At 39.4% G+C, this 144,179-nt stretch overlaps 4 protein-coding genes across 4 annotated transcripts; 2 read left to right on the top strand and 2 right to left on the bottom strand.

Annotated features, from left to right (window-relative positions):
- Window positions 1–21,366: 21,366 nt before the first annotated feature.
- On the bottom strand, window positions 21,367–52,348 carry LOC139468069 (sorting nexin-29-like). Its single transcript, XM_071249777.1, has 22 exons — window positions 52,208–52,348; window positions 48,451–48,515; window positions 47,866–47,918; window positions 46,863–46,943; window positions 45,088–45,164; window positions 43,426–43,600; window positions 42,870–42,940; window positions 42,132–42,287; window positions 40,180–40,552; window positions 37,757–37,851; window positions 36,614–36,701; window positions 35,943–36,073; window positions 35,290–35,353; window positions 34,951–35,079; window positions 34,452–34,534; window positions 33,939–34,045; window positions 31,182–31,298; window positions 30,225–30,280; window positions 29,995–30,082; window positions 28,278–28,418; window positions 27,994–28,133; window positions 21,367–26,628 (listed from the first exon to the last, which is right to left on the bottom strand). Exons 1-22 carry the CDS (start codon window positions 52,212–52,214, stop codon window positions 26,484–26,486), a joined length of 2,442 nt encoding a protein of 813 aa, XP_071105878.1. The 5' UTR covers window positions 52,215–52,348; the 3' UTR covers window positions 21,367–26,483.
- A 149-nt stretch (window positions 52,349–52,497) lies between these two features.
- Window positions 52,498–59,831, top strand: LOC139468070 (large ribosomal subunit protein uL16-like). The gene is made up of 5 exons (XM_071249778.1): window positions 52,498–52,595; window positions 54,760–54,818; window positions 55,677–55,923; window positions 59,033–59,195; window positions 59,617–59,831. The coding sequence occupies exons 1-5, from the start codon at window positions 52,573–52,575 to the stop codon at window positions 59,779–59,781; spliced, it is 657 nt and encodes a 218-aa protein (XP_071105879.1). The 5' UTR covers window positions 52,498–52,572; the 3' UTR covers window positions 59,782–59,831.
- A 12,732-nt stretch (window positions 59,832–72,563) lies between these two features.
- On the top strand, window positions 72,564–94,654 carry LOC139467603 (zinc finger protein 91-like). The gene is made up of 13 exons (XM_071249135.1): window positions 72,564–72,585; window positions 72,859–72,958; window positions 73,119–74,028; window positions 77,979–78,161; window positions 82,121–82,303; window positions 82,807–82,810; window positions 85,262–85,361; window positions 85,533–86,445; window positions 86,949–86,952; window positions 89,393–89,495; window positions 89,667–90,547; window positions 93,456–93,555; window positions 93,727–94,654. The coding sequence occupies exons 1-13, from the start codon at window positions 72,564–72,566 to the stop codon at window positions 94,652–94,654; spliced, it is 4,431 nt and encodes a 1,476-aa protein (XP_071105236.1).
- Window positions 94,655–140,826: 46,172 nt separating this feature from the next.
- Window positions 140,827–142,044, bottom strand: LOC139467604 (uncharacterized). The gene has a single exon (XM_071249136.1). It carries the CDS (start codon window positions 142,042–142,044, stop codon window positions 140,827–140,829), a length of 1,218 nt encoding a protein of 405 aa, XP_071105237.1.
- Window positions 142,045–144,179: the final 2,135 nt, after the last annotated feature.

A 144,179-nucleotide genomic window follows, 5' to 3' on the forward strand; every position in this document is an offset into this window, starting at 1 on the left:
ATATCAAAAGTCCAGTTTCCACACTTGTTTAACCAGACTGGAATTTCTGGGCTTGATTGTACCCCCACCAGTGACTGTTATGAGTTATGTCCCTTCTATGTCAATCCCTTTGACCAATCAGATTCCACCTCTCACTTGCATTTGCTTCAAACAAAATGGTGACGCCCAGTCCAGATGACATGATCGATAATCAAGATCTATATTGTAATAAAACGGGTTTTTCTTTGTGGAGTGCATCAAATCATGTGAGCACCTTTATTTAAAAACATGAAAAGATTTGAAAATATCTGTTGACGCTAAGTTGACGGTACACATGCTTTGCCAATCCTGCAATTGACCAAAATCTAGACTGCAGTTGACGAACCGGGTGTTGATTTCATTGATTGGACTATGACTCGTTAGTCCAGCTAAAATATGACTCCATAATTCTAGCCTAGTTCAGCAAGGGTTGAAACTGGATCTTTACAGTCAGTTAACTTCCCTGCCTTGGGAAGATGAGATGTGGTAGGCAGCTTGTCAGATAACTTTGTTGTCTGTTGTGCTTATGGAGGGTTGTGATGATGGTATTTGCTTAGAGGTAACCATGGCAATATTTTGTGTCAAAATAACAACATTGAGTTGAACTGTTCATCAATTAATTGTTGTTGTTACAAAAGCTTTTTATCATATCATAATCTTTGGAATTAGAGTTTTTTGTACTTCAGTTCGACAAAATAACGTAATGCCATATTGGAAGCTGTTTCTACATCCATCATGACCCTCATCATTTTAACAATATCATTTTTAGAATGAATTTATGGGCTATGCTGGAATGTGTAAGGGAGTTGATATGCATTTTGTAAATAACAGCTTGTTGTAATGCAATTCCGTACCAACACTTTTGTAAAAATTGTTCAAGTTTTTCCTGTACTTGTTTTGAATCACTTTTAATGGAATGATGCAATTAAATACTCATGTTGGAATATGTGATGTGTATTTTGATTGTTTTGCTTTATTTGTTTTATTCCCCTAGAGTATTGACTGGTATGTTAACCATTTGTATTGATAGTTTGATACTGTTGCATAGCTTGGTATCTATTCAGATATTGATTTGTAGAAGACCAACACTCAGTTTCATCCTCTGATATGTGTGTGTTTCCTCAACTCTGTCTGAATTGCATCTTTGATAAGCTGGTTGAAATATCTTCAAAATCCTGCCTTCTGCAAAATTGAAAATGGAAACAAAATTGCAGAGTGAATACTTTAGAATGTAGAAAATTTGCTATTTTATTTCCATACCTGATTATTTAAAAAAATAATACACAGTCAAATGTTTCAGGATCTTCTGGTGCAAGCATTTGTAGATTAGTCAGTGGTAGAGTTAAGCATTCAAGTTTTGACATTTCTCTGGAGACACCATTTTGTAGCTTGGATCCCCATTTTTTTTAACCCCTGCAATTAAAGGCTTGTGTCTCCTGTACTACCAAAATAAATAACCCAGGTAATTCCCTGCATATGTTTTGATAAAGAACTAGATGTTGATTTGATAAGTTCCAAATAGGCATTAAAAGGGGCACAACTAACACTATAATGAACTCTTTTTTCAGGTGACAGTTGAGCCTATCAACTATTACAAAATGTATGAATTAGTTTGTTTTTAAACTTTGCCTGATGTTTATTTGTGATATGGTTATTAGTTGATCAGGGTTGTTATTTGGTTCAGATTGAGGAAAATACACCCTTCATTATTGAGGATGATACTAAGGGCAAACTGAAAGATGGCTTCTGATATCTCAAGGGTGTGTTCACAGATATTCAATATCTAATTGGATTGTATTACTTTATCAGCTTGTTATGTATAGTTAAAACAATATTGAAATCAATGTAATTAGCACCCAGTCCCAAAGAACTGCCCCAGGGTGAACTACCAAGGTGGTAAACGTCTGAGACCTGCATCATGTTGACACGCCGTGATATAACTGATTTAGAAATACTGTTGAAAGCGGCGTTAAACCCAACTCACTCACTCAACATTTCTCACTACATTCCTAGAAATCCAAGAAATGTAGCCTGGCTGCAATCATAATTCAGATTTGTAAAATGAAGGAGATTGTTTGCTGTAAATGTTTGAATTAGTGGGTGTAAATCTGAAAACACATAATGTGTATCTCTGAAATGTACCAGTCTCACCACTGGAGGTACTAAGTTGTCTTAGTTTAGTAAATCGTCCACAAAACCAATTTTGGGTTCATTTGTTACGTAAAGTTTCTCTTTTGTAAATAGATTGTAGTGACAGTGGTGTTTTAATAGAACAAATGCTTCTTCAACCCCTCACTGTGCAGCCATGTTGTACCCAGATGACCCCTTGGCCTTACTTACACCAGGGTGCTAATTACATTGATTGCAGGGGGGCCGGTTCTGTACTTCCACAACAGAGACACTGGCGTACCTTGGTTTGTATACAGGAAGGTTCTACTGCATAACAAATATTCATATTTCTCTATCCAAGATTTGAGTAATTATATTCCCTATGTAGTATCTATATCATTTAGGGGAAATTGATGGAATTTCTTGAAGGAGTCATGCACATATGCATGCTCATGATTGTATGCATGCTCATCCTGTTCTTGTAGTACACAGTGAACTGTATGCCTGTGCAATGGTATTTCCAACTTGCTCAAATAGAAATTTGAGGGCAAATCTCCTTTGTTTTGGTGCACTTATGAACAAGATGGGTGACAAGTTATATCTATTTCTGTTGATCTGTAATGGAAAGAGTCAAGAGTCAAAAGTATTACCTCGGACCAGGCTCTTCATCGATTCTCCAGTGAAACATATCTCCCATCTATTAAATGTATACCCTGGGCCCTGTTGCATAAAGCTATCTTAGTGCTAAGGTCATAGCTCCCATACTTTAACATAGGTTAAGATAGTGCTAAGATTGCTTTGTGCGATGGGGCCCTGGACCCATTCACTACCATACCCTTGTTTCTGAAGTGACGTCACAAGCTCCTTCGCTGGTGACTAACATAGCACAGAATTTCTCTTGCTTATGAACTTGAAATCAACAAACTTTCAGAATGACTCTTCTTAATGTGAGTTCTGCATAGATTCAAAATCACATCCTCTTCCAAGCGAACTCTCAGTAAATTTAATTATACCAGAAGACTAATAAATTAACTTTTAGTAGGATAAGATGTTTTCGTGAGTCTAAGGCAAGGAAGGGAAGTCCTTAGGCAACAAAACAAATCGCATCATCTTCCCAAGCGAGCTCTCAGTATATTTAATTATATCAGAAGACTAATAAAGTAACATTTGTAGGATAAGATATTTTCGTAACTATGAAACGATCTGGTTGTATTAGAGACAGTTTGCAAAATATGAGTTGAGTCCTATGGATGTCACTGCTTATTTCAGTCATGAAAGAACAATGTAATTTGATTGTACGCCCATTTTTAGGATTCTGTCATTTGAACGGGACTGGGAACATAGGTATCTTAGCGAACGGATCCAGTATATTTATCATTGTAGATTGGAGATAGAATAGACTTGATAATCAAATATGGCACTTGTGTGCCTCTGTATGTACTGCATAATATCTTCCGGAGTGAAGGTGCTTACCCGTGTTGCATTGATACATGTAATGGTGAAGGGGGAAAGGGGGATCATGTTAAAAGATGCTGACCTTATTCTATGCATAAGTTCATATATTTTTAGTTGAGTTTAGGCCAAATATATGTCATTTTTCTACTACAAAGGCTGGTCTTAATTGTTTATTAAATCATCCTTTTTCTTCAATATGGGGATAAATTTGATAAGTATTTTCAAAGAAAGTGACCGATTTGGCTCACATTTATAGTATGACTATATTATCGCGGTATCGGTAAGTCTTGTAAATTTACTCCCCCTTTCGACTGTTTACTTCTGCAAATCTAAGCACGATATTGCATCACTTGATCGAATACAGGACTGGTTGCGAAATATATTGGCTACTCATAAGTATACAGGGTAACTTTTTTTGTGATAATTTGCTGGAATGTTTTTTAAGTGGAATTACCCCTAACTCCATCTGAAATTGGTAATACCCCCATCACACCAAACTAGTTCTCAATACGTTCGTGAAAATGTTGTCTAACGGGCTCCAACTAAGTATGAACATAGTGGACGTAGTAGCAACTATTGACAGTTTTTTTACGAACTTCATGGACGGGCTCGGAGGGGGAGGGTGCTCTAGAACTTTGAGTCTGCTCAAAATTTTATCCCGTCCATCCCGTTCTGCAATTAGTCAGATTGACAACGTACTTAAAATGAGAAAGACCTATTACAAACGGAGTTGCTGTACTTCGAACCTACTAGGGACTTGTTACGACGTGGTGCAGTCGGACATAAATTTGAGAATGTGTGCACACCGACCGGGTCGACTTCTCTTTGGAGGCATGATATGTAACGCTCGGAGCCCTGAACTTGAATGAAGACTGGCTACAACGTGCTCGGTATCCATAGGAGTCGGGTCAGGATGGGCCAGGACGCGAATACACACGCATTTGGGACGAGATGAGGACGTACTGCGAACGAGTTGGTCTGGTTAAGAATAAGTTAGAACTGAAACGTTGTCAGGATGAGGTGAACGAGTACTTTTACACGATCGGAACTGGATACAAACGGACTGCAGACTGGCTAAAAACGAGATAAGAATGAGATAGACATATTGAACTAGCATCGTATTTTACGCCAAACTACAAGTTCTACCGAGATCACAGCCCGTTCTAGTATTTTGTTTAGAACGGGATAAAACTACTTTGGTGTGATGGTAGCATTAGAAATGAATCCATTTGTTGGACAATGCCTCTTGGTCGTATGCATATTGATTATACATAATTATTTTAACAGCAAGTGACGTAAAGCACATATTCCACAAGTATCACACCACAAAATAGTGATACTGCGATAATACTGAGTTGTCCGTCATTGATTCGCTAATGACAGTTACTTTGTTTACAAAACTTGGTAAAGAAAATCAGCATCGATCAATTCTTATTAATGTGTCATTAAAGTTGAACAAAGAACAACAAACATTTTGCGTATGACATATCTAATAGGTTAGTAAGCGCACGCCATTACGATCCATTACAAATGAACTACAGCGATAATATAGCGTACTGTATACTTCAAACTCACAAAACTAAATCACCAATAAAATGAAACAGGTTTTTTTAGAGATAGATGGGCTGGGACAGTACTATATGATTGTTAAATCAAATTCTAACAGTGCATATGCTGAAGTTACCAAAATCTGTATTAATTGGGTATGATTCCAATATGAAAGGCAGCTATTGGTTAAACCAGCCAGGTCCTGCTAAGGTACTGATGTCTGTACAAGTTGATGTTGCAGTTAGTGAATGATTTACCAATAAGGACATTTCTGATGATGTTAGAAAATAGTATTTGCTCAGCATGATATGTCAACTTTTCTCATTATTGCAAAACCATTATTTACACATTCTTTTTGCTCTTTCCTTGACGCCCTTGGAGAATTCACAAACAGCAAAAGCACATGTGAACACATATCCCTTTTGATACCAACTTTTAATGCTAATTCGACAATACATATTTTTCTGTGATCGCAAACTGTTCAGTTTAGTATTGTGATTATAGTTTTAATGTTATTTAACATAAAATATTTTAGCTGGTTCATTATTCAATGGATAAATATCTTACACAAGAAAATGTTCTTATAAAAAGAGCACTTGTGTTAACCTGGTGTCTTGACTTTTTAGATTTTTGTCATTATTTTAGCCACAGAATACTCGCATAGTACTATTTCAGTGCCATTTAAATCTTTTACTATGATACGATGTGACATCTCCATAGGAGTGGGGGAATTTTTCAATTGTGAAGTTTTTGGTTCAAGCAACTGAAGATGCAGAGATGTATATATGATCACTAAAGAGAAGTTCCAAAAGAAAAGTAATAAAGCCTAAAGGCTATCATATTGTGGATATTTTGTACACTCGTCGTTTGTGAGCGCCATGACAACTACCCCTGAAAGGGTGTAGTATTGAAGGTATATTTGTGACGTAAGATTGTACTGCAAAAAGATGAATCATGTTACAAATCTGACATCTGATTGGCTCAAGAACCAGCAGATGCTATATTTAGATTAGGTGGTCAAAGTGCGCTCAAGGTCACCTGACCTGACTTAGGGATTGTCAAATCGTGACACGGGGATCATCACATGATCATATCAGAGTGAAAGACTTGATGAGATTAGTGCTGTGTCTTTGTAAGTGTTGATAGAATTCAAAAATATTTCTTGCTGAACAAGTTAAATGTAAGGACTGAAATGACTATGGTCAACATGTATCCTGTAATGCCCAAGGTTATGTCCTGTATTACATATTGTCATGCTTCGTATGCAGGAGACAAAATAATAACAGGACAAATTTTATATACATTTCCCCAAAACAACTCCCTGACAAACACTGTAAACATATAAAAAATATCAAATTTTTAGGTTTTGTTTAAGCCTTTTTTAAATCAAACTGGTTTTGTTGTAACCAAAACAGGTTGATTTTCTCTCTTGAAGTATAAATTAAACAATACATTAAGAAATAAGGATTTTTCTTTGAGTAATTTTGATTCCTTTTGTGAGAGTTAGAACAGACTCTTCTATTAAACAAGAAAATAAATCTGGCCTGGCCTTAAGTTGTTGACAATATTACAATATTTCAGGGCTTAAGTGGCTGAATCCATGCACTTTGAGGCATAGGTTAAGCCATCCTTATTATTGTGTATTTGTTATCTCCATGCTCAGCTTTAGATAGAAAGATCGTTTGGAAGAAAATAAACAAGAAGAAAAAAACATCAGTTGTCTGATGTTTAAGATAAGTGCAAAAATGAATCGCAATTTGATTTATTTCTTGTACAATTTTTGAAAAGTAAAGGTTGAAGTATCGGTATTGAGAGCTTTTATGACGAACAAAAACAGGGCCTTAAATGATGAAAATAAGTGCAATAGAGTTAATTCCCTTTTCAAATATCTTGACAATACAAAATGGCGTGGAGGTTTTATTTTATGAAACAGGAAACTCATTAATATTTCAAGATTGACATAAGTATTCCATTGGGAGAATGGGTAGATGTGAAAATGTCGATGTATATTTTTGAGTGGGATGGTAATTTAGGACTGTCAGATGACAAACACAAAAAGATTATATATTACTCAAAAGAAGTTAAGGACCATGGCATGACAGATTAACTATAGTAATATGAAAGAATTGTGTGGTCCTTTAGCTTCTTTTGAGTAGGATAGATGGCCTTACTGTCCTTAAGTTTAAGAAACCTTATTAAAGTGTTCGAATGGTTGTGATTTCTGTACTTTGTGGAATTATCATAGTTGTAATAGTAAAATAGTTGTGTGGTAGAGTGTACCAGGTGATATGATACTATTTTCCAATCACTACTGTTTACACCAATAACATGGAAAGATGTCAAATGTTAAATTTCATCAGTGATACGGTCAAACCATTAGCAAACCTTTATTATGTGCTGGTTGTTGGGTAATGACTTCAATAATAACAAGTGAAATATATAGTACTCCACTTTTGATAGCCATATTTTTATCTTTCCAAGATATACAAAACTGATTCTCATATGTCAAGTGTATATTTAGATATATCTGACATCTGATTGTCCCCATCAAATGTTGAGTAGTATATACTTTACTTGATAAATCATTCATAACATGGTTTGAAATTTAAGATACCATATTCCACCCAATATGCGCCCAGGGGCGCTTATTGGGACCAATTCAGAGTCAAATTGGCGTAAATTCATCAGTAAGCCTATCAATATTCTTCTGTTGCTGGGGGGCTAGAGATAAACTGTTACTTACGTTTTACTGGTGAACATCTCCTCATTAACCGACTACAAAAGATTCTTGACCGTATGTAAAAAACAGGTGAGTAAATCTTACTTGGGCATCCGTGAAAAGGGAGGGGGTGGGGTGGGGTGGGGCGCTTATTGGAACATGGGTTCTTATTGGGTCGAATACGGTATATTGAATGATTTTTTTCTCAGTGAGTCTATATAAATCGATACATTCTAAGTATTTCAAAATAATGTCTGTGTGGTTACCAGTAATTTCTGAGTATAGACTGTATGTACAAATGAGAGTAACATGAATCTTTTGCCAACTTCTCGATCCTATTATATGACGTGTGTATATGCCTGTAATTAATGATCTTTGTTGACATCCGTGATGATCTTTGCCTGTGATGTCAAACAAACTGGTTGTGAAACGCCCATTGTTGTCTCCACAATCTGCTTCCAGTGTATAGTCATAGTCAGTGGCAGCCGAAATGGTGAACAAACTCCCATCTTTCACTCTGTTTATGAAAGATGGAAGTTTTGTTTCCAATTTCAAATTTTGGCCACTACGCCTGTGGCAATAGTTATTTGTACAGCTGTGGGTGTATTGCTGTTAGATAGTTTAGCTAAGGGGGTACTGTCAAACACTGACTGTCTTATGTATTTTAAAGAGGATCTTTTTCATGGGGGTTTACAGAATAAAACATAAGCATGCTTGAAGTGTATATATATATATATATACACTACTCAAAAGGTGTTAGAGATCACCCAATTCTTTCATATTTCCGTTAATCTGTCATGCAAAAAATGGCAGATTAAGTATAGTAATATGAAAAAATATGGTGTCAAACTTCTTTTGAGCTGCTTTGGTTTAGCGATATATGAAGAGCTGTATTACAGATGACTTGTCCTTAAAGGGGCCTAGGCCCTTGTTTGTTGGCAGTCCCAGCCACATTGATTATTGATCAAATTAATTATGTATCAGTTTCTCACATGATAGCATCTAGACCTGATTTTTCTTTGTACATTTGCATTCCTCAGGCGTACCAGGAAGCCACGGTTGTGGACTGCGTCCCAGATTCTCCCTCATTTTGTTTCTAAGTTTGTCAACACCATACCCGTGCTTGGGGTTTCACCAAAGTGGTAAACGTACAAGACCTGCATCGCTTCTGGCTTTCCTGCCACATTAAGCTGATAGGTTAAGCAGTGTGAATCCAAACTTTCACTTCATAGACTCCCTAAACATGGCTCTACATAGCAATCAAAGCACCGTGATTTGTCAGTCAGTTTAAACAGATTTAAGATATGATGACACTCATCAGGCTACATCTCATGACCTTGGGAGATGCTGCTGCAGCTCCTGTTCTGCCCCTCTGTGAGCTGATGTATTCTCCTAAAGCTCAATTCCTGATGGATTCCGAAGTGAAGGTAGCCAAATTCAGCTGCAGAGTTTACCAAATTCTGCAAGCCAGTGTCTTGTATTTTCTTTTAAGACAGAAGCAATTTATTGTGGCAAATTAATATGTGCCAATGTTTCAGAAATTTAACAAATGATAAGCTCTCAGTTTATCACTGAAAAGAGTCATCTTTCTTTTTGTGCTTACAATAAACATTTTTAAAATCTATGCATCCAAATGAATACAGAAAGTAACAAACATTGTTATTGTGTATATTTTCTCAGAGAAATTTGTATATATATTCTAAAGATGTCTGTAGGTTAATATTGTTATGCGAGTATAAGTTGTCTAATTGATCTGACCAGAAATAGCTGTATTTTGGGCACAAAAATGTAGGAAGCATTCTGTAATTTTCCTTGCAGTCATGAAGTTTCCAAATCTTGTGACTGTTACCACAGTGGAAGAGACTTGTCGTGCGGGGATGACTGTTTGGTGTGGGTTCAAAGTAGTATGTTTTGCAATGATACCACATAGAGATGTATTTTGTTGTGCGAATACAAGATATGTATGAATCAGTGCATTGCCAAAGCTAGTGACATTAAGAATTTCAGGATAAGAAATATTGATACTTGGGTTGCATAGGGCATGTGGTATGCTGTCCCCCTTTGAATCAAACCAGTGAAAAATGTAGACCCTCTCACAATTATGTGTTCATATAGATCATTTATTAACATATACATATTATAAATATCTTATTCGACGTAATAAGCTCCCAGGGCGCTCTTAAAATTAGAAATAGGTAGGCTCTTATTAGAATACTATTTTGATGAAAAAAACAGAGTTGAAAGATAAATTTCATGGTTTATGCTGACAGCCTGAAATGTTTATGTAAGACAGATATATTTTTCTAGAATTTAATTGCCCAGAATTAAAGGTGCATATAACAGACGAGTGCATATTGTAATAAATTTTGTCTTGTGAACATTGATCAATCGGAAGGGGTGCTAACTGGGATTGTTCATTGGCCAATATGCATGTATTAGCAAATGTCGCCATGGGCGCTTATTACGTCGAATACGGTGGTCATTTTGGTGCATATGTAATAAATAATACACATATCCCTATCAGAAATTGAGTAGTGTATATCTGTTGTGAGATCTTGCATGCTATTAGCATCATATAGACATCATCAGTTTGGTGTGTCAAGCAATATTGGAATATCCCTATCAACATGATCAAAGCTATGGGTAAGGAATGTTTTTGTTGACAGTATCCCTTATTAGCAATGTTGCATCTATGCAGACTCTATGTATCCTGGTCTCAAGGGTGTGAGGTTTGTCTGACTTCTTGTAGACCTGTGGTAGCTAAAAGTGCACCAGAACTTTGTAGCAAATTATATGTACATGTACAGAATTATTCCAGATCTCTCAGATTGTTGTTATCGTTAGTGTCCTGTTACACATCTGATAAGAAACCTATGTGAAATTGAGAGTGAACATGATGATAATATTGATTTTCCGGGTTATGTCATTGTAGCTACATGAAATATATCATTTTTGTCTGTGAATTATGGAAAGTTATTTCGAAATTCAACAACCATACGCCATCAGAATGACAAGCCATTACTGAGATAGGGCAGTTAGGTCACAATAAATTAATTATTGGTAAGTAGATTAGTTCCTGTAACTCATTTCTCATAAACTACCTGTTAAAGGTGGATTTGATTCACATGTAGCTTGTCAGGATATTGCATATAGTGCATTTCATAAAGTAAAGGTGACACTAGTATAGAGTTTCTTTGTAGTACTATGAGGACAATAAGATGACCATCCTCATTTGTCCAGTGTAGTGTGTATCCATTCCATTATTCTCTGGACTCACATGCAGTGGAACTCAATTTTGGAAGTGACGTGACCACCTTCTCTCCTTTTTCTATCAGACTCAAAACAAAGCTATGGTGATGAATGTGTCAAGGCTATTTATCGTAATAGAATGGAAATATAATACCCTGGATAACTAAGGATGAAATTCTAATAATTAATTTATCATGGCCTAGCAGAACTAGTGTGAATAGTTGATAGGTTATTGCAAACATACATATGGCAATCTGACATACAGAACCCTGTGATATATTATATATACCACAGTACATGATGTGGCATGTATGTCCAGATGTATTAGGAATTATAGGGCCAAATCCTACATATTCCATCCAGAGCGGTATTTTGATGTGATGTTACACAGCTGGAGGGAGGGACTGTCCATCTACTATTGTACAGGTGTTGTTATCTGTCCTGTTTGTTTGCCTGCCTGCTAAATGCTGTATGACAGAAACAAATAAAATATGTGTTCCATCTAACCATTGGTTTGTTGTGTCTGTGTGCCAAATTGCTACCTGTCTGCTGCATCAGCTGCTATCTCTGAAAGTCAGATATTTTTCCCACATATGATAAGTCTCGGCATGAAGATCTGACAACCCAGCTTCGAGGCTTGTGAATACTTGATGTGATAGAGTGCTGCATTCAGAGCTACATACCTGATTTCTGTATCTCAAAAGGTAGCATAAAAGGTAGTTCCAAATGGAAACTAATAAAGTCCATGCTATTAAAATATGTTGGGGATATTGTATATGCCCTGTTGTTTCTGAGTTGTTGGTTGTTGGTTTGTTGTTTAACACCCCACTCAGCAATATTCCAGCTATAAGACGGCGGTCTGTAAATAATCGAGTCTGGACGGGACAATCCAGTGATTGATATCATGAGCATCAATCCACGCAATTCGGATCGATGACATGCATCAACAAAGTCAGCAAGCCTGACCACCTGATCCCATTAGTCGCCTCTCACGACAAGTATAGTCGCTGATGACCTATTCAACCCCGGGTCTTCATGGGTCTGTTTCTGAGTGCCATATGGTATCTTCACCCAAAAGGGTATGCTATCAAGGGTATATTTCTGTTATGTATGGGTTTTCTTTTGTTAAGTTATACAAATGAGGCAGAATCGTTTAGAAAACTGAAATTTGATTAGCTCAAGGACCCTTCTTTTAGACTGGGCAGTCAAAGTTTGCTCAATCTTCTATTGAGGTGTCGTCAGATTTTGATATAGAGATGTATCATATCAGAGTAATATATTATTGATTAGAACTTGAAAACTGTTGAATATCTGTAGATGAAATTTGCTATACAGATCAGTCTAGTGGTGAACAGATGATTTGGGATGTTTAATTTGTTTGTTTGTTTTCATGACTGTAAGTTGGACTTTACTGAAAATGAATGTAGTGCTTTTTTCCAGAGCTGAACTCCCAAACCGTTGAATATTTCTAGATGAAACTTGCTACATAGACCAGTCTACTGGTAAACTGGTGCCTTTTGATGATTTGGGAGTTTGAAAAATACTGAACAGCATTATTTTTTCCTTCACTGAACTTAAGGTATCCATTGGCAATGAACCAAAAGTAGCCAAACACCATTTCCTAACTGCACCAAACCAGGGGAATATGTCATCTCCTGATGTGTAAATGCCATGAATCTCCGAAATGAGAAACTATCCACAATATGATGGTGCGGCCATGCAGACATCTAGAAACAAATTCATTTCTCGAAATAAACTCAGTTCAATTTTGAACTCAAACTGAGTCAACAATTTGAGTTAGGTAGGTAGGTAACTTAAGTTTTTTGTCAGTCATAAAATGATGCTAATGAATAGGCTTAGACGCCATGGGGAGAAACGAATATCCCTGTTCTCAAGTTGCTTGTGTGAATGCTTTGCTCACTTGTACCTTGAACGCTGATTGGCCGATAAGAAAGGTCACCTGATGCAATCTTCCATGGATGTGTCCTGAGATCTTCATGCAGAGAGGGACCCGTGAAGATTCTGGGGTAGAATAGGTCTTCAGCAACCCATGCTTGCCGTAAAAGGCGACTATGCTTGTTGTAAAAGGCGAATAACGGGATCAGGTGGTCAGGCTTTGACTTGGTTGATACATGTCATCGATCCCAATTGCGTGGATCGATGCTCATGATATTAATCACTGGATTGTCTAGTCCAGACAGCATTAAGATCATTGCACAAACTTCACAAACTCTATTTCACTTTTGTTTAACGCCAGTCAGCAATATTCCAGCTACATAACATTGGCCTGTAAGGAATCAAATTGGATAAGACAAACCAGTGATCGATATTACAAGCAGTGCAGCAAGCTGTTGGGGAACGATGACATAGAATCAACTTAACTCCACTAGCCAGGGCCACAAGCGAGGGCCAAAATCCACAAAGTGTTCATAGTGCTACAACATCCATAAGCCTGAGATTAACTACATGTATACAGTTGTGATACGTAGGTTGTGACATTATGAACATTTAGTCATCTCTCACAACAAGCATAGTTTAACGGGGACCTGAAATACTGTTTTCAGTAATCCACTTCAGGTTTCCTACAGTGAGTGAGTGAGTGAGTGAGTTGGGTTTAATGCCGCTTTTAACAGTATTCCTGTTATACAACGTTTCAGCTTAATGTGGGGGGAAAGCCCAAAGTGATGCAGTTCTCAGACGTTTACCACTTTGGTGAAATCCACGAGCACAGGTATGGTGCTGACAAACCTGGAAACATAATTGGGGCGAACCGGGATTTGAAACCCACAATCATAGGTTTCTGACAGGCCAAGGGAGGCAACTCAGCGATTCACGGTGCCTTAGACGACTGGGCCACCCATGCCCCTTCCTACAGTGAAGAAAGAACACAATTACTTTCAAACAAGAACAACACATGAATATTTGTGGAAATTTTAATGAAAATTTCTACAAATGCCAAGCAAACCTTAATCTTGAGCATGCAGTGGTTTGCTCAGTGGCATCAGTTCAGATATAAAATATACATTTAGGAGATAAACGTGTTTTCATATTTGTGGGTGTTGAGTATTTGACGCCTGGAAAATTTCATTTGAAACTCTCATTGCACTTTTCACTTTTTACATGTACTCAAACAGAATACAGCAAAGTCTCCAAACACTGTCACCAAATGCTTCGAAAAAATCACTTATGTAGAGTGCAAAGAAACTGCTTCAAAAGAGAACACATTCTGTTGGTATTGGAAAGGATTCCTAAGCCATGAATTGTTCAGAATATTTCCGGGTTTCAAATCCCATTTAATGTTTTTGATCAATCGGATTGAGGCACACATTATCTGCACCAACCCAGACAACACAAATCTGTCTAATGCCCCATCTCCCTTTCAAAGACAACAGGTACACACTACTATCATACACACAGGCTATACACACAAATTGGTGAACATATTTCTGACAAAACTCTTCTATCCTTTGAACCTGTAAAAAATCTTGTTTTTTTCAATAAAGGTAAAATCTCAAACTGTAACCCCTTTTACTTGATGAACTGTTTAAAATGATATCGTTGATGATACATCTTTATATTCCTGAATTATTGTTGGCAATATACTAGTTTTGTCTCAAATTCCTTTCATTTGAAATATATATCTTGAAAAAAGTATATATCTCAAATAAAATAGTAATTTTTTAAAATCATGCCATGAATTCTCTTAAGAAAAACATTTGTTTTTGGTGCTCATATTAAAAAAGAACCAATTATCTAATGACATGTTTTGCAACTGGTCAATACCCGGTAGTTATTTGACTACCATGTCAACTGTGTCCTCTGCTTATTTGAATATTATATGGCTAAGTCCTTCAACCCGGTAGGGAGAAATAAATGTGTTTTATTTGCTTAATATTGTTTGTTTGTTGTTTAATGCAGCATTCAGCAATATTCCAGCTATATGATGGTGGTCTGTAAATAATCCAGTCTGGAACAGACAGTCCAGTGATTGACAACATGAGCATCGATCCACGCAATTGGGATCGATGACATGCTTCAACCAAGTAAGCAAGACTGACTACCTGATCCCGTTAGTCGCCTCATACGACAAGCATAGTCGCCTTTATTTACTTAATAGCATGTATTGGTGATATTTTCAACATTATTAAAATAACATCATTGTTCAACATTATCAAAATAAGATCAATGTCAATTGTAATGAAATAAATCAAATATTTTCTGAAAATAACGAAGAGGTGGTGCCTAACTTCTTTCCAAGTATATATTGTGTAAGATGATTTAATTTTTATAGTTCCGACAGAAACTATATGTAGTCCGATATTGACACTCAACTAATCCGAATCTACATGACAAACATAGTATACTGGGAACCTTTTCTAGTAAACCAGAAATATAGGCTCAGGGCTCCGTTCCACAAAGTGATGGTAGCGCTAGGACTGTCATAAGTCTATGTTAAAGTATGGGAGTTATGATCATCTTAGTGCTACGATCGCTTTGGGCAGAGACCATATATCGGTATACAGTCTCTGCTTTGTGGAACAAGACCCCGGACTTCAAGTTAATGAGGCTGGACAACTCATCAGTAAAATGATATCATAATAAACTACCAGGCAAAAGAAAGTGTACACCCATGTTTGATGGTGGCTAAACATGAAACAAACAAGAAATGGTTATTCGATACTGATGTATTTGATATGGATATCTAGTTGTGTTTTGGACTTTTGCAGTCTTACAGCGACTGTTCTTAGCCTAGTAACTTTTTTATAACGTTTGCATCAGGTCCACTTTTCAAGTGTATACTTTCTTTTGCATTGCATTTTGGTTTTTTCTGTTAATGAGACAATTAGGGGGTAGGATTTTCATTCCTTAGATATCATTCTTATATCAGTATTATGAAAATATATATCTTTGTTTGAAACATTCTTGACAGGTAGGTATTCTTTCTTTCAATTTTGAGTTTAGAATTCAAAGATGTAACAATGCCAACACTATACAAAATGGATCAAGACATGCTTAGTGATACAAAAAAAATACAAAATTATTTATAAATAATGATTTTTTTCCTATTTAGAAACATTTAGTCGTCATCCTTGAACAACAATTTCACCACTAAGCTACACTACCAACACATCAATAAATAACTTTGTCTGTCATTGAACATAAATTCAGACTACTTATCTTGTAGTATTTAGCAGAATAAAGAAATATTGAAAACAAGAGAATTGATAAAGTTTTCAATAAAAGAATACTTTGTTCTGGAAGTGTGTTTTATATGAAAGACAAGTTAATATCATACAATTTGAAAACCAAACCAGAAACAAAGCTGTATACAGGTCTTACAATTAGTGTTCTTCCCAACCAGTTGACAGGACAATTAATGAAAATCAACACAAAAACACTCAATATTTTATCTCAAATTTTAACATTGTATTGAATGCTGATCGGCTACTGTACAGTCTTATCAAAAGCATAGCACAGTATTTACATACTCAAGACAACAGTTGAATAATGTTTACTTCTATAAAATCAACAACCGGAATTCCAGAAGGGATTGTGCTCAACTGGTTTAACTTGACCAGTCACAAGCACAACGAAATTGTCTCAGTCCCTTAGTCAAATATACATGATCAAATTGTTCTCAAATACATGTCAAAAGCTATGAAATGTTCTGAATTTGGATTTTCAATATGGCCAACTTGAACAAATCTGCAAAAGACATTGGTAGCTCTATGTTGCTTTAGCTTCCTAATTCAAGTGGTTTGGGGTAAAGATTACTAGATTTGGTAGGGTAAACAAAGTTTAAAGCTCAAACTTGGGTCAACAAACTGAAAGAAAGGCAAGCTATTTGTTCAGATTAAATATATATCTATTTGTAAACATATACCTATAGTCCAACATTAGATTTTCAATATGGCTGCCATTGTTAGACACTGACAATGAAACCAGGATCTGTGAGCAGCTGTTTGTGAGGCCATCAACTGGATCATCCATGTCATGATGCAGCTTCAGAGAGGAAGTCCATAATGTGTGGCTACAGGGGTAATGTAAGTTCAAGAGGTAACATGGTACAATTGGTGGTGGCCATTTTGAAAATTACATCCAAGCAATAAAAGTGAGTGAGTGAGTATGGTTTTACGCCGATTTTAACAATATTCTACCAATATCATGAAAGGGGGCACCGGAAATGTGTTTCTAACATTGTACCCATGTGGGGTATCGAACCCTGGCCTTCAGCGTTGCGAGCAGCGCTCCCCCGAGCAATTAGAGCAAAACAAACACACACTACGTGGGATCATACATGCAAAGTTTCAGGGAGTGGAAAACATGGAAATTGATGGACATACTGAAACACGGACACCATGCCAATGAATAAATCAGCTAGTCTTTGACCAGTTGTGGTAATAACCATCCTTTATTATGACAAATGGACACCCTGGATCCAATCACTACCACTGCATCACTGCAGCCCAATTCTAATGACACTGAACATAGCCATCCAATCACACTCCACTCCTGTGCTGGGGAAATGAAGTGCAGAGGTAGTGATAAGAGAGACTGAGATGGTAACATCACTTCTGAAATGAAGCCATGTGGGAAATGAATTCAGGGAACTGATCATACCGTATTCGACGTAATAAGCGCCCCGCTCTAATAAGTGCCCACAGTGATATTTGCTGATATACTGGCCAATGAACAATCCTAATTAGCACCCCTTCTGATTGCTCAATGTACACAAGACTTATTTACTCGCATATAATACGCACTTATGTGTTATATGCACACTTAATTATGGGCAATTAAATTCTGGAAAAATATATCTGTTGTACAGAAACATTTCAGCATAAACCACGAAATTTATGTTTTAACTCTGTTTTTTCTCTCACTAAAATAATATTCTAATAAGAGCCCTCTATTTCTACTTTTGAGAGCGCCCTGGGCACTTACTATGTCGAATACGATAATATAATGTCCTGGATAAGTAAGGATGGGCAATAACTGACATATTGTGTATCACCCGATTCACCAAACCATCACATCTCTCGAAAGCCAGTGTTGACAAAATTAACTAAAAGTTTGTCTCGGAAGGTAATAACATGACAGCTGCATTGTCACCAATGTTAGTGATAATCTACAATATGAAAGAGGTTGTATTGTATTGATAGTATTTGGCACCTTACTTCATCTAAGATCACCCATGGGATATTTAAAATGATTGATTAGATGGAGTTCACTCCATTTTCGATATTACATCAGGCTGTGACATAATGACACGAAGGTTCAACCACCCAGTGGTTGTGGACATGCATCCATGATACATTTTCAGAATAACATCAGGCTGTGACAGAATGGAATTAGTGTGATTACTCCCGGGTCAGCATTTTTGTTCAGATGGTAATACATCCAGTTACTATGCATACTGACCAGCCATTTTGCCCAACAGATCCCCAGTTTGATTGATTTAGGACAATAATAAGGATGGGGACATGTCAAGCTTCGGAATCCCGAAATGGGATCTTAGGATACATACAGGGTACTAACTTCTTTATTTTATCTCCTTTTGCAGTGAAATATTAAGTTTATAAAAAGTCCAGATGAAACCATCTGTCCGGTACAAAGAAGGGTATGATATCTACCCATACAGACAAGACTATCTACATATTGCACCTATGCTATCTGTACAGATAATGTTTCGAAAGAAGATAGTGTTGCCATTGTATCAAACGTGAGAAAATATTGTCATACCATATACATATTAAAAAGTATGAAGCTGCAAAATAGCTCTTTCTATGTACATTCCATGAACCTAATGACATTCAATAAAACAAATCTATTTGATCAAATGAATTTTATCACCCCTTCCCCTCAAACAATTTCAAACTTAAAGCATTTCTTTATTAATCACTTATTAAGGTGACGGGTTTACAGAAATGTAAGAATCTGTTGTCAAATCAAAAATAGAATACTGAAAACTTATTTGTAAGTAAATTCTTAAATTAATTGTTTGTAAGGTGACATATCCCAAAAACAAAAACAAAGAAACCTTTTGGGGAGTGATAAGTCAAGGATTATTCACATGTTATATTGACCTTTGAATTGATTTTCATTACTGAGACAAGATAGCAGTCTACTGGCGAGAGGTTTAAACTTTTGGATGAGTTCACTGAAGACTAGAGAGTTGGTTGGAATATGTAGGAGATCACAAACAACATGACCAAGTGGTGGCCTTGAGCTGCTTCTGACCATGAAATGTAGGTCACTTTTAAATGAGAATCAAGAAAAAATGTTGACCAAACATCAAAGCATATTCTAAGCCTTACATGTGAGTTGCAATGATACAAGCACACACAGAGCTAACAATGTGCTAATATACAAACCTACACCCATCTCCCCTGTAACATAATTGACTTTGACGCTCATGCATAATGACTTAACATTTCAATCACTGATAATATTTGCATTTAATCTGTCTTTGCTTACCTAATTCTAAGAGCACGAACTGGAGCAACAATATCTCAACTGGATGATTAGCTGCTTGGTTACATAAACGTGGTGACACTGATTCCTTGACAAAAGGTATTAACTTTTGAGCACATCAGTATAATGGAATGCTTTCATTAGATTCATAAATAGACAGTCAGACAAGGATAATCATAGTCCTACTCAAGGTCAATATTGTCAGTATACATTACCAATGTTTACCAATCATGCAAAAGATAGTTTATCATTTTACTTGTTTTATTAATTATTATTGTTTAAATTCAAACATTATTATGAACTATGATGAAACAATGACACAGCATAAGTGGAGAGATGCCAAAATTTATCCCATGTGGGGTAGGGGGTTGGTGGGAAGGGCATGAAAAAATGACAATTCTATTTTTTCAAAAGTGTGTGTTTGTGTGTGTGTGAAAAAATGTTACCAAAAATAGTTGAGGTCAGCCAATTATAATACAGTCTTAAGACTAATCTCCCCTCCGCACAAATATCAAATGACCAGTCCCTTATCAAGGGGACACAATTCATGAATATGTTTCCTCTTATTCAGTATGTTTTTAAAGGTGTTTGTTCCACTTCAACTCAGTTGACAAAAACAGCCCAAACCTATCAATATTGTCATGATGTGAACTGCAGAGACAGGCAAAGTGAAACACAAAATAACCCACTTATGAAGGCTGTGTGACAACTTCTACATAAATAACATAACACTTGTTGTACACACACACACTTCCCTCATTACAATGAAATCAGGAACTGGAAACAACAGTGAGAGAAGGCTACGTCCAGAACTGACACTCCATCACAATCCTTCACTACTCCAGTCATTGTCATCGACATATCTACTAATTAACAACACAACATTTCAGCCACTGAGCATGCATGAATTGGTCCCAATATTATCACAATCATTTATTACATTACATCTGTTATCAAAGTGGCACAAGATATAATCATCACTTCATAGCAAAAATCTAAAAAATGGTTTTCATCATGACACAGGCCATTTAGAACATGTGGCTTTAATGATTATTTTCAGGGTAATCAATAATGTTTGGTTTGGTCTGGTACACAAATCCAGTTTAATATTGATTTTATATTTACAGATTGTCCGGATTTTAACAAAGAGTTATCTTTCCCTAGTTAAACTATGCCACTATTGTTGAAAGTGAGTGTTCACACCAAAAGCTTGGAGACATTATCATAATGAAAATAAGCTTCTGATGAGAAAACATTTATTTATTTTAATCAACAATCTGTTGCTGAAGGGATCATTGTGTTTCGGTATACAGAAATGTACCCAAATCAAAATCCAATCTCATTAAAATCAGATCTTAGTTCTCGCTACCACTAAACAAAGATCTAAGGACATACCATTATGGGTCACGTCGGAACGACCTTTCGTGAATTCTGACCAACTAATGAAATGACTGACAAGAAATCGACATTTGTCAATTAGGAGGCAGCTTTCTCGAGCTTTACGACACTCGTTTCAAACTGGCGATTATGCTTCGAAACATATTTTGACGTATTCTCGATTAAAAAAATTAAAACTGATAAGAAGTACATTCTGGAATGGCTTATAGGTGGCCTCGATTGTATGGATATAATCATAAAACCCGTAACTGTCGTTCAGAATACCCCATGTTAAATATTTCGTGGTTGCATGATTAGAAAACACATTCCGACTGTCACTTTCAAAATCTGGTAAGCTACGCTCTGATTGGTTGGATGAAAGGTCATTTCTACGTGACCCTTAATGGGATGTCCTCAGATCTTTGTTAAGCGATAGCGAGAACTAAGATCTGATTTTAATGAGATTGATCAAAATCCTGACAACGACCCCTTTAACGAAACTGTGCAATCAAATGTATGCCCTTGTTATAAGTTGATATAATATGCAGCAATAGTGAACATTTCATAACAGTGACACAGTCATGTACATTTTGCAACAATACAAAAATATAACAGCAAAAATAAACCCAAGCTCCAAAGCCGTTGCAGCTGGAATAAGACATAAGAGCACTGTTGTCTGCAACCCTGACGTTGGTTTGATTGTATACACACATATCATTAATTGACATACATCAGCAAAGAAAAAAAACACCTCATTTTATAATTTTACTACCATACATGTACACATAACAAACCAACCTGACATTAACCTAGGTCTGAGAAACAATCCATTCCTTGGGGATAAATTAAAGCCAAGTTTAACAAACTCATTGACTGTCCTTTAATCAAGTACATCAGGATTTAGTTCCCAATAGCACAGCTTTATCACAGCATCCGGTAAACTGTGGTTGAACCTGGAGCAGGTCAACCCGTGGTCGATAGTGTGAACACTCACCAAAAACACTGATGCATCACTAAAACCCTACGTCTTAATGGAAGAGTCAGCCATGACACCCATTCAACATTCAATTGCTTCTTGGGACAATGCTTTAACCCACAGGGTCTTTTGTAATGTCTTTTGCTGGAGGTAGATTGTTACCTCTCACTCAGGAAGAAATGAGTCAACTTGAACAATCCATCACCACAGCCTCAGTGTTGTGAACAGTTTGCCATATTTCCACTGTTCTCCAGGTCAGTTTTGACTTACACATATAATACTCTATTTTCCGGTGTAAAGGTCAAGTGTAGCCTGGTCAGTCCAGATTGTGGATTATCTTGGAACAATTATATATATAACTGAAAAAAAGTTAAGCACCCTTCCTTGTTCATTTTCATATATCCTAAACTTCCATGTGCAGTCAAGTCCCGTTAATCCAACATGGCTGGTTGCATATGATTATGTCGGATAAACGAGCACGTCGGATAAAGGAAATTAAGTAGTATCAACGTTTGTCGGTCACAGTTTGCGAAAGGTTCTTCTGACATGACCTGTAATGGGATGTCCTTGGCGATAGCGAGAACTTGTATCTGATTTTAATGATATTGAGGTAATGTAAGCATGTGATTAATCATGTTTTGTTTACTTAAAGCATTTATTGTTCATTGTTAAGCAATTTTATCTCTGCAGCCGTTGTAATATGCAGCTACCAGCTGACTCGTCTAGCTTCAAAACACGAGGCTGTGTACTCGCGGGAGATGACCACAGAGTATGCTGATCAGTGTGTCGGGTTAACGAGACTGAGTGCGAGACTGTTGGATTAACAGGTCTAAATAGCACTGTTTTAATCGGTTTCCATTATCAGTGTTGGATAAAGCCAATTTTCTACAAAATCTACATCTACAAAAGATTGATGAAGATACTGATCTCCTGAACAGGTGGAACATGACACTGTATGCCTTTCCAGGTCACAGTGACTGAGTCATATCATATGATGCAAAGAAGAAGAGGAGGCAGATGAAAGGGTAGTCATACAACTATTGCCTAGGAACTGGTACAAAACATGTGTGTCATTTGATACTTGATTTCAGATTTTGCATGACAATATTATGTCCTCTGAAAACATATGTTTCGGAAGAAAATTACAAGAAACATGGCTATCTCATATGGATATTTATAATATGCGGTGCTAAACTTTTTTCCAGATGTATATAAATATAGGCCATTACTTCAACCCTAGAATTCTTTAATATGTTAAATTCAAAGTTTGTTAATCAAGATTATTCCGTTGGAAGGGTTCCATACTGATTAATAGTTTTTTTCCTGCTTATTTGTAGTTATTTGTGATAAATATATTCAAGTCGATTAACTGAGTGGTTGCAAGAAGTAATGTAGCACCTTCCAGTCAAGTAGAATCATTTTGACGATTCACAGTATAATCAAACAAGTGAATTCACAACAAACAGTTCCATCTAACCTGCTTTTGCATTACAGTGACTAGTACTAAGCAGTTATAAATTAATGTACATCTAGTAATCAACATGTCTGTATTGAGGATATAAAATATTCTGTGGCACATACAAAATTAACTGAATGACAATATTTACAACATTATAGCAAGAATAGCTCCTTGACGTGAGGTGATTGTACATGTGGCATCAAACATATATATAGCACATAGAGATATAGCATATATATACCAGTCATATAGAAGTGTGTGGAATAGAATAAGAGGTTACATTGTACATGAAAGATATACAGATTATATAGTACAGCAATATACCAGTAGCAAGTGTATGACATCATCAATAATTACACTGAACAGGAACAAAAGAATAAGAAATTATATACACACAGACAAACATGTCATCAGTATTTATTTAAAAGCACATAGCTCTAAACTCCTGTCTTCGAAGATTAAAGTGTAGTGGTGTTTAATTTGACAAAATATGGACCCATAGGATTTCTGCAGGTTTCTTACTTTTCAAAATTGAAATATACACAAATTAAAAAAAATTCAAGTCCAAAGTAAATTTTCTGTAAATTACAAGACAGGTGAACTGTTAAGTTATTTATATTCTTCCACAGAGATGTACAACAGTTTTAAAGAAAGAAACTTTAAGTTGTGACTTTCTTTGCGACGCCTTAATGCATCAAAACAGCATCAAACTATTAATTTGTATCCCTGTTTTTCTGCACACAGTTTGAATAGAAGATTGATCAAAGTGCAAGGTCAAATAGTTCATATCTTTATGATAACAATATGTATTTGGCAATAAATTAATATTATCAATTTTGTGTTTGAGAATATTTATCATAATTCTAAGTTACCTAAGTACCTTAACATTGCCATTTGTCATCAAAAGTCAAGGTCAGATATTGTATACAGTCAAGACTCGTTAATCCGACAATTGTTAACAGTGTCAGATTAATGGGACTTGACTGTACATATGCTTTTGACACCATAGTTGTTGAAACTGGTGTCCTTAAGTAGCTACCTCCATAGGCTAGGTGAGTGATTGATGTTCCTTTTATACCATGGTCAGCAATATTTCAATCATACTGCCATGGCCTGTAAGTAATTGAGTGTGGGACAGACAAACCAGGGGTTGATAGCATAAGCAACCATCCACAGAATCAGGTACAATAACACCAGTACAATAGCCAGGTCTCACACTACAAACCCCCAATCGGCCATTACAACACACATGGCTATGGGGGATTCCTCCTACCTGTAATCCCCACAAGAGTCTCAAGGCTATGGATCACCAAAGTGTCAGTTATATTCTCATATATGAATTTTATATAAATAAATTTGCAAGAAGTGATTGACCTTTGTGTGGAATAATCCCTGAAGTATTGTGTATTTTACCTCCTGAACAAAATAGACAAACAAACCCTATAATGGCTGCAAAGAGTAACCCAAAATGGGCCTCACACAGCACATACCCAAAATGGGCCTCTTGTTACATAATCTGTGTTGAAACTTCGGAACTATGAAACATCTGAACTAAACTATTGCACAAGACTATCATGATACACATCTGGTAAAGTATGTCTGACAATACAGACACTGTTTGAAAGACAGCAAGCTTAAAAGCAGAACAGACATTTCAAATTTTCACAACCAAGTTTGCTAAGACAAACATATTCTGAAAAGAAACAGTGTTGATCCAATCTCATTAACTTAGATCTTTTACTCTGATGCAATACCTTTCTGCATCAAGATCTGATAAATATTCCATTAGAGGTCATGTCGGGTGAACCCTGAGTAACTTTGACCACCCAATGTAAATGAAGGATCCATGGGTTCTTGAGCCAATCACACATCAGCTTTCTAAAACTTGTTTTCCTTCACTTCCCTACCACCTCAATTTGGAATTTTTGATATTAAAAGATAATCCACAGACATTTCCCTCAATAATACACCATTACTGAAGGAGATGTCACGGTGCTCAGGTACAACAGGATGTATAAACTTTTCACAATATAAGGCACAACCTTTATTATATTCCATTTAGTACTGCCTGTTTATGTTCGCTTTTGGAATACAGAAATCAGATCATATATACATGCCACTCTGAATGCTTCGGTCACTCATACTGAGAATTCAGAAGCCTTGACATGGAATGGCATATTAGAACGTTCACCTGACGTGACTTCCTACATGGGAATTGGCAGATATTCATGCAGGGAGGTATGGTATTGGAGTAAAAACTCTGAATTTGTTTGATCAGATTTTCAGAATGTTTTTAAGGCATAAGAAGATACTTAGGCCAAACTGATAATATATAACATGCTACATAATTCTTCTGAAATACAATTCAGAAAGACTCAAACTGTCTCCATGCTAAACAGTCAGAACCTACGCTGACACGTGAAATACCTGGTTTAAGGCAAAAAGTCATGTTGGGTTGCTTGTATCTTGCTTTTATCATTTTACTTAAACCCAAATTGCTTCACATTAAATGTAACCCTTGAAAAATGAAAGATGATTAATTATCAGCTCCTATCACTACAAATTCACAGGACTCTGGCATGCCTAAGGGACTCAACTTCTAATATGAAGTTAATTCTTATACTTTAGATACCAGTAAAAGACTTGTCAGCTTCTTGTCAGAGTATTGAGAAACTTGGGTTTAATGCTACTTTGAACATTATTTCAGTTATATCACAAGGAGTTGCTATGAGGTTACTGATATCACTTATAACATATATGCACACAGTGAATGTTGAGGCACAAGCAGTATGGAATAAGTTTTAGGTAAAGCAGTATGTGTACATAAAACAATATTTCCCTTACAACATAATTTAAAATGTTGCTTATTAGCTAGGCATGGTGTGTATTTCAATTTTATAAGTAAACTTACGTAACTACAAGTAATATGATACAAATTTCATAAACATGATTTGTTTGCTGATACCTACTGTAGAAAAAGCAAAAATGAATTTTTTACTATGACCTGAGAATGACAGATTGCATGACATAGTAAAATCAAAGCTGGCTTTTGACACTGCTTTTGTCCCAGGAAACAAATACTATGGGTCAACAGAGTGTCATAGCCCTGCCCCTTGAGATGATGATGATGTTGCACCCTGCTGCAGCTGTTGCTGTGACGGCACTGGAGCAGGAGGCTGGGCACTCCGTTTCGGAAATACAGGTTTCCCTTTCCGACCTCTCTTACTCCCTTCATCCTGGTCACTGAAAAAAAGACACTGGGGAATGTCAATATGTCACCATTTACTGCTAAACAAACTAAGAACACGAAAATGTCACTATTCCCATCCATGGGGCATATTAGAATTTTGCTTGTTCATAAATAGTAGTGAATAATTAGGTGAGGTGAGGTGAGGTGAGGTGAGGTGAGGTGAGGTGAGGTGAGGTGATGTGATGTGATGTGATGTGATGTGAAATTTGGTTTAACGTCGCATCCAAGATTGTTGCACTTATATAGCGACGTGCATGCACGTGTGTGTGTGTGTGGCTGCTTGTACTAGTCTGGACTAATGCTGATTTTATAGTTCTAACCCACTGAGATACCATGCCGCAGTTTAACATGAATACCACATTCAGACACAGTATACTGACTCCAGGCCATCCAGACATTGTTTTAGCCCCTTAATGCTGAGCGCCAGGGGGTAACGGCAAGTACAACCTTGTAACACCTTTTGGTACGATGCGGCCAGGAATCGAACCCCAAACCTTCTGCTCTCCATGTGAATGCTCTACCACTGGACCATGGAGGCAATAGACAACTGGGGACCTAACCTGCTTCTCCATGGTTTTTTTTATTCTGTATAAATTTGGATGTAAATACATCAAATATATACAAAGAATAATAATATGTCAATCCTATTGCAATCTCAATAAAATCAGATCAAAATTCTCGCTGCCGCTAAATTAAGATCTGAGGACATCCCATTACGGGTCACGTCAGAACTTTGGCCAACCACGGAAATGACTAACAAGCAGTCCACATCAGCCAATTAGAAAGCAGCTTTCTCGAGCTTTGCGGCACTCGTTTTAACCTGGCGACTTACATTTCAGATAACCCTTGAAAAATATATTGACACATTTCTCGATTACAATTTTGAAAACTGAACAGACGAGCATTCCGGAATGTCTAATATATAGTTACGACTGTATGGCAGTGCTTTCCACGTTCTGTGCAACGCCTCCTCCATTCAAATGTTTATCCCATGTAAGTGAGATATAGACGATAATTTTGACGGAATCAGTCGTACGGGCCTTAACTGTCGTTCGGAATTCCCTGTGTTAACGTTTTCGAGGTTGCATGATTAGAAAACACATTCCAAATGTCACTTTCATGATCTGGTAAGCGACGCTTTGATTGGTTGGATGAAAGGTCGTTCTGACGTGACCCGTAATGGGATGTCCTCAGATCTTTGTTTAGCAATAGCGAGAACTAAGATCTCATTTTAATGAGATTGATCCTATTGTGTTCTAGAAACACAACAAAGAAGAGCCAGGTAACAATGTCTTCAGTTAACCTGCATTTCCTGCATTACTGTCTTGTAACTGTTATAACTCTGAAGTACTCCTTACTTGAAGAATGGTAGGGTGGTCATTAAAGTTTCTTTTGTGATGCTTGCCACAAATTGTTCATTCTTCTCCATGAGTAGGTTGATCATTCGACGTAGGTATTTCTGGAGTGACTGACGACGAACCTCCACCACCTTGGCATCCTGAAAATACATTGGAAACACATGGTAGGACACATCTGTATCAACACATGGTAAGACATATGAATTGTTTTCTTTAGTCTAAAATAAGGAACCATCTCCAGAGATTAACATAAGCATAATATTGTGCAAAAAAAGATTTCTCACCTTGCTGCCGATTGTTTTCTTGGGTGGGAATTCATATTTGCTGACCAGCGGGTAGAGTTTTTTTAACTTGACATGCAGATCATGAAACTGGCTATATCGGCGGTAGACATTCCACTCTTCATCTCGTATCCGGACAAAAATCTGAGCAACAAATCAGAAATACATTGTATGTCCTTGTATGTCTATGTCTTGGATTTGTGTCTGAGGTTTGTGTCTGGAGTCTGTCTTGGATTTTTGTCCATGTCGTGTCTAGAATCTGTGGTCTGTGTCATGAAGCTATGTCTGAAATCTGTATCTGGAGTCTGGAGACTGTTTGGAGTCTGTGTCTTGGATTTGTGTTTAGGAGTCTGTCTGGAGTCTGTGCCTAGGGTGTGTGTCTGGGGGTCTGTGTGAGGAGAATGTGTCTTGTGCCTGTTCCTAGGGTCTGTGTCTGGAGTCTGTGGTTGACATATGTGTCTGGAGAGTATGTGAGTCTGTGTCTCGGGTCTGTGTCTTGGGTGTGTGTCTGGGGGTCTGTGTCTGGAGTCTGTGGTTGACATATGTGTCTGGAGAGTATGTGAGTCTGTGTCTCGGGTCTGTGTCTTGGGTGTGTGTTTGGGGGTCTGTGTCTGGAGTCTGTGGTTGACATATGTGTCTGGAGACTATGTGAGTCTGTGTCTCGGGTCTGTGTCTAGGGGTCTGTGTCTGGAGTCTGTGTCTAGGGGCTGTGCCTGGAGTCTGTGTCTAGGGGCTGTGACTTGGGCGTGTGTTTGGGGGTCTGTGTCTGGAGTCTGTGGTTGACATATGTGTCTGGAGACTATGTGAGTCTGTGTCTCGGGTCTGTGTCTAGGGGTCTGTGTCTGAAGTCTGTGTCTAGGGTCTGTGTCTGGAGTCTGTGGTTGACATATGTGTCTGGAGACTATGTGAGTCTGTGTCTCGGGTCTGTGTCTAGGGGTCTGTGTCTGGAGTCTGTGTCTAGGGTCTGTGTCTAGGGTCTGTGTCTTTGGTGTGTGTCTAGGGTCTGTGTCTTGGGTGTGTGTGTCTGGGGGGCAATGTCTAGGGTCTGTGTCTTGGGTGTGTCTGGGGGTCTGTGTCTAGGGTCTGTGTCTTTGGTGTGTGTATAGGGACTATGTCTTGGGTGTGTGTGTCTGGGGGTCTGTGTCTAGGGTCTGTGTCTGGGGGTCTGTGTCTAGGGTCTGTGTCTAGGGTCCGTGTCTTGGGTGTGTGTCTGGGGGGCAGTGTCTAGGGGCAGTGTCTAGGGTCTGTGTCTTGGGTGTGTGTCTGGGGGTCTGTGTCTAGGGTCTGTGTCTGGAGTCTGTGTCTAGGGTCTGTGTCTGGGGGTCTGTGTCTAGGGTCTGTGTCTGGAGTCTGTGTCTAGGGTCTGTGTCTGGGGGGCTGTGTCTAGGGTCTGTGTCTGGGGGTCTGTGTCTAGGGTCTGTGTCTGGAGTCTGTGTCTAGGAGCTGTGTCTGGAGTCTGTGTCTAGGGTCTGTGTCTGGAGTCTGTGTCTAGGGTCTGTGTCTGGGGGTCTGTGTCTAGGGTCTGTGTCTGGAGTCTGTGTCTAGGGTCTGTGTCTTGGGTGTGTGTCTGGGGGTCTGTGTCTAGGGTCTGTGTCTTCGGGCTGGGTCTAGGGTCTGTGTCTAGGGTCTGTGTATTGGATGTGAGTCTGGGGGTCCGTGTCTGACAGCTGTGTCTGGAGTGTATGTGAGTCTGTGTCTGGAGTCTGTGGTAGACACTAACCTGGTACACATGGTGTGAGTCGGTGGCAGTCCCTCTGATGAAGGCTGAAGGGATCCAGATGTTCACCAGGGTCCGAGGCAAAGCAAGGCTGGAAATCAACAAACAGTCAATGAAGGAAAAGTATACAAATAATTAATAATTCAAAGTAAAGAAACATTTCTCTTATTATTTATTTCATTATGAGTTTTTATCTTCTCAAACAATTCAAAGACAAACATGACAATACATACGCATCTGTGTCCCCCGGCAAGGAGTCTTCAATGGAGGCTTGGGAGTCATATGGAAGCTGAAATGAGTGAGAGAGCGTATCAGTCAGCAACAGTACAGCTACCATCACAGTCACAGTTTCTCATTGGTAATGGGTAGCCCACTTGACTTAGTAGCTGCAAGTTGCTGTGTAGACTTGCATCAGAAACCTATCATCATGGTTTCGAATCCTGGTTTGCCCTGATTATATATATGACAGCATATCTGTGCCCATTGGCTTCATGAAAGTTGTAAAGTCTAAGACCTGGATTACTTCAGGCCTTCCTTCCACATCAAGCTGACACACCCTGATATAACTGAAATACTGTTCAAAGCTGTGTTAAACACAACCAGTCAGATATCATGAGGTACTTAATCTCCTGGGTTACACGGTCCACACAGTAATTTTCTTCAGTAGCAGAGTAGAGTGGTGTACGGAGGGACTCACTTTGATACTCCACATGGGCAGTACTTGACCAGTGGTCAAAGGAGCTCTCGTCATGCTATGCAAAGTTGGATCCCTTAGCAGTGCCAGGATCTGCTGTTCCAGATACCCGTTTCCCCATAATGATCCTTATACCAACCAATACTCGTGCTCATGAATTGGTAAACATCTGGATGGTTAATGCCACTTCAGGCTTTTCCCCCACATCAAGCTGAGATGCCATGGCATACATATGAAATACTGTTTAAGGTGGTGATAAACCCAAATCACTCATCCATATAGTCATTTATTGTGTAGCACAATATAAACAGTTTTCCTTACAGCAAATAGTTAAATAAAACAGCAGATAAAATAGCAGATAAAACACACACAGTTATATCCTACATTGAAAATACACATCTATAACCCAGTTATAGATGCAGTTAAAACACATTTATAACAGTAATATCCTACATATAAAATGCAGTTATAATAAAAGGTAACCATGGTAACATACTGGTCCACGGAGGTTGACCAGCTCCTGGCGGAGTTGCTTCAGCAGCGTCTCCTTACTGTTGAGTTGTCGATGCAGCAACTCATTGAACTCCATCAGCTCGCCATGCATTTCCGCTACCTGTAACATTGTAACTAACACTGTAACAGTAGCTTTTATGATTATATATATATTGCCTAGTATTCCGAGTATGACGTTATTAATGTGTAGGACTCTGAGCTACTGCAGGCTACTTTTTCATGGCAAAAATGTTTGATCATCTTATCAAAGGATGTCAACAGAATCATGATGTTCTATTCTTACTATCAATCATCCTTGGGGATCTCTCACTATCCTTGGGGTCAGTAATTGGGTGGTTTGTTACACAATCAAATGTCTTCATTCATCATGTTTATCATAAACAATGTTTGAAGACATACCATGGTTTAGAAAATAGCAGAAGGCTATGGACCTAGTTGGGAAATTTGCCACTGTAGTCAGTCATACCATCGATCTGATTCTTACATATAAAATTGGTCAATTGCACGCAAACTTTACCCAGAAGAATCATAAGCTGGACTTATCACCAAATAATTACAAGAGTCATCAGGAGACGACATATCCCCCTGGTCTGGTGCAATTAAGAAGTGGAGTTTGGCTACTTATACCACACTTTTGGTTCACTGCCATTGGATACCTTCAGTTCAGTGAAGGAAAAAATAATGCTGTTCAGTAATTTTTAAAATCCCAAATCATCATATGGCACCAGTTCACCACTAGACTGATCTGTAAAGCAAGTTTCATCTAGAAATACTTAACGGTTTTGGAGTTCTGCTCTGGAAACAAGCACTACCCTCATTTTCACTAAAAGTCCACCTTTTCGTCATGAAAAAAACCCAAAACAAATCCCAAATCATCAAAAGGCACCAGTTCATCACTAGACTGAACTGTATAGCAAGTTTCATCTAGAAATATTCAAATGTTTTGGAGTTCTACTCGAGCACTACCCTCATTTTCAGTCCAACTTGTCATAAGGAAAACAAGATAAAAAAATAAAATAATCCCAAATCATCAATAGGCACCAGTTCAACACTAGACTGATCAGTGTTGCAAGTTTCATCTAGAATTCTACTATGAATGTTGAATATACTCGATTCTGATTGGTCAATCAGAGGCTATTAAATCACAATAAACCCCTCTGATTGAAACAGCTGGTTTGATGGCCGCATCACCACAGAAGATAATATTCATAGAATAGTACTATTTTCAGCATATTTTCAGGCATATTTAAATAATTATATCTACAATTACAGGTTACAAAATGCACAGATGCAGTTACTACAATATTCAAAGGATGTGTGGCAGTACATTTCGTGCAGAAAACACGATAGAAATCTACAAAGGCAATGAATATACGTTTTGGAGTCAACAGAGAGCTTGGAATTTTGGCGCTTTTCTATACCTGCTAAATTTAACATTTGAAACCTCACGCTGTGTGTTTGGTTCCAAATTCAATTTAGCGGGGTTAAATCTTCAGGTAACCTAGCTCTACACTGAAAACACAGTATGTTTATCTCCTAAGTATTCAATGGTTTTAGAGTCCTGCTCTGGAAGCAGAAAATGGACAACTGACGGTCGGAAGGAGGACAGCAGATGGAAGGACGGACGGACATGCTGATCGCTACATCACCCCATTTTTTCAAACTGGAGGGATGACAATATGAATTCTCTACACAAATTTATGCATTTCTGAAAAATATCATTTATAGGAAAATGAGTGCACAAAAACACATACTTCATAAATGCAAGTTTCGCAGGAAGGAGGAACTACTTTCAAATTGACCTTGACAGGTTATTTGATTACCGTATTCGACGTAATAAGCGCCCCGCTCCAATAAGCGCCCATGACGATATTTACTAGTATATTTTCTATTGAACAATCTCAATTAGCACCCCTTCCTATTGATCAATGTACACAAGACGTATTTATTCGTGTATAATACGCACTCGCGTGTTAAATGCACCCTTAATTATGGGCATTTAAATCCTGGAAAAATATATCCGTCGTATATAAACATTTCAGACATTAACCACGAAATTTACGAACTTTCAAAATAATATTCTGATAGGAGCCCGCTTTTTCTAATTTTGAGAGCGCCCTGGGCGCTTATTACGTCGAATACGGTATGTGTATAAACAGATAAGTTTTGTAAGGGCATTTGCAGAAACTCCAAACTTATATAATTGTTAAACTAGGACAAAAAAAGTTCACAATTAAAGAGTAACACAATCAAAAATGGCACAATGCTAGGGGTTGTTATTTTTAGATTTGCATGGAAATACAAGGGTAGTGATAAAGACCTCTTATATCCACTGCATTTGTAGTACATGTATAGTGTGTTGTGTATTCCTGTGCATGTCATGATATGTAACAAAACTTGTGCCAACAGCAATTTAATTATTGAAGTAAAACATTTTTTATACGAGCTTTATTACTGATCTACTTAGATGAATGCACAAAACATGAAGACCAATCCTTAAATAAGATTCAGTAATTTAATTTCTAAATGTAGTGACCTCCGGTTATCATTCAAGGTAGCAGGGAAATCCCCTCTCATACCAAGTGGTCTAAGTGTTGGCTCATCAAACTGAAGGTCCTGGTTCGATTCCCGAAATGGGTACATCGTGTGAAGCCAATTCTTGGTGTCAACCGTCATTATATAGCTGGAATAATGCTGAAAATCATGTAAAACCCAACTCCCTCACTCACTCTCAGCATACCTGGATGAGTTTCTTCTCGTACTCCGATGCCTCGTAGCTGTAGTCAATCATGGGTTTCTCAGGGGGGATGGTTGGCTGGGGGTCCTCCAGGCTCACTCCCAGGTTAGCTGACAAATACAAGGCAAACAATTATTCAATCAATCTCTTACATGTCACATAAAACATCCACATGTTCTTCTAAGTTTGCAAAAGTTTGTTTTTTTAAATAATGTGTCTGATTAAAAATTATTGTATTCTGTATGATATTTTGTTTCAATATTTGTTGATTTCAAGAACCATTAATAGGAATGTAAACTTAAACCTGATAAACGATTTCTATATTTTTGAATTTGAACTCCTGCAACTTGGTCATGAAAATATGGGCTTCAATCCCGAATTGTCTTCCAAAATCCCTTCTTATGACACTAATTCAAAAGATCAGGCTTCTATACGCTTACTGGTTTGTAAATTCTGGTTATATCTGAACCGCCCCAGAGAATGTGGATATTGAAAGAATGTGAGTTCCCAGCGTACCATCTTTGTTAACAGCCTCAGTCCTCAGGAGTTGTACAGCGTTCACATACTTCCGCAGCTGGTGCTTCAACAGCTCGTTCTCCCTGCACACAACAACACAGCAGCATGACCCAGCCGAGACCCAGCAGGCTAATGTATACACTACCCTACTACCGGTCGGAAACTGGGTGAGATACCCCCACTATAGATTAGTGAAGGGTGTAGGTGTACAGGACAAATGGGTATGAAAACAGTAAATAGCTCAGCAAGGTCGAACCAGTAACATTTATATAGGCTGACACTATGGAAACAGTGCTTGTCACTATGGCAACTTACTTTGGTGATGCCTGTAGTATAGCAAGGTCCACTCATTAACATTATGGCAGTCTGTAACTATGGTCAGAGTGCTTGTTCCCAAGGCAACTTGCATCTCCAACGCCTCTATCTTAGCAAGGTCCAACCAGTAACATTTATATCAGCTGTAACCATGGTGACAGTGCTGGTTCCCATGGTAACTTACTTCTGCAATGCTTGAATCTTGGCAAGGTCCATCTCCTGCCGAGACTGCTGCTGCAACTTCAGCTCCTCAATTTCTGCCCGCAACATCGATGAAGTCTCCATCTCATGCTCCAACATCGCCTTCACTGACCTGAGGCATACAATGTATCATATGAGATGGGCAAACAGGTGGCAATGTTACATGTTTCCAATACAAAACTACTATCTTTGTTGTTACTGAAACACCCACATGCCAGTTGCCATGGCAACAGACTAAGCACCAGCCTATACCTATTCCATATCTAATCGCCTCTCCATGCAAATGTTGATGAACTTCCCCTTGATGCTGACTACAACTCACTTGTTCTGCTCCTCGACCTCATCCTTCCGTAGCATCATGGCAACTACAGCTTGTTTCAAGTCACCTACAATGAAAAACAATCAGTAGTTAGTAAGTCTCTTCCCCTTTGTTCCTCACATTACTGACTAACAACAAATTTAAAACAGTTTTAAGTATTCTTAAGAAAGACATGTCACAATAAACGTTCCAAAAATGGAAGCATAATTACAGATATAAATTGTTAACATGATGTAAACATGATAATATGTCAATTCAAAAGAAAATTATCCATATATAATATTACTTTCAGTATTCTGACCAAAAATATTAACTGAGTTCTAATTTAATAAAATGAATTAGTTATTAGGGAAATATTACTTCAAATAAACTAAACACGACAAAGCTTGAGGAAAAGAGGTGAGAGGGAGGAGAGTATTAGTAAGCTGACAATGGTTAGCAGTGAAAGTGTATATGAGTAAAAAAAACTTGTGTGTTAGAAATTGGAATTAATATGAAAATATATGCAAAAAAATTGTAAGAGAGAAAGTATGTAGGACACAAGTGTGGAGAGTGAAGCAACGAAATCAACCCCAACCGAATGTCCTAGTGAGGAGCATTGTTAGTAGAAAAGGCTATGCTAGCTACTGCATGCCTATCAAGTAATCTTATCTCACTCTTCTCAGCTGCTGTCTTAGGGCTGGAGGGCAGGGCAATGGAACTAGTTGTGTGACACATACTCTGCCCACTGATTCCCTGCTGTTCCAACACTTCGTCAATACTGCCACCATCTCCTTGAGTACGAGGGCTGGAACAAATGGACATGTGAAGCATGATTCTAAACACTTCATATTATGTGAGTCACCAAGTGACTGTTTGTTTTGTTTTGTTTGTTTCTTAATACCACACTCGGCAATATTCCAGCTATATGACGGCGGTCTGTATATAATCGAGTCTGGACCAGACAATCCATTGATTGACATCATGAGCATCGCTAAATGCAATTGGAATACTCATGACAAGCATCAACCAAGTCAGCGAGCCTGGCCACACGATCCCGTTAGTCGCCTCTTACAACCAAGTGACTGAGTGAGCTTGCTTTAATGCCGTTTTGAACAAGAATTCAGTTATAATACTGCATTTATTACTTCATTTTGTTATGCCAATTTATATACTTAACTGCAAGTGAACTGTAATTGATACATGGAAATTAATAATTACCTCCCTTGAACTGTTTAGTTGTAATCAATCAGAGACAACCAATGGGCAGAACATCACTTAATTTGTTGACTACAAATCAGACACTATAGTATTATGGACACTATTGCATGAGGCATGTGATACTGACCTCTGATTGAGCCCCTTCTGTACCATAGCCAGTGCCAGGGCAGCCGACTCCACTTCCTCTCCCGTATACCCCAGAACTTCCGAGTCCACTGTATATAGCATTGTATTCACTAGGTATGAACAGAGTTAATAGCATGTCATTTCTCACAGTAACATTGATGCTCAACCTACATTTTGCGGCCTTGTCTTTCTCATTGGATGGTTTACATAATTTTGTTTTCTCATAACATTGGGTCAGCTGTCAAAATATAAAATATATTACTGCTAAAGCATAGTAGCTCACCTGGCTATGTAGCAAAATTCACAAATGTTGCTGTTAGCATTCATATTCAAATATGTTGAGCATTAATACTGAAGATTAAAAACACTTAAATCCTAATGATTTCATTTTCTTTGGTTTGTTTGTTGTTCAACGCCACACTCAGCAATCTTACAGATAAATAATGGCAGCATGTAAGTTCTTGAGTCTGGACAAGACAATCTTGATCAACTTTATCAATAATGGAATTACGTTTTGACATCAACATTATCAATAATGGCATTACGTTTTGACATCAACATTATCAATAATGACATTACGTTTTGACATCAACATTATCAATAATGGCATTATGTTTTGACATCAACATTATCAATAATGACATTACGTTTTGACATCAACAATATCAATAATGGCATTACGTTTTGACATCAACATTATCAATAATGACATTACGTTTTGACATCAACTTTATCAATAATGACATTACGTTTTGACATCAACATTATCAATAATGACATTACGTTTTGACCATCAACTTTATCAATAATGACATTACGCTTTGACCATCAACTTTATCAATAATGACAAAATGTTTTGACATCAACATTATCTGGACCCAGACAACATGTTACTCAAGACACTGTATACTCGCTACACAAGGGAAAATGGGATATTAGTGTTAGTATCTCATATCAGTGTCAGGGCTTGGACACATTAGTAGGAAATGCAATCATTTTGTATATCATTGCAAAGTGTTAGTTGTAAAATATACATAGTATATTAGTTAAGATAATAACTTCTCTTAGGACAAGAGGTCCTCAGCCACAAGCAAGGGGAACTGTTATTTGGCACATAGAATAAATATATCACATAGGAACTCACCTGACTGGCTCTGAGCGGAATTTCTGCCACTTGGAGGTGTCAAGTCAATAGGTTGACCTGCCGGTGAGAGGGGCGTCAAAGTTGCTGTACTCTCCCTGAACAGAAATGAACATCAGTTCACTGACATACGAAAGGCAAATACATCAGAGTCTGACGTCTGCCGGGTTGTCACTATGAACATGCAGAATACAATTCCACTTATCATACCTCCATGTCAGAATGATGAGATCTGATTGGTCCACATGATCTTGATAAAATACTGTGTAACCTGCCTTGGAGGGTAATAAATTTCTCAGCGAGGTAATAAATATGCCCCATGAGGCGGCACATGGATTTCTGATAGGCTAGATAAATCCCTTATACCCTGCTTCAAAGCAAACAGCTGCAAAAAGTCACATGACATAGCACAAGTTAACCTAAGCTCAATTGAACAGCTGTTTTCTATCAAGTTTGAAATATATTTGTGTTAATTCTTTTACAATGTCACATTAAAACATGTCGGTAGGATAAATTCTTTGCAGCAGGATCACGAGGGGTACATGGGGTTTAATGTTAGGTTTTATACCATTCGGCTCCGGGGTGCATAAAACCCCATGTACCCCTCGTGATCCTGCTACAACATATATTATTTTACAGGGGGTGTGAGTGGGTGTTGGAGATTTTTCTTGGAGACTGAAATTTTCTCAGTCACTGCTTCAATGTCTATTTTCCTGCAAGGAAGAATTTGACATTTCCTTTTTTATAACACATTCCTGTCAAGTCATGTCCAACAAACAACATTGTTTGTGAGCAAAATCTAAGACAACGTTTCAAGTGGACTTCTGGTCACAAAATGCATCCTACTCCTCTCATTTAACAGACAAATCATAGTTTGCCATACAGAAACATCTGTCTATAGTTATTATAGTCAGGTGTCTGTCTCACTGTGGGTGCCAGTATCCCTTGCTAGTTTTTGAGCTGACTAAGGAAGATTGGATGGTTACGGTCAGGGACTTGGCGAACAGCTGGTAATCGGGCCCTCTGATGGCGGGGATTGTTGCTCATGCATATAGTGGCTGACTTGTCTGGTCCAGACTTGATTATTTACAGGCCGCCGTGATGCATCAACAGTCACTTGCTCTGCGACTCTCATCACTAATGTGTCATGAACATTCCTCAGTTCCATATGAAACATGGCTAGCCACTGTGTCCTAGTAAGTTTGAAAAAAGTTGATCTAAACTCACTTTTTTTGCTTCCTAACTAAATTTTATGATGTTTTATGATGCACCATTACAATATCTAGGATACTAATGATCCTCTAGGGATAGGTCTGGAGGACTTTCAAAATTTAAAAAAATCAGCAATGATTTATATGTAATTGAGGATAATTCTTCTCTGGGTGACTCATTGCATTTAACTTTTTAATTCTATCCTTGTGACAGACCTGTATTAATAATATTAATAATTTAATAGTGATATTAATAAAAAGATTAAGAAAAAACAACATAGTGACATGAACATCAAAATGATCAAATATCCCTGCATTTGCACTGACCTACTTCCAGTATCACTGCAGGTACGTGACCCACAGCAACACGCTTGCCGCAGGCCGGCTGAAAGTCCATTTGCTTCTCGTACACATCCAAAAGTAAACCTTAACTTGTGAGGTCCTCAAGACAGGCTACAAGAGGAGTTTGGGTGGGTCGCAACCAGAGAAGAAACCTCCTTAATTACTCAAAAATCACTGCTGATTTCTTGAAGTAATTTTCGTATAATTCTTCTCTGGGGTGACTCATGGCATAATCCCCTGACTCCCTTAGGGTCCTCTCTGACAGATGTTGGCATGCACAATCTAGAGGATCAGTGACCTCGATGAGCCATATGATGTCCTTGTCCTTGTCCTTAACCATGAACCAGTTCTAGGTGGAATCGCGAACAGCGAGAAATTTACATTCACCTTTGACAATAAGCAAACCATCAGTGAGTGAGTGAGTGAGTGAGTTGGGTTTAATGCCGCTTTTAACAGTATTCCAGTCATATCACGGCGTGTCAGCTTAATGTGGGAGGAAAGCCCGAAGTGATGCAGGTCTCAGACGTTTACCACTTCGGTGAAACCCACGAGAACGGGTATGGTGCTGACAAACCTAGAAACATAATCTGTGCAAACCTTGATTTGAACCATAGGTTTCTGGCGTGCCCAAGGGATGCAACTCTGCACAGCGAATCGGTGCCTTAGACGACTGGGCCACCCGTGCCCCCAAGCAAACCATGAACCAGTTAGGATCATATAGTTCTAGGTGGACTCGCGAACAGCAAGAAATTTACATGACGTCACCTCTGACAATAAGCAAACCATGAACCAGTTAGGATCATATAGTTCTAGGTGGACCGACTTCTGAGTGCAGTAATATATTGTCATAAATACCCTCTCTAGAAAACCTACCCTAATTCCACATCTTCTGAACTGAATGAACCTAGACTTGACCTTGACAATCCATCTGAAGATGTCTGACTCACAATCGGAGCTGCCTTATTTGATTGGCCAGAGTTGCCTCCCTTTGAAGAGAATCCATCACCTGGATCTCCATTTCTCATTTGAACACCTGTTTTGTCCTCCATATTGTCTGACATATCCTTGATGGAATCCTCCCTGGATATGGGGTCAGAGCTGACGGAGCTGTGGGGAGACTTCCTGGACTTGGCGGTCACTGACCCTGATTCACTGAACACATCAGCATCGTCCTCATCAAAGCTGACAATGTTTGCTATCTTCTTCTTTTTCTTTTTTTCCTTCTTTTTGGCACTCTCTGCAATTTCTACAAACATACAAAATCTCTTTAACTTTATAGACTACATAGAATGTCATATGGCTTTTGGCGGCAAATCTAATTTTTATTGCCATTTACATCCCTAGCAAAAAAATGCATCAAACAATGGACCTACCCTACCATTGTCCCCAGCTAGGAAACAAGGGAGCTACCTTTGTCCCTGGCTGTGGAAAAAGGGTCCTATCATTGTCCCCGGCTATGAAACAAAGGACCTACCTTTGTCCCTGGCTATGAAACAAGGGACCTACCATTGTCCCCGGTTAGAAAAAACAAGGGACCTACCATTGTCCGTGGCTGTGGAAAAAGTGTCCTATCATTGTCCCTGGCTATGAAACAAGGGACCTACCATTGTCCCTGGCTGTGGAAAAAGGGACCTACCATTGTCCCCGGCTATGAAACAAGGGACCTACCTTTGTCCCTGGCTATGAAACAAGGGACCTACCATTGTCCCCGGTTAGAAAAAAGAAAGGACCTACCATTGTCCGTGGCTGTGGAAAAAGGGTCCTATCATTGTCCCTGGCTATGAAACAAGGGACCTACCATTGTCCCTGGCTGTGGAAAAAGGGACCTACCATTGTCCCCAGCTATGAAACAAGGGACCTACCTTTGTCCCTGGCTATGAAACAAGGGACCTACCATTGTCCCCGGCTCGACAAAAACAAGGGACCTACCATTGTCCCTGGCTGTGGAAAAAGGGTCCTATCATTGTCCCTGGCTATGAAACAAGGGACCTACCTTTGTCCCTGGCTGTGGAAAAAGGGACCTACCATTGTCCCTGGCTATGAAACAAGGGACCTACCATTGTTCCCGGCTATGAAACAAGGGACCTACCATTGTTCCTGGCTATGAAACAAGGGACCTTCCATTGTCCCTGGCTATGAAACAAGGGACCTACCATTGTCCGTGGCTGTGGAAAAAGGGTCCTATCATTGTCCCCGGCTAGGAAACAAGGGTCCTATCATTGTCCCTGGCTATGAAACAAGGGACCTACCATTGTTCCCGGCTATGAAACAAGGGACCTACCATTGTCCCCGGCTATGAAACGAGGGACCTACCATTGTTCCTGGCTATGAAACAAGGGACCTAATATTGGTTCTGGCTATGAAACAAGGGACCTACCATTGTTCCCGGCTATGAAACAAGGGATCTTCCATTGTCCCTGGCTATGAAACAAGGGACCTACCATTGTCCCTGGCTATGAAACAAGGGACCTACCATTGTTCCTGGCTATGAAACAAGGGACCTTCAATTGTCCCTGGCTATGAAACAAGGGACCTACCATTGTCCCTGGCTATGAAACAAAGGACCTACCATTGTCCCTGGCTGTGGAAAAAGGGTCCTATCATTGTCCCCGGCTAGGAAACAAGGGTCCTATCATAGTCCCTGGCTATGAAACAAGGGACCTACCATTGTTCCCAGCTATGAAACAAAGGACCTACCATTGTCCCCGGCTATGAAACAAGGGACCTAATATTGGTTCTGGCTATGAAACAAGGGACCTACCATTGTTCCCGGCTAGGAAACAAGGGACCTACCATAGTCCTCTGCTAGGAAACAAGGGACCTACCATTGTCCCCGGCTATGACTGCATGGGGCTCCTCCTGAATGTCCAGAGCCGACCCCTGATCAGCAGTGTTGTTGACATGTACATTGTTAGACAGATGGTGTGCTCTGTTCAGCTCTGGCCGGTCAATGGTGATAGCAAATAAAATAGAACCAAGACCTGCAGAAGAATGTACAGATTTTGATAAAAGAATACTTTTTTATTTCACATAATAAAATATTACATATAACTTAAACCAAATGCTAAATGAAAAGACACAATTCTTTTCCTGAAATAGGTCCTATTTTTTAGCATTTAAAATAAAAACATTTAAAACTTTTGACTGAGAGAGTAACACCAAACAGATCCAAGATTATGACTTTTGCATAGTGGTAAATTTACTTTGTAAATTCATTTTTGGCTAGTCGTATGCCTTTGTCTGTGACTTCACAAGAGCTAACCCTGTACTTGAGAGTTATCTCCCTTCTTACTTACAACTTGTTGCTGGTTTACAGACAAGATTGAATATTAAGTGAGGCAGCTATGACTGGCAATGGATCATAGTTGTATGGAAAATGTAAGGTAACTACGTCCGCCAGTGTCAAATGGGCCTCAGCTGTAGATAGTTGTACAGCTTGCAGTAAAGTAGGAAAATGACACCTGGAGCATACGAGTAGGGCAAATTTGTGTAAAGCATTAGAAGATATTGCATATTTTAAGTCACATGCAATAGCACTGCTACAATGGATGACTGACACCTACCGGCCGACATCATGGGCAGCATGCTGCTTCTCTCTTGGTCGCGGAGGAATGCCCATTCTTCATAAAATTGACTGAAAGTAAAAGACAAAGTTTGTGTTTCCAGATTTGCTGCTTCAGTATTCTTTACACACTTGCTCAGTCTTTCCTTCGTAGGTTATCATGCATCACATTCCTTCAAAGCTGCCTGGAGAACTGAAGGTCGGTGGTTCGATACCCTGCAGCGTCATAACAAAAGGTGTTAAAGGTGTTACCCTCCCTGGAGCTTGCCATTAAGGGGCTAAAACACCGACAAGTCAGCTCGGAGTCAGTATACTGTGACTGAGGGGGGTATTCATGTTAAACGGTTGCAAGGTATCTCAGGGGGCTAGCAGTATAAAATTGGCATTTGTCCGGACTAGTACAATGTGCCTGTCTCTCTCCACTATCCTCACTATCGACATGAGCTTGTCTCTTCCCACCATCTCCCCTGAGCATGTACTCGCTATCAATGAACCTCTCTCTCCACTGTCTCCCCTGTCCTCACGATTAATGAGTCTGTCTTTTAACACTATCTCACCTGAGCATGTCCTCGCTATCGATAAACATGTGCATGTATCTCTCCAGGGAATGTTCATTGAATGAAGCTCTGAGCCAAGCCCGTCCTCGTCCAGCATCAGTGTTGATGGTCTTGAGGTTGGCGAAGCGTTGTAGTTCATGTTTAGTCAGGACCTCCTTTGCATACTGCCAGAAGGCTGGTGAACACAAACACTCTCATCAGAACTCACACCATGCGGTACAAAACTGTCATCACAGCTTCACCTACTCGTACTGGCACCTTTGTATGATATAAGGCAGAATGTTAATATTTTCAGATATATTCACATGTAGCTCATAATATATATATCATGCAAAACCATCTTCCCGAGGCAAGTGAGTTAACTGACTATAAAAGTCCAGTTTCCACCCTTGCCGAACTAGGCTGGTATTATGGAGTTACATTTTGGCTGGACTAACAAGTCTATGCATAGTCCAATCAAAATCGCATCCTGAAATCCGGTTCATAAACAGTCAAGCAGATTTTGGTCGATCGGAGGATTTGCAAAGCATGTGCACCGTTAACTAGTCGTCAACAGATATTTTCTAAATCTTTTCATGTTTTAAATAAAGGTGCTCACGTGATTCGATGCAAATTTGCGATGTAAGACTAGTTTTATCACAATATATAGATCTTGATTATCGATCATTTCGCCCATAACTGGGCGCCGCCGTTTTGTTTGAAGCAAATGGAAGTGATATGAGAGGTGGAATTTGATTGGTCCATAGGAGAGGCATAGAAGGGACATAACTCGTAATAGCCACTGGTGGCGCTACGATCGAGCCCAGGAATTCAAGCCTAGTTTGTCAAGGGTGGAAACTGGACTTTTAAAGTCAGTTAACTCTCTTGCCTTGGGAAGATGTCCAAAACTGTCTCTCACAGGAGATATCGCTTGGGTGAGATCAAGCGATATCTACACTGTACATATCGCTGCAATGAAATAGCATTACAATGCTTTGCAGACCATTGTGATGTCATTGGTTACCATGACATCACAATCAAATGACATCCCTAATGGCTCTGCTACTGAAGCTGTTAGCAGTACTTTTTACACTTAAGACACTGCTTATTACTGTCTACAAACTGAAAAAGTTGGAAGAATGATGTTGGATGTTGGATGATGAATAAAAACACTCGTTGATAAAAGTGGAAAAATCCTCGACAAGCCTCGGAGTTTTCCCACTTTTATCAACTTGACATGTGTTGATATATTTGATATCAAAAGACACTCGGGTGAGATTCTCTCATGTACTAGATACTGTAAGGGTTAAACATGTACTAGATACAGTAAGGGTTAAACATGTACTAGATACTGTAAGGGTTAAACATGTACTAGATACTGTAAGGGTTAAACATGTACTAGATACTGTAAGGGTTAAACATGTACTAGATACTGTAAGGGTTAAACATGTACTAGATACTGTAAGGGTTAAACATGTACTACTATACCCAATTATCATCCGCATTCAGAAAATCCTATCTGCTAAAAAAAACCTAATTGGGTTTCTGATAGAAAATAATAACGATTTACACTATAATGTTTTTGTGGATATTTTATACACTGTCACTTATGATCCTTAGGTTCTGTCATACAAGAGGAAAATGATATTTCCCATCAACAGATGGAGAGTGTTCAATAGTTACCAGGCTCAGGATCAATATTCTTGATGTCATTGAGGAAATCTGTCACTTTTGACAGCCCTGCTCTCTCCGTCACCTGCCTGAAAAACATACACAGACAAACTGAACATGTACGGCCTTTGACCTGGTAATAAACATAGAATTTTGTGTAAACATGAACTTAAGGTTTAATGTGCCCTGATGTGTGGCTCATCAATGGTGACCGCCTTGGTGGTCAAGTGGACAGGGCAGAAGGTCTGGGTTCAATCTCCGACAGTGTCACACCAAAAGGTGTTAAAAGATGGTACTTGTGTTACCCTGACTGACTCTCAGCATTAAGGGGCTAAAACAAGGACAAGTTGGCTTCAAGTCAGTATACTGTGTCTGAGTTGGGTATTCATGTTAAACTGCTGCATGGTATCTCAGTGGGCTAGCACTATAGAATTACAATTAGTCCAGACAAGTACAATCACACACACACTCACGCACACACACAGACATGTTTGCATGTCACTATATAAGTGCAATAATCTTGAACGTAATGTTAAACCCCATTTCACCTCATTGATGGTGTGTCAGCTGGACGTGGAAAACATATTTCTGTATCCTTGTAAGCTATATTATGCAGCTATCTATTGGGTATATCAAGGTGACCCGCCATCAATCCTAGTGGTTGATGGTGTGAGCATCTTCTTATTCTGGGAATGTATACTGACATAGTATCACAAAGTTTAACAGTTACTGGTGACCTGTAATCAATCGTGTTGCAGGCAAACCAGGGGTTGATAATATGAACATCTTCCATCTTTAGGAGTGTGCAATGTGACAGTATCAGACAGTTTAACAGTTACTGGTGACCTGTCATCCATCATGTTGCAGACAAATCAGTGGTTGATAATATGAACATCTTCCATCTTTAGGAGTGTGTAATGAGACAGTATCAGACAGTTTAACAGTTACTGAATATGTGACCTGCAACTGGTGGTTGATGGTGTGAGCATCTTCCTATTCAGGGAGTGTATACTGACATAGTACCACAAAGTTTCTACTCCTGCAGGGTACAATGCGACAATATCACAGTTTTGCAGACACTAGGTTTATCAATAAACTCGCTAGAAACAACTGCAGATTTCCCTGTCATTTGTACTACGAGAATCACTTGAATCTACACCATCCTCCTTGACAAATGTAATTCATGCACAACATTTACTCGAGAGTGCTATAATGAATGAAGAAAAACTTGTCACATTCATAATTCAACAACCTCTTCTGAGTTAGCCAATCTGGTTCATTTAGACTGGATCCTATCAACACATTCAGAGCTATAATATATCTAAGTTTCGTGGTCATGATGCCAAATAGCAGATCTATCATAATATGGCTGTACTTCATGCTCAATTCTGCATTGAATGCTTGTATAAGAGAAAAGAAGATATGCTATGAAAATGCAGTAAATGTAGACAGTCTGACCTAGACACCCTCCTGACCCGTGAAGATCCGGGTTAAAATAGGTCTTTAGCAACCCATGCTTGTCATAAAAGGTGACTATGCTTGTCGTAAAAGGCGACTACCGGGATCAGGTGGTCAGGCTCACTGACTTGGTTGATGCATGTCATTGTATACCAATTGGTGGGTCCGTGCTCTTGATATCAATCACTGGATTGTCCAGCCCACATTTGATTATTTTCAGTCCGCCGTCATATAGCTGGCATACTGCTGATTGCAGCATTAAACAACAAACAAACCCACAAAACAAGATATCTCCCGTGAGGAGTTATACCAGTACACACTGCACTTACTTGATGGCAGAGAGAGCCTTGTTGTTCTTGCGCATGCCATGTTGTAGTGCCGCCTCCCACGCTGCACACAGACAGGACACCCTGCACACCGGGAACACATTTACACCACTGCTAATACACAGTATAGACTTAACACTAGCCCTGTGGCTTGTCAAAGGGCTAGCAGAACGACAGAAAATGTAAACATTATAAACATTGTTTTTTTTGTTCAAGCAGGACTTGCTACAAACTCTTGAGGACCAGTTAAACAAGGTTTACACCAGTCCATTGGCTAGTCTTTAAAAAGTGAATTTATGTCTACACTGTTTTCACTTAATGTACCACTTAACAATACTTCATAAAGAATAAGTAACACAGAGAAGTGATCGGAATGGGTAATGTACAACAGCCACTCTAATGTTAACCCTGTTTAAAAACAAATGTGTCAAGATGTCAGTTCAAAGACTAAATACTGTAGGTATAACATATTTTGTCAGTGTTAACCTGTGAGTATTATTCTTATTAAGTTATAAGTAATAATCATCATGAATATACGTTACTGTTTATCACCATTATTTTCTTGCACTTCGTTGTTGACAAAAAAGGATACAATGTGTAAATTGGCAAACAGTCTTGAAAGACTCCAATTAAATTCAGACACTGTGTTAGGGAAATTGAACCACTAAAAAACTGCATAAACAATTAAGATTCTTTTTTCATGATTTTGTAGAAAGTTTTGACCTATTAGCTACAGTGATAATCATAATCTACAGTTTGAAAAACTATACTTATTTGTTATTTCACATTTTACTGGAATATGTAAGGATTTTCTTTTTTTTAAATGAAAATTAAAAAAACATGCGGCAGACTTTGTGATGGCGTCTGAGGACCAAGACTATGTTTTTTGGCCTTAGGTTTCAAAAGGGGTGTGGGGAGGGGAGGATTTGGGGGTCAGGACAGCCTATGGATCCTGTCAGTTGCATTTATCTACTGACTGCACTTCCAATGTAGTTATCATATTTACCTGCTGTCTGCATCGGTGGCAAGCTCTGATCGTCCGCCAAATCTCACCTGACACTGTAATTACAGGAAACCATTGAGGTAAACCTTCAACGTATGGAAGCATTTTTGAAACAATGGCTGACTGACACTTGCAGAGTGAGGATGGAGAACAAGGTGTGTGCATGTTATGTCATTGTTAGCAATATTCAAGCCAAGCCTGATCACCTGGTCTGCTTCAGCAAATTTTGAATGTACCAAATCAACATATGCTTAAGAGGCAAATAAAATGATTATTTCATGATTTCTTGGCTCAACAGAATGCTTTTCTGTGTTTGTTTTTTAATGCCTCATACTGATATATTCCAACTTAATGACAGTGGTTTGAAAAAAATCAATCAGGACCAGATGAACCAGTGATTGATATCACGAGCTTTGATCCATGCCGTCAGGGTAAGATGACCTGCTATCCACCAAGTCACCTACTGTGACAACCTGATTCATTTAGTCACCTTGTACAGCAAGCACACATAGCTGGGGCCTATTCTAACCTGGAATCCCAGTGGGGCCCAACTGAATGCAAAATGATACAAAGGAATAAACAACTGACCTGTTTAACAGCATCAAGAAGTCGAGTAAGGAGATTCTGTCTTTCAGTGAAATGACAATCATCACCTGCAATATCAAAACAAAAACATTTTATTGAAGTAAATATAAGTTAGGTGCTAGTTGATCTGTTAAAACACACCCTGCCACACCTTGCATTGCTTAAATATAACTGCTGGGAACACCAAGAACAAGCCCCACACTGTCTCATGTTAGCGATTATGCATCTTTGACACAGGGAAGGAACATCAGTTATATGGTAGGTTCCATCTGTTCCTGGAATCCTAATTTTCAGCAAAATAACATATTTTAACAGACTACAGTAATGTTTTCCACAACCAAAATGAGGTAGGCCATGTATGAGGTTATACAATACCCCTTAGCAGAAGGCCATGATAAACTCATTATTGATTTTTAGTTGGGTTTAACACAGCTTTGAACAGTTTTTCAGTTACATCACAGTGTGTCAGCTTGATGTGTGAGGAAAGCCTGAAGTCATGCAGGTCCTGGGCCCCATTCCTCAAAGCTATCTTAGAGCTAAGGTGATCGTAAGTCCCATACTGTAACATAGGTTTACGATCATCATAGCGCTAAGATCGCTTAAAGGAACGGGGCCCTGGACATTTACCACTTTGGTAAAACCCACAAGCATTGGTATCACTGTATGGTCCCGACAAACCTAGAAACATAATTGGGGAAGACCAGGGATTTGAACCCACAATCATAGGTTTTTGGTGCGTCCAAGGGATGCATCTCTCCATAGCAAATTGCAATGGCTTAGACGACTTTGCCACCATTGTCCCAACCTAATCTTTAGCATCTGTGTACATTAACTGTAGATATATAATATATATATAAACATAAAATATTTATATGCCCCACCTCTCATTTCTAAAATCTAATAACTATCTGTTTGTGGCCTTATGTTCCTGAGGGTGAAAGACAAAGATAAAATGAGCCTTTCACAAAAGCCTCTTGGCGTTACCAGAGTCCATATAATCCATTATATTGTCTCTGGCATTACAACCACGAAGGAAACAGCCTCCTGGTTAATACACATCCTTGCCTCAAACATGTGTCAGGATAAACAAAATCAATACCATTAACAGGAAAAACGAGATTTGTCAACTGTCACATTACATAATCTACTACAGCTGGAAACTAATCATCCATGGAACCACAGTATTATGCAATTCATGATAGTCATTTGTGATTCCTTGATTAACAATACATGATAACAAGTCTGCTCAAACACCTAACTCGACTCCAAGATCATGACTGTGTTTGTAATTATTGGATTAAGTTTCTGCAACAATCTAACTTCACTAATGGATTGGAACCAGTCACTCAAAATGTCTTTTAAGACAATGCCACTTAAAATTGCTGGGCAGCAGAGCCTATGGTCTTATGTTGCTCTCTGCTTGTCTTAGACAAAGTGCAAAACTTCAAATTCAGGATTCCCTAGATTCAATGTTCCTAACTTCTTCCCGAGGCAAGAGAGTTAACTGACTTTCAAAGTCCAGTTTCCACCCTTGCCGAACTAGGCTGGAATTCCTGGGCTCGATCGTAACGCCACCAGTGGCTATTACCAGTGATGTCCCTTCTAAGCCTCTCGTATGGACCAATCAGACTCCACCTCTCATATCACGTGCATTTGCTTCAAACAAAATGGCAGCTCCCAGTCAGGACAATCTGATTGATAATCAAGATCTATATTGTGATAAAACTAGTCTTACATCGCGAAATGCATCAAATCATGTGAGCACTTTGATAAAAACATGAAAAGATTTAGAAAATATCTGTTGACAACAAGTTGGCGGTCAACATGATTTGCAATTCCTGCAATCGAACTAAATCTGCACGAAAGTTTACGATTTCGTTGCGCGAATTTGATTGGACAATGCATAGACTCGTTAGTCCAGCCAAAATGTAACTCCATAATACCAGCCTAGTTTGGCAAGGGTGGAAACTGGACATTTGTAAGGATAGCGTGTCCTGTGTCATGTGAAAACCAACAGTTAGAATCACAGGACATCTTGTGCAGTGGAATATTGACTTCTGCTAATAATATAGGAGCAAAGATCCATGAACTTCCCTTTATTTTGAAAACTGCTATGTAGTGTAATGCAGAATTTGAAATTAATCATGAGTGAGTTGGGTTTAACAAAGCTTTGAAACATGTTGAGCAGTATTTCAGTTACATCATGGCATTTCAGCTCAATGTGGGTGGAAAAACCTGTAGTGTTGCAGATCTCTGATGTTTATACCACTTTGGAAAAACACATGAGCATGGGTATGGTGCTGCCAACCTAGACACATAATAGACATAGGTTTCTGGAGTGCCCAAGGGATGCAACTCTGCACATAAAATTGTTGTGCCATAGACGACTAGGCCACTTGTGCCCCCGACATTAAGAATGAACATTAAGAAGTCCATGCCATATAATATCAAAGAAAGAATTGGAGGTTCCTGGATTAAAATATGAACACTTAATCTCTAACAATGTACCAAATGCAGGCATTACACGTACATGAATTCCACTGCAGTGAATAGTTGTAAAAAAGATGTGACATCTCACTTATTGTCAATTAGACATATATCACAGTTGTGTGTTTATGGGACATGTTGTGCACTTGGGGGCAGCACACAAACAGATACAAATTAGAAGTCACCTGAGACAGCATTTCAAGCAGAATTCTTTTCAAATCAATGTCTACTCAGTGGTGTAAAAATATCCAATTCATATACCGCATCCAAAGAGGTATAAAAAAGAAAACGATCAAATACCCAAAGTGAATGATAGCGTGTGAGTAAATACTCAAAGGCTAAAATATTTATCTGGAGCCCTGATGAACCACTAATGCTGTCAGATTAACCTTTAACATCTCAAACAGGAATTAATCTGTTTAGTGCCCGTAAATATTTCCAAACTCCACAGGATCAATTGTCTGTTGTAAACATCAATATAACACTGCACATATTTATGTAGTTCTTTTGTTAACCTTCTGTGTCAAGTAAGCCAGTTAACAAATTATCAAATACTATCTGTGCCAATAAGCCGTGGTGCACATTGTACAAAGGTCTACAGAACAATATGGAAATAACTCTTTATATTAAGAATATATGAACAATACAAGAGTACATAGCATAGACAATGAATGAAATTGATTAAGTCTCTAGGTTAGTGTAACTGGCACAGACTGATAACAATACTAACTGACAGTAAGATTCAACAAGCTTGTCAGATATTGTGATAACCTATTAATCATGTGATTAGCAATACTTGTTGGTTCTACAGGGATCTACAGGTTTGATCTTAGCATTATATTAGCTAGACAACACTTTGAACTACACTGTATGACAATCAAGTTTGTTTTTTCTGTCGAAGAAATATATAGATTTCATTAGTTTTCATTTGCATGCTAGTTTACGACTGTTAAAACGATGCATAAACTCATATAAATAGGAACGAATATATCGGAAGCCCTGTAATTTCCTGTTCGCAAACAAGTGGCCGAAGTTAAATGTCTATTTTGTTTATTAAGATGTATACAAAATATGAAATATACATGATAAATGATAAGCCAGATATCTGTAGAGAGCTATTCACTAGCAAAAGACGTACACAGAATGATCTCATATGATTCTACTCTCTTTAATTGCTTAGGTTATCTGCAAATTGATCATACGTTTACTGATCGCATTAGTTTCAGGATTGATCTTACGTCTAAATACATTATGCGACTGACGTTTTACGTACCATTCATGATCTTTCGAACCAAACAGCTGCCCGAGTGACAGCTCGTGTCATATTTATCTTTCAATCGCTGTGTTTACTCCCTCATTCTACTCCTCAAAAACAACTCGGGAACCTCCGACTTTGGCAGGTGCTCGGAGATCACATGACTCGAGCTTCCGGTATAATAGAGTTCTTTCCCTTAGAAGGTAGGCTGACATGTTGGTTCTCTATGAAATTGTTGTGATTTTAAATCAATCAACATCTGAGTAATTGTAAACATTTGATTAAACATATTTCAGAAATACGAAGTTAAGACATTGTAATTTGATACTAACGTTTCATTATGTCTATCCTTATTATGGCTTTCTTGAATTTTCAGATTAAAGATGGGGCGGCGACCAGCCCGTTGGTACGTGTATAGATAACATGCCGTGAACTCTTTCCAAGTGTATATATTGCATTGCTTTCTGAATTTGTTGTTTGTCAGTCAAAAGTATGGATAAAGAAGAAATTTATATGCGAGCACTATAGCCTATCCAACAGTCAAAATATTACCGCTAGATCGATGATAGTGTTCTTGGAATATTCTGAACTGTTCTTTAAAAAAAGTTACTATCATGGTGATTCGGCATAATTCAGTATAAACATTACACGTAATCAATAGCACTAAAAGCTTAGATCTTTTCCTGGGAGCCACTTGGCTCATGACAATATTTCTCTTGGTGCCATTTCAAACGTTAAGGAGCCACATTGATTTAGGCTTACAAAGATCTTTTTATTTTAGAAATTAGATAAGACAAGTAAGAAAAGAATATGTGGATGAACAACTCCGTTATTACAATTTAGGAGTGACGTTATTGATAACTCTGATAGAACCTATACTAAAACTTAACTCCTAATTGTAATAGCGAAGTTGTTCATCCATATATCTTATTCCCACTTAGTCCTCCAATTCTCCCATTTCTTAATGCCTTTCAAAGAAGTTAAGATCGGCAAGATTGAAAACATTCCAATTGTTCTAATGTGTCTGAACAACAAACATTGAAAACTTGCTGAAAGTCAGTTACCCTTGTCGAAAGACCATCACCGTGATCACTGGAATTTGCTAAGCCAATTACCTGAAACAATACTTTTGCTGTCTTTTTGCTTCATTCCAATGTTTGTTTTATGCATTCAGTTATTACTATCAGACACATTCATAGCAGATGAAGTAATCTTGGTCGCCTCAAATCCCAAGGCCTCTCATTCCACTCTGCCCACCCACATCATGTAATAAACACCTTTTAGAACTGCTGGCAGTATTAGCCATAGTTGGCATTCATGTCATAATTCTGTGATGGACAGTTTGGTTTTGAGATGGTTGAAACATTTGAACATGCCACCATTGTGAAATTAAACTGAGAAATGTACACATGACCAGAAATACATAGATTGTAGCATGACAGATAATAGCATCAGAAGCAAGAAGGGCATCAGTGTCGCTGCAGGGTGTTAAAACTACACTCTGCCGATACAGGCAAGCAATGTTTTACTCCAGTTTCTTTCAATATGTGAAATATTTTAGTCGCCAATGTAATTTTGTTAATGGGAGCCAACTGGCAACCAAGCAAGAAATGCAGGTCTCAAAATGGCAATATGGGTTGCAAATGCGTCCAAATTGGTCGTTACTTGGAGTACTCATCAGTGCAAGTGATTGGTGGTTATATCATAAGGGACATTTGCAATCCACACCTGCCAACGTACCCACACCTGTAGACCAGATAGCACCTTCAGAGGCTTGCCTATCAACGATCAAGGATGCTAACAGGCTCCAGTCAATAGTGTTAAAAATGTTAAATGTGTCATGAGGGCTATTAGAATTTTTGCTTTTGTGTCCTTAGTTTCAGGTTAAATTGCGTCCCTGCCTATGTGAAAGACAAACACTTGTGGACATACTTATTTGTAATGAACAGACATGTTAGTGGTGTGCAATACTATTGATTGACCACAATACTGATGTGAAACAATATGCTTTGTGCAATGTGGCAGTAGAGATTGTGATTTTCACTGACAAACTTAAACAATCTCTATTGCCACATAACAGTTATAATACTTAATCAAGCAATATTCTACAGGAAGATACTGTTAAATTTTGTTTAATTAACACATCAATATCTATCTCACGTATGATAAAGCTGTGTCGGTATTTAGCCGTAAACATAGGTTAGTGTTCTGTCCTTTGTAGGGGTGATGGGGTACCCTAGTGGTTAAAGCGTTTGCTGGTCATGCCGAAGGCCCGGATTCAATTTCCCACATGGGTACAATGTGTGAAGCCCATTTCTGGTGTCCCCACCGTGATATTGCTGGAATATTGCTAAAAGCGGCATAAAACCATACTCACTCACTTTTCTTTGTATTTCTTTTCCTAGAAATTTCTGTGATTTTGTCTCTATACAAGATTTGATCCTTTCAAATGGCATTACCATGATTACCATGACAAAGCTTTATTTTCTATTTTTGAGAGGTATCCTACAAGACTTGGAAAGGCAGGTGTTTGATAAATGATGCTTTCAACAAGTGAATTCATGTTTCAGCTACCGCTACTGTAAAAACAAGCCGTATCCCAAGTCACGGTTTTGCCGTGGTGTCCCAGGTAAGGAAAACATTTTGGATTAGAATTTAGAAGGCATGCCAAATGGTCCAATGTCTCATAAAAAAATTATTTATTCCCATTGTTCATAACTATTCAATGATACCACAAGTTTGCTGTCGCTACAAGAGACACTTGGTTATTGGCTGCAGACACCATAGCCCAGTTTTGCACTTTTCGGATCAGATAAATACTGGTGTGCTAGTAACCATTGGTTTCCTCTGGATAGAACCTTTAACTTTCAATGCTGAACTTGAACACTAAACCCCTACCAATTAACATTTAATATCCAACCCAGTGGTTAAGCATACAATGCTGGCTTGTTTGATTTCCCACATTGGTATGCCGTGTTAGAAATTGGCACTAGTCCTATAGTCCTTGCCAAACTGCCCAATAGCTAAAGTATCATAAGGGCTGGTAGAAATTTGCCATTTCTTAAGGGTTTTGTTATGTTATCATTATACATGTTATAAGGACTAGTGGACTAAAAATGTTGCCTTCTACCTATGGTAGCGGTATTACAATCCTGTGGGAAGTTATAATTGGTCTCCAGCAACCTATGCAAATCTTAAATGAAGACCAAATGCTTTGGGTTGTCCGACATTGTGACCTGGTTGATGGCATGCCATTGTATCCCAATTGTGTAGAGCAATGATCATGATCTCAATCACTGGATTGTCTGGTCCAGGCTGGATTATTTACTTACATACATTATTTAACTGGATGTATAAGGACATAAACTTTGTGTCAGTAACACACTGTATCAGTTGTATCAACAGACAACCCAAAGATTAAGTTGACAAATTAGAATGTCACTGCTTTTATCATACAACAAATAATTGATCAACCTCTATCTTTCAGATCCAAAGATCCGAATCTTTGATTTGGGCAGAAAGAAGGCTCGTGTTGATGAGTTCCCTCTCTGCATCCACTTGATCTCCGATGAGTATGAACAGCTGTCATCGGAAGCTCTGGAGGCTGGACGTATCTGCGCCAACAAGTACCTGGTGAAGGTCTGCGGCAAGGATTCCTTCCACTTACGTGTGCGCTTACATCCCTTCCACGTCATCAGGATCAACAAGATGTTGTCCTGTGCCGGTGCTGATCGGTGAGTCATAGCTTTATGGCAGTCGGGTAGCTTAGAGGTTAAAGCATTTTACAGTGAAGGCCTGGGTTCGATTCACCACACGAGTACGAGTGTGTAGCCAGTCAACCATTGCACTTTCATTGACATTTTAGCCAATCTTGAGACCACCTCCGTGGTCTAATTACTATATCCACCAGTGGTCAGAATGTGCTCGGATCTGAGCAGAGATTGTGGAGTTTCAAGTTACAAAATAACATTCCATTAACAGGTTCAGTGCTGGTCCTTATGCAGAGGGGCCTTGGGGTGGTGTATCTTGAGACAGATAACAGAGATCATATTACCAAGCAAAAATCACTGTGTAACAAAGTATAATGGTAGAGCTTCCGCCCGGAGAGCGGAAGGTCCGGGGTTCGATCCCCAGCCGCGTCAATACCAAAAGACTTTAAAAGATGGTACTTGTTGTTACCCTGTCTGGCGTTCGGCATTAAGGGGGTAAAACAAGGACTGGTCTGCTCGGAGTCAGTATACTGTGTCTGAGTGGGGTATTCATGTTAAACTGCGGCGTATCTCAGGGCACTAGCACTATAAATCGACATCAGTCCTGACTAGTACAAGCAGCCATACACGTGCATGCACGTCGCTATATAAGTGCAATAATCTTGGACGTGACGTTAAACCCCGTTTTACCTCACCTTGGCCAATCTTGATGGTCATGAAAGTTAAGGTGCGGTCATTGGTCTTGTCTTTTTTTTTTGTTGTGACTTCCCTTTTGCTAAATCAATTGTCTTATTTTTAGTTTTGATTTTGAAAATTGTTGATGTCATGTTAAATTTCATTTGAATAGGCTGTGTACCTAACTCCTGTGTTGCAGTTAGCCATACTGATTTGACAATTTACAAAAAAAAAATTATATTACCAGTAAATGTATTTTTTATGTTAGAATATTCTAAATTAGAATGCTAGAAAAAATAGGAAATGTGAATTTGGAATGTATATGGAGGCAGTTGGCATAAAAGGTATAACACATGAACAGTTTTATATTTTAGAGATAGAAAGTAAAAGATTATGTAGTTCTTTCTCACTCACTTCTGGGATAACCACAATTTGATAAATATCAGTGGGTACGCAATCTCATTAAAATCAGACCTCAGTTCTCACTACCGCTAAACAAAGATCTGAGGTCATCCCATTAGAGGTCACGTCAGAACAACCCTTCATCCGACCAATCAGAGCATCGCTTACCAGATTATGAAAGTGACAGTGAGAATGTGATTTCTAATCATGCAAACTCGAAAACTTTAACTCTGAACGATATTTACGGGTTTAGAGTCCATACAATCTACATCCATTAGCCTTTCCAGAATGTTCTTTTGTTCAGGTTTCAAATTTGTAATCAAGAATTTGTCAAAATATGTTTCAAAGCGTAGTCGCCAATTTGAAATTAGTGCCATAAAGCACGAGAAAGCTGCCTTCTCATTGCCCACGGTGTTGATGACGGAAGTGTAGGATGCGCATGCACAAAAGAAATTAACCTGTATATTCGTGAACTTGCATTTTGGATTTACGGAAACATTTTTAAGGTATTTGGCAAGCGCATAACATTTAGCACATGATAAAAATCCCTATTTAAAATCACCTGATATACTGCACATTAAAAATGATATTGTGATATGTATTGTGGATATGACAAATCTCATTTTACCGATATACCGGTAATACTGTGCACCTTTGGTGTCTTTGTGTGCATCAGTCTGTGCAAGATGTTGTTTCTTGAGCAGATCTTTGAAACCATACAATATTTCTTCGCCAAACTTCACACACAGATAGGTCTAGTGGGAACTGGAGCATAATGACTGTTTAATACTTACTTACTTTGGAGATTTAATGTGCGCTTTCCGACTGATGCGTATTTCGCACACGGGCCCGGCCAGGCCATTTAATGTGTTTCCGAAAGGGGCGAAAGTGGTCTGTGTAACCCAAGAGGGTGCTTTAGGGGTTGCTTATATAGAATTTGGGAATTTTGAGATTTGGAATAGATGCCGATGGGGTTGGGGAGGAGAACTAAGGGAGCTGGGTATGGTGGATGTTTGTGTGTTTATGTAATTTTGATTTTTGTAGATTATAGTGTTTTTAGATGCGTTTTATTAGTTCTGTTTTGATTAAGAATACGCCTAAGGCCTTGAAGTTTTCTAGTTTATTTTGTGGGTTTAGTATTGCTTCTAGAGTGAGAGCCTTGTTTAGATTGAGGGTGGTTTGTAATGCGGTTCGATGTGTTAGGCAGTGTGTGCATTGGATGAGTGCGTGTTCTGGGGTTTCTTGTTGTTTGCAGTGTGGGCAGTTACCTGTAGTGTGACTGTTTAATTATTTTTCTGAGTTTTTATGGCAAAACTTTGACTGTAAATGGGGGTAGTTATACAATCAATATAACCAGTTGATCATTCATGACTTGCGGGTGATTTCGATGACTTTGTCCTGGTGATTTCTTTTATTTCGAGGTGAATGTTATTTCAAAATGTCTTAAGCTTACAGTGAAGACCATGATATCACTTATCTCTAAAACGTATGATATAATTCCCAAACAAAATTTGCAAAGTGGTTGAGTTAATTGTGTACAAGATATTCTCCGAATTCAAGTACACTACCCCAATCTGGTGTTAATCCCAACCTGATGGTGTCATGGGTCCCCGGGTTTAACAGATTAGGAACGAATTGCCATTTTTATATAATCAACTTAAGGTGAACTGAATTTGGGCTTATATGCTACTCAAAAGAAGTTAAGGACACGACACTTTCATGGCATGACAGATAAACTACAGTTATCATGGTTATTTGAAAGAATTGGGTGTTCTTAGACTTCTTTTGAGTGGCATGTAATACTTGTCATACTTTCATTTGTTGTTTAAAAACAATTTCTTATTTCAGCATTTTTAGGCAACAATACTCTTTTGAGTCAACTTTATCGTTATATATTTACCAAGCAATCTTACTTATATTGTTGAATAAGAATATTGGTGATCCTTATATTGCTTCATATGTGACTGATTAGCTGATAATGTTTTCTTGAATGCTTGTGACAGTTATTTGTGAAGATGTTATTTGTGAAAATATGATTGAAATGATTTTATTTCAGACTTCAGACCGGTATGCGTGGTGCTTGGGGTAAGCCTCAAGGGACTGTGGCCCGTGTAAACATTGGACAGCCGATCATGTCGGTCCGTTCCAGAGAGCAGAACGAGTCTGCTGTGATTGAGGCCCTCCGAAGAGCCAAGTTCAAGTACCCTGGCAGACAGAAGGTCAGTCTTTCTACACTCAGCTGTTTTGTCTTCTGGTAGTAGTGAGAATTTCAATAATGATGATTAGCATGATGAGTAGTTTGAAAGACCAATTGATCTTCTTAATTATAAATATGACACACTTTTTTTTTTTATAAATTCATGGCAGACTTAAATTTTGTTATATTTGTTGGTTGTGAAAACAAAACTTGTTTTAAGTCTTACGGCTAGCATAGTATGGTGGATTGAAAAAAACATTGACTTAATAAGGCTAATAATCCATCTAAAAGTGCCTTGAAAGCATTGAAAAGGCGTTGAATTTTAGTATTCCAGCTGTATGTTGACCGTGTTGACAAACTTGTGAATTATTGACTGTTTCAACATTTAGTTGATCACTAAAGACATTTTCAGTTTACTAATTGGTTCATTTCCTGTGTTTCAGATTGTGCTCTCCAAGAAGTGGGGATTCACCAAGTGGCCAAGAGACTGCTATGAGGATATGTGCGCTGATGGACGCCTGATTCCTGACGGTGTCAGTGTTCAGTACAGACCCAACCGAGGCCCTCTCAACAAGTGGAGAAAGGACCAGACCAACCTCAGGTCCTAGACAGACTGTTGGGACGAACATGGTCATGAATAAAGAGCTGGAGAAATAAATTATGAACTGTTAGTCTTATGTTATAGAGCACAATTGCATTGCATTGAAAACACAGATATAGGTATACAGGGAATGCAGCTACGCTTGTCAAGTGAATGTAGTAGAGATAAAAAGCCAAATCAATGCCTCCACAGCCTCAACCTCTTGGCCAATGGGACGCTTGGAACATACTGCTTTTCCACTTAAGACTGTGATAGCAGGTTTTATTGTGATGAAGTTATCCATAGGGCTAGTAGGATTTCAGGCTTGTTTGCGGTGTCCTGGTAATTGTTTCAGTTGAGTGCATGTTTGTATGCTGTCATTCTCTGGTGCCTGGATGGCTGAGGCTTTCAACCAATTGTTTTGCCTGGCCCATACTTGATTATCCTCATACAGGGCAGTGTGAATCATTGCTTATCCTTTCAACAGCGAGTGCCTTCCTCTCTCTTACCCCTATAGGGATTCCAGGTTAGAATTGCTCCCAAATAACCAATGCTGGTCTGGGGTGACTTGGTTGATATCCTTGTACCAGAACATGGTGGATCATTGCCTCGTACAGACTCGGAATATTAACAGTTTGTCGTCATAGGTGTAATTGGCGATAGACAACTATGCTTGGATCAGGTGGTCAGACTTTGCTGACTTTTGTATCCCAATTGCACATATCAATGCTCATGTCAATCACTAGATTGTCTGGTCAAGATGTTTTTAATAGACCCCTGTCACATAGCTGCAATATTGCAGCGTTAAACAGGTGTATTAGGTACAAAGATTTGTCCAAGGCTGATTTAAAAAAACAAACGTGAGCAAGTGTTATAGACAGGATAGCGACAGACTTTCAGAATCTACTCAAGTGGAGCATGGTCTTCATCAGTGAAGAGGACTGCACTAAAAGCAGTCCATCCGAAATTCTCAGCCTGGGCCTCTGTGAATGACGATTCCTCCCTTATAATGGATAAGTGACCCCTCTGTGGTCTAGGGGTACAAGCAGCCACAAACACATGAGTGCACGTCGCAATGTAAGTGCAACAATCTAATCTTGAATGTGGCGTTGAACCTCATTTCACCACACCTTACGTGACTTGCCTAAATATCAATCGAACGTTCGATCAGTGTTGATACTCGCATCAATAATAACCCACCCATAGTCTATTGGCGACACATTCTTCAGAAAGAACCTTAATCTTCTGATGTTGCACCCGCTTCTCTAGTCTGGTGGTAGAGTGTTCACATACAAAAAAGATGTTAAAAGATGGTACTTAAGTAAAACAAGGACTGGTCGGCTCGGAGTCCTATTTACTGTGAGGAGTGGAATTTGTTAAACTGCGGCATTGTATGTCAGTAGGCAAACACTATGAAATTGATATTAGTCTGGACTATTGCAAGTAGCCACAAACCTTGGCATCCACATCACAATATATACTCTTCAAAAAAAGAAACGACACTTACTTTCAAAATGTAATATAATGCGATTTTTTCAAAATAGGACACAGAAACCGTAATTGAAACACTGTTTGAAGATCAATGTACACAATGTTCAAAACATCAATCGTGTCACCTAGACACACGCACACGATACAGTTAATGTCCCAGGGGTACAGAAAATGTCAGTATCGGTTGTGCCCACCACGCGCATCAATCACCTCTTGACACCGACGACCCATAGATGCAATCAAGTTGTCAATAACACGCTGTTGGATGTGCTGCCATTCATGCTGAAGTGCATCAAGAAGCGCCGGAAGTGTTTGGGGCGGTGGATTCCTTCTGCGAACGCGTCGATCCAACCCGTCCCACAGATGCTCAATCGGGGACAAATCTGGTGACCGGGCTGGCCAAGGTAATGCGTGATGTTGTTGTGCTGTAAGAAGTCCGGTGCAATATGCGGTCGAGCGTTGTCCTGCTGGAACTGTCCGCCATGAACGTTGACGTGAGGAAGAACGTAAGGCTGTAGGATTAAGTCTCTGTAACGCACACCTGTCAATGCAACTGCCACATGCACGAGAGGCGTCCTACCACCGTGATGAATTCCGGCCCATACCATGACACTCCCGCCGCCAAATGGGACAACCTGCACACAGTTGGGGGCGTAACGTTCACCCCGACGTCTGTAGACACGTGCGCGCCCATCAGCACGTGTGAGTAGGAAACGTCAGTAAACAGTACATTTCTCCACCTTGCACGTGCCCATCTAACCCTCTGTTGGCACCAAAGCACACGGTCCGCCAGATGACGTGGGGTCAATACATGACGTCGAACAGGTCTTCGTGCAAAAAGTCCAGGGGGGGGCTGCATGCCTAAATGCAGGATCCTGTGCTGCACGTTTTTTATTACAGGCTGTTGTGTTTGGTTGAAGCTGTACAATTGATCCCCAAACGCTACGTTTATGTGCTTTGCATGTGTTTTCGCGAATTATAGACACATCATCTTTCTGTTTGACTTATTTGGTTCCCATTTAATGTAATTATTTTAGATATTTGGCAAAAAGTGGTTTTACATCTATGTCAAGTTTCTTTTTTTGAAGAGTATAAATAAGGGCAGTCATCATGGACGCGACGTTAAACCCTATTTCACCTCACATCACTTCGGATGTTGTGCTCTCGACTTCAGAAGATCGGACAGAAGATTTCTACAAACAAGAAGGAATCGGATAGGGTTTCATGAAAATCACAGGAAAGCCAACACGCGTCTGTATCATATAACCGCCAAGACAGACGTAGCTACGATCGTGGGGATCATTCCAGAGATCCCAGTTCCCCTTACCGTTAAGTTAGCTTCGAGGGAAGGAGGAGATGCAACAATGAGCGGGATGGACGTTCCCCTCCACGATCGTGTGAGGATCGGAGAGTTCACGACAGCCGAGATCGGGATATTCGTATCCCACCTCGACCGTTCTATCTAGAGGATGGAAGACATTCGGAGGATCAGCACAGACCGGCGGGATCAACGTTCGCTCTCGGAGGACTTCCGTTCTCGGAAGACAGATCTAGAGATAGCCAGGAGCGACTTTCTTTATCTACGTCGTGGGATCACGGAACTCAATCTTCTGCTTTTTCCCCAAGGGAATGTTCCAAGCTCTACCAAATGCTTTGACTACAGTGCTTGATGAACAAGGCTCGAGAAAGAAGAAGCTCCAGCACGAACTGATTACCACGATTCAATCCCCTTCACAGAATGTGGAACCCACATCGATCTCGCAACCATGAGCATTACAAGAAAACGAGGACATTCTGATCAGTATACGCTCACCTAACCGCCAAAGTCAGTCATTTATATCTATCCAAGAACCTCCTTTAGAAGAATTCGGGAAAGAAACCACGACCAAAGATTCAAAGATTTCCACTGTAGCGGAACTTCAGGCCTTGATCAGGTCGTACAGTCTAGCCGATCAGACGTCTTGATTCCGGCGTCCAGTTTGAGATCTTAACGCCGTTCTACACCACTTATCCTTGGAATCTTATGAACAATTGGCAGATAAAGATAGGGTCCGATTCGAAAGACAAAGCCATGGGAAAGTGTACTTATCCCTTAGATGCATTTCATTGCGAAGAACCAACTACTAGTACTTGGGCAGCCAGACAGATTATTCACTGTTCCCCCGCTCTCCTCGAGGCCCAGTGAGAGCCTTAAGGATCCTTAAGGATCTACCTTCAAGAATCTAAACCACTATGACGATTACGTAGAAGATTGTTTATACCTTTCTCAACAGCTGCGACGACGGTTTCCAGGACCACAGTGTCATTATGGCTCCGATCAGTCATCCTGCAAGCTTACACCTCCGCAGGTCTACCACCCCCAGTGGGCTCTAACCCGCATGTGACAAGGGCAGTGACATCAACGATGCCTCTTCGCAGCAACTACACCTTATCAGCGAAAATTGAAGGCTGTTTTTTAAAAGTTCGATAGTGTTTGCCCTGCACTATCCGAAAGACATCTCCGTCTCGGACGCCTAGGGTTTACATCTGTTTGGACCACTTGTACTGGTTCAACAACTGACAGCGGTCCGCCAGCCCAGATGATGGAGGACCAATGCAGCATCCGCCCGATCACGTGTTGTATTGTGTATATACAAGCATAAATCTTTGAATTTATATCATCTTGTCGTCCTTACAGTTCGGGTTCCTAGACTTGAATACCCAATGGAAGGAAGAGATTCGTCTGTAGAGTACGTCTTCAACATATGAGAAGTTTGGACCACTTGTACTGGTTCAACAACTGACAGCGGTCAGCCAGCCCAAATGATGGAGGACCAATGCAGCATCCGCCTGATCACGTGTTGTATTGTGTATATACAAGCATAAATCTTGAATACCCAATGGAAGGAAGAGATTCGTCTATAGAATACGTCTTCAACATATGAGAAGTCATAAGGCGCGGCCGTTTATCGGTGACCCGATTTTTTTTGCTCACCAACCGGTTGGTTAGGATGGAGTGGATTTACTTGAAGGCTCGTGTGTGCAGTGTCGATCGTTCTTCCTGTTATAGCCTACACAATCACTGCGGTGGTGATTGATAGCTTCAACAAGGCGAAAACAAATATACCCGGCCTGCTACATCTACCTCGAAAGGCTGTATAAGTGTGCGTCAGTACTTGTAGAACTCCACTGACCCGGACTGGGATGTTTCGCTCTCCCTATGTTGACTTGCCTTTGCATGTGTTTGTGACGGGTGCCATCGGTGGGGCAGGATACGCTCACCTTTTCGCGAACACATGGTGTCATTACTATTTGATAGTGATTCATAAACACATGATCAAGACATTGTCGGAATCTATCGGATGTGGAAGTGGTTTGTCGCTTTATTTAAGAGATGTAGTTGAACAAGTTCGTATTAGTTCAATACTACGCGATCGTTCGTCATTAAAGAACTATGTCCTATGCGAACACAGGGAACACATGAGTTATACCCGACCTCATGATAATTACGTCAGAGTATCTCAAAGCTTTTTTCCGAAACACCTCATACACGTGTTTTGCGTTTTTACGAACCTGAACGACGTTACGATAATTAGATCGGATCATGGTTTAGAACCCGCTTTAGACGGTTTAGGCCTTGTTTACGTATCAAGCGTGGAATAAATGCACATTATGAGATAGGATACGTTTTTAACATTTGTAAATTTTACACTCACAAATATATTTATAAATACTTATCCTGTCTCACACGTCAAACGCCCAGCCCAACCAACCATCCCCGCATCACAGTACAGTTTCGGAAGAGAATGAGTTAGCTTGAGACATGTGATCACATTGATTGGAAAACAAGCTAGGGCACAGCCCATTGTTGGTGATGGTAGGCATGGAGACGACTGGGGTGTGTTCGGGTGCGTCGTTTTTAAGGCTTTCGTTTCTCCACAAAGATCTAAAAAAAAGGGGAAAAGCGCTCTGTATGATAGGACAGTATTTATATAAATGTACGAATTTAATTGTGAGGACACACGTACACATTAAAAGAAAGGGCAGACGAGGAAAAAATCCGATCCACGATACTGAATGGTCACAGGGTAGAAAAACAACAACATGTACTCAGTCTGTTCATTTAGATTCACTTTCGCAAATAAGAAGTAATTTATTTATTCCGTGGTGTCACGAAAATGTCGAGCAATGGCTACATGTATGTACACGCATGGTGTCGGATTCTACGAAGCAGTCATAAAATCTGCATGATTCAGCGATTTTTGGCATTTCGAAGTTGGAAGAACATAAAGATTTCTCTGGGAAGTATATTTTTTTCTTGCAACCAGGTATTTAAAAAATCAATAAAAACTATTCGCCTGAAGAAAACCACCTTCGAGCAATGTAATTTTAGCGGCAGTCATTTTTTTTCAACTGTCTGGCTGAAACAAAATCAATTTTTTCAACAATTGTCTGGTGCAATATATTTTTCGATTAAACGTTGACATCATATACCAAGGCCCCCATCACCTACCCATGTGAACATCACATACCACGCCCCATTACTTCCCCATGTGAACATCATATACCACGGCCCCATCACCTTGCCCATGTGGACATCACATACCACGGCCCCATCACCTTGCCCATGTGGACATCATATACCACGGCCCATCACCTCCCCATGTGGACATCACATACCACGGCCCCATCACCTTGCCCATGTGAACATCACATACCAGGCCCCATCACCTCCCCATGTGAACATCACATACCAAGGCCCCATCACCTCCCCATGTGAACATCACATACCAAGGCCCCATCACCTACCCATGTGAACATCATATACCAAGGCCCTATCACCTCCCAATGTGAACATCACATACCACGGCCCTATCACCTCCCCATCTAAATATCCCATACCAAGGCCCCATCATCTTTCACATGTGAACATCACATACCACGGCTCCATCAACTACCCAGTATATATATATGTATTATACCTCCACGTCACAATGATGAGATCTAATTGGTTCACGTGATAAAATACTGTGTAACCCGCTTTGGAGGGTAATACATTTCTCGGGGGAATGAATCCAGTTATACCCCGCCACCAGCAACACATGCTGCATGTGGATATCTCAGAGGCAGACGCATAAAACGCGGGACGCATAAAAACCCATGTATCCCTCGAGATCATGCTACAGTTTATAATATAAATATACTGGAGATACATTACGCCCCGTAGCCGCTAGAATCGAAGACCACAAGACATCAGTTGCTACATCGGACATGGAATCCGCCCTCTCGAAACACCTATTAGAAGAAACAATCCCGACCACATCATCTGACAAGAACCCCAAAATCCCCTATATAGACATCCACCACTGGAAGAAAATGAAACTGCAAGAAAACGTGAAATCCAGGATATAGAGATCAAAGTAATTGGCCATCTCCAGTACATACCCAACGCTACTATAATCCTGATGAATATTATACTGTATTCTTATATTGTTATCCGATCTGCCCTTTGTCATCACGCCAACTCCATCACTGTTTTCACTACGCCCTCATTGGCTTCCCCACCTTGTTAATGACGTTGTAGTGTTGTCTTGGTACATCACTCCTATCTGGAGCCTGGCTGTATTGCTCTACATGTACTTTTTAATAATGAAATATTTACAATTTACCAATGCCTCTTCAGCAACTTTAAATGCTAAAGAGAAAATATTTCAATACTTGTGTTGTAAAGTTGACTCACTTTTTAATGAACGTATAACATTTTAAGTGTCTTATAAGTATCATGGCTTGTTTTGTTGTTTTACATACTACAAAGTACATATCTCATACTGTAGGCGTGTTTGTGTTCTTACTGTGTCATTTTATCGGTATGCATATCGAGGCTTGTAATATCCGAAGAAGACGACCTGGTAAAACTTACCCGAAGAGGTTCAGCTGATGTAAGTAATCTGGTGTCCCCCCACTGTGCCCACGTTTGGTTTTTGGTCCTAAAACAACATGGGGAAGACAATGGGGGGGATTAGGGATTAAGCGGGGGGCCGTATCAGCTAAAATGTTCTCACCTGTACAGTGGGCACTGCGGTGATAAGTGAAATGTTCTCACAAGTGTTCACTCTTGTGAAATTTGTTCACTACTTTATCACGTGGAAGGTTGGCACAGCATCTCTTAATAAAATACAACAATGGGCTGACAAATGGGGCTTCTCCCTTAACTAAAAAAAAACAATAGGAATAGTATTCAAACATAAAAACATGAAACCCGCCTCCCCAATCCTCCAGCTAAACAACCAAACAATCAAATTTCAAAAACAAACCAAATTCTTAGGACTTATTTTCGATGAACATCTCACCTGGGATGCTCACATCCAAAACCTAACAACTAAATGCAGTAAAGACCTAAACACCCTAAGATGCCTACCTGGCTCTAACTGGGGAGCCTCCAAAGATACCCTCCTCTCTCTCTACATATCACTAATTAGATCAAAACTAGACTACGGCTGCGCCATATACAACACCCTAAACAACTCTCTATCTAAAAAACTTGACTCAATACAATATCAGGCCCTCAAACTAATTACACGCACCCAACATGGCACCTCCTACACTTCACTTCAGGCCTTAACAGGAGAAATGCCACTAAGTCTACGCAGGGAACAGCTAAGCTTAAATTTCTGGGCCGCGTCCCATCAAACCCTCTCATCCAAAACTTAATAAACCAAAATATCAGCCCAAAAATCCAAGCTCTAGCTCGTAAACACCCCTTACTTACCCCGATATCCCAAAGAATAACAAACTACCTCAATGAACACCAAAAAAAAAATCTTAAACAAAACTGTTAACAATCAAATATCTTCACCCCTAAACTTAAAATACCCAAAATAGACACAACACTAGCTAGCCAAATAAATAAACAAACCTACCTAAACATAGCTAAAACCACCACACTAGCATACATACACGAAAATTGGCCAAATTGGTGTCACATTTACACGGACGGATCTTCAGATCCGACCTCCAAACACACAGGTTTCGGAGTCCATACCACACAACCAACTAAAACCACACAATCCTTCCGACTCCCAAACAACCAATCAATATTCACGGCAGAACTAATGGGCATGGCCTCAGCCCTCCATAATCAAGAATCCAAAAAACACAAAAAAATCCTAATACTTACCGACTCCCTAAGTGGACTGCAAGCCCTCCAAAACAAAAATACCAAAAACCGACCTTAATTGATAAATCAAATACTTAAAAGCTCCAACGACCTAACTAAGGCAGGCAAACAAATAACCTTCTTGTGGATACCCGCCCACGTAGGAATATACGGTAATGAAAATGCCGATAAAGCAGCAAAACTATCCCTCAAAATCCCAGAAATAAGCTTAAACTTACCAATCTCAAAATCAGAATTAAAAGCGTAAACAAGCAAAAAATCACCAAAAAATGACATAACCTTTATCTAAACTCAAATAGCCAAATCAAAAAAGTACTCAGCAAACCACTAACCAAACCAAAAATTCTCCATCCATCAAAAAAAATCGACAGAGTAATCACTAAACTCCCAACAGGACACACCAACCTAAATAACCATCTAAATTTTTTTAAAAAACATACTACAGGTAACTGCCCACACTGCAACCAACTAGAAACCCCAGAACACGCACTCATCCACTGCACACACTACCTAACACATCGAACCGCATTACAAACCACCCTCAATCTAAACAAGGCTTTCCCTCTAGAAGCAATACTAAACCCACAAAATAAACTAGAAAACTTCAAGGCCTTAGGCGTATTCTTAATCAAAACAGAACTAATAAAACGCATCTAAAAGCACTATTATCTACCAAATCAAAATTACATAAACAAACAAACATCCACCATACCCAGCTCCCTTAGTTCTCCTCCCCAACCCCATCGGCATCTATTCGAAATCTCAAAATTCCCAAATTCTATATAAGCAACCCCTAAAGCCCCCTCTTGGGTTGCACACACCACTTTCGCAAGTAAGGCACAGCAAGATTGCGAAGGTATTGGGTGCGCCTCATCCAAATATCTTCAAGATTGGGCCGGAAATAATGATTTATCATAGGTCTGGGTTCTGCATTTGATTGTTTGTATGTTAGATCTATTTCTAAGGTTATAATTGCTATTATCAGAGACTGGACTTGGAATGAGATTGTTGAGATATACAGGTGAAATACTGTTTTTCATTTAGTAAAATGTAATCAATTTGAAGCGGTGTATTTATGATGTTATCTATTTTTAATTCATGAGCTCTTTTGGCTATTCCGACTGCTGATATTTCTTTATTCTTGCAAAGCCTTAATTTTACCCAATATGACGGTCGATTTCTGTTTTTAGCAATCTTGTGAATACGATTACGTTTCCTAATAAGAGAGCATATCTCGTTATTTATTCATAGAGGATCCTTTGTTCGTATTGTGACAGTTTTAGTTGGAATATATTTATTAAATATGTCTTTAAGTCTACAAGTCAGATCTTCAGCGATAATGTTAATATTATCAGATGAGAATAGGCTATCCAGATCAATCTCATTAAAACCTTGATTTATACCATCTGCATCTGCCAAGGGATGGTTATATATTTTTCTCTTAAACGCGTTATTTCTGGGCATAGTTTCTTTTATATGAACAAAGATAGGGCAGTGATCGCTACAGATTGGATCAAGTACACCAGAAGACCTCACATTGTTTACACAGGGTACGAATATTAAATCAATCAAAGTTTTAGAATTAGAGGTTATTCTTGTAGGATATGTAATTATTTGTTTTAAACCGTACATAGTTTGTAAAGGTTCAGTCTTTTTAGTGTCGCCAGTAACAATAGTAAACATATCAAGATCAACAGCTTTGCATATTGATTCATCAATTAAATTCCAATAATGGGCACTTTTATCGGCACGATAAAATGTACCAATAAGTAATTTCGAGTTTTACATTTAACCTGTATCCATATCGCCTCAAGCTAGGCAAGTTCTAAATTTCTCATTATTTTAGCGTTTCGATTATTTTTAACACAAGCCGCAACCCCACCACCACGTTTTGTTCTGTCTTTTCTAAATGGAGATTGAAAACCTGGAATCTGTATGTCATTGTTTCGAATATCTTCACTTAACCATGTTTCAGTCAAACATATTACATCGTATGACCCAAATTCTGCGCTTAAAATATTCAATTTATCCCCGAGACTACGAACATTTAGGTGTATAATATTTAAGTCTTTTAGGTATTTAGGTCCAGGATGAGGGTGAACATCTCCACAGCAGAGGAGTAGAAAAATGAAGAAAATTGGTAGTCGCAGATTATACAAACATCAAAATTTAGAAATGTGTGAAAGAATCAGAAACTTTAATGAGTATTTAACATGAAGTGTTATTACAAATGTACTCAATGCTTGTCTATATTGTGATATGTCAACCGACATCGAATGTTTGTATGATAAACAAAGGTACAGTGGGTCTCAAAAGAAATGGACACTCATACAGACACACACAAGCTACAGATATGGCTCGGTACAAGATACATAAATAAGCACTATTTTGGTTTTCTTTTCTTGGACAACAAACAAGTGCGAAAAAATCATCATAAACAGATGAAAAAGTGAATGAACAACACAAACATATTTTTCTCGTTTCGAGAAACAAAATATCTGATAAAAACAATCAGGGGTAATGCATATCTTAATATTAGGGTTTCACAGCAGTACAATGGAGAATTGCAGTTTTACATCAGTACAACAGAGAATTACAGCTATAGGACATAATGCAAGTGTCATAATCAAGGGGAAAGATGGCCAATGTTATACAGTGACTATAGTATGTTAGCGCTGTATACTGGGGTAGGGCGAGAGACACGATTAAGTTACATAACGTAAGTTGGCTGCACGCTTTACGCAAGTGGTTTTAATGCCGTTGGATACACGTTACAATAAAGAAAGATCTTATTCCCAACATCCTCACAAAGCGTGGTGTTAAATTAAACTGAGAGACAAAAGAAAGTATACCGTGTTTTTTATGTAGCTGAACTACTTTGTTTATGTTTATGTATGTTAACTTTGATTATGTCTATTTAATAATCACACATTCCTGAGGTAAGAACAAAATTGCAACAACCTGCCATCGCCGTGTTTCAAATGTAATTTTGTGCCGAACATTTATTGCTTTTCAAAGATAAGATGTCTAAGATAGGTTTCAGCAGTTGTGCATAATGCGATTTGGGGGAAGTTTTAAAATGATTTACATCAAATGTTTCAGAAAATGAAACCATGTATATATTCTGTGAGTGCCAGTACCGTTCATTGTTTGGATATGATATCACCAACTTAAGATAGTTTCAATTGAACATCAAGCATATGATAATATGAACTGAGAGGTATAGATTCTTTCCTCTCGAGTTTAATGACGTATTTTGATATTCATCTCCCTGTCTTAAACTAGAACAAATGTAAATCGGATCGTGTACCTTTAATTTATTTCCTGAAAGGGTTTATTCGCTTAACCAATCTGTCTTGGTCGATATTGATTAACAACCATGCGTATTTTGCAATGTCCATACACGTACAGCCCAGACAGAAACACCATAAGTCACCGTTAAGAGAGACGAAAAACAGACCAGCTAAAAACATACACCTAAACATAGGTTCTAGATTCTGTCAAATTATGCATTTTTGCCTGTGACTGTGGATCATCATGTGTGCATGTGATTTCTAAATGGATACCATCTACATGAAGTTACCCTGGATATTTTTATTTACTACTGACAAGCATTACAGCTCCCTTGAATTTGTTTCACTGAATATACCTATAAAGTGTCAGTCTGCACACTCTCTACACTCCGCACCAAAACCGTTCGAATCCTTTTTTTCACCTTTGTGATCTCACGTGCAGTTGTGATAATGCACGTGAACAGGCTTCATCGGTGAACTGTTATTGATTAAAGAGTTTACTGTCTTCCCCAAGCTGTGAGATTCGCTCATACATCCGAGGTATATCTCCAGGACGCCAAATCAGTCAGATGTACCCTCCAAAGTTACCGCGGATTACTCACAATCAGCGTCAGCCAATCAAAACGCGGATCTCACCTTTCCAGCCAATCAAAACGCACGGGGATACTCACAGACAGTAGATGAAGCCATCGTCAATTAAAACTGTCTTTATTGGGATTAAAAGGTTGGGCTTTATAAGCCTGCTTGAAACAGTGGTCAACACTCCAGTTTGCAGCCGACATTGAGACAGAAGGAACTGTTTGGATTTAGATACAAAATAAGACGTTCGTACTGAATACGAAATTCTAATTACCCGTTACGTATTTGAAGATGGCAGCCCAATTTCAAGATGGTAAGTAAAACATAAATAAGTTTTCTTGAGTAGGGGCTTTCTTTTGACATGATGAACTACAAGTTCAAACAACATAAGAACTGCAAATCGATTAATGAATTTCCCTGTCTGATTCCATTATAGAACTGTATAATAGATTATTAATAATATATTTTGTTACATGACGAATTACATTGGTAACTGGCAGAAAAAGAAATATTTCGGGTAGACAAAACTTCATAAGAAAATAAGAGTTGAATAATAACTAATGTTATATGTACTTTGTATTTCTAGGCAGCAGCAACAATCGCTACCGCTCAAAGTGTCCAGGCCCCCTGTCCCTACAGTCATCACAGCGTTTCCAGCCCTACCAGAGACCCTCTCACTCACTTAGGTAAGTTGCATTGGCCATGAATGAAATTTATTCCAATGTTTTATTCTCTATGTTTTATTATATACTATCAATATAAGGCATATACTATTCTACAAAAGACAATTTCGATTACACGAATATGTAACAGTAACTCATATTTATTGTCTTTTTATGGTTCCAGATTTGCTCCAAAGTCCGACTGTGTTTCCCCACTAGTCCAGACCAGAGACTACGTCCCGACTCCTCCCTGTCCCGCCCCAGGAACCTGGGCCAACACCTTCAGCTTCGACGACTACAGCACAAAAGTGTGGGCAACGGACGTCTTCCACCAACAGCGGCTTCAGATGCAGACAGTGTTGATCCAAAGAGAGATCCTGATGTCGACCCCTGGTATCAGCCCCTACCCGAATTGTACTTACACCCCACGAGCCTCCACACCCATTACTCCATACGGGGTCTACGACAACCTCGCCCATAGCATCATGAAAGAAGAGTGCGACACCGGCTACTTCAGCTCCTCCGACATCTCCAGAGTGACTCCAGATGGCGACATCGCCGACGACGTCCTTGACAGCAGACCGGATTCACCCAGCAGTGACATGTCAGAGAAACGACCTGTTGAAAACGCTAACGTGTTCGCCACACCAGTCATACCCGATTACAAACCAGAATTCACCAGCTTGCCGATCATACCACAGATTGTCCCAGAGATGTTCACGGTCAACCCAGAGGTCAACCATGAGGTCAACACCAGTTCAAACCACAAACACAAAAATGCAAGCCTCCAAACCTCAGATCCTTCTTCCTACACTCTCGAGTCTCTACCCAAGAAGAAGCCTCACCAAGAACCGGGCCACTACGAGTGTCTGACTTGTGGGAAAGTGTTTGCATGGAAGACTGGTCTTGTTACCCACAAGCGTGTACATACCGGTGAACGACCCTACAAGTGCCCAGTCTGTCCTAAAGCCTTCAGCGACTACTCCACATACAGCAAGCACTGCCGCATCCACTCCGGCCACAAGCCCTACAGTTGCGACGTCTGTGGCAAAGCCTTCACTCAGTCAGGTAACAGACTGAGGCATATGAGGACTGTACACAAGGTTACTTTATAAACTCGTGCTGTCTGATTAGGTGATGCAAATGATGTGATGTTGCAAATAGTGTTGCCCATGTGATAATGTGCTCATCTGAATATTATATATGATATGCATCATGATATGGTATGCGAGAGTTTTTGACAATACCGTGTAAAGTGCTGTATGTTGTGAAAGTGCTATTCATGTGTCTTATTGGTGTATATATTGAATTAAACATTGGATGTTGACACCTTCGTTTTCCGTGTATATGTTGTGAGATAACACATGTTGCCATTCATAAATGCTATGGTAACCCGGCATCCCAAAACTTTAACCTGTGGATCTGTAAACTCCTCGCAGTCGATGAATAGACATGACTTCCCATGTCAAACAAGACGACACGTCTTCAGATTCTTTTATCTGCCATACTGGTGTATTACGAATGTGTATTAAGCCCCTTTTCTATTTTTTAATAAGATTGTAGCTCAAATCAAAAGAAATTATAATGACACTCTTTATGTTCAAGTACAGTACAATAAACTGATAAATCAGCCAGAATTGTACTGTGGAAACTTAATTTTAATTTGTATTAGACAAAACATTGTATTTAGCAAAGGAAATACGCTGTCAAAGAATGAAAAGCGGTACTTTTGGGGAATTACTTCAAACTAAATCTATTGTGTAATATTTTCAAGTAAATTATCATGGAGCCCAGTGTAATTCAGCCATCAGAACTAAAAAGATGTTATTGGGAATTTTTCAAACGTTTGAACATTTGAGCGGACTGCGATTATAAATCTTTACTAACAATTTGACAAAAGATAGTCCCTATTTTCTCTTATGGTTCAGAAATTATGAGATACCTTATGGTCTTGCAGAGGCAAGAGAAGTCGAAAAGGAAATTTAATCCGTACATGTGACGTACGAGTGTAAGATTAATTTGTGTTAAACGTGGTTTTGGGTGAAAGGGGTCGCAGACCTTTGTATCACTATATAAGAATAATAAAATATTGGTTACACTTTTTGAAAATGCCAGAAAGTAGATTATCCCGAAAAATGTTATAATATGATGGAATGACTAAAATGGGCATACAATGATAAACGTCTACAGTATAAATTTGAGTATGGTTACATTTGGGAAGCATGCTATGTTGATATCGAAAACAATACAGACGTATCTACTGTAGATGTGTCTAGCAAATGTGAATATTCATACAATTATTTCGTAGAAAAGTATTTAAGTGATGTAAATATAAGAAAATGCAGATCATCTTTAGCACAATTTAGATGCAGCTCACACAGCTTCAAAGTTGACAGGCACAAGAAATACCAAAAGCTTAAGATAATGTAGACAGTGTTCATTGTTTGTATGTTGTAAATATGACAATTTAAGGGAAAAATATTGAACAAAAATACTGTGTACATACAAATAAATACAAGTGTGTCACATGTGAGCAAAACGACTATACGAACTCTGTCCCTATTTATATATCATGCCATGTTATTAAGAAATGAATCCTTGTAACATTTGTAACCGCTTCCACATTGTTATGTTTTGTATGCTATGTTCCCGTGGGCGTACAGTTATATGTTTATGTTAATATATAAATAAACTGATTAATAGTACTTATCGCTTTCTATCAGCCCCATCTTAGTTAATCAGAACAACATTGAATGCAATTGCATATGACCAATATAATACGCCGTGGACAATCTCGATAGTTATTTTGCACACTGAGTCAAGCAAATTCGGACATATATCTACGCACCAATGAATTGGTTATTTTACTGTTGGGCCTGTAACTAACATGTACACATTTATTTCATGACAATGACGACTGTATACATAATCTGGAATCGGTGACAGGAACACTGTATGAAGATACGGTTAGGTTTTCATCTCCGGCTGGAAGCCACGGAATATCTCGTGTGATGCCAAACAGATATACAATGATATCCGTAAGATTTAAAATGAAATCCTTGCATTTTTTTAAATGTACATTAACGAGAAGGGTAAACAATGACACACAATCAACCAAGTCTCCGATCCCGACCACCCGATCCACTTAGTCGCCTCTTACGGCAGACATAGGATAATTGGGGTCGATTCGAATCCCAGAATTCCCACTGGGTTGAAAGGAAAGACCAGGGCGGTTTCAAGAGACACTGGTTGGTTGATTTATGCGACGAGACGTGTGACGCGTGATCTTGCTTCATTGACAGGAAAAACTGATTTGTTGATTTATGCGACAATTAGAACGGATACTCAGAAACCGTAGACACTGATTGGTTGATTTCGATGATAAGCTGAACACAAACTCACTTTACACAGACACTGATTGGTTGACGTCCGCGACAGTTAGAGCCGATACTCAGAAGCCGGAGACACTGATTGGTTGATTTCGATGACGAGTAGAACACTGACACTGGCTGCATAAATACTCACTATAGTTATTTGCTACAACCAAACGTGGCCCAGTAAGTAAATATAAGCACGTAGGGCAGCCGACAGTTAACTTTGAAAGGAAATCTGGGCTTTATATGCCTGCTTGAAACAGTGGTCAACACTCCAGTTCGCAGCCTACATTGAGACATAAGGATAGATTTAGATACAGAATAAGACGTTCGTACTGAAACAAAATTCACGCTAATACCCATTACGTATTTGAAGATGGGAACCCAATTTCAAGATGGTAAGTAAAAAATAAATAACTTTTCTTGAGTAGGGGAACTACATGTATAAACCATATTTTGGTTCACAACCTAAGAACTGCAAATTGATTAATAAATGTCCCTGTCTGATTCCATTATAAAACCGTATAATAGATTATTAATAATATATTTTGTTACATGACTCGAATTACATTGGTAACTGGCAGAAACAAATATTTCGGGTAGACAAAACTTCATAAGAAAATTGCGAGTTGAATAATAACTAATGTTATATGTACTTTGTATTTCTAGGCAGCAGCAACAATCGCTACCGCTCAAAGTGTCCAGGCCCCCTGTCCCTACAGTCATCACAGCGTTTCCAGCCCTACCAGAGACCCTCTCACTCACTCAGGTAAGTTGCATTGGCCATGAATGAAATTTATTCCAATTATATTCTCTATGTTTTATTATATACTATCAATATGAGGCATATACTATTCTACAAAAGACCAAAAAATAAGACAATTTCGATTACACGAATATGTAACAGTAACTCCTATTTATTGTCTTTTTATGGTTCCAGATTTGCTCCAAAGTCCGACTGTGTTTCCCCACTAGTCCAGACCAGAGACTACGTCCCGACTCCTCCCTGTCCCGCCCCAGGAACCTGGGCCAACACCTTCAGCTTTGACGACTACAGCACAAAAGTGTGGGCAAGGGACATGTTCCATCAACAGCGGCTCCAGGTGCAGACTGCGTTGATCCAAAGAGAGATCCTGATGTCGACCCCTGGTATCAGCCCCTACCCGAATTGTAACTACCCTCCACGAGACTCCACACCGATTTCTCCATACGGGGTCTACGACAACCTCGCCCATAGCATCATGAAAGAAGAGTGCGACACCGGCTACTTTAGCTCCTCCGACATCTCCAGAGTGACTCCAGATGGCGACATCGCCGACGACGTCCTTGACAGCAGGCCGGATTCACCCAGCAGTGACATGTCAGAGAAACGACCTGTTGAAAACACTACCGTGTTCGACACACCAGTCATACCCGATTACAAACCAGAATTCACCAGCTTGCCGATCATACCACAGATTGTCCCAGAGATCTTCAAGGTCAACCATGAGGTCAACACCAGTTCAAACCACAAACACGAAAATGCAAGTCTCCAAACCTCAGATCCTTCTTCCTCTTCCTACACTCTCGAGTCTCTACCCAAGAAGATGCCTCACCAAGAACCGGGCCACTACGAGTGTCTGACTTGTGGGAAAGTGTTTGCATGGAAGACTGGTCTTGTTACCCACAAGCGTGTACATACCGGTGAACGACCCTACAAGTGCCCAGTCTGTCCTAAAGCCTTCAGCGACTACTCCACATACAGCAAGCACTGCCGCATCCACTCCGGCCACAAGCCCTACAGTTGCGACGTCTGTGGCAAAGCCTTCACTCAGTCAGGTAACAGACTGAGGCATATGAGGACTGTACACAAGGTTACTTTATAAACTCGTGCTGTCTGATTAGGTGATGCAAATGATGTGATGTTGCAAATAGTGCTGCCCATGTGATAATGTGCTCATCTGAATATTATATATGATATGCATCATGATATGGTATGCGAGAGTTTTTGACAATACCGTGTAAAGTGCTGTATGTTGTGAAAGTGCTATTCATGTGTCTTATTGGTGTATATATTGAATTAAACATTGGATGTTGACACCTTCGTTTTCCGTGTATGTGTTGTGAGATAACACATGTTGCCATTCATAAATGCTATGGTAACCCGGCATCCCAAAACTTTAACCTGTGGATCTGTAAACTCCTCGCAGTCGATGAATAGACATGACTTCCCATGTCAAACAAGACGACACGTCTTCAGATTCTTTTATCTGCCATACTGGTGTATTACGAATGTGTATTAAGCCCCTTTTCTGTTTTTTTAATAAGATTGTAGCTCAAATCAAAAGAAATTATAATGACACTCTTTATGTTCAAGTACAGTAAAATGTTTACAAACTGATAAATCAGTCAGAATTGTACTGTGGAAACTTAATTTTAATTCGTATAAGGCAAAACATTGTATTTAGCAAAGGAAATACGCTGTCAAAGAATGAAAAGCGGTACTTTTGGGGAATTACTTCAAACTAAATCTATTGTGTAATATTTTCAAGTAAATTATCATGGAGCCCAGTGTAATTCAGCCATCCAAACTAAAAAGATGTTATTGGGAATTTTTCAAACGTTTGAACATTTGAGCGGACTGCGATTATAAATCTTTCCTAACAATTTGACAAAAAATAGTCCCTATTTTCTCTTATGGTTCAGAAATATGGGGTCTTGCAGAGGCAAGAGAAGTCGAAAAGGAAATTTAATCCGTACATGTGACGTACGAGTGTAAGATTAATTTGTGTTTTTGGTGAAAGGGGTCGCAGACCTTTGTATCACTATATAAGAATAATAAAATATTGGTTACACTTTTTGAAAATGCCAGAAAGTAGATTATCCCGAAAAATGTTATAATATGATGGTATGACTAAAATGGGCATACAATGATAAACGTCTACAGTATAAATTTGAGTATGGTTACATTTGGGAAGCATGCTATGTTGATATCGAAAACAATACAGACGTATCTACTGTAGATGTGTCTAGCAAATGTGAATATTCATACAATTATTTCGTAGAAAAGTATTTAAGTGATGTAAATATAAGAAAATGCAGATCATCCTTAGCACAATTTAGATGCAGCTCACACAGCTTCAAAGTTGACAGGCACAAGAAATACCAAAAGCTTAAGATTATGTAGACAATGTTCATTGTTTGTATGTTGTAAATATGACAATTTAAGGGGAAAATATTGAACAAAAATACTGTGTACATATAAATAAATACAAGTGTGTCACATGTGAGCAAAACGACTATACGAACTCTGTCCCTATTTATATATCATGCCATGTTATTAAGAAATGAATCCTTGTAACATTTGTAACCGCTTCCACATTGTTATGTTTTGTATGCTATGTTCCCGTGGGCGTACAGTTATATGTTTATGTTAATATATAAATAAACTGATTAATAGTACTTATCGCTTTCTATCAGCCCCATCTTAGTTAATCAGAACAACATTGAATGCAATTGCATATGACCAATATAATACGCCGTGGACAATCTCGATAGTTATTTTGCAGTCAGCCTTTGTACACTGAGTCAAGCAAATTCGGACATATATCTACGCACCAATGAATTGGTTATTTTACTGTTGGGCCTGTAACTAACATGTACACATATATTTCATGACGATGACGACAGTATACATAATCTGGAATCGGTGACAGGAACACTGTATGAAGATACGGTTAGGTCTTCATCTCCGGCTGGAAGCCACGGAATATCTTGTGTGATGCCAAACAGATATACAGTGATATCCGTAAGATTTAAAATGAAATCCTTGCATTTTTTTAAATGTACATTAACGAGAAGGGTAAACAATGACACACAATCAACCAAGTCTCCGATCCCGACCACCCGATCCACTTAGTCGCCTCTTACGGCAGACATAGGATAATTGGGGTCGATTCGAATCCCAGAATTCCCACTGGGTTGAAAGGAAAGACCAGGGCGGTTTCAAGAGACACTGGTTGGTTGATTCATGCAACGAGACGTGTGACGCGTGATCTTGCTTCATTGACAGGAAAAACTGATTTGTTGATTTATGCGACAATTAGAACGGATACTCAGAAACCGTAGACACTGATTGGTTGATTTCGATGATAAGCTGAACACAAACTCACTTTACACAGAAACTGATTGGTTGACGTCCGCGACAGTTAGAGCCGATACTCAGAAGCCGGAGACACTGATTGGTTGATTTCGATGACGAGTAGAACACTGACACTGGCTGCATAAATACTCACTATAGTTATTTGCTAAAACCAAACGTGGCCCAGTAAGTAAATATAAGCACGTAGAGCAGCCGACAGTTAACTTTGAAAGGAAATCTGGGCTTTATATGCCTGCTTGAAACAGTGGTCAACACTCCAGTTCGCAGCCTACATTGAGACATAAGGATAGATTTAGATACAGAATAAGACGTTCGTACTGAAACAAAATTCACGCTAAATACCCATTACGTATTTGAAGATGGCAACCCAATTTCAAGATGGTAAGTAAAATATAAATAACTTTTCTTGAGTAGGGGTTTTCTTTTGACATGTTGAACTACATGTATAAACCATATTTTGGTTCACAACCTAAGAACTGCAAATTGATTAATAAATGTCCCTGTCTGATTCCATTATAAAACCGTATAATAGATTATTAATAATATATTTTGTTACATGACTCGAATTACATTGGTAACTGGCAGAAACAAATATTTCGGGTAGACAAAACTTCATAAGAAAATTGCGAGTTGAATAATAACTAATGTTATATGTACTTTGTATTTCTAGGCAGCAGCAACAATCGCTACCGCTCAAAGTGTCCAGGCCCCCTGTCCCTACAGTCATCACAGCGTTTCCAGCCCTACCAGAGACCCTCTCACTCACTCAGGTAAGTTGCATTGGCCATGAATGAAATTTATTCCAATTATATTCTCTATGTTTTATTATATACTATCAATATGAGGCATATACTATTCTACAAAAGACCAAAAAATAAGACAATTTCGATTACACGAATATGTAACAGTAACTCCTATTTATTGTCTCTTTATGGTTCCAGATTTGCTCCAAAGTCCGACTGTGTTTCCCCACTAGTCCAGACCAGAGACTACGTCCCGACTCCTCCCTGTCCCGTCCCAGGAACCTGGGCCAACACCTTCAGCTTTGACGACTACAGCACAAAAGTGTGGGCAAGGGACATGTTCCATCAACAGCGGCTCCAGGTGCAGACTGCGTTGATCCAAAGAGAGATCCTGATGTCGACCCCTGGTATCAGCCCCTACCCGAATTGTAACTACCCTCCACGAGACTCCACACCGATTTCTCCATACGGGGTCTACGACAACCTCGCCCATAGCATCATGAAAGAAGAGTGCGACACCGGCTACTTTAGCTCCTCCGACATCTCCAGAGTGACTCCAGATGGCGACATCGCCGACGACGTCCTTGACAGCAGGCCGGATTCACCCAGCAGTGACATGTCAGAGAAACGACCTGTTGAAAACACTACCGTGTTCGACACACCAGTCATACCCGATTACAAACCAGAATTCACCAGCTTGCCGATCATACCACAGATTGTCCCAGAGATCTTCAAGGTCAACCATGAGGTCAACACCAGTTCAAACCACAAACACGAAAATGCAAGTCTCCAAACCTCAGATCCTTCTTCCTCTTCCTACACTCTCGAGTCTCTACCCAAGAAGAAGCCTCACCAAGAACTGGGCCACTACGAGTGTCTGACTTGTGGGAAAGTGTTTGCATGGAAGACTGGTCTTGTGACCCACAAGCGTGTACATACCGGTGAACGACCCTACAAGTGCCCAGTCTGTCCTAAAGCCTTCAGCGACTACTCCACATACAGCAAGCACTGCCGCATCCACTCCGGCCACAAGCCCTACAGTTGCGACGTCTGTGGCAAAGCCTTCACTCAGTCAGGTAACAGACTGAGGCATATGAGGACTGTACACAAGGTTACTTTATAAACTCGTGCTGTCTGATTAGGTGATGCAAATGATGTGATGTTGCAAATAGTGCTGCCCATGTGATAATGTGCTCATCTGAATATTATATATGATATGCATCATGATATGGTATGCGAGAGTTTTTGACAATACCGTGTAAAGTGCTGTATGTTGTGAAAGTGCTATTCATGTGTCTTATTGGTGTATATATTGAATTAAACATTGGATGTTGACACCTTCGTTTTCCGTGTATGTGTTGTGAGATAACACATGTTGCCATTCATAAATGCTATGGTAACCCGGCATCCCAAAACTTTAACCTGTGGATCTGTAAACTCCTCGCAGTCGATGAATAGACATGACTTCCCATGTCAAACAAGACGACACGTCTTCAGATTCTTTTATCTGCCATACTGGTGTATTACGAATGTGTATTAAGCCCCTTTTCTGTTTTTTTAATAAGATTGTAGCTCAAATCAAAAGAAATTATAATGACACTCTTTATGTTCAAGTACAGTAAAATGTTTACAAACTGATAAATCAGTCAGAATTGTACTGTGGAAACTTAATTTTAATTCGTATAAGGCAAAACATTGTATTTAGCAAAGGAAATACGCTGTCAAAGAATGAAAAGCGGTACTTTTGGGGAATTACTTCAAACTAAATCTATTGTGTAATATTTTCAAGTAAATTATCATGGAGCCCAGTGTAATTCAGCCATCCAAACTAAAAAGATGTTATTGGGAATTTTTCAAACGTTTGAACATTTGAGCGGACTGCGATTATAAATCTTTCCTAACAATTTGACAAAAAATAGTCCCTATTTTCTCTTATGGTTCAGAAATATGGGGTCTTGCAGAGGCAAGAGAAGTCGAAAAGGAAATTTAATCCGTACATGTGACGTACGAGTGTAAGATTAATTTGTGTTTTTGGTGAAAGGGGTCGCAGACCTTTGTATCACTATATAAGAATAATAAAATATTGGTTACACTTTTTGAAAATGCCAGAAAGTAGATTATCCCGAAAAATGTTATAATATGATGGTATGACTAAAATGGGCATACAATGATAAACGTCTACAGTATAAATTTGAGTATGGTTACATTTGGGAAGCATGCTATGTTGATATCGAAAACAATACAGACGTATCTACTGTAGATGTGTCTAGCAAATGTGAATATTCATACAATTATTTCGTAGAAAAGTATTTAAGTGATGTAAATATAAGAAAATGCAGATCATCCTTAGCACAATTTAGATGCAGCTCACACAGCTTCAAAGTTGACAGGCACAAGAAATACCAAAAGCTTAAGATTATGTAGACAATGTTCATTGTTTGTATGTTGTAAATATGACAATTTAAGGGGAAAATATTGAACAAAAATACTGTGTACATATAAATAAATACAAGTGTGTCACATGTGAGCAAAACGACTATACGAACTCTGTCCCTATTTATATATCATGCCATGTTATTAAGAAATGAATCCTTGTAACATTTGTAACCGCTTCCACATTGTTATGTTTTGTATGCTATGTTCCCGTGGGCGTACAGTTATATGTTTATGTTAATATATAAATAAACTGATTAATAGTACTTATCGCTTTCTATCAGCCCCATCTTAGTTAATCAGAACAACATTGAATGCAATTGCATATGACCAATATAATACGCCGTGGACAATCTCGATAGTTATTTTGCAGTCAGCCTTTGTACACTGAGTCAAGCAAATTCGGACATATATCTACGCACCAATGAATTGGTTATTTTACTGTTGGGCCTGTAACTAACATGTACACATATATTTCATGACGATGACGACAGTATACATAATCTGGAATCGGTGACAGGAACACTGTATGAAGATACGGTTAGGTCTTCATCTCCGGCTGGAAGCCACGGAATATCTCGTGTGATGCCAAACAGATATACAGTGATATCCGTAAGATTTAAAATGAAATCCTTGCATTTTTTTAAATGTACATTAACGAGAAGGGTAAACAATGACACACAATCAACCAAGTCTCCGATCCCGACCACCCGATCCACTTAGTCGCCTCTTACGGCAGACATAGGATAATTGGGGTCGATTCGAATCCCAGAATTCCCACTGGGTTGAAAGGAAAGACCAGGGCGGTTTCAAGAGACACTGGTTGGTTGATTCATGCAACGAGACGTGTGACGCGTGATCTTGCTTCATTGACAGGAAAAACTGATTTGTTGATTTATGCGACAATTAGAACGGATACTCAGAAATCGCAGACACTGATTGGTTGATTTCGATGATAAGCTGAACACAAACTCACTTTACACAGAAACTGATTGGTTGACGTCCGCGACAGTTAGAGCCGATACTCAGAAGCCGGAGACACTGATTGGTTGATTTCGATGACGAGTAGAACACTGACACTGGCTGCATAAATACTCACTATAGTTATTTGCTAAAACCAAACGTGGCCCAGTAAGTAAATATAAGCACGTAGAGCAGCCGACAGTTAACTTTGAAAGGAAATCTGGGCTTTATATGCCTGCTTGAAACAGTGGTCAACACTCCAGTTCGCAGCCTACATTGAGACATAAGGATAGATTTAGATACAGAATAAGACGTTCGTACTGAAACAAAATTCACGCTAAATACCCGTTACGCATTTGAAGATGGCAACCCAATTTCAAGATGGTAAGTAAAAAATAAATAACTTTTTTTGAGAAGGGGTTTTCTTTTGACATGTTGAACTACATGTATAAACCATATTTTGGTTCACAACCTAAGAACTGCAAATTGATTAATAAATGTCCCTGTGTGATTCCATTATAAAACCGTATAATAGATTATTAATAATATATTTTGTTACATGACTCGAATTACATTGGTAACTGGCAGAAACAAATATTTCGGGTAGACAAAACTTCATAAGAAAATTGCGAGTTGAATAATAACTAATGTTATATGTACTTTGTATTTCTAGGCAGCAGCAACAATCGCTACCGCTCAAAGTGTCCAGGCCCCCTGTCCCTACAGTCATCACAGCGTTTCCAGCCCTACCAGAGACCCTCTCACTCACTCAGGTAAGTTGCATTGGCCATGAATGAAATTTATTCCAATTATATTCTCTATGTTTTATTATATACTATCAATATGAGGCATATACTATTCTACAAAAGACCAAAAAATAAGACAATTTCGATTACACGAATATGTAACAGTAACTCCTATTTATTGTCTCTTTATGGTTCCAGATTTGCTCCAAAGTCCGACTGTGTTTCCCCACTAGTCCAGACCAGAGACTACGTCCCGACTCCTCCCTGTCCCGTCCCAGGAACCTGGGCCAACACCTTCAGCTTTGACGACTACAGCACAAAAGTGTGGGCAAGGGACATGTTCCATCAACAGCGGCTCCAGGTGCAGACTGCGTTGATCCAAAGAGAGATCCTGATGTCGACCCCTGGTATCAGCCCCTACCCGAATTGTAACTACCCTCCACGAGACTCCACACCGATTTCTCCATACGGGGTCTACGACAACCTCGCCCATAGCATCATGAAAGAAGAGTGCGACACCGGCTACTTTAGCTCCTCCGACATCTCCAGAGTGACTCCAGATGGCGACATCGCCGACGACGTCCTTGACAGCAGGCCGGATTCACCCAGCAGTGACATGTCAGAGAAACGACCTGTTGAAAACACTACCGTGTTCGACACACCAGTCATACCCGATTACAAACCAGAATTCACCAGCTTGCCGATCATACCACAGATTGTCCCAGAGATCTTCAAGGTCAACCATGAGGTCAACACCAGTTCAAACCACAAACACGAAAATGCAAGTCTCCAAACCTCAGATCCTTCTTCCTCTTCCTACACTCTCGAGTCTCTACCCAAGAAGAAGCCTCACCAAGAACCGGGCCACTACGAGTGTCTGACTTGTGGGAAAGTGTTTGCATGGAAGACTGGTCTTGTGACCCACAAGCGTGTACATACCGGTGAACGACCCTACAAGTGCCCAGTCTGTCCTAAAGCCTTCAGCGACTACTCCACATACAGCAAGCACTGCCGCATCCACTCCGGCCACAAGCCCTACAGTTGCGACGTCTGTGGCAAAGCCTTCACTCAGTCAGGTAACAGACTGAGGCATATGAGGACTGTACACAAGGTTACTTTATAAACTCGTGCTGTCTGATTAGGTGATGCAAATGATGTGATGTTGCAAATAGTGCTGCCCATGTGATAATGTGCTCATCTGAATATTATATATGATATGCATCATGATATGGTATGCGAGAGTTTTTGACAATACCGTGTAAAGTGCTGTATGTTGTGAAAGTGCTATTCATGTGTCTTATTGGTGTATATATTGAATTAAACATTGGATGTTGACACCTTCGTTTTCCGTGTATGTGTTGTGAGATAACACATGTTGCCATTCATAAATGCTATGGTAACCCGGCATCCCAAAACTTTAACCTGTGGATCTGTAAACTCCTCGCAGTCGATGAATAGACATGACTTCCCATGTCAAACAAGACGACACGTCTTCAGATTCTTTTATCTGCCATACTGGTGTATTACGAATGTGTATTAAGCCCCTTTTCTGTTTTTTTAATAAGATTGTAGCTCAAATCAAAAGAAATTATAATGACACTCTTTATGTTCAAGTACAGTAAAATGTTTACAAACTGATAAATCAGTCAGAATTGTACTGTGGAAACTTAATTTTAATTCGTATAAGGCAAAACATTGTATTTAGCAAAGGAAATACGCTGTCAAAGAATGAAAAGCGGTACTTTTGGGGAATTACTTCAAACTAAATCTATTGTGTAATATTTTCAAGTAAATTATCATGGAGCCCAGTGTAATTCAGCCATCCAAACTAAAAAGATGTTATTGGGAATTTTTCAAACGTTTGAACATTTGAGCGGACTGCGATTATAAATCTTTCCTAACAATTTGACAAAAAATAGTCCCTATTTTCTCTTATGGTTCAGAAATATGGGGTCTTGCAGAGGCAAGAGAAGTCGAAAAGGAAATTTAATCCGTACATGTGACGTACGAGTGTAAGATTAATTTGTGTTTTTGGTGAAAGGGGTCGCAGACCTTTGTATCACTATATAAGAATAATAAAATATTGGTTACACTTTTTGAAAATGCCAGAAAGTAGATTATCCCGAAAAATGTTATAATATGATGGTATGACTAAAATGGGCATACAATGATAAACGTCTACAGTATAAATTTGAGTATGGTTACATTTGGGAAGCATGCTATGTTGATATCGAAAACAATACAGACGTATCTACTGTAGATGTGTCTAGCAAATGTGAATATTCATACAATTATTTCGTAGAAAAGTATTTAAGTGATGTAAATATAAGAAAATGCAGATCATCCTTAGCACAATTTAGATGCAGCTCACACAGCTTCAAAGTTGACAGGCACAAGAAATACCAAAAGCTTAAGATTATGTAGACAATGTTCATTGTTTGTATGTTGTAAATATGACAATTTAAGGGGAAAATATTGAACAAAAATACTGTGTACATATAAATAAATACAAGTGTGTCACATGTGAGAAAAACGACTATACGAACTCTGTCCCTATTTATATATCATGCCATGTTATTAAGAAATGAATCCTTGTAACATTTGTAACCGCTTCCACATTGTTATGTTTTGTATGCTATGTTCCCGTGGGCGTACAGTTATATGTATATGTTAATATATAAATAAACTGAATAATAGTACCTATCGCTTTCTATCAGCCCCATCTTAGTTAATCAGAACAACATTGAATGCAATTGCATATGACCAATCTAATACGCCGTGGACAATCTCGATAGTTTTTTGCAGTCAGCCTATGTACACTGAGTCAAGCAAATTCGGACATATATCTACGCACCAATGAATTGGTTATTTTACTGTTGGGCCTGTAACTAACATGTACACATATATTTCATGACGATGACGACAGTATACATAATCTGGAATCGGTGACAGGAACACTACATGAAGATACGGTTAGGTCTTCATCTCCGGCTGGAAGCCACGGAATATCTCGTGTGATGCCAGACAGATATACAGTGATATCCGTAAGATTTAAAATGAAATCCTTGCATTTTAAAAAAATACACATTAACGAGATGGCACACAATAAACCAAGCCTCCGATCCCGACCACTCGATCCACTTAGTCGCCTCTTACGGCAGACATAGGATAATTGGGGCCAATTCGAATCCCAGAATTCCCACTGGGTTGAAAGGAAAGACCAGGGCGGTTTCAAGAGACACTGATTGGTTGATTTATGCGACGAGACGTGTGACGCGTGAACTTGCTTCATTGACAGGAACAACTGATTTGTTGATTTATGCGACAATTAGAACAGATACTCAGAAACCGCAGACACTGATTGGTTGATTTCGATGATAAGCTGAACACAAACTCACTTTACACAGACACTGATTGGTTGACGTCCGCGACAGTTAGAGCCGATACTCAGAAGCCGGAGACACTGATTGGTTGATTTCGATGACGAGTAGAACACTGACACTGGCTGCATAAATACTTACTATAGTTATTTGCTACAACCAAACGTGGCCCTGTAAGTAAATATAAGCACGTAGAGCAGCTGACAGTTAACTTTGAAAGGAAATCTGGGCTCTATATGCCTGCTTGAAACAGCGGTCAACACTCCAGTTCGCAGCCTACATTGAGACATAAGGATAGATTTAGATACAGAATAAGACGTTCGTACTGAAACAAAATTCACGCTAAATACCCGTTACGTATTTGAAGATGGCAACCCAATTTCAAGATGGTAAGTAAAAAATAAATAACTTTTTTTGAGAAGGGGTTTTCTTTTGACATGTTGAACTACATGTATAAACCATATTTTGGTTCACAACCTAAGAACTGCAAATTGATTAATGAATTTCCCTGTCTGATTCCATTATAAAACCGTATAATAGATTATTAATAATATATTTTGTTACATGACTCGAATTACATTGGTAACTGGCAGAAACAAATATTTCGGGTAGACAAATCTTCATAAGAAAATTGCGATTTGAATAATAACTAATGTTATATGTACTTTGTATTTCTAGGCAGCAGCAACAATCGCTACCGCTCAAAGTGTCCAGGCCCCCTGTCCCTACAGTCATCACAGCGTTTCCAGCCCTACCAGAGACCCCCCTCTCACTCACTCAGGTAAGTTGCATTGGCTATGAATGAAATTTATTCCAATTATATTCTCTATGTTTCATTATATACTATCAATATAAGGCATATACTATTCTACAAAAGACCAAAAAATAAGACAATTTCGGTTACACGAATATGTAACAGTTACTCCTATTTATTGTCTTTTTATGGTTCCAGATTTGCTCCAAAGACCGACTGTGTTTCCCCACTAGTCCAGACCAGAGACTACGTCCCGACTCCTCCCTGTCCCGCCCCAGGAACCTGGGCCAACACCTTCAGCTTTGACGACTACAGCACAAAAGTGTGGGCAAGGGACATGTTCCATCAACAGCGGCTCCAGGTGCAGACTGCGTTGATCCAAAGAGAGATCCTGATGTCGACCCCTGGTATCAACCCCTACCCGAATTGTACTTACACCCCACGAGCCTCCACACCCATTACTCCATACGGGGTCTACGACAACCTCGCCCATAGCATCATGAAAGAAGAGTGCGACACCGGCTACTTTAGCTCCTCAGACATCTCCAGAGTGACTCCAGATGGCGACATCGCCGACGACGTCCTTGACAGCAGGCCGGATTCACCCAGCAGTGACATGTCAGAGAAACGACCTGTTGAAAACACCGTGTTCGCCACACCAGTCATACCCGATTACAAACCAGAATTCACCAGCTTGCCGATCATACCACAGATTGTCCCAGAGATCTTCATGGTCAACCCAGAGGTCAACCATGAGGTCAACACCAGTTCAAACCACAAACACAAAAATGCAAGTCTCCAAACCTCAGATCCTTCTTCCTACACTCTCGAGTCTCTACCCAAGAAGAAGCCTCACCAAGAACCGGGCCACTACGAGTGTCTGACTTGTGGGAAAGTGTTTGCATGGAAGACTGGTCTTGTTACCCACAAGCGTGTACATACCGGTGAACGACCCTACAAGTGCCCAGTCTGTCCTAAAACCTTCAGCGACTACTCCACATACAGCAAGCACTGCCGCATCCACTCCGGCCACAAGCCCTACAGTTGCGACGTCTGTGGCAAAGCCTTCACTCAGTCAGGTAACAGACTGAGGCATATGAGGACTGTACACAAGGTTACTCTGTAAACCTTTGCTCTGTAAATCACCAGTGCTATCTGTTTCTACTGTACACTACGAGTGCTACAAAAGTTATGTTGAGATAAGTGCTGCCCATGTGATAATGGGCTCATCTGAATATTATATATGATATGCATAATGACATGATGCGAGAGATTATGAAGTTTTCGTCATTGTTATACCGTGTTTAAACGTGTTGTAAAGGTGCTGTTCATGTTTACATCGAACAATGTGTTGTATTGATAATGTGTTGAATATATTGAATTAAACATTGAATGCTGAATATAATCCGTTTTCCTTGTATATACAGCTTGGCCACCGAAGTTGTCATTCATACATAATGAAGCCGTCGAAGGCGAGAACTCCCATGTGCACCGGAAATGGATTTCACACATAAAGTAGCAGAATATATATACATCACCAGCACAACATTCTCCACACGTACTTGTAGTGCTGTTGTCGCGACAGTGTCAATGTCACGCGAGAGGAGTTGCTTCTGTGTCAAGAAAATTCGATCTTATATCCGCTCATCCATATAATTGATTCTTTACTCTTGGTCCTGTAAAAGAACACATGCTATTTTTGATAACAAGTACAATGGCCACAGTACAAATAATCTGGAATCCTTGATATGTACACTCCATGAAGTAAATAGATGTCTGCTTCTCCTTAATATATCTGGAAGCATGGAATTCTTCCGTTGCACGTTGTCCAAAAACATGTTGTCCAGCACTCAAACCATACATCACGAGTACATTCAGATTTACCTATACCACCCTGTCGTATCTGAAAAAAAGTATTTGATACAATAATGGATTCTTAGTTGTTATAAATATCTTGGTGTAATATTTTCAAGTAAATTATCATAGAGCCCACATATGTGTAATGCAGCCATCCAAGCTAAAAGGTATTATTTTCTCTCATGGTTCGGAAATATGGGGCTTTGCAGAGGCAAAGAAATTGAATCCGTACATTTTTCGTGTGTAAAAGATTACTTGGTGTTCAACATAGTGTTTTGACATGTACTTTCAAACATGGAGATCTACTGTAGATGTTTCTAGCAAATGTGAATATTATAGATATTTTAAAATACAACTATTTCGCAGAAAAGTCTTTAAGTGATGTAAATGTAAGAAAATTATCTTTAGCACAATTTAGATGCAGCTGACACTGGTTAAAAGTTGGCAGTCACAAAAAATACCAAATGTTTAAGATTATGTAAACAATGTTCCTTGCTTGTATGTTGTAAATATGACAATTTAAGGGAAAAAATATTGAACAAAACTACTGTGTACATACAAATAAATACAAGTTTATCCCTTAAATGTCACATGTGAGCAAAACGACTATATGAACTCTGTCTCTATTTATATATTATGCCATGTTATTAAGAATTGAATCCTTGTAACATTTGTAACCGCTTCCACATTGTTATGTTTTGTATGCTATGTTCCCGTGGCCGTACAGTTATATGTATATGTTAATATATAAATAAACTGAATAATAGTACCTATCGCTTTCTATCAGCCCCATCTTAGTTAATCAGAACAACATTGATTGCAATTGCATATGACCAATCTAATACGCCGTGGACAATCTCGATAGTTTTTTTTGCAGTCAGCCTATGTACACTGAGTCAAGCAAATTCGGACATATATCTACGCACCAATGAATTGGTTATTTTACTGTTGGGCCTGTAACTAACATGTACACATATATTTCATGACGATGACGACAGTATACATAATCTGGAATCGGTGACAGGAACACTACATGAAGATACGGTTAGTTCTTCATCTCCGGCTGGAAGCCACGGAATATCTCGTGTGATGCCAGACAGATATACAGTGATATCCGTAAGATTTAAAATGAAATCCTTGCATTTTAAAAAAATACACATTAACGAGATGACACACAATAAACCAAGCCTCCGATCCCGACCACTCGATCCACTTAGTCGCCTCTTACGGCAGACATAGGATAATTGGGGCCAATTCGAATCCCAGAATTCCCACTGGGTTGAAAGGAAAGACCAGGGCGGTTTCAAGAGACATTGATTGGTTGATTTATGCGATGAGACGTGTGACGCGTGAACTTGCTTCATTGACAGGAAAAACTGATTTGTTGATTTATGCGACAATTAGAACAGATACTCAGAAACCGCAGACACTGATTGGTTGATTTCGATGATAAGCTGAACACAAACTCACTTTACACAGACACTGATTGGTTGACGTCCGCGACAGTTAGAGCCGATACTCAGAAGCCGGAGACACTGATTGGTTGATTTCGATGACGAGTAGAACACTGACACTGGCTGCATAAATACTTACTATAGTTATTTGCTAAAACCAAACGTGGCCCTGTAAGTAAATATAAGCACGTAGAGCAGCTGACAGTTAACTTTGAAAGGAAATCTGGGCTCTATATGTCTGCTTGAAACAGTGGTCAACACTCCAGTTCGCAGCCTACATTGAGACATAAGGATAGATTTAGATACAGAATAAGACGTTCGTACTGAAACAAAATTCACGCTAAATACCCGTTACGTATTTGAAGATGGCAACCCAATTTCAAGATGGTAAGTAAAAAATAAATACCTTTTTTTGAGAAGGGGTTTTCTTTTGACATGTTGAACTACATGTATAAACCATATTTTGGTTCACAACCTAAGAACTGCAAATTGATTAATGAATTTCCCTGTCTGATTCCATTATAAAACCGTATAATAGATTATTAATAATATATTTTGTTACATGACTCGAATTACATTGGTAACTGGCAGAAACAAATATTTCGGGTAGACAAATCTTCATAAGAAAATTGCAATTTGAATAATAACTAATGTTATATGTACTTTGTATTTCTAGGCAGCAGCAACAATCGCTACCGCTCAAAGCGTCCAGGCCCCCTGTCCCTACAGTCATCACAGCGTTTCCAGCCCTACCAGAGACCCTCTCACTCACTCAGGTAAGTTGCATTGGCTATGAATGAAATTTATTCCAATTATATTCTCTATGTTTCATTATATACTATCAATATAAGGCATATACTATTCTACAAAAGACCAAAAAATAAAACAATTTCGGTTACACGAATATGTAACAGTTACTCCTATTTATTGTCTTTTTATGGTTCCAGATTTGCTCCAAAGACCGACTGTGTTTCCCCACTAGTCCAGACCAGAGACTACGTCCCGACTCCTCCCTGTCCCGCCCCAGGAACCTGGGCCAACACCTTCAGCTTTGACGACTACAGCACAGAAGTGTGGGCAAGGGACATGTTCCATCAACAGCGGCTCCAGGTGCAGACTGCGTTGATCCAAAGAGAGATCCTGATGTCGACCCCTGGTATCAACCCCTACCCGAATTGTACTTACACCCCACGAGCCTCCACACCCATTACTCCATACGGGGTCTACGACAACCTCGCCCATAGCATCATGAAGGAAGAGTGCGACACCGGCTACTTCAGCTCCTCCGACATCTCCAGAGTGACTCCAGATGGCGACATCGCCGACGACGTCCTTGACAGCAGGCCGGATTCACCCAGCAGTGACATGTCAGAGAAACGACCTGTTGAAAACACCGTGTTCGCCACACCAGTCATACCCGATTACAAACCAGAATTCACCAGCTTGCCGATCATACCACAGATTGTCCCAGAGATCTTCATGGTCAACCCAGAGGTCAACCATGAGGTCAACACCAGTTCAAACCACAAACACAAAAATGCAAGTCTCCAAACCTCAGATCCTTCTTCCTACACTCTCGAGTCTCTACCCAAGAAGAAGCCTCACCAAGAACCGGGCCACTACGAGTGTCTGACTTGTGGGAAAGTGTTTGCATGGAAGACTGGTCTTGTTACCCACAAGCGTGTACATACCGGTGAACGACCCTACAAGTGCCCAGTCTGTCCTAAAACCTTCAGCGACTACTCCACATACAGCAAGCACTGCCGCATCCACTCCGGCCACAAGCCCTACAGTTGCGACGTCTGTGGCAAAGCCTTCACTCAGTCAGGTAACAGACTGAGGCATATGAGGACTGTACACAAGGTTACTCTGTAAACCTTTGCTCTGTAAATCACCAGTGCTATCTGTTTCTACTGTATACTACGAGTGCTACAAAAGTTATGTTGAGATAAGTGCTGCCCATGTGATAATGAGCTCATCTGAATATTATATATGATATGCATAATGACATGATGCGAGAGATTATGACGTTCAATGTTTTCGTCATTGTTATACCTTGTTTAAACGTGTTGTAAAGGTGCTGTTCATGTTTACATCGAACAATGTGTTGTATTGATAATGTGTTGAATAATTGAATTAAACATTGCATGCGAATATAATCCGTTTTCCTTGTATATATTATATATATATACTTCTAGGCAACCTAAGTTGTCATTCATACATAATGAAGTAACCATCTAAGCCGTCGAAGGCGAGAACTCCCTTGTGCACCATAGTCACCGGAAATGGATTTCACACACAAAGTAGCAGAATATATATATACATCACCAGCACAATATTCTCCACACGTGCTTGTGGTGCTGTTTTCGCTGACGGTGTCAATGTCACGCGACAGTTGCTTCTAGTCAAGGAAATTCGATCTTATGTCCGCTCATCGAAATACTTGATACTTTACTCTTGGTCCTGTAAAAGAACACATGCTATATTTGATAACAAGTACAATGGCCACAGTACAAATAATCTGGAATCCTTGATATGTACACTCTATGAAGTAAATAGATGTCTGTTTCTCCATTAATATGTCTGGAAGCCATGTAAAACTCGTGTGAAGCCAAACAGCTATTATACAATTATATCTGCTGGATGTTAAATAAAAGAAATACCATTTAGTGATATTTTTAACGAGGGATTGATATATCAAGTTATCAGCAAAACTGTATGACACCAGTAAAGTTATATAGTCATTGTCTTGTATTATACAGACAGTAGCCATGTAAAACAGTAATAACCCGGGACGACATAGTGATAAGCAATTATGGATACAATAATTGTGGTTTTCCAAGCCAACATTTTGATGTTAGCTTCCCATGAAACGTCTTACAATAAAATGTAGCTTAGGAGACTGCACCAGATAATGTCAAGCGAGAATTGCTTCTGTGTCAAGCAATTTCAATCTTATATCAATATACTTGATACATTACTCTAGGACCTGCAAAGGAAATAAATATTTTTGCTGACAAGTACAATGGCCACAGTACAGATAATCTGGAATCCTTGATAGGTACACTCTATGAAATAAAAACATGGCTGTTTCTCCATTAATATGTCTGGAAGCCATGTAAAACTCTTCTAATGCCAAACAGCTATTATTTAACAATATCCGTTGGATGTAAAATGAAATAATGCTATTTGGGGATATTTTTAAACGAGAGATTAACATATCTAGCTATCATCAAAACCTTATAATAACTAGTGAAGTTATATAAGTGGCTTTCTAGTCATTGTCTTGTATTATACAGACAGTAGACATGAATGTATTGATAATAAATGGGGTGTAAATATTTGTCGTTTTCCCAGCGAACGTTTTTCGGTCGCTTCCATGAAACGTCATACAAAATAATGTAGCTTTTTAATGTTATCGAATCTGCAGGCAAAGCAGTAGTTGATAAACAGACAGTGGTATGTAAACAATGACACGCAATCAACCAAGTCTCCGATCCCGGCCACCCGATTCACTTAGTCGCCTTTTATGGCAGACAAAGGTTAATTGGGTCCAATTCGACCCCAGGATTCCTACTGGGTTTTAAAGGAAAGACTAGAACGGTTTCAAGAGACACTGATTGGTTGATTTATGTGACGAGTCGTGTGACGCGTGAACCTGCTTCCTTGAGAGGACACAGATTGGTTGAACACAAGAACTCCCACTGGGTTGAAAGGAAAGACCAGGGTGACGCAGGCTGGAGGCACTTTTCACTTAGTTATGGAAAACTACATATTTACATAGTCATGGTGCTGTCACTTAAAGAAACATTATAATCGTGGATTCGAACCTACGACAAACGGATCAAGAGGAGTGTGACTATGCACATATACTTAGACCACTGGACTACCCGTGTCCCCTTCATAGATTGCACTTGATTATGACCCTTATGCTTATGTAGCCCCTTGATGCCGATACTCGTGGTTTCACCAAACTGTTTACAAGCTGCATCACTTCGGGCTTTCCTCCCGCGTTAAGCTGACACGCAGTGATTTAGCTGAAACACTGCTCAACTCGGCGTTACGCCCAGCCCACTCACTCATTCAGGTCATTTTGATAGATGAAACAGGTAGATAAATATACACAGTATACAGTAACAGTTATTGTTACTTGAAACATCCTATGAGAATTGACTAGTCTACAAAGTAATGACAACCTGTCTTTTAATAAACGTCTTGGCGATACACTAATTACACTTATCCAATGCATCTTCTTATACACGAGCGGTTGGTAAGCATCCATGTCACGTGATAGATGAGAAGAGATATTATTGAAGACTGTATTTATGGGGAAACCGTCTGGTAAACCAGAGAAGAGTGATTCACATGTCTGACATTCATTCTGAATCACTTCTTAATCTTGAAAAACGGGTTGGTATCACTGTATCATTATTTATTTCTGTTTGGGTTAAAGTTTCAGCGACTGGATGAATATCTGTACCAAGTGGCGGAACAATGGACAGATTTCGTTTAACCTGAGGATGTGTAAAACGTCTTTATTCCTTCGTGAAACTTTGCACACAAACAGTCCGCTATTGAACATGTATCGTTTGCTATTTAGGGATATTTTATAGACATAATTTGTGTTGGTATTAGGCTTGGTTGTGGCGTGGTTTGTTTTAGGAGGATAACTCAACACCTGATGTCTTTTTCTTCCTAAAATGATGGATATATATCAATCAGATGCAATCTGGTGTCATTTGCCATTTAGAACTGTTGTGAATTCTGCACATTCCATGGAAACATTTGAATACGACTTAAATTCTTAAAGTCGTAATTTCAGTTGTGGTTTGTTTCAAAAGGAGCATCACAAACGCTTCAATATTCCATCACGAAACGGGGGACACGGGTGGCCCAGTCGTCTAGGTTGCCGCGATTCGCTGTGCAGAGTTGCGTCTCTTGGGTACGCCAGAAACCTATGATTGTGGGCTCGAATCCCGGTTCGCCCCGATTATGTTTCTAGGATTGTTAGTACCATACCCGTGCTCGTGGGTTTCACAGACCTGCATCATTTCGGGCTTTCCTCCCACATTAAGCTGACACATATAACTGGAATACTGTTAAAAGCGGCGTTAAACACAACTCACTCACTCACTCACTCACCATCACGAAACTGGGGCACGAGGGGGGCACAAGAGGGACACAAGACACAAAGGGGCACAAGAAAGTATACCGAACTGAAAATTGAAAGAAAACTATTGTTATATTTGATTATACCTATTTTACCATCACTCATTCTTGCAGCAGTTTGTAATAGTTATCTGAGACTGAGTAATTTTGTGTAAATAATATCTCATTTCAATGAAGACTGGGGTAAGAAATGAATTTTCAGCCATATGACCCCTACCATGTTGTTGCCCTAAGAAGCAAATTTATTGATTTTCAACGATAACATGTCTAAGACACCCATTAGCACTTGTGTATTATGGGAATATTTAAAAAAAGTTTTAAATCAAATTATATTACAAATAAAAGGATGTAGCAGTGTTTTTTCAGGACTGACTAAGCGACAGTATAGTTCATTCTTTTAAAATATAATATCGCTAACTGTATCAAACTGTTCTGGTGCCTTTTGCTATTTAGGGATATATACGTTTTGATATTTTGGCATTTGACGGAAGCTGGTTGGACTCAATGGGGTATTTCCAGAACTGAAAATCCATTCCCTGGAAGATAAACTGGCGTCTTTTCACGCAGAGAGGTACCATGTTGGAAGAAAAGATCTGATATTCATGAGAACAGTGTTTATGTTTTAACAGTGTCCTTTATTACCCAACTAATCCGGATAGTACGTGTTAGCACAATCGCCCCGATTAAAAATGTCCGGATTAACGAAACATTTGTATGGAGTAGTCTCCTTTGTGTAAAATTACATCGACGTTCCAGCAGTAATTGTCCGGAAAGCAGGGTGTTCGGACTAGCGAGATTGTGACTAAGGAGGTTTCGTTGTACGGTGTAACTTCAACCATACCACTTCGTGTTTTTGAGCCATGGTTTTATTGTGTAGAAACGTGCCTTTGGTCTTGATATCACAGTTTAGAGAGGCGTCTTCGCCAAGATCAATAACTGCTAAGAAAGAGAGTGGTTTTATCCAACCTGAAATCTGAGTGTGTATTGAGTTGTCAAGTAAGTGACACGTCTGGCTTGAGAGATTATATCCGTCTGTTAGCAACACATCGACTGTTTGCCAAATACACTCCGCTCTGCACACAGTTGTGTTGCACAGGTTGCCATGCTCTGGTTCCATTCATCAGCTGGGTTTACTCATAACACGTTCAAAACACATTCAGAGCATGGGCATTTTCTCGTTTGAAGTTTGGATCTAAACTGAGCGTCGGGATACAAATGTTTAAGTCAAGATGAAGCTCAAGTTTGAATAACTATATTGACAATATCTGTCGACACTTGTTTACGCACAGAAACGGTCGTAAAATCCCATTTAATGTGAGGCATATTATTGAGATTAGAAGTCGCTGGTTGATTTTATGAGTAATGTGTATCAGTATCTCGGGAACAGCGGGGTGTCAGCTCAACGGGGGAGGATACCCAAAGCAACACTGGTCACAGACTTTGGAGAAACAAGGTGCACTGGTTTGGTGCTGACAAACCAAAAATCATGCTCTGCATATCAATCTGGGAATCGTACTGACCAGCATCGGATTCTGGTTCAACAAAGGGAAGCAACTATGCGACTCTGATAGGATGACTGTCCAGAGTGATTCCCAGATATTGTGGCCTACTTCCTGCTGTCAGTTTCCTCCAGTTTCGATAAGTAAATGGACATTCGATGGTGAAGAATTATTGCTACGGGTGTCATAGTTATGTTTTTGCAGTGCTTCGGTGGCTGTTTTCAGCCTAGTAACGATGTGATTACGTTTGTATCTTTTCAAATCCAATTTTTAAAGTGTAAATTTTCTTTTGCCCGGCAGTTTATCTGGAAATTACTCTAATTATCAATACAATCATGGTTGGGCCCCAATCAGATTACTGTCGGTGCCCAGTGCAAGGTATGTCGGCCTGCTTTCTTCAATTAGCCGCCGACTGCGTCTATAAATAATATATGTACCTTTGTGACATCTGGAAATTGCAAACACAGGGAGGTGTTGTTACTGTCAAGCTCCACAAGAACGCCGTCAGGTAGCGAGAGACGATGGCCATCTGATGACAGTGTAAAAAAGGTTAGTGTCTTCATGAATCATGTATGTGTATTTAACGTCGCGCTCAGCAATATTGCAGCTTTATCTGGACAATATAACCCAGTGATTGATATTCTGAGTATTGTCTCACGCCATCGTTATACGATGACACGCACACAACCAAATCCCCAACTGGAACACCTGATACGTTGCGTCTTCTCGTACGACAAGTGTGGGTTTCTGAGAACCTAATCTAACCCGGAATCCTCACAGGGGGCTTTTTGAAGATGCGATAAGATAGCTTAGTGGTCTTTATGCCGAAACAGGGTTCGATTCATAATGTGCCAGAGACCGTGATATTGCTGAGATATTGCTAAACGTGACATCACATCTTTTCTAAGCTTACACGTAACTAAAACACTTGAATGTTATTGGTCAATGACGTTTAGATAGTTGGTACATAATATCGTAATATTCAGTGATTCCATCTTTAAGTGTGTGAGTGAGTATGGTTTTACGCCGCATTTAGCAATATTCCAGCAATATTCTAGGAACACAAGAAATAGGCTTCACACATTGCATCCATATGGGGAATGGAACCCGGGCCTTCGTCGTGACGAACGAACACTTTAACCACTGGGCTACTCCACCGTCCCGATTCCATCTTTAAACGCTTATGGATAATACATGTTCTGGGTTATTGGTTAAACATGCAACGTTAAATATCGCCAGGGGGCACGGGTGGACCAGTCGTCTAAGGCGCCGCGATTCGCTGTTCAGAGTTGCGTCCCTTGGGCACGCCAGGAACCTATGATTGTTGGTTCAAATCCCGGTTCGCCCCGATTATGTTTCTAGGTTTTTTCGCCGAAGTGGTAAACGTCTGAGACCTGCATCACTTCGGGCTTTCCTCACACATTAAGCTGACACACCGTGATATAACTGGAATAATGTTAGAAAAGGCGTTAAAACCCAACTCACTCACTCACTCACATATCGCCAAGGCATTACATACTCGTGTCCTTGTTAATCACAACATAAACATTTATCTAACATTTATCTAACATTTATCTAACATTTATCTAACACTTATATGGCATTTATATAACATTCATATAACATTTATTTTACATATCAGGATTGTTATTCGCCCACAACGCAGTCACTTCTGGTGACAGTGTCTCCAGACTGTAAAATACATGCTTCCGTTTTGGAACCAAATATCATGCAATATTACAAATGACGGCACACAACAAAAATTTGACATATTTTTGGGGAACAGATCTAGAGAAACTAAATATACACATATATAGGGGTGGGGTGTAAATAATTGAGCCTGGACCAGACAAACCAGTGATTGGTATTATTGGCAACGTTTAACGCCGTCGGGGTGCAATGACACGCAATCAAGTAAGGCATGGAGCCTGACCACCCGATCCACGTCACCTTATGTGTCAACCATATATTGCTAAGACCTGTTCTAACCCGGAGTACCTACGGAGGAATGAGAGAGGGAATTCTGACAAGGGTTCCGTTTGTTTATTTGTTTGTTTGTTGTTTAACGCCGCTCTCAGCAATATTCCAGCTATATGACGGCGGTCTGAAATTAATCGAGTCTAGGCCATCCAGTGACTGACATCATGAACATCGATCAACGAAAATGGGATGCGAAGGAACGAATGACATTACAATACTATAACATTCCGGAGGCGTGCCTATGAAACCTCTCTCTGGCCCTTGGCATATAGAATATTAATAAATGTCATACTTGACATTTCTAGTTTCATTTCATTTCACATATCTGTCGAAACCTCCCCCGGCTAATCGGTATTAGGACTTTGGTCCCAGTGAAATCATAGTTGATGGTAATTTGACATATCGCATTTTCAACTTCCAAGACTCAGATTACAACTCTAAGCAACACATAATTGAAAAATAACTGTCGCAGCCTAAATGCTGACTATACTTAGCATTAAATGTCATTATGAAGAAGTACTGCAATTTTATAACCAAATCTCTAGAGATACAGCCACAAACATGTGTCCAAGTTTGGATATGAATTGGAATATGACGAAAGCGATATTGATTTCCCACCCTCTAAAGCATGCTTGATATTGAGTTTTTTGCCTTTTGTTATAGAATTCAATACATATTTATTGACGATGTATTATTTAGGTAGTTGTGATGTGATTTTGCATTCGCCATTCTGACAACACGCGCAGGGTGTGCCTTACTTAAGTCATCCAGTGAAATCTGACAATTTGAAGGAATATGTTTTAAGGCTTCAGTCTTTACTCCGCTGATTTTAACAACATTGAGGAAAATATTTACACTCCATTCGTAGTAGGACAGCCCCGTTCGTCATCTCACATGGGGGATGAGTGAGACACTGTTGTTTTACGCCGCAATATTCCAGTTTCATCATGGCGAACTGTAAATGAGTATGGACCAGACAAACAATTGAAAGTGAAGCAGGGCGTGGAGTCATCCCACAGATGACATTCTGACCTTGTCGGCGCGAGGCAAACCTCTTTCGCCACAAGGACAAGGCGTCTGGCGTCGGATTAAAAGGTCCGAAGTTTGTATCCAATCGCGGGATTCTAAAATTTTATGACCGATGCATTGGCACCCAAAGCGGGACTGAGCGCGTTCATATAAACTACGGGCAAAATAAGTCTCAGTACTCAAATATGCAGTCCGGGACGTGCCTTCTGTTGACGGGTGAGTATGTAGGATCAAAAGGTCCGTGGTTCGAATCCCATCATTGGACTCGGAAGTTTTATGACGGCCACAGAAGCATGAGCAAAGATCCACGCCATCGAGGTACGGTGACACCGAGTCACCGAGTCTGACTACCTGATCCTATTATGTCAAGCAGGGGAAACTGCTGAGATATGCTAGTTTACCCAGAAACCCACGGGGCCTCTCGGCTGAGGTTTGTACATGCGGAAACAGTTTCTCATTGGCTACAAAAGAGATCATAACTGCCTCAATGTTATCTTGAACACAATTATTAATGTTTGGGTGAGTGAGTTGTGTTTTTCGCCGCTTTTAACAGTACATAAGTTCTATCATGGCGTATCAAGTGATGCAAGACTTACACATATAGGACTATGTTGAAACCCAAGAATATGTGGGTATGGTCCGGGAAGACTCAGGATCATAATTTGGTCGAATAACGATTACAGGATCACAGCACGCTCAAGGTACGCAACTCTCAAATATGGTTGAAAATGCATTTTTAAGAATAGGTGAGAGGGTCGCTTTTAGCAATATTCAAGCAATAGCATAATTGGGGCACCAGCAATTGGCTTCACGTATTGACGTGACTTACAGTTCATTCATATGGGGCATCTAATGTTGGTATATTCATATATGATACCAAATGTTGGTATATATTCATATACGACACCAAATACTGGTATATTCATATAGGATACCAAATGTTGGTATATTCATTCATATAGGGCAGCAGATGTTGGTATATTTATATCGGGCAGCAGATTCTGGTATATTCATGTAGGGCAGCAGATGTTGGTATATTCATATAGGGCACCAGATGCTGGTATATTCATATAGGGCAGCAGATGCTGGTATATTCATATAGGGCAGCAGATGTTGGTATATTCATATAGGGCACCGGATGCTGGTATATTCATATAGGCACCAGATGTTGGCATATTCATATACGGCACCAAATACTGGTATATTCATATAGGGCGCCAGATGTTGGCATATTCATATAGGGCTTCAGATGTTGGTATATTCGAATTCAGATGTGGCACCAGATGTTGGTATATTCATATAGGGCACGTGTTGTTGGCATATGTATTAAGGTACCAGATGTTGGTATATTGATATAGGACACTAAAACAGGTTATATTCATATGCTAAACTATTAAATAGTATATGACATAGTTTTGTTGTAGTGTTGTAATTAACTCACTATATTTCCAAACGAAACGTGTAGACCAATCATCACAAAGACAAACCTTACATTTAATAACAGACTGACATATGAAGATGAACAACGGATTAACTGCACAGCTATCACATATGTTCATGCTAAAGTGAGCGTCGGGCAAGTATCGATGTCACTTGACAGAAGAGATGGTGCAGGCTGACTATTTATACAAGGACCGTCTGTGGAACCAGCAAGAGTGATCCACATGTCGGTACTACAGACAACTAAGTCACAGCTAAATGGTCGGTCAATATTTCTTCTGTTTAGAACAATCATCCGAGATTCCATGTACAATGTTTCAGTCGAAATGTACACTCGCACAAAACAAGAACAGAAGTAATCAACACAAATTTGAAAGTAAAACGTCAAATATAATAGGAAGGGGTCAAGAGAATCTCTTCACCTTCAGTAATCTACATTTGCCAAAGTATTGTAGACTTGCTTGGATATTTTTGTTTCCGGTCTGTATAAGAGACTGTTTTATTCTTGTTTGTTGTTTTACGCCGCACTCAGCATTAGTTCAGCTGTGTGACGGCGGCCTCTAAATGATCAACTTTGGACAAGACAATCCAGTGATTGATATTGTGAGCAACGATCCATGCCGTCGGGGTACTATGACACGTGTCAACCAAGTCATCGAGGCTGACCACCCGATCCATTAACTCGTCACTTACGACCAACATTGGCTGCTTGGGGGCAATTCTAACCTGGAATCCCAAGGAGGGAACTACTTTGGTCCAATGAAACAATATACAAAATATACCAGAAGGAGTGGTTACTCCTGTTCAAGGGGGGCAAAGGAGGTGGGGGTTGGCCTAGTGGTTAAAGCGTTCGCTCGTCACGCCGAAGACCCGGGTTCGATTCCCCACATGGGTACAATGTGTGAAGCCCATTTCTGGTGTCCCCCGTCGTGATATTGCTGGCATATTGCTTAAAGCGGCGTAAAACCGAGTCTACTGCGTGACAAGTGAACACTTTAACCACTAGGCTTCCCCACCAGCCCTCGCTGTATGAAACACTGCCATGAAACGCGGTAATAAACAAATTCTTTTCTACCACAATTCATTCCATTAATTTGTATGACGTTATTATGTATACTGAACCGCAAAAGAACATTGCATGAAAAGTTGTCATTAAATATCTGGGTAAGATTTAACATTACCTTGTCCGGAAAAATGAAATTTGAGGATAAAATAACAAAGCAGATGACAATAAAACCGATCTTCCAAATGCGTCACGGGAACGGCCATTAACCCGATGCTACGTGGGTTCCGTGCAAATTGAAATGCACATTCGTTCCCCCATTTCTTGCCCTATTAAAATCTGGGACGAGATTCCAAGACGGTTGAATGACGTCCGACCAAGGCCGACAACTGCAGCAGAACTGCGTCAGGCGTTCCTCAGAGTGTGGGCTCAAGTGCCTATGGCCTTCATCAATCGCCTCATCTATTCCATGTATCGACGTTGCACGGCAGTCATCAATGCACATGGCCAACGCACGAGATACTGACTTGTGATGCCATTTTCTCAGAGACTAGTGTTGAGTTTCACTTTAAGAACATTTGACACTTTAATTTCAGCCATGTCCGTATCTTGAAAAGCGTTTTTATTAATTTCTTCTCTACTCTAAATCGTCTAAATACACAAATTGTAACTGAAATAGAAGATTTACCAAACATAACAGCAAATGAAAAGGTAACATAACAGCTTGATGAAAGGATAGATCCTTTATTTAAATGGAACTTTAGTTTGAAGTTTGTAAAATTGTAACAGGTGCAATACAGTAAAGAAGGAGTATATATTTATATTGAATTATATACATTATATTTTCCACAGACCCATGTGAAACCATTAAGTACTCATTTGGCATGCCAAAGTAATCAAATAAAAGTGCGTAGATTTCACTGTTCAAAACTCCAGAGCTGAGGTGATTAATAACACACACACACAAACATATTTTTATGCGCATGATCTCCTTGGAAAAACAATTGCTCAGTGATGTGAAATATTATATCAAGTTTGATGTTTCTTTGTTTAGTTGAGTATCCCATTAATCTTATTAGTATTGTTTTTCTATGAAGCATCACGATACAAAGGTTTTTATTACAATACGAAAACCTCATTAGCCGAGATAAGCTGGTCCGTGGGAGTAAAAAAAATACAGATTAAATTCTACACGATCACGGCACTTCTGCTATTGAAAAAGTTACCTTCCTTAGATACAATACTGTACAACAAAATGTTGCTATCGATGTAGGACAATGCATTATAAATATCTTTATCGCAAACATTCCCGTTACCATCAAAAGTATCGTTTTTACAATAAGAAATGTGTTTAACGGGAGCTTGAAACATAGTTAAATATATTATACTAATCTTCAGCATCTTCGTGCAATCTACCAGGCAGGATAGTAGCTTCTCTATTTACTAGCCTTCTGACCGCTGTTACTAATTAAGTTTGTATAACTCACTGGACTTCTTTCTCAGTGCATGTTATTATAAGAGACGTGCTGTTGAGATGATAGATTCTGCCATTGTTTGTTTATTTCCTTGTTTAAGTTATATTTTTATGCCAGCATCCCAATAATGCTGCTATATCAGGGCGGTATGTACACAAAAAGAACATCGGCTAGCTGAGCCAGTGGTTGATAGTGTTAGCACCATTGACACCAAACGCCGTCAGGATACGTATATATACACCATCAGGCGATTCGCAAAGCCTAGCCAACAAATCCTCCCTTCAGACGAAGTATAAAGCACTGATAACCTATTCTGACTCGAATCCCCATAGTGGATACAACATTGAAGAGCATATAGGTACATATGTACTTGGCCATGTAAACAGCACGGCCTTAACCAAGATGCTACAACTCCCTTATAGTTGAGCCAGGATCAACTGCCAGAGCCTTGATTCGCCATGTATAGCAATCACGTCCGCGGGACGCCATTTTTCTCAAAAATGTTTTATTTGATTTTGGAATTCCATTTTCTTTGTTTGCTTGTTTATGGTAATATGTGAAAAATATATTGTATTTAGTCTGCCCCAGTCTACTTGTGTGGTGTGAGGATGCAGACTGGAGCGATAACACTCAGCATAGCAGCCGATAACCTGATATATTGCTACATATTATTGTACTTCATCAAACATGAAGATGAAGGAGCGGGAGGAGGCGAGTCAAGGCTCTAGCAGCAGATCCTGGCTCAACTATAAGGGACGTAATTCAAAAAGAGAATTTTACCGCAAACACCAGGAAGCATGAAAACATCAGGAAACAAATATTAGTCTAATAAATAATTTTAAACATTCATAGAGGTAAATGCTTCCAGCCCAGCCACACGGGTGGAATCTGATCTACATTCTCATATCGGGACCCTTCACTTGGCCAGTCCATCATATGTACAAATGTAGTGAGTATGGTTTTACGCCACTTTTAGCAATATTCCTGCAATATGTCTGGGGACACCAGAAATGGGCTTCACACATTGTACCCATGTCGAACCCGGATCTTCGGCGTGACGAGCGAACGTTTTAACCACTAGGCTACCCGATCGCCCCTGTACAAATGTAAAATCCATTCGATGCGCGGGTGGCGTTTGGTCATGGAAGTGTTGTGTTAATGCCCGATATGTTTGAGACACCAGTTTAAATAACCTATTGCAACGTTGCCAGCAGACGTATCGTCCAATAATTTCAATTGAAGTATTTATAAACCCTTTTAACGTGAAACGTTCAGTGAGATTTAATGCTATTGCTGTCAGTGGATATTGTCAGCTCAACGCAGTGTAAAATATAAATAGTCCAACATTTACCTGATCCATCCTCAAACATATTTAGTAATGTTTTTTTGCAAATAAGTGTTTTAAGTGCTGTGTCTAATTTCTCAATTTTATTCCAACTTCGGTTCGGCCTGGTTAAAATGTGTTCGTAAATCTCTATATTATAATATGACAGAAGGTAAAATCGCACCAAGAGAGTGAAAGAGTGGGTGTGGTTTTAACAGTATTTCAGTTATATCAAAGCCTGTTAGCTTAATGTGGGAGAAAAGCCCGATGGTGGGTGGTGCATGCCAAAGACACTTACAGCCCTTGTGAAAACCGTGAGCGCGGACATTCAGGACATATCTCGAATTCTGACAGCTGACCCTGGCTAAACTATAAGGGGCATAACTCTGCTTCAAGAACGTAACGCTTTACCTATTCTTGTAATTGAGTGAACCTGCTTCAACGTCGCTTTCAACAGTATTTCAGTTATATCAGCTTCACGTGGGAGGAAAGCCCGAAGTGACGCAGTTTGTGTCCGCGAGCACATTCATCGGTCATAATCGGGGCTCAACTATGGGACGCAACTCTGCTCCTCTAATACGACGTCTGTTATTCCTGAATACCACGGCCTAGTTCTCCGATGATTTTATAAATAAGTAATAATAATCAGGGCTACCTGGCATCGTCAGCGATCAGCGATCTCAACATTGCAGAAGGCATCACACGACATTACCATATAACCTCTTGCAAACGTCATGTAACTCGGTAGATAATCGGCTTAATTTCGCCAAATCAATGATAAGTGAATAAACATCGCGTACAGTAGATTACATGTCAGAATCAGCCAGAAGTGGGAAAAAATGAAACCATTATGGATGAATGCGTGATGGTTAATCAGAGTCTCTTCCGACATGATTTTATTAGTGGATCTGGTGAATAGCCTTTTGCCTAAATCATTGGATTTGTTTGATTAACATCGTAATGCTTTCAATTCATGGTCTCCGTTTGAATGGAACTACAGCTGACTAAGGGAGAAGTGTTTATTTATTATAGTGAAGGCGTCTGGGGGATTGAGTGTTTGAGAATTATGGAACGGTGGCCTAAAAACATTAAAAATCTAATTACATTACTAATCATCACATGTACATATTTTATTCTTTGAGAATTGGTTATGTTGTATGGTAATGCGAATGTGAGTGTTTTTTAGAACATAAATATACGTTCTGGGAAATCAATATTACACCACAAAGACTGACTGATTAAGATCAGTGTAATTTCCTTGCCTACTGTCATCGCATCTGATGTATTATATTTAACTCGTTTACTTGTCGCTGAAGGAGCCTTCTACTGTTTTAGTACATTAATTGTACTTTCTTGTCGCCAAATATATTAATGTTTTTTTCACTAAGAATCTCGCCCATTGCGTCACGCTCACATCGATCACCCTCCAGGGCTGGGAAGGATCATCACTGAGGCTCTCGCCCCAAGCGTCACGCTCACATCGACCACCCTCCAGGGCTGGGAAGGAGCATCACTGAGGCTCTCGCCCCAAGCGTCACGCTCACATCGACCACCCTCCAGGGCTGGGAAGGAGCATCACTGAGGCTCTCGCCCCAAGCGTCACGCTCACATCGACCACCCTCCAGGGCTGGGAAGGAGCATCACTGAGGCTCTCGCCCCAAGCGTCACGCTCACATCGACCACCCTCCAGGGCTGGGAAGGAGCATCACTGAGGCTCTCGCCCATTGCGTCACGCTCACATCGACCACCCTCCAGGGCTGGGAAGGAGCATCACTGAGGCTCTCGCCCATTGCGTCACGCTCACATCGACCACCCTCCAGGGCTGGGAAGGAGCATCACTGAGGCTCTCGCCCCAAGCGTCACGCTCACATCGACCACCCTCCAGGGCTGGGAAGGAGCATCACTGAGGCTCTCGCCCCAAGCGTCACGCTCACATCGACCACTACCCCACTCTCTGCATATTACCTCTTTACAACGTTGTATATATTCTTCGGAAGACTAAATTGAACAGGAGCCATTCACTAGTCTAGCTGTATCGATCCCTACACTTATGTAAAGACAAGCGGACATGGGGTCGAAACATGCAACACTGTAACAATCAATCGCCGAAGACACATGATGTGAGATTCTTGGTAAACAAAAGCTGGTTTTACCATTTCCGTTGTTTGTCTATTTTGAGCCATCTATTAACGGCGATCAGATTCTTTCTGCAGGAGTTCCCCTGTGTGGAGTACATGGAGCCGAACACCTCTGTTTTGAAGTTTAACTGTCAGCCGTGCCAGACCTTTAATTGTATTGAACAATATTTTGCAAAAGTGTAGTGCCAGAAGGGATGCCCTGTTATAATAAGTATCAGGGCAGAATGCTTGTCGTCTGGATTGATGGCCAGACCCTGTGACGTGGCAGAATGGATCTTTGCTCATGCTGTCAACCACTGGTTTGCTGACCCAGATTTCATATATCCTATCTTCTTGATACTCATTTATTCAATTTGAAGCACATCTAGAGGAATATAATGTACACTATTGAATTAAGTGAAGCGCAGGGGGCATGGGTAGTCCACTCGTCTACGGCCCTCTGTACAGAGTTCAGGGTTTGTTGGGTAGCCTAGTGGTTAAAGCGTTGGCTCGTCACGCCGAAGACCCGGGTTCGATTTCCCACATGGGTACAATGTCTGAAGCCCATTTTCCGGTCTCTCCCGCCGTGATATTGCTGAAATATTGCTAAATGTGGCGCAAAAGTATACTCACTCACTGTGCAGAGTTGCACCACCCTAAGACATTAAACTGATTTATGTTTCTATACAATCCCTTTCCACGGTGATACGCTTTTCACAACGATGCTGGAGGGGCTGCTAGACAACTGTAAATTATCAAGTGCATAGTTTCTTTAACAAAGGTCAAGAGGGCGCTTTGAGAATTTTTCAATTTATCAGTTGATCCCCATGCTCGTCGCAAGAGAATATTAACGGGATCGGGTGGTCAGGTCTCTGACTTGGTTGATGACGTCATCATATTCCATTTGCGTAGATCGATGATCACGAAGTCAGTCACTGGACTGTCTGGTCCAGACACGATTATTACAGACCGCCCTCATATCGCTGGAATATTGCTGAGTGCGACGTTAAAAAACAAACAAACGCCTAAAAATGACGTTTTTACTTAAATACAATATATATATTTGTTGGCTTTAAATTCAGATGAATCAATATTGAGAAAGAGAAAGAATGAAGGTAATATTGATTCTATTTCCGAGTCGTTTGCTTAATGTTCTCTGCTATAAACCGATGTGATATTTCCAGCCAAAACGTGCACCATAGAGACACCATAAAGACAAAGCGCACTTTAAACCATGAAGACATGAAGCTGAGGAATCCCCCATCTCCAGTCACACAGTTATACGAACGCCCCCGGGACACGGAAGCGGAAACAACCGATCGTTCAATATAGTACCGTGGATACAAACATGACAAATTCATAAAAGTTATTTAATGATTGCGAGTGAGAGTTTATTTTGAATTTGCCATTTCCTTTTGTTCAAAATCTGTTCTTATTTCATTTAGCTTAGATACGAATTGGTTTTAGAAGCGTGTGTTGGTCCATATTCCAGCTTTATATGACAACTGTCTGTATATAATCGAGTCTGGACCAGGCAATCTCGGATCTTCGTGGGTCTGTTTTAGGGGTCTGAATACCCCTGGGTTTTATTTTCCACGTGGATACAATGTGTGAAAGTCCGTTTTTTGTGTCCCTTTCTTGACATTGCCGGAAATTTACAAGAAACGGCGTAAACCCACACTCACTCACTCACTCACTCACTCACTCACTCCTCACCCACCGTGTCTTGACTGATTGTATGTCATCGTGCTCTGACGCCATGTGGCGTTGATCACAAACCACGAGTTAATGAAAGCATACAGTTGAAAACTGGATTTCACTAAACAATACAACCCGTGAAGATTCCGGGGTAAGAATAGGTCTTCAGCAATCCATGCTTGCCGTAAAAGGTGACTACGCTTGTCGTAAAAGGTGACTACGCTTGTCGTAAAAGGCGACTAACGGGATCGGGTGGTTAACAACAAACCAACAAACAACTAAACAATACAAACGTTCTTAAAACATGACTATTGACTATGACATGAAAACACTCGCCGATACACTACAACGTAAGGTCCAAAACACAACTTTGATATCTGTATCAAATACATCACCATTGTTTCATTAATAGCCACAATCACCGACAAACTTGTGTATACTTTCTTTTGCCCAGCAGTATAAGTGAAACACAGTACGTCAGGTTTCTGTACATCGATACTTTGGTAAAAAACAAGAATGTTCCTCAATACCGTACCAGTAGTCCAGCAACCGGTCAACTAATATTAACCTTTTTCGATATTCCAATTACAAAGTTGCTTAATGTCATATACGGATTACTCGACGTTGACCAAGGTAATCTTCATTTCTTATAAAAATCGGAAATAAAGTCCCCCTTTTTCCTGACAGTTTATCATCGCTGACGTCAACTTTAATCTCGATAGTTGTTTTTTTAATGTGGTAATAAATAACCCCGGCGTTATCGATTAGTATGTCCTGCTAAATATACAACGCCATCACTCCCGTATGACGTCATTATTCATTCATCCTAAATGTCATCTGTGCGTGTTTGTTCTTTGAAAACTTATGTCGCAACGGATCGCTGTTTTTTTCAGGTTTCAGTAGTTAAAAGTGTTTGATGTTGTGAGCATTTTTTAATGCGTGATTTGAAAGGGGAAATCATTGGCGCAGTTCCCAGATGACAGTGATGATTTGCGAGTACTGAATATGATATATCTAGCAGTAATGAATCTGTATATAATAATACTTTTCCTGTAGTTAAAGATCATTTGGTTGGTGGTATGATATTTTCTGCCAACTATAGAAATAACAATCTCACACACTCAAACGGTGCACATTCTACCATGCAGGTTCAAATTCGGTTGTTAGGCATAACGTAAGTGTAAATTGAAAACAGGACAGAAAAAAGTTAGGAACTATAAATTTTATTAATTATAATTAGTAATATATGAATAAATTACCAGATGAAAAAGGAGTAAATGTTGTTTTAAAATAATTTCTTTCCTTGTCTGTCGCAAGAATTACGAAAAGGCGAATTTTCTCATCTAAAAGAAGCCAAACAAAAATTTGTTTTGCACAAAGCATTCTTTTGAGGACATACAGCATTTCTAGTGAACCATGATTTTTATTTTTAAATTTAGGCAAAATTATTTTCAAAAAGGTATCAAGAACTCACAAAACAATGACGGCGAACGTTGAAATAGCTTCACGAATACTGAAGAACACGACGTTTCCCGAGGGAACAAAGAACAGGAACCTGACAATGAGTTGGTGCATTGTATGATTCACAGTTAATGGGCACTGGGACAAAAGCGTCAAGTTGCTGGATACTATGATAACAGATGTGTGTGCAATCCGACATCGCCGACATCGACAGGGGACAGTACCGTAAATTTGTGTCCCGCCTTCGTAAATGTAGGTTGCATTGAACACACAATAGGGCAAGGCCCGGGAAATAACTCTGTATTATTTCCTGGGAAATTAGTAAATTGCCAGATGGAAAGGAAATATTTGTTGTATTCTTCATTTTACGCCAATCAGCAATATTATTCCCTTATCTAAGATAATGGATTCGTGTCAAATCACATCAAAGCCTGATAGGGGCGGTGTGGTAGCCTAGTGGTTAAAGCGTTCGCTCGTCACGCTAAAGACCGGGGTACGATTCCCTACATGGGTATATGTGTGTCTGGTGTCTCCCGCCGTGATATTGCTGGACTACTGCTGAAAGCCGCGTAAAACCATGCTCACGCAGGTAACGGCTAATATCACGATCAACGTCCCGCTACGTCGTCGGGGTACGATTGATACAGCCAAGCTTAATCATGTGATCCCCAAGAAAAAGGTAAAGAAGTAAATAACAAGAAATAAAACCAGCTTATTTCTTTGTGTGAGTGTTTATTTATTGTCTACATAGTAGAAAAAACAAATGGTTTTTATCACATTCTTCTGATTTTGAAATAACCCAGCAACATTTGTGTGAAGAGGTGTACAAATATGAAGATTTACTTCCGGTAGAACGAAATTAATCCGGAATATGGAATCGATAGTATTCTACAGGAATACCAAAACTGAAAGAGAGTCATGTGTCCTGTAAAACCTTCATCGTATATTATGTGTGTGAGAGAGTTGGGTTTAACGCCGATTTAAACAGTTTTCCAGTTATATCACGGTGTGTCAGTTTGATGTTGGATGAAAACCTGAAGAGATGCAGGTCTTAGACGTTTCACACTTTGCTGAAACCCACGAGCACAGGTATGTTGTTGACAAACATAGAAACATAATCGGAGAGAGCCGGGATTCGATCCCACGATCATAGTTTTGTAGCAGGTCAAATGGACGCAACTCTACACGGCGAATTGCCTCAACTAGGCAACCCGTGCCTGTTATATGTGAGCAGAGGTGAAATGGGGTTTAACGTCCAAGATTATTGCACTTATATAGCGACGTGCATGTACGCATGTGTGTTTGCCTGTACTAGTCCGGACTGATGCCGATTTACAGTGCTAGCACACTGAGATACCATGCCGCAGTTCAACTTGAACATCCCACTCAGACACAGTTAATACTGACTCCGAGCCGACCAGTCCTTGTTTTAGCTCCTTAATGCCGAGCTCCAGACAGGGTAACAACAAGTACCATCTTTTAACGTCTTTTGGTATATCGCGGCCGGGGATCGAACCCCGGACCTTCCGCTTTACGGGCGGACGCTCTACCACTAGACCACGGAGGCGGTCCGTTTATATGAAGTATAAAATCATGAGAACTCAAGCACTTACGGTGATCAGTGAAGATGTCCTTTCAAATTCCGGAGGTGAGTTTTGATTTCAATTACTTGAAACAATATTTCAAATTAAATAGATATTCAACGAATCACACAAAGGATCGTCGTATACTGTAAAATCCCGTTTATCCGGGTGGTGGAGTCAGCAGTTAAATCATCCGAATTTACGGATTAACGAGTCATGAGGCACAAAGTGATTTCACTTAATAGACATAGGAGTGTGCCCAGCAGTAATTGTCTGGATTGACAGGGTCCGGAATAACGAGGTTTCACTGATCATGGTTGTCTCTCAGTGGTTTCTCTCAGTTGTGCGAAGGCGACAAGCTCGTCTCAGACACATATTGTTCTGCAAATATTCCATGGGTATTTTTCCTATTTTAGGCATCTTACAACGACAATGTCAGCAAGGACTGTATCTCTTGCTAGGCACTTACTGTACTCCTAGTTCAGCAGCTCTTTGTAGATCAGGCATGTCCGACTGCCTCCAGTTCACTCGCTGATATATATATTTTTTTATGGAGTTTATCTGTTACTTCCATTTCTGTAACTGAAACATCTGCGTTCAGTTTTGTCCTGCACGCACATTTGTTGTGGCTTTTCACGACAAATCAGATCAGTCTCGCCGGATTATTCTGCCAGGTTGTTTACTGTCTGCCTGTTCAAATGAACCTGAGCGCGCAATACGGCTACAGATCACCCTTTAAGGTTGAATGTCACACTTGCGGTGTATGTAGTCATTGCCGTGTGAATACAATTTGCTCAGGGATCACTTTTCCTTTAAAGAGAGGAGCATTTGGCCAATCAAGTATTTTGTGCGATCACTCGGAGGCCCAAAGGCCGGATTCGATTGCCATGAAGACCTAGTTTGTGCTGGCGCTAGTCAGATGCATGGACGTTTGCTGAAAGTGCTGAAACACCTAATTTACACCTTTGAAGTTTAAAACGGCAGTCACACACACAAACACACACACACACACACACACACACACACACACACACACTCTCTATATATAATTTTATTATAAATCCCTCTCTCTTTTCTACATTATAAATCTCTCTCTCTCTCTTTTCTATATTATAAATCTCACTCTCGCTCTCCTCTCTAAACTGTAAGCTACGATTGTGAACTCTCACTATATAGATATGTATATATGCTTCAATTAATTCTTATTTATCTCTGCTCCCCTCCTCAAATGAAGAATCCCCCCCCCCTCTCTCTCTCTCTCTCTGTGCCTGAGACTCCCCCTCTCACATGAATCTCTGAGACACACCCACCTGTGAGAACCGTAGCCCGGTGTACAATCATACTGAGATTGTCAACTGCTTACCTAATCCTTTGGGAACTGATTACGGCAACTAAGTAATATCCTCCACACCAAGTACATTCTTGGGATCCATAAGGGATAGAGTAACTAGACAAATGAGTCCACCCAACACAAGATTGACATAAACTAAAATCAACAGCGCAATACATATCCAGACACCGTCTGTTACTGACAAAACCCATGCGACAATACAGCATCCTACAGGCGCGTCGCTCAAGATCTCTCATACCGACGGGGACGCGCTCCCTTGGCGCGTTGTGTATCTATCTCCTCTCCTGGGTATTGTGTGTATAAATGCGCTCCTATTACATTCAGAGCCTCCAATTAACAAGCAGCCAGTGGTTATCTCAGGAATCTGTAGCGATACTCATTAAATCGATCCTTTGACATACAAATATGTCTCCGTGACATAGCTGTTAAAGACTGTCGAGTTATTAAGAAGTCACCATACGATACGTCACGTCACACTACGGTACGTTACATCACACTTCAGTACGTCACATCGCTAATTATTTAAATATACGTAGGATAGTATTACTCTCACAATATGTTAAATATAACGGCACTCAACGATATACGTCACGGTGCTTACCTCACGATACGTATGACTTACTCAGATCGCACATGGATACACCACGTTACCTTAAACCTCACGATACGATGTCACGGTACATACGATACGTCAGGGCAAATACGTCAAATTGCGATACCTCATGTAACACACATACGTCATTATACGATACATAACATTCCACATGATACGCTACATAATTTTATAAACATAACATAAGTGATTTTTTTTAGGAAACAATAACTATTTAATTAAGAAAAAAATTATGACGTAACGGCATTGTTTATCAGCGGTCAACAACCGGTTAAGGCTGGTTTGTTATCGTTTTGCGGAGTGATACTTGATATAGTGAAATAAGTTTAGTGAGTGGGTGAGCTAATTTAAAGCTTTGAATAGTATTTCAGTAATAGCCGGTCACGACCGCTAAGTATACGGGGGTGGGGTACCACGTTAGTGAAATCCACGAGCTAGACTGAAGTGATCACATACAAAGGATAGTGTATGAGTGAGTGCGAGTATGATTTTACACCGTTTTTTCATTAACATTCAAGGAAAATCAGGAAGGGGCACCAGGAATGGGCTTCACACATTGTACTTATGTGGGGAATCAAACCCGGGTCTTCGGCGTGACAAGCGAATGTTTCACCCACAAGGCTACCACACCGCCCCGTATGGACATTCTTGGGTCGAAAAGCTACCTTTTCTGCACATCGGGCATGAGAACAATCATACAGAAAACAGTTTATAAACCATGTTTATGCTGAAAAAAAGAGTTAAAGTCAACATTTAATATACCAACAAGAGGGAAAATAACTTCATGAGGTAACGAATAAATTCTTTCGAGGTATCAAGGCACGTGTAAGCCTCAGAGTGGGCGTCAATCTATTTCTCTTGGGAAGAACTCCTTTGCACTTTGATAGACACACGGATTATTTGAAATCGTATTGTGTACTCCAAAACCTACGTCCAAAATAGACTACACTGCACGTTGCCGTGTGCAACCATTGCAGCTACGCTCCCAGCATCCTCAATGGTCGACACAAATCGGGAAATCAATGCAGCAAATCTCTATCGGATCCTTGTTTTAAGTTCGCTCTCTGTTTATCCTTTCCGTTTGCACTGCCATTCTCAAATAAAAGGAAAAAGAAAAACGAAGTTAAACAAGCCTTCATTTTACGTTGAAGAAGAGAAGAGACTGGATTAAAATAGCGCAAGGACACGTCAGGGAATGACAAACTGATTCGTGTTTAATCGGCTTGTAGTGATACATATTCGCTGATATCAATAACACGTCTCTATCTTGATAGAAATCCGAAGCTAATGTGTATTATTTAGTTAAGACCAACTGCCAATAATTCTTTATATTATTAATTTTATTTATTTATTTGTAAGACATTTATCCGTTAATGTATCATATACATGTATTTGAAAAGAATACTATGAAAACGAATATCGGGAAGGAATGCTTGTTTCGTATTTATTTAGTGTAGATAGCGTTTTCTATCTGTGGTAAAAATATTATATATAGAAAATATCATATAATCAGTTATGAGATGAAAATCAAATTGTTAGTATATTTAATACAGTTCAAATATATTTAGGAGCATATTTACAATAATAACTTTTTAAAATAATTTATATTGAACTTAATATTTATTATTCTCACTAAACTACTACTTGAGAAAGCCATCCCTTTATAACACTATGTGTCAACTCAACACAACGAATCGGTCATCTTTGGTTATCGATCAACAAAATCGGCCAAACTTTCACAGTGACAAGCTATTTTCGTCAAAAACATTTCCTCTAGTCTCGGCTGCAGTAGACTCGTTGAAACGAGTACACGAATGCTCCACAAGCTTGGCTGAAACCATGCAGTGAAAAGCCAACACATTCCCAGGGGCTAGGCAGTATCTCTCCTCGCGCTCCTTCCCGCCAGCGGCGTGCTGTTGAGAGCTGACTGTTTCCATCGCCAGTTCAGTCGCTCGTCTCCACAGCAAGGCACAGTAGCCGCGTCATTTTTAATATGTATCACTGACTTGTAGCATTCCGCTACCAGTACCAATACCCACCGCTTACACACAGCGGCCTTTTGATGACGTGATGACCACGTGACGTCATTATCTCTTATGACAACTGTCTAATTGGCGCGAGACTGTGTGTGACCACCTGTCGCGTGGCTGTCTTCAGAAGATAAGCACTGCCGGATTACAGTCGGATCATGGACGTGTAGACATGGGATTCCTCGATAAGGTTGGTGCAATTCTTATCTTATTTCATTTCAAATGTAAACTTCCCCAAGTCCGAGTGGTCAGTCGGTCGTTGTGTTTGTACAGATCGAATCTTGTAAAACGTAAGCCCCAGGATAATCCGCTAGACCTCTTTAATGTTTACGCGAACGAACGGAAGTAGTTGACACAGTTTCTCTGTGCAAGCTGTATTCAGCAACGTCTGGGACACGGCGCTATCAGCTATTGAGAATATAGCACGGACTTGTTAGCCGAACTGAACTACCACATGTTCCCACCATACTCTGGCCCTCCTTTGTAAATATAACCCACGTAATGAGCAATCTTACTACAAATTAAGATACCATGTCACCTAATGTCAATTACTGGGATAATTGCTGTATCATGTAGCATTAATTTCACGTTTGGTTCATAACACATTACATCATAACAAACAACGTAAGGTATTTAACTTCCACGTGGAAATTCATAATCCGCTATCACCAATATTCTATTATTCAATAATTACTGTTTTTGTGTTAACAGCCTTGGGAGGAGAGTTATTTTGTTCCCTATCGTTTCTCGCTTTTTCGTTAAAGGCCATCGCGTAGCTGTTTCATTGATTTGATGAAAGGTGAGCAAAGTCCTTATATAAATAAGTTAAGCTTGGGACATTTGCTGGTGCAAGAGCTCTTCCTTTTACAAACAAACAGCTCGGGTTGAAACCATCAACTATACGATACAAGCCATGGGATTGAGGATGAATATTTCATAGCGGCTGTTTGTGTGACCTTTTCAGGAATCTGTATGCTGTTGTCGAGATACGACGACTTGCTGTCGGCTCGCTGTATCGGTGATTCCATCACCACCATCACACCACCACTGCATCATCATCATCATCATCAAACCGCTCCTAGCTTTAGCACCCCTGTAGCAGGTGCACAGCTAGCATGTAAACAAAGTGATAATGAGTGCTTCTGTCATTGTCGTCGGCTTCGCAGCAATTCTCTTTTGTGTGATGTAATTCCCGTACCGAAATAACCTTGTCATGTGTACTATTGGACCATCATGGAAGTGGGTAAGGGTATTATATATATTATATATATTACTATGTTGTTTATAACCTTCTATTTTTGGCCTTATGTATATATGGAATCCGATATTGTAGCTTTGCATATATCGATATCATGAGTTACTAGGTCTGTGGTATATATATTTTATATACCGACTTGATATTGTTCTGGTATGCCAGAGACGTTATTGCATTGTCCTACAGTTGATTTGAGATACTTTTGAAATAATAGAATGTCGTATTTTGTAGGTGTGGTTAAGATACTGCCAACCACATATTCTTTTAGAAATGCATGATCCGCAAAGCCAACTACATCACCACACATTTTTTAGGCATGTATGATGCGATAAGCTAACAACCACAAATACTTTTAGGCATAGCAAACTACCACAGACACTTTTAGGCATGTATGATGCGCAAAGCTAACTACCACAAATACTTTTAGGCATGTGTGGTGCGCAAAGCTAACTGCCATAAACACTTTTAGGCATGTATGATGCACAAAGTTAACTACCATAACTACTTTTAGGCGTGTGTGGTACGCAAAACTTACGACCATTAATTCATTTAGGCATGTATGATGCCATAAGCCAACTACCACAAATTCATTTAGGCATGTATGATGCGACAAGCCAACTACCACAAATTCTTTTAGGCATGTGTGACGAGATAAGCTATAACTACCTTAAATCCTTTTAGGCATGTATGATGCGCAAAGCTAACTACCACAAATTCATTTAGGCATGTATGATGCGATAAGCCAACTACCACAAATTCTTTTAGGCATGTATGATGCGATAAGCTAACTACCACAAATACTTTTGGCCATGTATGATACACAAAGCTAACTACCATAAATACTTTCAGGCATGTATGATGCACAAAGCTAACTACCATGAATTCGTTCAGGCATGTATGATGCGCAAAGCTAACTGCCGTAAGTACTTTCTGGCATGTATTATGCGCAAAGCTAACTACCATAAATACTTTTAGGCATGTATGATGCGCAAAGCTAACTACCATAAATACTTTTAGGCATGTATGATGCGCAAAACTAACTGCCACAAATCCTTTTAGGCATGTATGATGCGCAAAGCTAACTGCCATAAATACTTTTGGGCATGTATGATGCGCAAAGCTAACTGCCATAAATACTTTTAGGCATGTATGATGCGCAAAACTAACTGCCACAAATCATTTTAGGCATGTATGATGCGCAAAGCTAACTACCATAAGTACTTTTGGGCATGTATGATGCGCAAAGCTAACTGCCATAAATACCTTTAGGCATGCATGATGCACAAAACTAACTGCCATAAATACTTTTAGGCATGTATGATGCGCAAAGCTAACTACCATAAATACTTTTAGGCATGTATGATGTGCAAAGCTAACTGCCATAAATACATTTAGGCATGCATGATGCACAAATCTAACTGCCATAAATACTTTTAGGCATGTATGATGCGCAAAACTAACTACCATAAATACTTTTAGGCATGTATGATGCGCAAAGCTAACTACCATAAATACTTTTAGGCATGTATGATGCGCAAAGCTAACTGCCACAAATCCTTTTAGGCATGTATGATGCGCAAAACTAACTGCCACAAATCCTTTTAGGCATGTATGATGCGCAAAGCTAACTGCCATAAATACTTTTGGGCATGTATGATGCGCAAAGCTAACTGCCATAAATCCTTTTAGGCATGTATGATGCGCAAAGCTAACTACCATAAGTACTTTTAGGCATGTATGATGCGCAAAGCTAACTACCATAAATCCTTTTAGGCATGTATGATGCGCAAAGCTAATTAGCACAAATACTTTTAGGCATGTATGATGCGCAAAACTAACTGCCATAAATACTTTTGGGCATGTATGATGTGCAAAGCTAACTACCATAAGTACTTTTGGGCATGTATGATGCACAAAGCTAACTACCACAAATCCTTTTAGGCATGTATGATGTGCAAAGCTAACTACCACAAATACGTTTGAGCATGTATTATGCACGAAGCTAACTACCACAAATACTTTTGGGCATGTGTGATGTGCAAAGCTAACTGCCGTAAGTACTTTCTGGCATGTATGATGCGCAAAGCTAACTACCATAAATACTTTTGAGCATGTATTATGCACAAAGCTAACTACAACAAATACTTTTGGGCATGTATGATGTGCAAAGCTAACTTCCATAAGTACTTTTGGGCATGTATGATGCGCAAAGCTAACTGCCATAAATACTTTTAGGCATGTATGATGCGCAAAGCTAACTACCATAAATACTTTTAGGCATGTATGATGCGCAAAGCTAACTACCATAAATACTTTTAGGCATGTATGATGCGCAAAGCTAACTGCCATAAATACCTTTAGGCATGCATGATGCACAAAACTAACTGCCATAAATACTTTTAGGCATGTATGAGGCGCAAAGCTAACTACCATAAATACTTTTAGGCATGTATGATGTGCAAAGCTAACTGCCATAAATACCTTTAGGCATGCATGATGCACAAATCTAACTGCCATAAATACTTTTAGGCATGTATGATGCGCAAAGCTAACTACCATAAATACTTTTAGGCATGTATGATGCGCAAAGCTAACTACCATAAATACTTTTAGGCATGTATGATGCGCAAAGCTAACTGCCACAAATCCTTTTAGGCATGTATGATGCGCAAAACTAACTGCCAGAAATCCTTTTAGGCATGTATGATGCGCAAAGCTAACTGCCATAAATACTTTTGGGCATGTATGATGCGCAAAGCTAACTGCCATAAATCCTTTTAGGCATGTATGATGCGCAAAGCTAACTACCATAAGTACTTTTAGGCATGTATGATGCGCAAAGCTAACTGCCATAAATCCTTTTAGGCATGTATGATGTGCAAAGCTAACTAGCACAAATACTTTTAGGCATGTATGATGCGCAAAACTAACTGCCATAAATACTTTTGGGCATGTATGATGTGCAAAGCTAACTACCATAAGTACTTTTGGGCATGTATGATGCACAAAGCTAACTACCACAAATCCTTTTAGGCATGTATGATGTGCAAAGCTAACTACCATAAATACGTTTGAGCATGTATTATGCACGAAGCTAACTACCACAAATACTTTTGGGCATGTGTGATGTGCAAAGCTAACTGCCGTAAGTACTTTCTGGCATGTATGATGCGCAAAGCTAACTACCATAAATACTTTTGAGCATGTATTATGCACAAAGCTAACTACAACAAATACTTTTGGGCATGTATGATGTGCAAAGCTAACTTCCATAAGTACTTTTGGGCATGTATGATGCGCAAAGCTAACTGCCATAAATACTTTTAGGCATGTATGATGCGCAAAGCTAACTACCATAAATACTTTTAGGCATGTATGATGCGCAAAGCTAACTACCATAAATACTTTTAGGCATGTATGATGCGCAAAGCTAACTGCCACAAATCCTTTTGGGCATGTATGATGCGCAAAGCTAACTGCCATAAATACTTTTGGGCATGTATGATGCGCAAAGCTAACTGCCATAAATACTTTTAGGCATGTATGATGCGCAAAACTAACTGCCACAAATCCTTTTAGGCATGTATGATGCGCAAAGCTAACTACCATAAGTACTTTTAGGCATGTATGATGCGCAAAGCTAACTGCCATAAATCCTTTTAGGCATGTATGATGCGCAAAGCTAACTAGCACAAATACTAACTACCATAAGTACTTTTAGGCATGTATGATGTGCAAAGCTATATGCCATAAATCCTTTTAGGCATGTATGATGCGCAAAGCTAACTAGCATAAATCCTTTTAGGCATGTATGATGCGCAAAACTAACTGCCATAAATACTTTTGGGCATGTATGATGTGCAAAGCTAACTACCATAAGTACTTTTGGGCATGTATGATGCGCAAAGCTAACTACCATAAGTACTTTTGGGCATGTATGATGCGCAAAGCTAACTACCATAAGTACTTTTGGGCATGTATGATGCACAAAGCTAACTACCACAAATCCTTTTAGGCATGTATGATGCGCAAAGCTAACTACCACAAATACGTTTGAGCATGTATTATGCACGAAGCTAACTACCACAAATAACTTTGGGCATGTATGATGTACAAAGCTTACCACCACCAATTCTTTTAGGCATGTTTGATACGATAAGCTAACTACCACAAATTCTTTTGGGCATGTATGAGGCACAAAGCTGACCAGCATAAATACTTTTAGGCACGTATGATGCGCAAAGCTAACTACCATAAATACGTTTAGGCACGTATGGTGCGCAAAGCTAACTACCATAAATTCGTTTGAGTTTATAGACAGAGTTAATTTTGAATGATTTGAATGAAACTTGCCAAATGAACCGTGTCTAGATCCTCCATTATGATAGGGGTCCCTGGTATACTTGATTGTGTAAGCGTTTTTCACCACAATAGTGTGAAGATTCATATGCAAAATCATACACGACGTGAATTGTTTGGCCGAAATGGCTGCTTCGTATGACGAATAGGTGTTTGCAGTAATACTCAACAATCGTCTGGCAGGTTAAGTGTCTCATCAGTGTTATATGGTGCTCATGCCATCGCCAACAGATAGTACTGGTAGTGATATCCACGTATTAGCTATATAATCAGCGGATACATATAGTGTCAAGCACCTATCTTGAAGTGACCAACTTCACTTCGACCTGAGTACACCCGGTCATTTTATTCAATATGTTTACCGCTGCTGGAAACGCCCTATTAAGACGTGCAATAGTTTATTAATGTCTGTTGTGGGTTCAGTGTTTTTTGTTTATGTTTCATTGATTCATTATATTTAATCTTTCTAATATGATATGATACCGCTCTGATATCAATAGTGACCACCCATCTTGTATCAATACTGACGATCTGTCGGGTATTAATCCTGACCATTCATCGGGTATCCATACTGACAATCTTATCAATACTTATTATCCTTCGGATTATATTACAGACCATCCATCCATCGGATATCAGTACTGATCATTTGTCGGGTGTCCATAATGACCATCTCGTTATCAATACTGTCCATTCATCGGGTATGAATATTAACCATCACGGTATCAATACTGTCCATTCATCGGGTATCAATATTAACCATCACGGTATCAATCCTGACCATCCCGGTAACCATACTGACCATTCCGGTAGCGATACTGACCGTCCATCGGGTATCAATACTGACCATCCATCGGGTATCAATACTGACCATCCATCGGGTATTAATAATGATCCTCTGTCGGATATCAATATTTACGATCTCGGTATCAATACGGAGCATCTTTCGGGTATCATATGATACCCCTCTGTATCAGGACTGATGTCATATTATATAGCTCGGGCATAAAACTGATTGCTCAAGCACCTTGACTGACCTCTCTGATTTCCTGACTGGTCATTCAAGTATCAGACGTGGTTTTATCGGAGACCGTCAATAGGGCGACGTCCAGTTGTGAATTATGTGGCTGTCTGACAGTCGCATCCTTCCTGAGCTGAGGGCAGCAATTACCACCACCCTGCTCCCTTCGCCGGATCTTTACCGGCAAGACATCGCCAGCCAAACCTTATCTGCACGGAGTATCTGTCAACCCGGTTATCATAAAATCTCCCAATATCCGCTCAAATGATTCCCACCTTATCTTTTCAGTGCCGAAACCTGTGCAGTTGCCTTCGATGCGAAGCCCCAACCAGACAAAAAGTGGTCCCGGATTCCGAGGCAGATGGTGATCGCGGTCATGAGGCCACGTGTCGGGAACTGCAAAGTAAGCAACTTCAACGCCGATGGCACAAAATGGCGGCTACTGGTCACTAAACCTATTATTGACACCAAACAACACAAGTTAAATTTAGCGTTTTATTTCCGTGCACGAGTCAATGCACTTTTGAATACCGGTTGTCACAGCAACCATGGTACGGCGGAGGTTCTGCCAAGAGCTACAAATCAGATCGAGGGATAATGGTATTTCGGTTTCATTTACAAATACATTATTATTTGTTTCATCCATTTCTCTACGTGGTCGGGCGAAAGACTCGTGTAGCCTATACTAATAGAATGACTTGTAAACTCAAGGGCCATTTGACAAATACGTAATAGGGCATACAACAGGCTTAGGACATAGCTTTTAATCCCTTCATTTGTCACGAGATCCAATGAGATTGCGTTCCTTAATTAGAACGAGTCAGGGGTAAAATGACGTTTAGGCGTTACGTCAACATATTTATGCCTCCTGCCATCGGGATAAAGACCCACACATCAAAAGCAGCCGGGAAAGGAAAGCTTTGCTGATTGACGAGTCATGCTGCGCGGCCAATATTCACAACAAGAGCACAGCGATGGGAAAAACATACCGTCACATACATGCATGTCTTCGCCATAGAGCCGTCACCACCAGTAGGCTGTATCAATCGATAAACTCAAGACTTGCTTCCTGCAGGCTCGGAGGACAAAGATAGCCGCCGATAATTAACTTTTTTAATGAAGCCTTTTAAGTTTATCTAATACACCGAGGCATGAAAAAAACAACCTAAGGAATTCTAACGATGGAATGTCTCGATAAGTTGGCTTTTCGCGGCCAAGTGTTTCCTTTCTATGGTTTTTAATCACATTGATTTTGTGTGATAAAGCACAGCAGGTAACAATCCCCCCACTTCTGAAGCAAACTCAGGTATTTGCTGTCACGCTAAATTGGCTCGCCTGTAAATGTCCAAATATCAAAAAAGATTATTTTTAATGTCGTTTGCAACGTTATTAGTCTGTCTCCCAGATTGTAGAGAATAAATTGAAAAAGGAGTCCAACTCAAGTATATAATGATTTGGCAAGTCTAGATGAAATTACGGAATGTTCTTGGCTGCATTTGGATTATTATTGTTTATTCTGTAGATATATATATATTTGAATAAGATAACTTTAATTCTGGGACCTGATGTCAGTCAACAACGACATAAAAACCCACAATGGATTGCCCTTTAACAAAATAAAATTGAATTACGTGTTTCTTGTTTTAACATTTGGCATTTATCGTATTTTTGAAGTTAGTGTATATAGGTTTATGCATACATATTTACCTCTTACATTTGTAGATTTCATATAAATAGATCATTTGGACAACGTCATCAATTAAATTAGATGGAAACCTCCAAATTTGACAACAGTAAGTCAACCGTTGCTTCTCTTTGATTCATGATTGGGTTAAATGAGAATCAATAAATTGCAAGTGATTTCGTGGTTAACCAAGCATGTTTTTTTTGTGTTTCCATAAACCGAAAAGACGGATCGCACTCACAAACGCACTACTGTTTCCTCATTGGCTGATGATAAAATGGGCGGGGCTTGTGTTGCGCTGGACGATGGCGCTGATTTCGTACTGTTGTATGCATTTTTGTGTGCGTTTGATTAAATAAGCAGTCTGGGAAGTAATACCACCTTCATAAACGCAAAACATATGGTCAATTCTTAATAAGTCAATTTTTGAATATTTCAGACAAGAATCCAGTTGCCTATTGTTTTGACAACTTCAGTTTGTACCAATTATGATTATTTCGACCCTTAAAGGGGAGACTAAGCTAAGGTCAGATGTCAGTCCCAGCAAATTTGAAGTCCATTTTGTTTGTCAGTAATTCATAGTAATCAATTGGTCAGACTCAGTGACTTGGTCGATAGCACGTCATCGTACGCTGGTGGCGTGGATCCTTGTTCACAAATGTTAGTGTCGGGTCCATACCCGATCATTTTGCAGACCGCCGTCATCGAGCTGGAATATTGCTCAGTGCGGCGTTAAACAACAAAAAAGAGTAAAAGGACCAAGATCGAAAATGGGTAACCAGATCGTGGAACATTGTCAATTTAAACCCCTTTGTTCCTTCAATCTCGGAACAACCTCGGCACCGGACAGATCCTAGTGTCCAATGAGTGAGTGAGTCAGGTTTTACGCCGCTTTTAGCAATATTCCAGCAATATCACGACGGGGGACACCAGAAATGGGCTTCACACATTGTACCCATGTCGGGAATCGAACCCGGGTGTACGGCGTGACAAGCGAACGCTTTAACCACTAGGCTACCCCTCCGCCCCTTGTGTCCCATGATTGTTCTAATAGTTGAGTAATGAGAATCGGTTGGTAACAAATGTGTCACCTGACTGATTGTGTGTCATCGAGCCCGTACGGCGTGCTTCCAGGTTAATGCGTTTAATTCTTGTCAGTTGGTTCACGCCTGGTTAGCCAAATCCGCTATGATATCGCTAGAATAATGCTGAGTCCGTTGTAAAACCAGATTCACTGAATCACTTTACTGGAAAAATAATCTTTTTTTACTGTTTAAGTTCAGAACACAGGTCTTCAATCGAAAGTCATATCCTAGTTCGTGAGAAATAAATGTTATATGTATTCATTCAGTAGATCATGTCCATTCTATATTTGTATTTTAGGGCAGGCAGAATGCATCGTGGCAGAAGCAATAAAGAGGGCCTCCGACATCATTGCAAAAGAACGGGATGGAGAGCAGGCAGCGGCAACGACCCAGCTTTAACAAAGCTAGTCGTGGGGAAGTACTATCAACACATATGACATCATTTATTTCACGGATCTTACGTGAGCGGCATGAAACCATCACTCTCTACTTCAACCTGCAGTGCCGAGGATTCTGGAACCACGATCTCATTAGAAATCAGCCATTGCGTAAATGGCAAATACGGTCCTCACTCCAGTCTTAAATCATTCCATGACAAAGAGATTTATGACGAAGACAGAAAGGTTCTTCGGGGGCTAGAAAGTAATTCGAATAAAACCCTCTAGGAACCATTATAGTTTCTTTATAGTCTGAGAAAACCATCACATTGCCGTTGGTTTCATCAAAAGACGGATACCTGGGTGACTGACATGTCAATTTGAAAGCCACGATATTTGAGCCTAAAGAGATTTATGTATGGAAATGATTGTATGTTGAATATGTGAAAAACTCAAATGGAGATTCGTGATGGAAGGTGTTCAAATTTAGAATGACTTTGGATAGAAGTATGTGGTTCTTAGAAGGATTACGTTTAGAATTCGTGAGATTAACGTTAGACCATTCGGAAATGTGAATACTGTCATCATGGCACTCCTGATTTAAAGGTAGATTACTGACAAAGTTCCGTTTGTGTGAGGCTTTATTGAAGACGGGAGTTAAAAAATATGCGACCTGAATCAGAAAAGAAAACATGTCAAAGCGCGGAATAATAGAAATTGTTAAGATCCTGAGAATTATTTTCAGAACAAGATTCTGTTAAAAAAGAACAGCTGTGAAAGAACAAGACGTTTTTGACAAATGTTGGAGTCGACCCTGCAATAACGATGCCAGTGTTCTGTTTATTTGGTGTAAGAAGTATGTTGTGCAAGTCCCATATGACCGTGGCAGTGCAATGTCACATTATCACAGTTCCCCATGCTTCTTCACCATCACGTCAGTGGACCAATCGTCACCAGAAGGAAACTAATGCTGCTACACCGTCACGTCAGTGGACCAATCGTCACCAGAAGGAAACTAATGCTTCTACACCGCCACCTCAGTGGACCAATCGTCACCAGAAGGAAACTAATGCTTCTACACCGCCACCTCAGTGGACCAATCGTCACCAGAAGGAAACTAATGCTTCTACACCGTCACGTCAGTGGACCAATCGTCACCAGAAGGAAACTCGTCCTTCGTTACCATTAGTTTACATATCACTGCATTTGTACACCATGATGTATTTTGTCATATCACATTTGTTTATTATAATGTGCATGATACGTACTTTATTATCACGGTCCACTTAGAGTTAGCTATCGATCGATTCTCAATGACTGGAAGACCTAAAGTGACATGTGACCTTAATACGCCACAATGGAATTCCATTTCTACACGACACCAGTGTTATAACTACCAGATAAGACATATTGGGAGACACCCAGTGACACTTATATAGCACAATTATGCCAGTCTCGTGGGGATAAGCGCATTTGTAATGAACGTTCGATAGCTTTCTCTAATGATCAGCCCGTTTCTACCAGATCTCGTTCATATTATTCCCAAGAGGTGGTATTTAATTGGTTAAACTTACTGTGAAGTCTGCGGTACTGCGCATTAATACTGGCATCGATAAGAATAAGGACGTCATACTTCGTCAATAATACCAATCCTATATTTGTGGACAATTGCGTGTTTAGTCGTGTTTCTAAAATCAGCCCTAATCTTCTCAGGCAATAGGATCGTTGCACAAAACCATTACCATTCCACTGTATTAGCGGAAAGCACCGTATCGTATGGCTGTGATTGTTTCCTTATATTCTAGATATAACGGCTTTATCTTGTTTCCCGTTACCGAGTTTCGTTTCACATTTGATTATCTGCCATCAAAACACATGCATTCATTATTTCTTATGTAATATGACATGGTATTCTAACGTTCAGTGATTAAGATTGACTTAACGTTTCCTTGACGGTAATGGGCAGAATGGAAAGGATTTAGTATTGTAAAGGGGGCTGTGGGGTAGCCTAGTGGTTAAAGCGTTCGCTCGTCACACCGAAGATCCGGGTTCGATTCACCGCATAGGTACAATGTGTGGAGCCCATTTCTGTTGTCCCCCGCCTTGATAATTGCTGGAATATTGCTAAAGGCGGCGTAAATCCGTACTCACTCATGGCATTTACTTGAAATAACTATTGTTTTAATGGCTGTTAAATTATCTACGGTCGCCTTAACCATTGTTGACGTTAACCTTCACACGCGAAAAGGGTGTCCTATCCTATAGTGTGATGCCACGATGGCAGGACAACCATTCACAAACACCAGCTGTCATCACTATCATTTATGCTTCGTACGTGAAGGTATTAGAATAGAGAGCTTTTGTTTTTGTAGAACGTTAGCTGTTTTCACATATAATCATACGAGGATCAGGTAACTTTTAGACATACACAAAAACATGAAACTAAGCATCTCACATGCAGAGAAAATTTTCCATATCAGTGTCAGTGTATTTTATATATTAATTTTAACAGGAAGGTTCAGAATTAAAACGAATCGATATTTTATCAATTATAACTCACAGTGAAACCAATATGTTTTTAAAATACTGGTTATTTATTAAATAAATCGGTTCAGGAAAAAGTTATTCAGCATCCATTGAAAGAGACATATTTCTGCAACTGACAGAACACCACATTCACAGTCAATTTCAGTTATCTTATGTCCATGGTTTCCAGAACACGCCACTGCAGAGGTATGGACTTTTTACATAATAGTGTCGGGCAGGACATTCCGGGAACAAATCGAAAGCTCCACTTATTTTATATTTATAATTTCTCTACGCCTTATTAGAATGAACTATATGATTTTAACATATTTTCAAAACAGACATGTGTCAATAATGCTATGCTATGTAATTGCTAATGATGTTATATACATTGTAAACCATGTTATATACATGTGTCAGTCGTGCTACATACATGTTTCAGTCATGTTAAATACAAGTCGCAATCATGTTATTGAAATGTTTAAACATGTTATGAACACGAGTCAATCGGGCTATATGCATGTGTCAATCGTGTTATATACACGTGTCCATCATGTTTGATGTGAATGTGAGCGTGTTTGTTGGTGTGTGTTATATACAATCAGCTACCCCATGTCTTGCACATGACCCTTTAGATACACATATTTTTATTATGCGTTGATTATACACTTGCTATTTTTGTAATGCCCTTCCTGCCCTTTTACAGTGAAACCTCGTTAGTCCGGGCTATTGTTTCAATGCCAGTCGTCCAGGTTTATGTGATTCTGGATTAACGAAATAATTATGTTCAACTGTACAGCAAACATAGGTGGGTGGGCGTTAAGATGGGAAATAATATCATCCGGAAAATCAAGATCGAGTGAATATAATGATGACCCACGGGATCCGGAACAAATGAGATTCCCAAACAAGAACAACCATAATAATAACATAAAAAGTGAGATCCGGAAAAGCGAATTCCGGAGTTATAAGTGTTGTAATCGTGGGTCTAGGAATTGTGAGATCCAGACTAGCGAGATCCTGAAGTATAAGAACCGTTATAGTGAGATCCAGAATTGTGAGATCAAGGCAAATATGGAAAGACAGATTCGGAACAACACCATCCTGAGTACAGTGTTTCACGTTAACATGATCCGGACAAACGAGGTTCTGCTGATTGTCCTATTTGTAATGGAAGGCTGATAATCTGCGGCAGGGCAAAACTCTTGGTCAGAAGACTCTTTGTAATTTGAGGACAGCAACTTTCTTTTCTACTACGTAATTAAAAGTCTGGCTCAGGAGATCTATTGGGTCACATTTCACTTCCAAAGAAATGTGTCTGAGAAACCCATGGCGATTCATGTCTTCAAGACAAAGTCCCTAGAGTAGAGTATGTTCTACTCCAAACAATGCCATGAATCTATTACATTCTCCCATCACAGGGTCAGCTGCTTCCGACAATGCTGTGCAACACCAAAACACCAGAAATGTCGTTAAATGGTCAACCAGAAAACATTTGATAATATCTTGTTCTTTCTGGGATTGTTTCTTAATCTCCATCAGCTTAGAAACATTCACGACTGCGTGCTTATGCCATTGTTGAATTTAATTACCACAACAATTCAGATACGACTTCTATAGGATTAATTAATAAATCGTGATCACAAGTATGGCCAAAAGGTGATTCTCTAGTTAGTCTTAGTTGTTAAAACTAATATCAATTGCTTTCGCTTAACATTCGCCTTAGAGCGAAACAAGAAAAGGTAAAATCGATTTTAATGGATCGATTTGCATTGTAATATGCATCCTTCTCACCAGGGATGATATATTTTCAGAGAAATACCACGGTTTGCCAGGAAAAAAACTTCAAAGTGTTTTATGCAAGTAAACCTTTTTGACTCATCTTGAACAATATGTATAGGAACATTTCTTTGTACTGGATTATGGAATTGACTGTTAAGGTTCTCCCTCGGAGATGTGCTTTCATCTAATGTATTAGACTCACAGTATACGTTTTACAATTTCAGCTATATTATACACCATTCAAACAATCTACACGGTATGGTCAATGCTATTATACATAATAATTCCATCTGCTTTTTTATACTCCATCTCTCACTGATATATATATTTTATATGTGTGATTCGGGGGAATCTTTGTATTTTTCTATAAGTTTCAGTGATATTGGACCAAAAACAAAACCAGATTCACATGGTTAGCGGTTTAGCACTTGTATCAACTGTATATTATGCAACTTATCAGCAACATAACAAAGAGAAGTGTAAACCGGATAGCGCAATATATATTATTGATATTGATAATAAATGTTTGTGTTAATTAGAATAAGATAATGCCACAATGTCAAACTTACGAATTCAAAGTCTTTGTTGGTTATGTGAATGATGAATAGCAAGTACAAGATTGATAGTGTCCTTTACGAATCAAGTCGCTTTCAAGGGGGGTAATTGAGAACAATCTTAAGAAACTAAATCAAAGTCCCCTAAAGTATGTGATGAAGCTTCCGAGAATAACAGATGGTTAAATGTCACAATCCTTCTTTGAGAACAACTTTGAGAACATCGAAATGTCAAAGTTCTTCTCTAAGTCTTTAATTAAATTGTTAAACCCAGAAAGGTAATTGTCAAAGTCTTCCTAAAAAAATGTCTGTGAACACAACAGTAACGTGAGTGTCAAAGTTTTCTTTGAGAGTATAGTTTTTGACGAAGTCATTGAGCACTGCAATAAGATAACTGCAAACGTTTTCTTTAATAATCAAGTATTTAGTGAAGTCTTGAAGAAGAACAGTAATATAAATTGCAAATGTCTCCTTTAAGAATCAAGCCTTTGTAAAAGTATTGGGTGCAACATTAAGATAACTCGGTGAAGTCATTGAGCATAACGGTAAGATAACTGCCAAAGTTCTCCTTTAACAATCACACCTCGGTGAAGTCATTGAGCATAGCGGTAAGATAACTGCCAAAGTTCTCCTTTAAGAATCAAACCTTGGTGAAGCCATTGAGCACAACGGTACGATAACGTGGAATGTTCTCCTTTTTGAATCAAGCCTTGGTGAAGTCATTGATCCGAACATTAAGATAAATGTCCTCCTTCCATGTATTCAATTCCACTGCCACTCCTACCGATACCCTCATTTCAACGCTCAAAGTGGTTGTATGCGTATTTATATTTTTGTGGAATCGTTTTGATAACAATAAAGCTATTTGAATCACTCATCAGACTTTGTAATTACTTATCTCGGACGAATGATATTTTTTCCAAAGATTTTGCTATATACATTGACAAATTTGTGTCAAACATTAAGTGTTTTCAGATTTGCGGGGGTCATTGATTATTGTAGAATGAATGGGAGTCTGTGCAGGAATTTGATTTCGCTGCGTCTGAATACCTTTCTTGATAAGGATCACCCATGGATATATAGGTGTTTTCAGATAATAAAGACTGATTATTATCTCCCTACATGGGTACAATGTGTGAAGCCCATGTCTGTTGTTCCCAGGCGTGATATTGCTGAAATATTGCCAAAAGCGGCGTAAAGCCATACTCACTCACTCGCTGATTATTATCTGCTCGTTGTGAGTAACATGGCCTTATACAACCGATGGCATCATTGACCCAACAATATACCTACAGTGCGGTGAAAGTTGTGAAAAGAATACCCAAACGTGTTAAAACCGTTTCTTACATGGCGACATTCACTTCACCTTCATAGATCGCACTGAAATATAAATTGGTCTTACATGGTGTGATACTGTTATAGCCCCCGAAACCAATTACAAATTATGTCTAAGTTGAATAGTCACATGTATCGGCTACAGATAGCTTATTCACAGTAGGGATGGTTTTAGACTACTAACTTTGACAACAACGAATGCTTTGTGCAAAGGCATATCAATATATGGATCACGTGTTGACTGAGACTAGTTTTATGAAATGCGTATATGACTACAGCTGTTACATTGTAGAAATTCTCCTAAATTCCTCTTACTGTCTAATATCCACACTCGATAATTCCAGTGTATCCCCATTCTATTTTAATTAAATACCATGAACGCATACGCCATCATAGCTTCGTTGGAGACGTGACCGTCTCTGTGTCCTATGTCTCACTAGCATGATATATCTCGCCTGTGAGAGTAATTTGATTGGACGGCTATTGTTAGCCTAGGTAGCGAATAGGTCCAGGTTATTTATCATTTGAGATATCTTTAATACACTGTCGATGGATGCCGAGTATCATCAACGTCAGATAGCCACAAGAGGGGGCAGACCTTTGAAGTGAGGTTTACCCAATCCAACATGACTTCAGATTTTGTCTATTCGAGACAAGAAATCTGAAACCACAATCATTTTTATCTCTACCGGTCCAGGTTCATGGAATGAAATATGAATCTTGGGTAATAATAATGGGTAAATTCAAACAGAGCAACACTATTTCTGAGACCAAAGGTGTTATTTTTATTGAATGGTTCAGAATGAAAATTGAAAATATTAATAATAACTAAAACCAAACATTTAACCAAAAAATGTTGAGCATGCAGTCATGAAAAAAATGTGATAAAAAATAGATTTTCGGCTCCACCAATTCAAATAAAAAATGCGTATTAAAAATCAATGACCATAACATTGAACCCGTCTCTTAAGAAAAATCACAACCTTCATCAGATGCTTGTTATTTATTGATGAGCCCAGGAACACAATAGATTCTGTGGGACATAGACATCTTTTTACCATACAGTGACTGACAGATCTCTAAAACTGACGATGCCCCTCTTATATCATGTTGTTCCAGCGTTAAGGCGCCCATTGTTACGACCCGTGCGTCAGAGTATTGTAACTCCTGTGATGTGGAGATATAACGGATGTCGCTGTTTAACAAGCATGAAACCATTGAAGTACCTCTTGTGTTTTCTGTGTGGTGACAGACAGGACAAGGGTTTCTCTCACCACCCTTCGTTTTCTCATGTCTGTGTTTCCATAACGATACAGATTTAACTGTTTCTTATATTATTGACAATAAGGTATCCAAATCTATTACTAAAAAAACCTTATATCCACCGAGTGACGATAAACTGATATTTGCTTGTTTGTTTTTAACGCCGCACTCAAAGTTATTCCAGCTATAATTGAGTCGGGGCCAGACAATCCAGTGACTGACATCATGCGCATATATTGGATACGATGATGTGCATCAGCCAAGTCAGCGACCTGACCACCCGATCCCGTTGATATTCTATCGCGACAAGCATGTGGATAAACTGATAAACTAATAAACTCTCAAGAATGGTAATATCGGCACTGGTCAAAGTTCAAGGCCACACGTTATGGCTCAAGCTCAGGGACGCCGAATCGGCACTGCCACATTATGCCCCAAAGAGACCCCTTGGCCTTTGTCAAAGAAACTATGCACTTGATAATTTACAGTTGTCTGGCCAGTTTTTGTCTGAAATGGGTCGTTTTCTATTGATGACACACACTGAATGTTTACAAGCTGCTGATAATCAGTTTGGAAATAGCGGCTGTGACCTACGCGCTAACAACTGCCGTACATGTACTTTGTAAGATTTTTCTTATACATTGCATACCATTCCAGCGTACTAGGTATATGTTTAGTTTCATTTTTGTAGTACCAAATAAAAACCAACCCCAATTTCTTTACTATTTCTAAAATTATTTTCTCGTATGTGAACCCTGCTGGAAGTGGTTTGGTCCCCCAAAATTCGAGTGAGTGAGTGAGTGAGTTTATGCTTTACGTCACATCGGCAATATTTCAGCCATATCGTGACGAGAAGTTATACAATATTTAAACATATATGTAAACCAAATAAGAACCTGTCAGCGAAGGACAGTAAAATTACTAGAATATCACAGATTGAATGTTTAAAACTAGCATACAACAATAAAAAGATATCATTAGATAGTCATGAAACAGTACAATATAAAAATGGGCTGTAGATCGCCAGCATCTGAAGGCAGATCACCATGCTAGGGTCCATGGGGACTTACATTACTTTTGCTACCTGCATGGACCCCAGCCGGATTTACATCATCCCATCAGCTGTTGGCGATTATGACAAATTGAGCCAAAGGTAAACGAACATATATACTACTATTAAAAATGTGGCCAAAATAAATATACTTTGAAAGACGTGGTCTTACATACCCTCTCAGGGGGACAATAATTTTACACTACTTCAAACCCCGTCGAGGATACAGCCACTAACAATCTCAGTTAACAAATTTATTTTACCAATTATAAAAACTATACTATATACAAAACATATCAATCAAAATTTGGTCAACAATTCAATTTCTTTTAAAAAGTTAATAATTAAATGAACACTGATATTAAAAAGATCCTTTAAGGATGAAACTTTGAAATATTTATCCCTTGTGATGGAAAAATCAACACAATCAAGCAGGACATGCTTGACGGTGATTCTTTCATCACAAGGGATACAAAATGGAGGATCCTCACCTTTTAAAAGATATTCGTGTGTATACCTGCTATGGCCAATACGACATCGTCGTATAATGACCTCTTCAAATCTGGACTGACAGCCCAAGTAGGTGTAACCGATATTTGGTTTAATTTCATGTAATTTATTGATACCTACTTGGGCGTCCCACTTCTGTTGCATAAGATCTCGGATGTAAGATCGAATCATGGGTTTAAAATCAGTGTATGGGATCAGAAGTGGTGTCACAGATTTGTTGAGGGCTGCTTTTGCAGCAGCATCGGCCATTGTGTTACCAATGATACCAACATGGCTTGGTAACCAACAAAAGACGATGTCATATTGGCCAGTCGCAAGATCATTAAATAACTCAAGAATTTCAATTAAAAATGGATGTTTACATGACATATTTTTAATAGCCTGAAGGCATGAAAGTGAATCTGAAAAAATAATGAAGTCTTTAGATTTTGATTTCTTCTTGATATATTGTAGTGCTGTTAAAATTGCGTGCGCTTCTGCTGTGAATATGGAACTATTATCGGGTAAACGTGAAGATACTGTTCTGGATCCAATGATGGTGGCACTAGCAACTGCGCCACCATCCTTGGATCCATCTGTAAATATAGATTTATATGTGTCATAAGTGTTTCTTAATTGATTGTATTCTTGTTTATAAATAAGTGGATTTGTATCAGATTTCTTAAGTTTAGTTAATGTGAGGTCTACAGTTGGTCTTACCATCTGCCAAGGAGGCGATGAAAATAGTTTTGTGGGAGCTATATCCTGAAAGTTAATGTTCGCAGCAGAAACGACTGATTTAATTCTTATTCCTAGGGGTGGAACAAGAGATGTTTTCTTATTGTAAATATCTTCGTACAGAGGATTAAATACGCAATTAAAGGCTGGATTTGACTGATTGGAATATAATTTAGTGATGTACTGTAAAGATAGTTTCAGACGGCGTTGTTTAAGAGAAGGCTCATCCGCCTCAACAGACAGACTTGGAATAGGAGAAGTGCGAAAGGCTCCAAGGCAAAGCCTCAGTCCTTGGTGATGGATAGTATCAAGTTTTTTTAAATTACTTTTACAGGCTCCACCATAGACGATGGAGCCATAATCAAGTTTGGAACGGATCAGTGACCTGTATAAGTGTAGGAGGGTAGTCTGATCCCCTCCCCACTTGGAATTAGAGACAACTTTCAACAAATCGAGTGCTTTCAGGCATTTAGCTTTAAGAGATTTAATGTGTGGTAAGAAAGTTAAATGGCTATCAAAGATGAGTCCCAAGAATTTGGCCTCTTTAACAACTTTGATAGGGGTGCCATTCAAAAATAATTCAGGGTCTTTATGCGGCTTATATTTTCTGCAGAAGTGTATACAGTTAGTTTTAGACATAGAAAATTTGAACCCGTTTTCGAGAGACCATTTATGAATTTTATTGAGACAGATTTGTAACTGCCTCTCTATGGTATGCATATTTTTACCACAACAAGATGCATTAAAATCATCCACGAACAGTGATCCATCCACTGAATTACTTAAAACCTTGGACAGACTATTAATTTTAATACTAAACAAGGTGACAGACAAGATACTGCCTTGTGGGACACCCTGATCCTGATTATAATGATCAGACAGGGTTGTACCCACTCGGACTTGAAATTGCCTGTCTGTTAAAAACTGAGATATAAAATGAGGTAAACGACCTCTCAAGCCAAAATCATGTAAATCCGTCAGAATGCCATGCTTCCAGGTAGTATCGTATGCCTTCTCAAGATCAAAGAAAATGGATACTACGTGTTGTTTATTAACAATAGCATTTTTAACAAAGGATTCTAACCGTACTAAATGATCAATAGTACTTCTATTTTTCCGGAAACCACACTGAATATTTGTGAGAAGGTTATTGGTTTCCAGATACCAAACTAATCTATTATTCACCATTCGCTCCATGGTTTTGCAAACACAACTGGTTAACGATATAGGGCGATAATTTGAGGGATCTGTATGATCCCGGCCAGGTTTTGGGATGGGGACCACAATGGCATTATGCCACGAAGGAGGAAAATGCCCTGAAGTCCATATTTGGTCAAAGATATTTAAAAGTGTCTCAAGACATGATTCAGGCAAATGCTTCAATAACTGATAATGGATATTATCAGCACCCGCTGCAGTATCATGAGCTTGCTCAAGAGCGGTATGTAGCTCATGCAATGAAAATACTTCATTGTAATCTTCACCATTAGTAGAATCAAAATTAACTTTTTTCTTTTCCTGTTGTTTCTGATATTTCTGAAACTCAGGGACATAATTTGTTGATGAAGAATTTTTGGCAAGAGTTTCGCCAAGTTTATTTGCAATATCTAATTTATCAGTTATTAATCTGTCACCTTCTTTTAGATGATGTACAGAAGATTTTGAACCTTTGCCTTTTATTCTTTGAACCATGTTCCACACCTTGGAAATGGGTGTACGTGAATTAAGTTTTGAGACATAGTTCCTCCAAGATTGACGCTTATTTTGTTTATAAGCACGTCGTGCCTTGGCATTAGTAATTTTAACAGTATTCAAGTTGTGAACTGTAGGATGTCGGCGAAAATATTTTTCCGCTTTTTTCCTACACTTTCTTGCTTGTTTGCAATCATAGGTAAACCATGGTTTACGAAGATGAGGAGTTGCAGAGGACTTAGGGATTGTTTTGTCAGCAATATCATTGAGTTGATTCGAAAATAACTGGATGGGATCAGGGACATGTATGAAGTTGTCAGGTTGTAATATATCAACACATAAACTTTCATACAAGGACCAGTTGGCCTTGCTAAAATTCCATCGTGATGAAGTCAGGTCATCATCTGATGTTACAGTTTTTAAGACAGTAGGGAAGTGATCACTTCCACATAGGTCGTCATGCACAGACCATTCAAATTCATTGTAAATGTTTGAATCTGTGAGGGACAGATCAAGGGCAGAATAGGTTCCAGTAGCAGGATGTAAGTAGGTGTTTGAATCATCATTAAATAGACATAAACCATTATCAGAAACAAAATCTTCAATAACTCTCCCCTTGTTGTTTGTACTTGCACTTCCCCACAGAGGGTTATGCCCGTTTAAATCGCCCATGATGATGCAGGGCCTAGGGAGCTGATCATATAGATTCTGTAGATCAGACTGTTGAAGAGCAGATGAAGGTGGGATATACAAAGAGCACAAAGTAAATGCAATGTGCAAAGTAATACGGATAGCTACAGCTTGAAGATTAGTATTTAAATGTACAGGACTGTGAATGACGTTCTGTCTGACTAAAATAGTAGAGCCTCCGGTCGCTTTATCACCTGGAGGAGAAAATGAATGATGACAGTTGTACTGCCTGAGATCAAACGTATCAGTGTGCTTAAGATATGTCTCTTGGAGACATAATGCTGACGGGTTATAATCTTGAACCAACAGTTGTAAGTCATTAAAATTCTTTCTTAGTCCTCTGCAATTCCATTGAAGTATATTAGGCGAATGAATCATGGTGGTTCAATAGGGGATCTCTCACGCGAACGTGAGGAGGAAGAACTCCTACCAGAATTCTCAGACAATGGTGTTACTTCCATGTCCAGAGCACTATAGGAGTTTTGAAGAGGTACCTCTGAAGGAGAGGGATTCCTTGGTAATTGTTTTTTAGCTAACTTTTTTCTTTCCCGATTAGACCGCTTGACACTTGCAGTTGTTGTTGGTTCAGGTGGAGTCTGACTCGCTGCCTGAGAAGTTGAAGGTGGTGCTGTTGTTTTTGCATCAGATTTGTCATGCTCGATGACAGGAGCAGTTGCCAGGGGTCGGTCAGATTTGACCCATGTCAACTCTGTCTGACACGAGACAGATGAAGATTGGACTGGCTTTGAGACAGCAGCAGAGTAATTTAGTGTCGACTGAGGTGGTGATTGAGACTTAAACAGTTGTCTTGCTTCTCCAAAAGTAATGTTCTTTTCACACTTTATCTTTAGTATTTTTGATTCATTTTGCCAAATAGGGCATAATTTGGAGGAAGCCATATGTTTGCCATCACAGTTCGCACATTTGAGGGCTTGTTGGCAATCAGTACTCTCATGGTTGTTGCCACAGCGTTGACAAACCACAGAACGATTACAGGACTTAGAGCCATGGCCAAAATGTTGACATCTAAAGCATCGGAGTGGATTGGGGACATACACCTCCACTCCGATGTTGACGTATCCAGCTTTAATTGATTGTGGGATAGAAGATCTGGCAAACGTAAACAAGTACGTATTTGTTGGTTCAAAAGTTGAATCGTCCTTCTTGCGGGAGAAACGTTTAACAGCAGATACTCCTTGAGTTTGAAGCTCTTCAGCAATTTCTTGTTCAGACATGTCCGACAAAGAACGAGTCCTGTCACGGACAATGCCTCGGCAGGAGTTGAGTGTCCTGTGTTCAGAAACAACAACCTCAATATTGGCAAATTGACTGATTGATAACAGATTAATTGATTGTTGTTTCCTTACACATTCAACAAGAAGGGAGCCAGAGCGAAGTCGTGTCACGTTTTTAACCTCTCCACAATATCCTTGAATGGCTTTAGAAATGGCAAAGGGGTTCAGTTTGATGGGTTCATGATCTTTAGCCTCGATCACAAGGAAACGAGCCCAAGAATCAATATTTGCAACTGTCTCATCAGATGAGCCTAATTCTATATGTCTACGCTTTGAACCAGGATGATTAGAAGCCATGGTGAAAGAAAAGTATTCAGCAACCCTGCTCCCCACCCACCATGGAGTGTCAACAAGGACAGTGTTACATTGCACCGGATATCCAGAATGCAAACACCAGGGATACAGGGTTGTTATACTCCAGCGAATAAGACACGAATAGCTATATTTTATCTACCAATTCAATGTCAGACTGGTTCTGCCCTAGACAAGAAATTGGAGACATACATTACTCGGAGGTCAACATCACCAGATTGGCCCATGAGCCACCGCCTTCTGGCATAAGACTCTAGGCAATTAATTCCATCACAAATTGTGAGTACATACAAGTTTAACATGACCAAGACCAAAATATACATTAAAATACATCACAGGTGTGCAGATACAATATTACGCACAGGGCCTGGCATGACCAGCCGATTGATAAGACCGGGCCCATCTTACCACCCGTCTAGGCGAAGTAAGGGTCGAAGTAGTGTGTTGGGCAAAGGAACACTGTTCCTGGAACCAGTGCCCTCAACTACCAGACTCCCGTCCTCCGCCGACACAGGGACGCAACCCACGGCAAACGGGCTGCCCACTTTGGTCGCCTCTTACGACCAGCAATGGGGTGCTGTGGAAATATTCTGCCCCGGTTCCACACGGGGGAAGAGCTATTAGCGCTACCCAGCACTCACCACGAGGAGGTTGCTCTTCACGAGTGCCCCCAAAATTCGAACCACAATCGCGCAAAATCAGATTAAATAACTTGAGGAAATAGAAGATTTAAAGATTGTTGTCAAATATGCTGTTTACATGGATTTGATTTCGTGACGTGGCTGTGATTAATATTTTCACTCATAGGTACGCCATTCGTTATAATTTCATTTACCAAACGGTGAGTACTGAAGCAACCATAAGAGATCCTCTAAATAGTTCTCGCACAATTGATTATCAGGCACATTAAACCAAGAAAATTCAACAGGTATCTCTAAGTTTTATTGACCACACCATAAGCTGGTTTTACGATTAAGCGATTGATCACAACTATCAGGGATACTTGCGGACGACTGCGTCGGGTTATTCGTGATACATCCATATACACGTGTCTCGGGTCCTGGAGAAGCCTTACCAGTAAATCAATGAATCACGTACAGACACATCATTAAAACCAAGTAACCAAGGAATGCTCATTAACGATCTTTCATGTTATTGATACTATAAAGACGATGGCAAACAGATTCAAACATGTAATATAGTCTCAGTGTGGACATCAGGTTTGTTTATGAATCATTTAATAAACAGGTATGAGTATTTTTGCATAACAGAAAAATGTTTTGATACTGATGTTTGTTTGATCCTTTTTAAACGCAAAATCAAGTATAGAAGTGACAGCATGGTGGCTTTTACAATATATACATGTCGGCAATGTACTACAAAGCAATCGTTTTAAAAACTTTTCGAATGAGTGAAACTTGGATACGGTAAACATGATGATGGGTTCTTTAAACAACATATTTTGCCAAATGCATGTCTTCTTGTTAAAAGTTTCGCTACATCAAGACTGTTACTAATTTAATCAGTGATATGTTGTTTAATCAAAAAATTATTAATACGTATTCGTGGACAAATGTGAATAGAGTTGGATCTAATATAAGCTGAAAATTAAAATATAACAAAAAACACCGTTGCATAGCAACACGTAATTATGAACGTAATAATAGTGTAAATGCTGAAAATGTATCTTAAAATGAACTCACGGCATTTTGATCCAATAGCAATTTTAAAACAGTAAAATTTAATACCGCAGTTATTTCGACGTCAACAGTAGAGGTTTCATGTATGAATTTGAAACTAACTAACAAGTGATTTCCTCAGGTGTATAAGCATTAAATATACAAAACATGACATGCAGGTCCTTTTGACAAGCACAAATATCTCGACTCGGGATTCTGTTTTCTGACCCCCGTCACTTGTTTTTCACGCTCGCTCCCTCGCTCGCACGAACACACGCACGCACGTACGCACGCACGCACGCACGCACGCACGCACGCACGCACGCACTCACACACTGTATTCATACTTTTGTAAGTGCCAGTGAAAACGACGTATGCATGCACCAGCGCCTCACTGCTTTGGAAATACATAGAAGTATTTGCTCATAGGATAATTACCTC

This window comes from Haliotis cracherodii, unplaced genomic scaffold (assembly GCF_022045235.1).
Source record: "Haliotis cracherodii isolate W230 unplaced genomic scaffold, xgHalCrac1.p SCAF_2, whole genome shotgun sequence".
NCBI lineage: Eukaryota > Metazoa > Mollusca > Gastropoda > Lepetellida > Haliotidae > Haliotis > Haliotis cracherodii.

Excerpts from the sequence above, each read along its gene's own strand:
- LOC139468070 (XM_071249778.1), top strand. The coding sequence starts at position 52,573 with ATGGGGCGGCGACCAGCCCGTTG. Across the intron at positions 52,596-54,759 it reads GGGCGGCGACCAGCCCGTTG|CTACCGCTACTGTAAAAACA; the intron begins GTACGTGTATAG and ends TTCATGTTTCAG. Across the intron at positions 59,196-59,616 it reads AGTACCCTGGCAGACAGAAG|ATTGTGCTCTCCAAGAAGTG; the intron begins GTCAGTCTTTCT and ends CCTGTGTTTCAG.
- LOC139467604 (XM_071249136.1), bottom strand. The coding sequence starts at position 142,044 with ATGGCTTCTAATCATCCTGGTTCAAAGCGTAGACATATAGAATTAGGC.
- LOC139468069 (XM_071249777.1), bottom strand. Across the intron at positions 43,601-45,087 it reads GAATATTGATCCTGAGCCTG|CCTTCTGGCAGTATGCAAAG; the intron begins GTAACTATTGAA and ends TGTGTTCACCAG. Across the intron at positions 36,702-37,756 it reads TTCCGCTCAGAGCCAGTCAG|TGGACTCGGAAGTTCTGGGG; the intron begins GTGAGTTCCTAT and ends TGCTATATACAG.
- LOC139467603 (XM_071249135.1), top strand. The coding sequence starts at position 72,564 with ATGGCAGCCCAATTTCAAGATG. Across the intron at positions 74,029-77,978 it reads GACTGAGGCATATGAGGACT|CGTGTACATACCGGTGAACG; the intron begins GTACACAAGGTT and ends GTTACCCACAAG. Across the intron at positions 93,556-93,726 it reads AGACCCTCTCACTCACTCAG|ATTTGCTCCAAAGACCGACT; the intron begins GTAAGTTGCATT and ends TTATGGTTCCAG.